The 140,687-nt window shown below is 54.7% G+C and overlaps 2 protein-coding genes across 6 annotated transcripts; one reads left to right on the forward strand and one right to left on the reverse strand.

Annotated features, from left to right (window-relative positions):
• Positions 1-1,824: 1,824 nt before the first annotated feature.
• Positions 1,825-96,248, forward strand: ST3GAL1 (ST3 beta-galactoside alpha-2,3-sialyltransferase 1). 5 transcript variants are annotated; one of them, XM_045453590.1, is made up of 9 exons: positions 1,825-2,185; positions 19,289-19,423; positions 56,211-56,266; positions 78,253-79,148; positions 88,467-88,663; positions 89,713-89,892; positions 90,796-90,841; positions 92,237-92,356; positions 94,142-96,248. In XM_045453590.1, the coding sequence occupies exons 4-9, from the start codon at positions 78,837-78,839 to the stop codon at positions 94,313-94,315; spliced, it is 1,029 nt and encodes a 342-aa protein (XP_045309546.1). In that variant the 5' UTR covers positions 1,825-2,185; positions 19,289-19,423; positions 56,211-56,266; positions 78,253-78,836; the 3' UTR covers positions 94,316-96,248. The 5 variants fall into 5 exon arrangements, with proteins under 5 accessions (XP_045309546.1, XP_045309549.1, XP_045309547.1 ...); XM_045453591.1 differs by lacking the exon at positions 1,825-2,185 and adding an exon at positions 5,651-6,181; XM_045453593.1 differs by lacking the exon at positions 56,211-56,266 and having other exon boundaries at positions 1,855-2,185.
• Positions 96,249-138,213: 41,965 nt separating this feature from the next.
• LOC123585430 (glyceraldehyde-3-phosphate dehydrogenase-like) lies at positions 138,214-138,652 on the reverse strand. Its single transcript, XM_045453596.1, has one exon. It carries the CDS (start codon positions 138,574-138,576, stop codon positions 138,235-138,237), a length of 342 nt encoding a protein of 113 aa, XP_045309552.1. The 5' UTR covers positions 138,577-138,652; the 3' UTR covers positions 138,214-138,234.
• Positions 138,653-140,687: the final 2,035 nt, after the last annotated feature.

Consider the following 140,687-nt stretch of genomic DNA (forward strand, 5'->3'; position numbering starts at 1 on the left):
GTTAACCCCTCCGAGACCGAGACCGGGAAAAGGTGCAGCTGATGGAAATCTTTTTCTAGATAAGGTGATGATATATGCATGCTTCACCACAGAGTCCCTTAATTAGGAATTTCCATTTTACTGTGGAGTCACCGGCGGGAACTGCCAAGGACCTAGGGCTGAAATTAAGAGCTGTCTTTGGTTCTTGGCTGCAAAGGAGAACCAGCAGCTGGATGTTTGGGGGCCACTTACTTGCTCAATCTGGTCGTCTCTCCAGATTCACCTAGGATAAAATGGTGCAGTCTTAATTACTAATTCTTTAATTTTCTAGTGGTGAATTTTCGCACTCTCTCCTCCTGTTTTTCAACCTGCTCCTTTTCTACTTCTCTATGCTCTGAATAGCTCCCTTTTCCTCCTCCAAGGCTGAAAAGTCTCCTGGACCACCCTTTACCCATCCCCCCCCCCCCATTGTGAGTAGGGGCCCAGCATCCATGAAAGCCAACTTTCACTGGGTACTTACTATATGATAAGCTTAGTTGTAACGGTTCAACATGGATGGATTCACTCGTTTATTAGAACAACCTTATGGGATAGACAGCAATCAGTCCCGTTTTCACAGAAGAGGAAACTGAGGCACAGGGCTACCTAAGCTTAGATTCTGTAACCAGCCTAAGATCACACATCCAGTAGGTGCAAGACAAGACTGGAAGCATTAAGTCCCATCCAGCCCCTGGTCTGAAGCACACACTCTGATGAATGACGCGCTAGGGAGCTATCTCCACTGCAAAAGGCTGACCTCTCCAAGGGAAGAAATGGAAGCCAGAAGAATGAAGGGCCCCTTAGGCCACGCTGTGCCTCTGTCCTCTGAGCATTGCTCAGAGAAGTTACAAAAGAGGTAAAATCCCCGTAAGGGGATAAAAGCTGTGCAATCACACGTTTTTTAATGCCTCTTAAACCTGACGTCCAGCATTTAGCCTCTAAGACTGTCAAGTCCGTCACTGAGCAAGAAGTCTCCACTGCCCTCACTTCCCTATAAAGGAGAAACGGCAAAAGCCCCACAAACCTGAGTCCCACAGGGGGTCCGGTCCCAGAAGCCCCAGTCCCAGGTCGCCGTGGGACCTGCCCCTGCCTGGCGTCCCGCTGCCTGGCGCTCACCCTGCCCTGGACCGCGGTGCAGCCTCCGCATCTGGGAGGAAAAAACTGCGGCGGGCAGGCGAGCCAGGGCGGGGACCGCGCCGCGGTGGCCGCTCTGCGGCTCGGAACGGGGTCCAGGCTCGGGCCTTACCAGGGCCCCAGCCCCGCCGCGCTCCTCCCCTCCCCCTCCCTCAATCCCACCTCGAGTCCCGCGCCCTTAAAGGAAGTCCATGGCTTTGCCCGGTCACCAACAGGGTGTCGGCCGGCCCCTTCTGTGCTACGGTGCGGCCGACTTGGGCTCTTCAGGACACCGCCACGTCCTCTGGGTGGGCGCCCGTCGCCTCCTCCCCGGGGTTGACCCCACGGGTCTCCGGGCGATTCTTCCCTAGTCTTTCCAGCCCGTGGGCGGCGGCGGCGGCGGCGGCGGCGCGGAGTGTCGCGGAGCTGTCCCCGCAGAGCCCTCCCGGGGCGGCGATCCGGTCCCCGCGCCGCCTCTGGCGTCTCCCCAGCCTGGCCTCCGCCGAGCCGGCTGCGGCCCACGTGGCTCCGGAGCTCGCAGGAAGCCCCGAGCGAGCCGAAAGCCGAGCCGAGAGCGGGCGGAGGGGGCGCGGGAGGGGCGGGGGGGGGGGGAGCGGGCCCGGGGGGCGGGCACTGGGCGGAGGAAGGGGAGGGCCGCGCGCAGCCCAGGCGCCCGCCCCGCTCCGGCGCGCCCCGCTCCCGGCCCCGGCCGGCCAGGGAAGCGGCCCCTCCCCGGCCGCCCGCCGGCCCCTCCCGTTACACCCGGGGGAAGGTGTTCCCGAGACCGCTCCCATCCTCTCCCCGCCTCCCCGCTTCCCCGGCTCCAGCCTCCGCCGGCGGAGCTCCACTATGCCAGACAGTTTCGACACTTTGCAAAGACAAAGACCAGAGGGAGGAGGAAGAGGAGGACAGGGAGGGCGAGGAGGAGGAGGGAGAGGAGGACGGCGCGATGTGAGCCGGGAAGGGGGCCAGTGCTCGGGACAACCCCCCCTTTAGTCTCCGCGGAGCCCCTCATCTCCAAAGCCGCGGAAACTCCAGCGTGTCTCCGGCTGCGGTGAGTGAGCGCGCCGAGCCCAGCGCGGCCGGGGTGAGCGGGGGGCTGCGTCCGCCGGAGTTGGGGCAGTTTCGAGTGTGTTCTCCAAGTGGAGGGGCGGTTGCCCAGAGCCGGGAACAGAAGTGGTCGGGAGGGGTCTAGGAGGGCTTGACAGTGGAAGTGGGACTGTAGACCCCGGGCGCCCAGGGGAAGACACGCGTAGGGAGACCCCCCTTCCTTAGCCACGGCGACACCGGGGTCTTCGGGAGAGGGAGGAGGTCCGGGAGGAGGCCGGGGCTCCGGGATCTTTTGCCGTTATTGGAAGAGCTGCTGGGACCTCAGCGGGGAGCCTGCGCCAGGTCTGGGGCAGCGGTCCCCGGGGTGGCCCCAGTGACATTGCACCGGCGCCAGGCTGGAATCTCCCTGGTCCGGGCCGCCAGAGGGCGAAGCGGCCAGCGGGGCCGCCGGTGGGATGAGTCCCCTCGGGGTGGCTGGCTCCGGGGCTTTCGAGTGGAGCGAGGGGCGCGGGGCCCGCGGAGGCCGCCGGTGATCCGATCGAGCTGCGGCGGGACAGTGTACGGATCGAGCGTCCAAATCCGCTGCGAGCAGGAGCACATCCGGGAGTTGGCCGTCGCCCCCGGGGACGCCGCCGGCCCACGTTACTCCGGAGACGACCGAGAAGTCGGCGCCCGGGACGCGGCAGCTGGACGTGGCGTGGTGGGCAGGGAGGTATTGGGTGGGCGCAGGGGAGCGTGGCGGGGGTGGTGCGGGTGGCAACTCGAAACTCCGGAGTCCGCCCCAACCCCGTTAGGCGCCGCAGCTGCAGCGAGAAAATCTGACAAAAGTTAGCAACTTGTCTGCGTCTCGTGGGTGTGTGACCTGCGCGGGGCAGGGGCCGCTGTTTGGGAGAGCGCAGGGCCAGGGCAGCGGTGACCCTGGGGCCGAGCGCCCGGATGGGGCTACGGCTAGATTCGGAATCCGGACCGTGGCGCAACTTTGAGCTCCTCCTTTTCGCTGAGCCTGAGTGTGTTTGAGCGTGACCTTGCGGGAGGAAGCGCGGCTGAACTTGAGATGGGGGTTGAGGCTGCGCCCGGGCTGCCTTCAACGTGCCCCGCGGCCCGGTCTCTGGGGGCGGGCGTCTGCAGCGTCTGGGTTCCGATCGGCGGCTGGAGCCCGGAGTCCTTCCAGCCTGCTACCCGAAGGTCTCGGCCGGCGCCTGCCACTCTCAGGGCTCGGTGGGGGCGCTCGGCGGGCGGACACGTGCGCGCCCAGAAGTGCGCGAGTGGTGGGGGCTGGGCGGGTCACTGCGTCTCACGGGCTCTGTGTGTCCCGTAGAGGGAACCGGCTTCGTCCCTGAGGGCAGCGACCACTTTACCGAGGGGCCGCATCAGGCATCCGCCTGGCTCTCATGTGCCCCACCTCTAGGGACTCCTGGCTCCTTCTGGCTCACCACCCTCGCGGGTCCCCTCGCCACGCGGATTTGGGCCGAGATGTCCCCTAGGGAGACAGCGAGCGCCCACCGCCGCTAAGGCTGAGCGTGTGTGTTTGGCCGGGGGGAGGGGGAGGGGTGGAGGAGTGGGGGGAGAAGGAGATAAGCAGAGAACGAGGTTGTCCAGGAGCGGTAGCCACCGCGCCTGACACACAGTAGGGACCGAGGCTGTTTGAAAAGGCCTCTAGGTGGAAATGCGCTGGCAGGGGCCGGAATGTCCCCTTCTCGCCTTCTCCTCCCCATTTCTACCACCGAATTTACGTTCATCCCCCTAACCAAGGCCTTTCGGCCTCTAGGCGTGCCTTGAGCACCTACTACGCGCGGGGTTCAAAACTGGGCTGTTTAGAAGCTGAGGGCGGAGCCGCCTGGTGTTCCTTCCCTGGAGCTGCGTAAGGGCGCCCAGGCGGTTCGCAAAAGGCAAGGCGCACTGCCCCCTGCAGGCTGCTACGGAGACTGCTGCTTGTGGCCGAGGTGGGGAAGGGGCGCCAGTGAGGGCACCTTGCCTGGGCTCCTTGGAGGTACCTTCCCGCACCTCTTCTTCCTACCCCAAAGCCATGGCCTGACTGTGTTCTAAAATCCCGCAGTTGGCTGGAAAGATCGACCAGAGTTCACCATTCCAGCACACTCCCACCCTCCCCGTAGATCCCAGGTCTTTCATCATCTCCGTCTCTGACCTTCGAGCCTGAGACTTGGAGCTCCCAGAATCTCAGTTTTCATATCTGTAAAATGGGGTCATCACTATTACTTTACAAATGTGTTGTACAGAGTTACATAAAATTGTGCGAATACGTGTGCACGTGTGGATATACGCATTCACGCGTTCACACTACATATGCATATCCACATACGGTGACTCAAAGTCTGGGGAGAGGAATCCCATCTTCCAAAATATTTAGTTTTGCTGAACAAATAAATAACAGAATGAGTAGGGGGCCCCTTCCTCTGCCTTTGAACACCTCCACAAGCCTGGCAATGTACTGTCCCTGCATTTTGCCAGTCCAGGCTTTACCACCGGGGCAAGGCGAGGGCCTGGGCCGGAGCAGGATCTTCCCCTCACCTCACTGGGTGGGCAGGCCTGCGGAGGCCTCTTGAGCCCTTGGCTGACGGAGAAAACAGGAAGTGTTGCCAGAAGAAATGGCAGAGGGTTTTTTTTTTTTTTTTTTTTTCTTAGGGGGTGTGGATTCTGCTCAGTGTGGCTCTGAGTAGCCCGCTTGCTGACCTCAGGCCTGTGTTCCCTTTCCGGGGGCAGGCTAGGCATTCCCCCAGCTGGACATACCAGCAACCCTCTGACGTCAGGGACTTCCACAGAATCGGCTGTCTGGAGCCTTTGGTCCCCTAGGTATGGTGGGGTGGGTCCGTCTTTGGGCCTGGCAGCGAGGGGTCCTTGCAGATCCTGGAGCCTCAGGGATGTGAGGGGCTCTGTCTCCCCTCTGCACCAAGCAACCCCTAGGCCAGGATATCTCCTGGGGGCAAGTTCTCAGCAGCACCTTCCGCCCCCAGGAAGGGGTGCCTTTGAACCTCTTGGTCAGCTCACCTAGCTTGAGTCCCTTGCTGTGTGTGGCAAGCTGCTGACTCAGAGGAGTTATATTTGGACAGGGCTTTGCCTTATGGGATCTAGACCTTAACCCTCTCCCCAGGCTCCCTCCTACGCCATGAAAAGCAACCAAAGTAAAGTAAAACAAATCCACCAGTGATCTCCTTATCCTGCTTCCCAATAAATCCTGTATACACAAAGGACAAGCACCACCCTCCCGTGGAAGAGCTGGCCTGGTTACAGAGAATTCTAGAATAAGGCTCACATGCCCTTTGTTAAGTTGTGGACCACACGTGTAACCTTCGCTCCCCCCTTGCAGACCCAAGGCTCTGAGAGCGCTCTTCTCTAATTTGGGCACAGGAGCCCAACCTTGGGCCCCAGAGGAAGTCCCAGAGCCAGTGCGCAATTGCTTTGTAATTTGGCACCCGTCTGTTCCAGGCTCTGGTCTCAGTTTCACTCTCTGCAAAATGAGAGGCTTGGAGTTCTGCTGACATGGCCTTGGGGCCCTTAAAGGCTTTCTTCATGAAGACAGCCTGTGCCCTGCTTGTTTTTTGCTCCAGCACCGTCCTCAGAACTTTCCGGGCATTCCTGGCATCACAGACAACAGGGCCACCCCGTGCAATGACGCCTCCTTACTCACTGTGAGTGCTCCAGACTCCCAGAGCCCACGCCCGCTTGGTGAAGTCATTCGTCAGCAATTCTCAGCACCGGACATTGAGAGACGCCCCAGAAGTTTCAGACTCCGGGGTCTGAAACTGGGCAGAGCCGAGGTGGCATTTTGGGGGAGCCCCGATGATGTGTATTGCAAACAGGGACCTTGGTGACTTCACCAGGACCAATAGGGTTCCCACTCGAGCTGAAGATGTTCATAGAAGTCATTTTGTTCAATATTTTCGTATTAATTCAAGAATACTGAAGCCCAGAGGGGAAATCAGGGGACCCTGAGTGACAGAGCTGATCTAGAACACCAGTTGGTCTCATAAACTCCAAATAGGTGAGTGCCCTGTGTTTTCCCTTCCCCCTACCCCCATTCTTTTCCCTGCACTGAAGTCCTTGTTTCCCTCTTGGAAACCCAACATTCCTTGGGAAGCCTGAGGTTTGACTGTTTCTTGGGTCTTGTTGGGTGGATTGTTTTGATTTCCGTTGATCCAACATTTATTAGGAACTTAACTGTGTTCTACTCACCATGCAAGATGCTGGAAATAGAGAGTTGTAAGAACTCTGATCGACCCTTGTTACCATCCCCCAGAGGTCACTGCGTGGCGGGGAGGCGCACGGGTGCACTTGAAGAGTTTGTGGCAGTATGGTTTGCACGGGGCGGGAGCACGCATGTGCCGAGGGAGGGTTGGGACAGAGAAGGGAGTGGATTCCTGTGCCTTGCGGGACCCACAGGGAAGAATTCACTGAGGAGCCAAAGCCCGAATAACTAGGGAAGTCACACCGCAGGAGAGCGAAGGTAGTTTCTTGCCTGCCTAGAACTGGTATCTAATTAACATGGTGTGCGCCTAGTGAGCCCAAGAAAAGTGAAGTAAAATAAAATAACAGGCCAGATGTAGGTCTGTTCTGCGTGGTTCTGCAGAGGTGAGGGAGCTGGGATTTCAGGGCTTCGGTGATTTGGCCCCACTCCTGCAGTACGTGTCGATTTCTGGTTTGCCTGGGTGGGATTCATCATTGCCGTTCAGCCAGAATGCAGGTCCCTGAATTGAGATCTTCCAAGGGTTACGGGCACTGCAGTGATGGTCTGTCAAATAGAAAGTAGTTGCTTTGCTTTCGCTTCAAGAAAATACAATTCTGTGCTTTATTTTTCATCCTTGTCCTTAAACTTGATGTCAGAATTACATGGCTGCGTCGAGAGAGGGGGTTTTAAAAGGCATGGCAGGCAGGTGGGGGACAGTGCCCAGGTTTTCAGGCACATGACCACATCTAATTGTGTGAGCTCAGGCAGGCCCTGCACCTCGGGGGCTAGGGTTCAAGTGCAGGTGGGTTATCTCAGGACGCACGGTGAGGATTAAAGATCCTGCATGGAAGAGTGCCTGATGCCCCAGCTAAGAGCCTGTGCGGGCGGGTGAGCACAGGAGGTGCTGCTTTCTGGAGGCACCGAATTCAAACAGAGCACTTGGGAAATAAAGGAGTTGACTGAAGGCGGAAAGTTCTGGAAAGCTCATGGAAAAACACTTGACGTACAAGGCTGGTGTTGATGTTAAACGGTTTGTTAATAGCCCCCATTGGAAGAAGCAAGGCCAGACGATGAGGTTACAGGAACAGCGTGCTTTTCTCATTCCTGTGGGTTGTGAAAATAATAAAAAAAAAAAACTTTGAAAGTTTTTTTATCCCTAGGGCTTGACACGGGGAATTACCAGGAGCTGGAATATGGGGTGGGGTGGGGGGAGGGCGGTGGGGAAGTGCACGGGTGGGGGTGTGCCGTGCCCTGAGCCCTTCCCGGGTGGCCTGACAGGCTCAGCAACAGGTGCGACCTGTGTCAAAGTTGAACACACGCGCGAGTGGACTCGGTCTGTCGGGGTTAACGCTGGGACGAGTGTTGGAGACAGGACTTTGGTGTCAGGATATTTCTTACAGAGTCAAGTGGATCCAGGCAGGGCAACCCCTGGCCTAGGACTCAGGACTCCTAGCTCCTGGGCCTTATCCCATACTATCAGTTCTGGCCGAGGACTTAGGTCCATCACCGAACCTCTTGGAGTCTCCCGTTTCCTCAACTGGTAGATGGCCGTCTAGAATTCCCACCCTGCGTGGGACAATTGGGAGGTGCCCCCAGCAGGAAGCCTTGAACTTGCCTTATTGATAATAAATAGAGTCACATCTGCTTTTTAGTAAGCACTTAGGGTGTGCCCAGTACAGCGGCAGGTATTTTGAACAGAGAAGCATTCTGGATCCCAGTAGCAAACACGCACTCATAAACTGAGTGGCGGGTTTACCTGAGCCCAGTTACCACCCCCCCACCGTCTCCTACCCACCCCCCTCGCCCCCCAAGAGGCAGACGGAGGGATGGGTGAGGGGCACTGGGAGCGTGGCATAGGAGCTGCTAGAAGCCTCTGAAGAAAGCCTGTCTCCTCAACCTGGCAGGGAAGAGCCTGGGAGATAACGCTGCCATCTTGCTGAGTCCTGCCTGCCTTCCACAATCCTTGGGGCACCAGGAGCTGAGCCCAGCCAGCAGCCAGAGGCCAGAGAGTTCCTTACTGGGGCCTCTCAGGAGCAGGACCGCCCTGGAGGGTGATCTTGCACTCACCTGCCTTCTCATTTGATTCTGCAGCAGCCGGGGGCGGGGGTGGTCACAGGATTCCCAAAGGACAGAAGCCGGAGGCAGGAGGGGAACTCCCTTACTCCAGGCCCTACCTCTGGGGCAAGCTGGACTTTTAACCCTTGTTCTCTATTCCCGTAGTAAGATAAAAGAATCAAGTGTAAGATACTATTGGGGCACCTGGGTGGCTTAGTGGGTTAAGCACCCGACTTTGGCTTATCACGATCCCAAGGTTCGTGAGTTCAAGCCCCGTGTCCCAGACCCCGCTTCAGATCCTGTGTCTCCTTCTCTCTGTTTCCTGTTCTCTTTCTCTCTCTCTCAAGAATAAATAAACTTTTTTTTTTTTTTTTTAAAGTGCAAGATATTATTATGAAGACCTTTGGGACTTCCCTAGCATCTTTGAAAGAAGCAGAGTAGCCTCAGAATTAAGGTTTTGGTCTGAGGCTTATCAGTTATTTCTCAAGGATCATGTTACTTACCTTGTCTGGGTCTCCGTTTCCTCTTCTGTCGTGGGGATGATGCTCCGTAGAGTTGATGTGAAAAATCAAAGAGTCACCCAACAAACGTTAGCTTTTGTGCACAAGGGTCAAGGTTCAGACGTGTGGTTTTGGGGTTGGTGGTGATTCCTCCTGTCCTTTTAGCCTATGTGATATTCAGATAATACTGTTTGCATGTTTTTATCTTAAAAGTTTTTTCCTTCCAAAAACATCCGGGGATGTTCTTCTGACTTTGCGTATGTGTATGTGTGTACGTATTTCTTTCTCCTGTAAAATATTTAGAAGTTCTGTAACCAAGTCTGATTCTGGAGCCCTTAAGAGAATAAAAAATAACAAGTTAAACAGCCTCAGTCATTCAGAGGTGAGCAGGAAAGGACATTCGTTCCAAATTATTTGGTGGAATTAAAAAAGAGATGGCTAATGACTTTTGGTAGGTCCGCATTTGGGTATGCAAAAAAAAAAAAAAAAAATCTTTTTTTTTTTTAATTCCACCAGCGACCTTCAAAAAAGAAATCAAACCCAAATGGATATCATTGTGATAGATTTTGCTACATTAAAAAAAAAAAATCCGTTTGAGTCCACATTGAACTAACAGACCAGAGTGGCTAAAAATTCCCTTCATGAATATTTACTTAGCAGAGGGCTGTTGAGAAAAACCCAACCGAAAAAAAAAAAAAAAAAAAAACACGAAAAAAAAACCCAAAGCAAACCCAGCTTCTTCTCTAACTGAGAGGGTGGAATGACTCCAAAATATTGTTTCATGCTCAAAAAGCCTACAACAACTCCACATGAAAGACGAAAATCCATCTAATTGGGCATTTACCTTTTCAGAAATAAAAGGCTCAGTGGAAAGAAAAGAAAAGGAAAGAAGAAAAGAAAACCTCTTTCCTTGGAAGACTAGACTGGAGCCCAAAATAAATCCCTCGAATCGCTTGGCCCAGTGATGCGGGGCCTCGTTCCCCCTCCCTTTCTTTATTGTGCTATTGCGGTAACGGGCTAAGAGAGCTGCTAGCGGTGTGGGAGCTGAAATACCTCTTGAAACCCCTGACCTCTGCGTTCACAGCCATTGGCATCTGCAGCCCTGACCTTATTTGCACTCCATTGCAGCTCCTCTAGCTGCTACCCTGGGATTAGGGTCCTGCCCAGGTTGCAGAGGAAGTGACTTACCCAAGGTCACCCGGTCTCTGCAGGCGGATCTCCCATGTGCCCGCAGTTACCGACGTGCAAAGTGGGTCGCTCCTGGGAAGGCATAAGCCCACGCCTCCGACACACAACAGCACCAGACAGTGGCCTGGCTGCCCCCTCACTCATCTAACTCAGCCCATCGCTCACAGCCTCCACCCCCGCCCCTCCCACCTTGAATGGTTCAGATGAGTCGGGTGGCCTGGTCGACACAAGGGCATGTGAGCAAAGGCAGATCCCTCGGGCTCCCACGTGCCCAGGGTCTGCCATCAGCTCCTCCACGTTGGCGGGGTCAGGATGCAAACTTGTCATCAGCGACTTGACCTTTGATACTGCTTTCCTAGTCTTTATAAAGCAGCCCCGTAAAGTCACTGCTTGTATTTCCCCCCTACTCCCATTTTACAGATGTGGAAACTGAGGCTCAGCAAAGTGAAGCCGCTTGCCCAAAGTCCCACAGCTAGAAAAGTGGCAATTCCTAACTGCTCCGTTTCTGCCCGAAGCCCAAGATCTCAGGCCTCATGTTGTGTAATTCCCAGGATCATCTGGTGTCTCTACATCGGGGGGCCGGCAAGGGTAGAAATAGACTCCCTCAGAGGTGCAGATATCGAACACATCGCACGGACATCTGTCCCCAAGCCCACCCAAGCTGCGTGCCATCCCACCCAATGGCCACGGCAAAGGGACCCAGGTTCTGTAGCCTCTTCTTTGGCGGGAGGGCGGTCCTGATTGTCCTCTGCACGCTGTGTCCCAACGGGTGGGGCTCCAAGGCTTTTTCCCTGCTTCACCATTTGGTGCTGGTTGGATGGGTTTATTGAGCTAACCTTGACAGACTTGCCGGATTTTTCTGCCTCCGTGTCGGACCCTGTGTTGCTGATGGCAAGCACCCTTCCTTTGGGTTGTACTCATACATTGAATTCTGAGATCCCCATGGTGCCTGGGGATTGAGGAAGGTCTGGGAGCCCGCGGGGGTCGGAGACAGGGCTGTGAGCAGCAGGAAGGCTTAATATGAAGCTTGTCACCAGGCATGCAGACCCACCCAGCTCCCCAGGCAGGTGTCTTTGAGCGACCTGCTCCAAGTAAAATGATTAGTAGAAGTTGCTGTTGCAACACTGGAAAATTCCCTTTTAATAACATCTTCACAATGGAGAGAAAGGTCTGCTGTTGTTCTCCTGCCTCGAAAACACCGTTAATCCTACCACCTGGTGGAGAGTCTGATGAATAAAGACCTTTGCTTGGGAAACGTACGAGCGGCCACAAACAAGAATGTCCTTGTGGGGGGTATTCCTGGTTGTTGCTAAAGCAAAATCTTAGATTTGAGACCTCAGTCTTCTGGCAAAAAAAAGGAAAGTAAAATGAAAAAGGGAGATTAGAAGCCAGTGAGGTCATGCTCCCCCACCTACCAGAAATTTCCAATGAAAATCACGCCTTTCAGAGTGGTTTGAAGAATTGGTTCCGACGTAGTTTTTCTGTCTCCTGCTAGTTTTTCTGTCTCTACCTATGACAGGGAACAAACTGAACTAAGCAAAAACGATCTGTGAACTCCAGGATCATAGAAATTAAACTGATGTCTCTACTAGGCCAAACGTCCGAACAAGGTGAAAAAATTTACTGGCCCCGGACACAGCTTTGAAGAGCAGAATATCTCCGCATCGTTGGGAATCTGCCCTGGGGTGAAGTAAAGGAGGTTTCTCCTTTTCTCTGAGCAGGAGCCACAGTGTCAGAAGCTGTGACGGGTTCCGGAGCCGGGGGGGGGGGGGGGGGGGGGTGGGGGTGGGGGTGGGGGGGGAGGAAGGTGTGTTTGAGTAGATTGAATGATAACACATTACAGACGTTGCACGTTTATAGAGCATGAAACAAGAAAGAATTGTAAAATCCCAGCATTTGCAAAGAGGCTTAGCAGTGCCCTTGTTTAACCTTCCCCTATTCCAAGATTTCAATTATTCATCTACTGAGTCATTCATTGATTCGCTCAATAAAGGTACTGGCTCTGCCGCGTCTTAGCTGTGTGACCTTGAGCGAGTTGCCTAACCTCTCTGTGCCTCCATTCCTCATCAATAAAATATGGGTACTAGTACCCACCTCCCAGTAGGTACTAAACGAGCACTAAATGAGTTGGTACTTAGTGTTTAGAACGGTGCCCGGCAGAGTGCCCACTCGAAGTGCTTGCTTTGGTCGCCATGATCCTTGTTCAAGTGTAGAAACCCCTTGCACGGTGTCCCGGGAATTGTTTCCTCCCTTCCACCCTCCCCTGTGGTGGTTCTGCGTCTGCTTGAACACCGCTACCGATAGGCGAGATCCGTGCCCCACACAGTGACCCTTTGCTCTCTGGTCACCTCTGTGGATTAGGAAGCTCTTTGCCACACAGACCTTCCAGCCGTGGAGGGCTTCCTGGAGGAGGTGATAGGGTGCAGCTCTGGGGCTGTCCGAATTTAAGGCTGAGAAGTCGTCTGGGCTTATGAAGCTTGGGGGTGGCACAGGACCCTGGAGGCACCTAAGACTTTGACATGACATTTTAGATATTCCCTGCCCCCTACTTCACAGCTAAGCAGACAGAGGGCCAACCTGTGTGATTCCTCAGCCCGTTAGCGGGCAAAGCCGGGGCGAGAAGCCAGCCCGCAGTTCACAGCTGCCAAGTCCTGCCTTTACCGCTGGGTTTCTGCCCGACTTGGGAAGCTCGGGGTGTCCTAGAGAGCGAGCCTCCCTTGTCCTCCCCAGGCCAGCAGCCAGGGACCCCAGCGGCCGGGTCTCCTACGTGACCCCCTGCACCAAGCCCTCTCTGCTGCTCTGTTGGCACAGTGCTTACACCACAGCCTCCCAGACCACCCCTGCCCACGGGCTCCTGTAGACCTCCCTCTGAGCAAGGCTGGCTTGCGTTTTGTGAATTCTGGCGGCCGTCTGCCCTTTTATCCCTCCGGAGTTTCTGCTCAGGAAATACCGCGTTCTGGCCATTTCGGGCTCATTTAATGTTCTAACCAGGGCTCTGTGGTCATTATTGTTATCAGTCTTTTGACAGTTGGGAAAGCTGAGGTTCATTAAAGTTGGCCGTTGGGCCTAAGGTCCCCCAGGTTGAGTCGAGCGGGGGTTGGGGGGGGGCTGTTACACCCCCCCCCCATCTCGCGTCACCAGATCCTGCTGTGACACACCCACGTGGCAGACGTTTCCTGGGTCCAGTGTGTCTGGTCTGACCGCCCGCACTCACACACCCCTGCCAACCTGCCCCCCACCTCCCTTCCCTTCCCTTTGTTCTGAAGAATCAGATAAGAGGCCAAAAGAACAAAGCCCCCCCTCCCCCCCTACTTCACCAAGCCATATTTCAAAGGGCTATAAATAGGACGGTTAATGGTGGCACTCCAGGTCATATTCAGCATGGACAGACTCTGAGTGACGCCAGCCCTGTCCTCTGGCTCAAGGTTTCCGTGGTCAGCACAACTTTGCTTTCTTCACTTCCTTCCCTTTTTCTTTCTCCCCGCCCCACCCCGCACCCTCCTTCTCTCCCCTCGTCCACAAACTGTTGTTCAAAAGTACATAGTTGTGCCTCCCTAATTAGGCCGCGATTGCCTGGAAAACAGACACAGGCGTCTTATTTCACAATCCCTCCTAGATCTGAGCGCGATTCTGGGCAGTACAGAGAAGCCGGGAGGCCCAGAGGAGGCTGCTAGGCCTCCAGCGTCTGTCTCCCTGCTCTGAAGGCAAATTCAGGTTCCCCAGCGAGGAAGGCCGAGGGGACACCTCCGGGAAGGCCTGGGGCTGGAGGAGGCGGCGGGGGCCAGGAGAACACGGGCTCCGGGGCAGAGTGTGGGGGCCACCGTTTGTCATCTCTGAGCCTGGGGCAGGTGACTTCCATGTCCGAGCCTCAGTCTTCCCACTGGTGCTCTGTGGCCACACCACCCATCTTCCTGCCTGGGAGCTGGGCTCAACAGAACAGGAGAGGAGGGGGCATGGGGGAAAGGCCCAGAGAACAGACAGTCTTCAAGCTGGAAGACGGTGGGATCTGGTGACAGTGGCAGTGAGGGTGGAGAGAGCCAGCGCCCAGGGGACCTCATGGAGGAACCCCGAGACGGAAGCAGGGCACCCCCCCCCCTTCATGTGCTTGGAGGAAGCGGGTTGTAAGAGAGGAAAATGGCAAGGTTGCGGTTTGGGGGTTCTGAGCAACCTTCAGTTTTTCATAGTGAGGTACGACCGAGGTTTCTTTACCTGCTTCTAGAAAGAGGCGTAGCCAGACCTGCGTTGTTGGAAAACCAACAGACTGGGGCTCGCGGCGGATGGGAGGGAGCGGCCCGGTTCTCGCGGGAGTGACGGCCAGCCGTGTTTGGGGTGTTTGTCTCGGGTGAGAAGTTCCCACGTCTTCATTTCTCTGGGCTCGGAGAACAGACTGCACTCGGTGCTGGGAACCAGAAGCTGAAGCCGCTGCAGAGCTGGGCGCCACTGATGATGTTAGGGAGCCCAGAGCAGAGGTGCAGGCCAGTGAGCCGCCCCAGCGCCCCCCCAACTTACACATCTGTGGGGTGTGAGGTGGGGAGACCACCTTCTAGAGCCCAGCCGGGCCAGAAGGCGAGGAGACGGGTCTGTGTACGAGGCGACCCTGACTTTGAATTGCACCTCTGCCCCTCGCCTAACCTGCGGCCTTGGGCAAACGACCTAACGCTTTCAGAGCGTCAGTTTCCACATCTTCGAAATGGGGGTCAGCCTGCCCCCGGCCACCAGAGGACTGCTGCGCAGACCGAATGAAATCATGCGCACAGGCTGCTTAGCCCGCTGCTGGCCTCGTCGTCCACATCCATCCATTCGCTGTCGGTAATCATAACGTCTCCCCGAAGCTGCCAGACCAGCGCCTGGCCTCCGAATTCAGAAATCCACTCGGTCCGAGAAACCGCCCCCAGCTGAAGCCCTGTCAGAGGGGGAGGGGACGCATGGGAGGACAGCCCTCCCAGGACAAGCGTGTGTACTTCCTGCCGGGTACAGTGCCCTTCCTGCCAGCCCGCCAGGCCGGGCCGGCTTCCTCAGGCCCTGGGCCGCGAGAGGGGGGACACGGCTGCCTCAGGAAGGGGCCGCTCAACTCCTCTACCCTGGAGCCGGCCCAGGCACCGTGGCTCCCCTGCCCTGCACCCTGCTCCCAGCTGGCCAGCAGCCCTGCTCTGGGTACCCGGCTCCTACTCCAGGCGTTTCTGGGTCATCTCACTGCCCAGCTTCTGATCCGTCCCTGCACCTGCCTACATCTGGGTCCCCCGTCCCCGTGGCAGACAGATCTCCCGGTCTCTGTGTTCATCTCACTCTCCACGGTCGTGATCATCGTGTTCCGGACAGGAACTCGGATTAAGAAACCACCCACTTGTGCACCGACAGGCTCCCCCTGGGGTGCAGGGTGGCGCGGCTGCCGGCTGTGTGCCCGCACCCCTCCCCACTGGGCGGGCTCCTCACGGGCAGAACCCAAGAGTGTGCTGTGGTCCCTGCCAGGGCCGAGCAGCGAGCTCGACGGGCGCACCCGAGGCTCAGTGAGTACGATTGTGAAGTACGCCATGCTAGGCAGGGTAGGAATTGGTTTATCACTCGGCCTCCAGTCTTGACTGCGGCCTTGAACGAGTTGCTTAGCCCCTTCAAGCCGCCAGGTACTCATCTGCAAAATGATGCAAATAATAGTTCACATGACATCCTTGTGAAGATTAGCAGAGCATTGGAGAACAAAGGGCTTAGTTTGGGAAAGTGCCCATGAGCCATTACAGGTGGCCTCGGAGGCTCTCACTACTGCGAGTTTTGCTTCATTGCCGTTGTTGTTAAAGTGATTTCGTGTTGGTTTTTATCCGCTTGTTTCGCAGTAGAGCCTTGCAAAGTAGTGGAAGCAGGTGCGGCGTCCGTTTTACTAAGGAGCAAACTAAGGCTCAGAGAAAGGCCGTTTGTCTACAGTCACGCAGCCTGGCTTGACCCGCCTCTCCTGGTCTGTCGCACCTCCGGCAGCAAGGCACATTATTTTGGAGTATGACATGGCCACCGGCCTCTGGGAACAGACTCCTTCCTGTACCTTCAAAGGGCAGCAATATTATTCAGCGGGGCCCAGCGTTCACAGTTATCCGGATCATCACTTCTCGCGTGGAGGAGAAAGCCATGATTTATTAAGCGAACCGGCCGCACTCCTCCAGGGTTGATGCAGAGTTTTGCCTCCAGCCCCCTCCTCTGCTCCCCAAAGAAACAAAATCAGAGAACAAAACCCCCTGACGAGATGTATCGTGTTCTATTGCATGATGGGAAGGAACGTCAAAAAGAACGTCAGGGGGCTCGCCGAAGGTGATGCTGTTAGGGGTAAAGAAGGAATGACTTATGGGCCCTCATCCCCCACGTAGCAGATAGAGTTGGTGGACGTGTTTTTTGCTTCCAGGTCTGGTTTAAACCCAGCAGTTGGCTTCTGAGGGCCTGGGCCGGAGCGGCTACCAGTTGGATGGATAGAAATGAAAGGGCGAAGGCCCGGGAGAGGAAGGGTAGGGAAGCACGTGGAACGTAGGGAGATGCAGGAGGGCAGGGTGCTGGGGGAAGAGAGCCACCTCGGAAGAGGTTTTCGGGGCGCGTGTTGAAAAGCAAAGGCCAGGAGAATCTCCGTGCATAATAGCTAGGCTGCTCCCTGGGACCGGCAGGTGCAGAGTGGGGTAGTTACCTTCTCTGCGCGCTTAGCGCCCCAGTTGTGTGTCAGGAGCTGAGAAACGGAGGCCACGGAAGGTGGGCGACACCTGGGGGACAGCTGTAGTTTGGAAAGGCCGCGCAGTTGCAAGCTCGCCAGGTCGGGGCCAGGAATCCCGCGCAAACGAATGAAGGTAAGCACAGGAAGCCGCGGGTGCCCGACGGCAAGGTGGCTGACCCAGCTTGGAGTGTGGAAGGGAGTACGTTAGAGAAAACATCTCGGACGGGTGACACGTGAATGTTTCTGTTCGTTCTCTCACTCAGGAAACAGGAACTGACTTTGTCCCACGCGGTGAGCCGCGTGCCAGGTGGTGGTGGCGGAATGACATGTAGCACGGGCACACCTGTGACCCCAGGGAGTTATCAGGCCAGTGGCGCATGCTGTTTGGGAGCGCAGGGAATTCTGGGCAGTGGCGGGGACTGGCCTCTTCGAGGCGGCCGGCAAAGCTGTCCCTGGGAAAGGCCGTCGATACTGAAATCCAAAGAGCGTGTGGACGGCACAGAGGGAAAGAGGACAGTGCCAGCTGGTGATGGGAGGGAGGAAGATCGGGGTTGCAATTTACACGGATCCCTCCGGGGGCCGCCAAGAGCAGGGAAAGGCATCAGAGGAGGTGGGAAAGGCAGGTCCAGTCAGGAGGCTGGGGCGGTGAGCAGCTCACCTTAATTCTTCTTTCAGACAACGGGGGCTGAAAAGAAAGTTCCATCCCGGGCGCTTGCATTTGCTGTGACACTGAGCCCCAACTGCTGTGGCTCGGGCCACTTCGCGTGTCGTCTGTGGCCACATCCCGCCCCCTCAGCGAGCTCCAAATAGAATCTATTTATTGTCAACACCAGGCGCCTTTAGACAAATCGTGGGTCGGTCTGTAACTAAATCCTGTTGACCTTACATCTAAAATAGCTCTTGAACCTCCCATATCTCCTTTATCCCACAGCCCTGCCTTAGTTCTGGCCCTCCTCCTCTCTGGGCAATCACCCACACAGGCCGATCTTTCGTTTTATTATCGTGATGATTAAAAAAAAAAAAAATGAAACCCAAGTTAGTTAACATATAGTGTAATAGTGATTTCAGGAGTAGAGTTCAGTGATTTGTCTCTCACATATAGCAACCCCAGTGTTCATCCCAACAAGTGCCCTCCTCAATGCCCATCCCCCATTGACCTGTCTTGGTAAGTTGCAAGTTGACTGTGTTTTATCACCATTGCCAGCAGTGTAAAGCTTACTTAGTGATTGCATCAGTGAGCTTTCCCTGCGTAACAAGCAGCTCCAAACCTTAGTGCCTTAAACAGCAAACACTTGTTATCTCTCCTGAATCTGTGGGTTGATTGGACGCTCCTTGTGGTCCCGGCAGCTTGGCTGGGACTCAGTGGTGTGGTCCACGCACTGGGAGTGGGGGGGGGGGGGCCAGCCGGGCTGGCTGGGATGCCTGGGGCCTCTCCCATGGTGTTTGTCCTCCTCCAGGGGACCAGCTCAGGGGCCAGTGTGGCCCCAGAGTGATTCCTAGCAGCGAGGAAGGGGAAGTTTTGGGCACAAGCACCTTTGAAGCTTTTTGTGTTTTGTTATTGGCTCACTGGCTAAAGCAAGTTACATGGCCAAGTTCGGATTCAGAGGGTGGAGAAGTGGACCTCAATTCACGTGGGGAGAGGGAGCAAAACCACTCTGCAAAGGAGCGTGCGTACACGGTGGCCGGAGCAAATGGGAGGGGCCGTTACCGTACGCACCTGTCCTGGCGGCTAAGATGAGGACAGTAGAACCAGACAGAATGGGAGTGTCCCCTTGGGGGCCGCTCTCTACCCCTTACTGCCTTTGTCATCTTGCTCAGGGTTGCTCACAGGAGCTCTCCCAGCTCCAGCTGCCCATCCGTTGAATGGGAGTGATCCTGGAGACCACCCCAGGGATTTCGTGAGACAACGTGTGGTCGTACATCTCTCAGTGCTTGGGGCACAGTAGGAACTCAACTGAGGGTCTCTGTTCTTACTCAAGGGTGAGGCCTTCCCAAACCATCTCTCACCCGGCCTCCCTGGTGCATCCCAGCCCTGATCTCACATACATTTTTCTTTTATCGTCTTCCTCAGAGACCCTTTCCCCAACCCTTTTCTTTTTGCCAAAAGGCGTTTCACTTGAGCAAGGAGCAGCTAAAACGATCCATCTGGCCTCCTACTGGGTTGGTCATTTCTCCCTTCGCTCTGCCAAATATCATTCACGTCCTTGTATCGTGTTGCCATGAGATGCTTATTTATTTTTCTGTCCTCTCCACCAGCCTGAGCTTCTTAAAGGTGTGAACTATGGTTTACTCACCTTTCTGTCTCTGGTGCTTGGCTGTGTGCATTGAACGGGGTAGGTGTTTCTTTCAAAAAAAATACTTGATGTATAAATCACTGGGTGGGTGTGTGGGGCATTGGGCGAATGCCTTTTAATCGTCCTGAGTCATTTTCAAAAGACCACGAATGAGCAAAATGTCAAAAATGACTTCAACTTTTCTCCTCTTCCTCTTCCTTTCCAGTTGGGACTGTTTTCAGACTCCACCTTTCTGACCTGGAAATGCCAGAAGTGATCATCATCGCCAGGGGCTGTGGCGAGCAAACGTTTTGAGCTTTGTGGCCAGGACCGGAAGTGGACATTCCCTGGGCATACTTAGGTAAATGACTGCCCTCTTCCCCTTGCACGAGTGAGAGGTATTGTCTTTTCTGGTTTCTTCCGTAGAATAATCTTGAGTCGCGGAGGAGAGATGTCTTGTCTTGATCTCTTTATAATTTGGCCTGCCCTCCCCGGGGACATTCCGTCAAGAGGGAAGGCTTTCTCCTAAAGGGAAAAATGTAGGACCGTTAGGATGTCAAGTGACCTCTTTTTCTTGAAAGGAAAGCCTTCTGTGTTTTCATTAAGCAAGTACTTAAAAACCGAATTGGGAACAGCCTCGTATGACCAATGCCTGCCATGTCAAAGAAGGTCTGGAATGACGCTGTGTTGGAGAGAGCATCAGCAAACAACTATGACCCACAGGACAAAACTGGCCTGGCTATTTTTTGTAAATAAAGTTTTATGGGTACCCAGCCACACTCCTCTGTTCAAGTATGTCTGTGGTTGCTGTCACAGCACAACAGCAGTGGTGACAGAGGCTGTGTGGCCTGAGAGCCTGAAATATTTAGTCTGGTCCTTAATGGAAAAAGCGTGCCAGGCCCTGGACTAGAGTTAAGCTGTCTGCAGGTAGCCACTCCATATACAGCTATTTAAATGTTCATTCATTAAAATTAAACAAAATTAAAAATTCAGCCCTCACTCAACACTGACCACATTTCAAGTGCCCAGTAGCCACACGTGACCCATGGCTACCATTTTGGACCGTGCACATTGAGAACGTTTCCATCAGTGAGGAAGGCGGGCTTGAGGAAACTTTGATCGCCCTGCCTTGGGCTGTCTCTCTTTGATCTGCCAGTGTTTAACTCAGCTTGGATATCATGGCAACCACTGTGGAAGAAGGAAGGTTGGTGCATGTATGTGTGCGTGTGTGGCTGTTCTATATGATTATTGGTGAGGACATCTATATCTGTGTCTACCTGCCTTGTCTATAAAAATGGAATTACTTTTAAAATTTCTTTGGACAGCCAACCTGTGGTTGCTGTATATAATTCCATGTAAGAACTAAGCCACTTGGACCTTAGGATTTATCGGTTTTATATATACAAACAGGTTGATACAAATATGAGCCTTTCTGTGGTCGTAGGAAGGTCAGACACAGTATGGGGTCTCCTGAAAAGGGGAAGAAGCAATGGCCATAGTGTCTCCATAGGCTGAAGATAGGGGCAAGGGAGGTGAGAAAGGAAGAGAGGAGGAAAATGAGCTAAAGGTATGATTTCTGTGAGTCTTGAGAGAATGAGGAGTGATGGGGACAAAAGATGATAGGGAAAGGACTGCGGGTTTACTTTTAAAGAACGTGTTACACACATTAATGATGACTGGGACCTTATCACATCCCAGAAATGGTCTGAGCACAGAAGACCCTTGGGGAGAAGCTTGGACTTGGCAATAGTCCCGCCATCTTGGATGGGTCAGGACTGGGGGTATAATAGGAGGTTCCTCTTATCGAATAAGACAGTGCAGTGCAGAATAAGAGGCCCAGTCACTGAGATGCCCAGTGTTTATGGATGGGTCTGAAGAGGGAACAGAAAAGAAACTCTAGGTATCCAGGAGGTCTATAGGCAAAGGCCCTAGGTTGTGTCTTTAGGAGCTGGGCTTAGTCGACCTTGGGTTGCCCAGGAACTAGCAAGAACAAAGCAGAGATTCGGACGATGGCAAAAGATTGAATTGATATGTGTCCGTACGTGTAGATCTGAATGGGCCCTACCTCTCTTCTCTTGATTGGTCTTCAAACTCAGCACCGTTGCAGGTGAGGGCTGGAAGCACCTGAAACGGGTGTTTCCATAACGGACCTTCAGACAATGGAGTTGAATGCAGATATGAAGTAATTAGAAGTCACAGTAAGAAAAGGTATTGAGTTTTGTGTAGTTAGTATCAAGCACATCAGGGATAACAGGGGTGATGGTGATGATATTGACAGTGATAATATCATCTTTCCATTTTCAGCTTATTATGTGCTGGGTACACTGTTCTGGTAACAATAATATTATAAGAGCTTCAGATTATTGTGCTAAGCACTATATTCACTTTTTCTCAGTATGTGAACCCAGGGTATTCTTTTCAATTGATTTTTTTTTCAATTACTTTGTCTTGATATAATTGCAAATTTACAGATAAGTTGCAAAAAACAGCCCCCAAAGATTCCCGGGGACCATTCACTCGGATTCCTTAAGTGTTAACATTTTCTTATTTTTGTTCTATCCTTTCCTCTCTCCATTTTTTCCTAAAATCAGAATATTCTTACAATGACGATACAACTAAGGCAGAAACTTAACATTGACTTGCTACTATTATCTGATCCTTAGGCCTTATTCAGATTTCAGCAGTTGCCCTCTGCAAGGTCCTTCATAGCAAAAGAAAGCCCATTTGGTATGTGTCCTTCTTGGAAAACTTCCTTAGTCTTACATTTCGTGACATTTTTGACATGTTCAAGCCAATTATTTTTCAGACTCTCCCTCAGTGTTTGATGCTCCCTTGTGATCCGTTTTAGATTGTATGCTTTTGCCAGGCATCCCACAGAGCTCGTGGGGTGTCCTGAAGGCCTCACATTGAAATGCTGATGCTGGGCTGTCCCATTCCTGCATTGTTGGCTTTATCAGTTGGTTAAGGATGGAATCAGCAGTTGGTCAAGGAGCCTTGGATCCTTTCGGTGGAGAATGGCATCTAGAAATATCCTCTAGTCACAAGATGTGTCCATTGCTACTGAGGTAGCACTGCCTCTAGGCCCTCTGAGCAGGCAGAGCTGAGAAATGGGCAGTGTGTGTGTGTGTGTGTGTGTGTGTGTGCGCGCGCACGTGTATACATATAGATTTGTCATACATATACACACATCCGTATTTATAGACATGTGTATACACATCTGTATATACACCCGTATACGTCATATGTATGTGAATATCCATACATAGGTACATCATCAAGATCGTTTCTAAATCAACTGATGTATTAAAAACACCACGAGCGCACACGGGAGATGCTGGCTACAACGTTCTTGATATCCACATCTGTCTCCCTGACGCTGAACAGTCACCCAGGCCCAGGGCCAATACCACAGACCATCCCATTTATTAAACTATGGATCAGGCCCTGTTCCAAACTCTTCCCTTACCGTGACCGCTCATAACAGCCCAGTGGCCCAAGTACGGATGAGGAAACGAGAAAGGAGAATTAACTTACACAAAGCGACACGGCTGGTAAATGTGGCAAGTTTACAGCGGGTGCCTGTTTGCCTGTTGGCACTGGACCAGATGGCCGGGGGAGACCCCGCTGCCTCGGATGAAAAGCTGAGCCAAAGGCGGGGCAAGTGTTCGTCCCCGTGGATCCAAGACCGCTGACGCCCAGAGCAGCAGGAAGGCCACGGCACGGTGGTGGTCACTTCCTTCACTCCCCAGGAAATGTTTACAGGCGGCGTCCCTGATGGAGTCGCGAAACACACAACAGGGTGTGCAGAGATGCACATGGGGCGCAGGAGCGTGCAGCCGTGGGGGACTGCGTGTATGTGCGCACGAGCATTTTCCTGGGGGGAGGGGTGTTGTGTGGCTGCTCTTCTGGGCTTGCAAAGACCTTGATCAGGTTGAGGGTGTGAATGCGGAAGTGGGCGTCTCCGGGGGAGAGGGCATTTCCTGTCTTGCAGTAGGGGTATTCCTGGCCCAGTTGCTTAAGCTCAGAGGCTTTTGTATCCCTAGCTCCCAGCAGAACCATTGTAGGTTGTGAATTTGACGAATGCTAGTGTGAATAGCGTGTGCGTTAACAACGATTCCTGAGCTCTTTCTATGTGCCAGGCACTGTCCTGGGCAGACAAAGGGAGCTCACGTCCTAGCAGAGAGTGGGGAAGAGGAAGAGACTGGCAGTAAGCAGGCACCTAACCATGCGGGCGGCAGGGCGGGGGGACAGGTGGGGACGGGTGTAGGATGCTGGTCCAGGAGGAGCTGTCAGTGGAACCCAGTGACACCGCCCAGGGGAGAGCACAACAGTGAAGGTGAGGAGGCCCCCGATCAGAGGACCCACGGGGACTCCTCCCTGGCGTTCGCTCTGGAAAGCCAGGCCCGTTTGCTCCAGTGTATCTTTTCAGGCTCGAAGAGCCATGTAAGTGGGCATGATCCCTCAGGACTCAAGCATTTCCTCCAAAAACATAAATGTTATCAGCGGGCCCAGAGGCGGACTGGAGGCGAAGGCAGCCTCACTAGATAAGAGGCAGTGTTGGCGGTCAGAGATACGGACAGCAGTGAGACCCAGATGGAATTTCTATTGCTGATAACCTTTAAGAGAAGAGCAAGAGTGGGGGAACAGGGGCTGTTCCCCTGGAAGAGAGGAGACCCGGGGGCCCCGGCTTTGAGCATCCGAAGACTGGCCAGCACCTTGTACCCGACGATTTTAAGGAGGGCATCCTAGTGGAGTGAGTAGAATTAGCAGAGAGGTTTTGGCTCAGGCTGTGTTTTTCCTTCCTTCTCATCCATGCGTTCGTTCGTTCATGCATGCATTCATTCATTCATTCATTCATTCATTCATGCAGCAGAGGCTCTGGGTCCCTGGCACTATGCCAAGCACCCAGCCGGGCTGACGGGTGGGGAGGGAGGACAAAAGGGGAAGACAAGAGCTCTGTCCCTTGAGATATTAATACTTTCATGGGAGAAGCAGACAAATGAACAAGTCAAGAGTGTGCGCACTTTCAGTTCGGAGTGTGGGGAGGCCTGAAGCTAAGACAATTTGGGAGTTCTCTTTGAGAAATAACGGTACGAATTATGAGTTTCAAGTGAAAGACAAGCCCCAGCTAAGTGGGGTGCTGCCAGGGGCTGGGGCTTAAGCTTCCCGGGGCCGGGACCTCCTGCGGCGTGGGTGAGAGTGCTCTCTCTCCCGGGGTACCCGGAGCACAGGGGGTGCCTTACAGCAGGAGGCTGGACAGAGCTCGGCGGAAAGGCTGGCGGCGGGACTCCTTACCTTCTAGGTCCTCCAAGCCCTTGTTCTTGGGCTAATCCGTTAGGGCTAAAGACCTTTCTCTTCTTAGACTTTCAAAGGCAATTTCCTTGCCATCTACAAGGGATCTGTCTACCTTATGATCCCATTTCCAGGACTGTGTTCTAAGGAATCACCTGAACTTCGCGAGTATAAGTACTGACAGACTGTTTGCCAGAAGGTCTGACTGCGGGTCACGTGCTCTTCTAAGAGCCCTGCGCATTGACACATTTAACCCCCCACAGCCACCCTGGGGGCTCCCTGCTCTGTTTCACCAGAGATGGGACCAGACCGAGGCACAGAGTGGCTAGGTAACTTAACCGCGGATGCACAGCTGTCAACAGGTGCGGGAGCTGGGCCTTCAAGCTACGTGGTCGGCCTCTGGAGCCCAGTCCGCCTGCTGTGGTGCCCGTCCATCCATGATCCTCGCTGCCTGATTCCTTTACAGCAGCGCATCAGAGACAGCTCGAGTGGCCAAGGTTAGGAGAAGGGCCAAAGTATGGTCCCAGAACTCGTGGATTGTGGATTGATGCACACAAGGAGCTTTAGCGACAGACACATCACAGGGCTTGATTGCAGGTGCGGAGGTGGAACACAGAGAACACGAGAGTAGACGTTACCTGCGTGTTAACAGTGCTTGAAACTCCCTCCCAGCTTCCCCCCCACCACCCCCCGCCCTTCCTGGACAGGCTCATTCGCAGGTAGTTTCTGAGTGCCCGACACTGGAGACACAGCGGTAAGGAGCTGAGACCTGGTTTCTGCTCTCATGCCACTTACAGGGCAGGCTTCTGCTCTGTCCCTCTGCTCACACTTGTTCCCAGCACACGGCACGGCGTATCTTCCCGCAGCCCCCATAGATCCCTCACTGGTCCTGGTGCCCTTGGTACCAGTGTCTCCCTGCACCTGTTACCTCATTTGTAAAACGGAGCTGGGGACCCACACACCCTCTGGCCTTGGGAGCGCACACTCCTTACAGTTGTTGAGGGAGGCACACTTTGCAGGCATCATTAGTATCTTCTAGAAAGGTCAGGCACCCACAGCTGAGACCGGGGCAGTTGCAGCAGCGCATGGGCCTCCCTGGGTGCTCAAAGATCCAGTTCTGGTCGACAGCCAGGCTGGAAGGGGGGAAGCCACAAGCCACAAGCCTCACCCCAAGCTCGCTGCGACCCCGCACCTGCCAGCCGCGGGTCCTTAAGCTGCTGAGCCTCATCGTTGCCTTGAGAAGATGCGGCTGGTCCCGCCCGGCAGGCGAGGTGGACCCCACAGGGATATGAAAGCTCCGAGGGTTCACTGGAATAGATCTCAGGGTGGACTGGGCCTGGCGCCTCCTCCGTCTGTCTCTCTGCGGCTCTGTGACCTGGATGCCCGTTTGTAAGGAAGACAGTGGAGCACCCACCTGCGAGGGCCTATCGGGGTAAGAGGGTGCGCACAAAGCGGGGCGCGGTGCCTGGCCCGTGACCGGTGCTGACCCCTCACGTCTGTGGTTATTCATAGCTGGGCCAGAGCGGGGGGCCCGCGGGTGAGCCGTGAGGCTGTAGCAGAATTTCTTCCACGGGAGAGTGGACGTTCTGGGGTAACCAGTGCGGCCAGGCCCCGTGGCCTTGATAGTATTCGTGCCACAAGAAGGGGGGCCACCAGATGCGTGCAAGTTTTCTATGTGATTCTGGAAGCCAAGCCCCCAGACTGAGTTGGCCTCAAATGACTGATGTTTATTCCACTCGTGCCCGGATGGTAAACACTTGGGCATTCACCAATAACCTTTGTTCCTAAAGGGCATTCAGTCATGTCCTCCCCCTTTTCAGTGTCCACGTCCCTAATGGCCCTGGGACAGAGTCCAAATTCCACAGCAGGACACAGCTCACCATGACCCGGGCCCCACCTGGGACCCCGGCCTTATCACTGCCCCACCCCACCTCCTGTGAACCACAGAGTAATTTTAAGAATACTATTCAGAGTATTAGAATGTTTTTTTTTTTCAATGTTTATTTATTTTTGAGAGAGACAGAGTACAAGCAGGCGAGGGGCAGAGAGAGAGGCGGACACAGAATCCGAAGGAGGCTCCAGGCTCTGAGCTGTCCGCACAGAGCCCGACGCGGGGCTCGAACTCACGAACCCTGACATCATGACCTGAGCCCAAGTCGGACGCTCGGCCTACCGAGCCACCCAGGCGCCCATGAGTGTAGACTGGTAAGACAGATAGTCTGAGTCTAAGTCACACTTAACTTGGGTACTGTACCATATTGGGCAGGCCACTTAACCTGTCTTGATCTGCATTTCCTCATCTGCAGAATGGACGCAGTAGATGTCAGTGATGCGAGCATTAAATATGTTAATATATGTAAAAACGCTTAGGACCCTTCTGGACACACAGCAGTCCTAACTGCCTGTGCTGTGTGTCAAGTACCGTTCTGGGTCAGTCTTAGCCTTCAGACTGCCTGGGGCGCTCCCCTGGGCCCTGCTGCTCCTAGTGAGCCCCCGGGGACATTGCCCCTGACCAGAGTCAGTGTTGTGGCCTGCTGGCCCTCTTCTCGTTAGGATTGCAAATACCTCTCAGCAGCAACTATGGGGAAACCTTGGGAAACAATAGGGTTTATTATTTACCGATGCTTCGGGGTACACAGCACAGCCCGGGGCCACACGGCGAGGTCACCAGGAGAGAGAGGGACAGAGAAGGAGTTCTGCCTTTATTGGGGTTGAGGGTGGGGTGCTACGTTGGTGCAGCTTTGAGTTTATTTATTTATGTATTTTTTAATTTTTTTTAACGTTTATTTATTTTTGAGACAGAGAAAGACAGAGCATGAACAGGGGAGGGGCAGAGAGAGAGGGAGACACAGAATCTGAAACGGGCTCCGGGCTCTGAGCTGTCAGCACAGAGCCCGACGCGGGGCTCGAACTCACGGATCATGAGATCGTGACCTGAGCCGAAGTGGGACACTTAAGCGACTGAGCCACCCAGGCGCCCCTATTGATGAGTTTAAAACGTAGAAGCAGGACTTAGGGCACGGGAGGGGAAAAGTGGGGTCGCTGGAGCCTTCAGTTACATAGGCACCCAAGGCTTTCTAAAAGCGGAACTTGATGGGTGGGGCGGCCTGCTGTTTATCAGGTTCTGTAGCTGGCCTTGCATTTCTTTGAGACAGATGTCTTTAAAGCGTTTAGGCAATCAAAGCTTAACAACAGGTGCCATCACAATCGAAATAGCTAGTTGTCAGGTACTTGAACTACAGATAGTAGACACAGATGTGGCTATGGCTATAGATACACGTATGCAGATATAGATATATTCTATGTTTATCCTAAATAAATTCACCCTACGTGCAGCCTCCAGGACTTGGAACTCGCGGTTTGAATATGCACATCTCTCCACCTAGAACACCCTTCTCTTTGTACCTTTTTTTTTTTTAATTTTTTTCAACGTTTATTTATTTTTGGGACAGAGAGAGACAGAGCATGAACGGGGGAGGGGCAGAGAGAGAGGGAGACACAGAATCGGAAACAGGCTCCAGGCTCTGAGCCATCAGCCCAGAGCCCGACGCGGGGCTCGAACTCACGGACCGCGAGATCGTGACCTGGCTGATGTCGGACGCTTAACCGACTGCGCCACCCAGGCGCCCCTATTTTTTTTTTTTTAATTTTTTTAACGTTTATTCATTTTTTTTTTTTTTTCGAGACAGACAGAGTGTGAATGGGCGAGGGGCAGAGAGAGAGAGAGAGAGAGGGAGAGAGGGAGATAACAGAATCCGAAGCAGGCTCCAGGCTCTGAACTGGCAGCATAGAGCCTGACGCGGGGCTCAAACTCACAGACTGTGAGATCATGACCGGAGCCGAAGTCGGATGCTTAATTGACGGAGCCACCCAGGCGCCCCCCTCTTTGTACCTTCTTGTTTAAATCCTCCCTCTTCAGAACTCAAGGGTCACCCCTTCTGGAAATCCTTCCCCCTAGCCTGTCCCACATCCTCCCCCTGGATCCCCAGGAATACCCCTGTATGTGTCTTGACCACATTGCCTGCCCTGCATGGCCTGTGTGTGTTTTCCCCGTTAGTTTGGCAGCTCCTTGGGGAACAGGACTGTGATTCGCTCTTCATGGGGACTTAACTGAAAACCCACCCATGCCGGACACGTCTCTGTGTCTGCAGGGCCGAGAATGGATACGTGAAGGCAGGCACAGGTGACCACTTGTGCCGGGCGCACAGAACCAGCCCCGGCTGCCGGTTTGAAAGACATGCGGTACAGCTAGGTGACCACCCTCTGGGCTACTCGAAGGCTTGGGTGCCCTTGGGGATGATTTCTCTCTTCTTCAATACCCCCCGGGGATCAACCAGCCCTCCACACTTCTTGTGACTTCTGCTTCCAGCTTTCGGAGTCCTGGAAATGAGGGATCCCACATCTGGGGGCTCAGTGGTCCTTTAACTTTGGGATTAGCCGCTATTTCTGTGCTGCCTACAGCTCAGCCTGTGTGCCAGCACGAAGAGCTGCTGATTATAGATGTGCATGCCTCAGGTTAAGTTAAGCAAACACACCTGCCGCAGTAGCCAAGTGTACTTTCTGATCTGCCTAATGGGGAGGAGGAAGAAGGATGTGGGAAGGAACCAAAGCCAGACCATCTGAAATCCATTTGGCAGGCACCGTCTTGCGGACCGTGTAAGTCCCAGGGCTACGCCACCGTGTTGCTCAACAGTCTTCACGTAGGCACTTCCTCACGGGCACTGAAAATGTCCTCTGTGTTGGGAGATTGGCCATCAGGAAAAGAGAAGGAAGGGGAGGCTTTGGGGCAGGAGGGATGGATGTGTTCATTCTGTTGGTTGAATAGAATGGAATTGGCTCTCTGCACTTCAAAAGCACAGCAGATGTACAGTCACTTAACTGGAACCTCCTCGAGGGCAGGGGCCATGTCCTTCCCTGTTGCGTCGTCCGTAATTGGATGGGGTTGGGGGTCTCTCAGGGGGCGCTTCTGGAGTTGACACGAACAATTGTCGCATTGTGTGGTTGTGTAGTGTTTCATCAAGTGGTAGTACTGTATGGCTTAACCATTTCTTTTGTTTTAATGTTTGTTTGTCTATATTTAGAGAGAGCGCGCACATGAGTGCAAGTGGGGGAGAGGCAGAGGGGGGCAGAATCCCAAGCAGGCTCCGTGCTGATCTCAAGAACCGTGAGATCATGACCTGGGCCGAAATCAAGATTCGGACGTTTAACCGAGGAAGCCACCCAGGCGCCCCAAGCATTTCTGTTACTGCATATTTCTGTAGAATACGTTCATATAATATACATATATATATATATGTATATTATATATGTAATATATCATTATCATCATCATGGTTATAAATAATATTTCGGTGAGCATCTTTATGCTTTTAGCATTTTCCTTCACTTGAACTATGTTCTTCAGATAAGTTCCCAGGACAAAGATCCTGAAAATGTTTTTGCCACCTGTTACCAGCTGTGACTTTGTTTCGGAACAAAGAGAGGAAGGCAGACTGGGGGACAAGAGCTGAAAGCCCATCCCTGCTGGGGCTAGGGAAAACCAGGGCCTGGAGGCAGCAGGAATGGGGTCTGGGGTTGGCAAGGGAGTCTCCTTTCGGCTGGGCTCTGCTTCCAGGTCCTGGAGGAAGGGGGGAGGGAAGGAGATGCAAATGAGGAGACAGGAAGTCCAGACAGAGAAACCTGCTTCTGGTAGGAGAGAGAGCGGGTCCTGGGGCCCCTCCTTTCTTGAGAGCAGTGTGCCCCATGATGGGGGAAGGGAGGGCGCTCTGGGCCATGTGCAGGTGGGACTGGAGCCTGTGAGGTGCCTGGTTCATTTGTAAAACTGGGGTGTCGGTAATTCACAGGGAGAAATGTATTTCTGCTGCACAAACAGAGATCCTGACATTCTGGGCGCCTGCGACATCTGCAAACCCTTTGCTCTGGTTCCTGGGCACCGTGGGCTTCAGGACATTTGTGGAACTCCGGGGTTTGAAGGTTCCACAGGTCTTGAAGCTCAGAGTGCCATTGGCCTGGGAGGGGCACAGCATGCCCACATACCGTGGATACCGAGGGGGGGGGGAGGGGGGGCAGAATTCCAGAATCCCCTGGGAATCCAGAGAGCTCTGGCTCCAAAGTCATCCCTCTGAAATAAAAGTAGTCAAGAAAGACAAAGAACGCACGGGAACGCACCCACAGCAGGAAGAGGCATATTGGCTGTCACAGCATCTGGGGAGCCTTCGGAATTTTGCATGTAGGGGCCCGGGGTGTCTACATCCTGCACGGACAGTCCTTCATGGTCAGGAAGGGTCGGCCTGTCCCAACTGCCAAGTGCAGCCTCCCCAGGACCCTGCGGGACGCTGGCATGGGGCAGCGTGGCATGGTCCATGGTTCATAAGCTGCCTGTGTTCAGACTCCTTTTCATTAAGGACCCCTTAAACACTACTGATGGTCCCAAAGAGCATTTGTTTACGTGGCTTATATCTGTTTGTTTGTTTTTTTAAGTCTTTATTTATTTATTTTGAGAGAGCGCACAAGCAGGGGAGGGGCAGAGAGAGAGGGAGAGAATCCCAAGCAGGCCCTGAGCTGGCAGCACGGAAGCCCGATGCGGGGGCTCGATTCCGTGAACCATGAGATCGAGACCTGAGCCAAGATCAAGAGTCGGACACTTAACCGATTGAGCCACCCAGGCGTCCCAACATGGCCGATGTCTGTTAATATGTTCCAGGTTGGTTATTAAAATTGAGCTGTGCTTTTCATATGTATTCCTTCATTTAAAAATAACAATAATAGGGGTGCCTGGGTCGCTCTGTGGGTGAAGCATCCAACTTCGGCTCAGGTCATGATCTCATGGTGCATGAGTTTGGGCCCCACGTCAGGCTCTGTGCTGACAGCTCAGAGCCTGGAGCCGCCTTCAGATTCTGTGCCTCCCTCTCTCTCTGCCCCTCCCCTGCTTGTGCTCCGTCTCTCTCTCTCTCTCTCTCTCAAAGAAAGAAAAATACATAGATAAAATAAAAATAACAATAATAAAGTAATCGCATGGTAACACAAATATGAAAAACAACTACTTTCCAAAACAGAAAAGTAGTGAGAAGACTGGTATGGTTTTACAAATCTCTCCAGTGTCTTAAACGAAAGCAGCTGGGTTCTCCTCTCTGCTTCTGCATTTGATCTGTGGTAAAATCCCTGTCACTCACCTCTGGGAAACTCCCCTGTACCTTTGTGAGAGGGGGAAAAGGAAATGACATCTTAATATTATTATGAAAATGGTTTGGCTTCATGAACTCCGTGGAAGGGCCTCAGTGACCCCCAGCGGTCCCGGGAACATAATATGAGAAGTGTGGGTGCAGAGGTTAAGAGTATAGCTTTTCAAGCAGGCTGCCATGGGAGGGGGGGCTCTCACATCCCAGGTCCACTTGGAGCCAGCTGAGTGACCTTAGAGAAGATACTTGACTTTTCTGTGCCTCACTTCCATCCTCTATAAAATGGGACAACAGGACCCATTTCATAGGATTGATATGGAAATTAAGCAGTGCCAGGCACATATTAAATGCTTCGTGTGCTATATAACTTGGTACACGTATACATATACATGCTATATGTGTGTATATATGTATATACTGTACACGAACATGCATACATTTGTGTGTATACTATATATAACACGTATCATATACATACTGAAGCCAATAAAATATTTTTAAAGATACTACAACAAAAGTCACACACTTCAAATTTTTCTTTAGTGTTGATTTACTTTTGAGAGAGAGAGACAGAGCCCAAGTGGGGGAGGGGCAGAGAGAGAGGAAGACACAGAATCCGAAGCAGGTTCCAGGCCCTGAGCTGTCAGCACAGAGTGTGATACGGGGCTCGAACTCACAAAGTGTGAGATCGTGACCTGAGCCAAAGTCCGGCACATAACTGACCAAGCCACCCAAGCGCCCCCAAAGTCGCCCATTTCACATCATTTCTAAGAATCAGAATTGTAAACACAGCCATTTCTTAAGGCGGTATTTCGGTCCCCTTACCGGGGTGAGGGACCCTTTGGGCACAGCCATGGTTGTGCACAGGGAGCGCCCCACGGAGCACAACCATAAGTGCAGGACCCAGATGAGAAGTCAGCTGTGCAGCCCTCAGGCCGGCAGACTGCTGCTCCCCTCTGCTTTGCTTGCCTGGAAACCAGAGCGAGGGCTTGGTGACTTCTGACTTTACGCCTCCTTTTCTCTTCGTCTGTTTGCTGGTGACGCAACTGTCTTCATTTGGCCGCCCAATTGAAAACATCTGGCCACTGGGCAGGACAGAAATCAAAGCAAGCGCCTGAAGTTCCTGGCCCAGGGATTTCCTGAACCCCCCCCCCCCCGTACCTGATGGATAGCACCGTGCTCAGTCGGGGGCGCCTCGCATGCTGGGAGCCTTGTCCCAAAATACTTTTCTCTGGAAGTTCGCGGTGTGAGCCTTACAAAGGCATATGCATCCCGTTAGCCTTTGGAAATAAGCGCGTAGGTTCAAAAAAATGAAAAGATAAAAGGTTGGCTTGGATTATGTCCCCATTGCATCGCACCTGTGTGAAGGCATCAGGGAGGTTTCGCCCTGAAGCCTTTTCCACCTGCTTCTGTGCAGACTGCTGCCCCCCACTCTGGCTCATTCATTAATTCAATTAACAAGCATCCACCGAATGCTTCCCCGTGCCAGGTGGGCTTCAGAGAGCTGGGAATGCCTCCGTCAACAAGCAATCCCTTGTGGTGGAGGGGGCTTCTGATAAAACTCCAAAGTTGGGAAATGGAGTCTCATGTTCGCAGGAGGGTGAGAAGTGCTCAGAGAGAGTCATCAGAACGCTGCCGGTAGAGGGTGGCTGGGGCTGGCCACGCTCCAGACGCTTGGAGGAGGGGAGAGCCTTGTCCATGTGGCACCATGGGACACCATGTGTCCCCATGGGGGACAGCCATCGTCAAACCCTAAGGGGGCAGGAGCATACCTGGGGAATCTGAGTGGCAGACACCCTGGGGAGCCCCTGCAGAGCGAGTGAGGGGCTGGCAGATGGTCAGAGAGGAAGCGGGAAGGCCCGTCGTAGTGGCCTCCCTGGCCTTCGGGTGACCAACATCTCCAACTGTGACACCGTGCTTCTCAATGGACCGCAGTGACCTCCTATGGCTAATTCCCTAAGCTATTCACACCACAACCTTGCCTCCTCTGGGAAACCACTCCTGTACCCATCTCGGGGCCCGGACCCCTCCTCTGGGCGCCCATGACATCCCACGCGGGCCTCTAGCCTCCTGTCCCCCAACTTCAGACGCAAGTTAATCTGCCTGCCCGTTGGTCTTCCCACCAGCTGGGTCCTTCAGTTGTTTGCCTGCCAAGTGGTCCTGAATTTCATGACCTCCTGCCCCCGTTGAGGAGCACCACGACCGACCCCCTAACATCGGACCCGCTAGGGTCCCCCGGGACCCTTCTCATCCTGTCTTCAAATGGAGCTGCTTCAGAACCCCGCTCGCGTTCTCCCCGGACCCCTCCCGGGCGCTCAGCCCGTGCTGCCTGGCATTTGCCTGTCGGATTCCCCTGCGAGATGCTAAATTCTACGGGGCAGGACGGGGTCCACGTCTGAAAGGGTCTGCGGCTGGGGAGCCGGGAAGTCCTTCACTGCCTGCTCTGGTCCGTCAGGATGGGGACTGGCTGCTCAGGGTCTGCCCCAGAGGCTTTGGTGCCTGGTTCCCGAACACCTGTTGCCCCCTCCACCTGCCCCGTATGTACGTCCAGCTCAGCACCTGCACGGTCCATGTGTCCTCACGTGAGCTGTTCCTCTGCCAAGAGCCCCCCCCACCGCCCCCCGCCATTTCTTCACCCAGCAAGTGTGTCTGCCCAGCTCCTGCCATCCCTGGAAAACTCACTGATGCCCCATCTGCTTTAGTGCTGGCCCCTGCCCCTCTGTTCCCAGTGGCACACCGTCCCCTTACCATGGTGGCTGAGGGCTAACGTGCCAGAAGGATTCATGCGGCCCCACGCTTGCAGGGGCAGCAGATTTGATCTTTAAAGGGCCAGATAGTAAATATTTTCGGCTTTGTGGGCCAGATGGTCTCTGGTGTGACTGTTCAGATTCTGCCATCGCAGAGAAAAGCAGCCGCAGGCAATGCGTAAGGTGAAGGGGGGTATCGTTGTGTTCCAGTAAGACTTCATTTACAAAAACAGAAGCCAGGCTTGACCCGGGGATTGTGGTTTACTGACCCTCGGTCTCGACTCCATCTAGGCTGTAGAGGGAAACAGCTGGATTAGCCTGTATGATGCACCGTATGCTGATTTTTGTGTCCCCAACACTCCCCCACCCCCGCTGGATCTGGGCTCTTTGGGAATGCAGGTTCGGTTGAACAGAGCTTTGCACCCTCAGTGACCAGCACGGTGCCTGGCACAGGGCAGGCAGCTGGGATACGCGAGTGGGTCGGTGAGCCAGGGGATGACTGTGTCACAGGTACTGAGTCTAGTCCTCTGGGCTAGACCCGCGCCTTCCCTCCAGGCGTCTAAGCCGCCCCCCCCACCTGCCCCGGGCACTCAACTAAATCTCCTCCTCCAGGGGCACCATTTCTGGAATGATTTTATTGAGCTCCGGGTGGGGATGGGCACAGTCCTCTGGAGGTCGCCCTAGGAGGATTCTACTCAGCCCTCTAGACCCTGACATCTGGGAATGCCTCTCTTCTGGAAGCCAGTGGACAAACCCACAGATCTGTCCAGCCTTGACCAGGGCCCCCCTGGATTGACCTATCCGCAGAGCTGAGATGGGGGTTCGGGCAGGTAGAGCTTCCTATGTGCTGTTAGTCCCTGGAAAGGAGATCCCGAGCTGTGAGACCCACCAGCGGGCGAGCTGTTTCCTTCCTGCACCGCGATTGTCCCGGGCTCTGCGTGGGCCTTGAGTCCCCACATACACTGAGGCAGAGCCCCGTGCCCCCCCCCCCCACACTATCTCATTTAATCGTCATACCAGCCTATGCCCTGGGTAGTATCATCCTTATTTTATGCGGGGCAGACCGAGTCACGGAGAAGTAACTCTCCCGAGCTCCCATAATCCAGGGGCAGAGGGAATCACATGGGTCAAACAAGCTGCCGCTCCAGCTGCCGACACCACCGCACAGAGAACTGAAGCGATCTGCCCACGATCACACAGCATTTGTAGTAGAGGCAAGATTTAAAGCTGGGTGATTCGATTTCTAATCTGGTGCTTTATCCACATGTCCAAACCCCTTCTTTGGCTTTTGACCTGCAAGTCAACAGAGCCAAGGTGCCTCCCTCCCCCTAGAGTAAAACAACCTCTCACCGCATCCTTTGCTAAGAAGCCGCCCCTTCTCCTGGGGCTGACAGTGCAAACACACACCTGAGTTGGCCAGGATGTGTGTCCCGGGCCTGGGATCAGCCGGATCTGGGTTCAAGAATCAGTACTCAGGTGGGCTTAGGCAAGTCGGCTGGCCTCTCTGACCTTCTGTGTTCTCATCTGGCACCGGGGGCTGCATGGCCCACGTTGGCTGAGGTGCTCTGAGAACTGAGCGTGGTGATGTGTCCCAGTGTCCCCCCCCCCCCCCCACCGGCCCTGTCACCGCGCCTCCGTTCCCGGGAGATGTGGCCTCCTGTCTCCGCTTCCTCACTTATTCCCGAAGCTCCTTCAGCCCGTCTGCACCGGGGAACTGCAGCACAGCCTGCCCACGGCATTCAGCTGCCAAACTTCAGCCCACGACCGCCTGTGAGTGACCACTCTGACCTCTGACCTCTGACCTCATCCCGGGCAGTGCTCAAGTCCAGGAAACCACGCCGGGCTGTTTCCACCCCGGGGGCCATGGCAGCTCCCTTTTTTGTTCTTGCCCTGTCATCGCAGGCTTTTACAGTGGTTTCTCTGTGCCCAGAAGTCCCAGTATTCTCTCCGTTTCTCCCTGACGCGGAATTATATATCAGGAACCCACAGCGATTAGGCTCCTGGCCCCTCAGTGGATGCCTTTTTCTCTGGAGACGGATGTCTGGGTAGAAAGGAAGACATTAGGGGCGCCCGGGTGGCTCAGTCGGCTGAGAGTCCGACCCCGGCTCAGGCTGTGATCTCGCGGTTCGTGCGTTCGAGCCCCGCGTCGGGCTCTGTGCTGACAGCTCGGAGCCTGCAGCCCGCTTCCGGTTCTGTGTCTCCCCCTCTCTCTGCCCCTCCCCTGCTCATGCTGTGTCTCTCTCTGTGTCTCAGTAATAAATCAATGTTAAAAAAAATTAAAAGTAAATAAAATAGAAAGGAAGACATTAGCTGGTTGAAGCCAACTATATGCTTAGACAGACCCTTTAATGAGACCTCCACAGGGATTTGCTGGCTCTGGATGTGGGGAGGCTTAACGTCTTCATCAACCAAGTCTTCTAGAACAATCTGCAGGAACCCGGACCCTGGGTGCTGGCTGGGGAATGAATGATGGCAGAGTGAACAGCACGGGTGGGGGTGTCTGGTGTCCAGGGGACTCTAGGGCTGGACAGAGCTGTCAGCTCAGGAGCCCAGGCCCGGGGTTTGCGTCCCGGCTGTGCCACTTCCAGGCTGGGCCACCTTGGACAAGTTCTTAAGCTCTCTGTGCTTCAGATCTGCATCTGAAAAATTGGGATGAGTAAAACGTGTTCAACTCTCATTCAAGAGAGGTATTTTTTTGAGTGGTCAGCGATGCCTTACCTGGGGACAGCGCTGGCCCCACCGCAGGCCTTCGGGAGGTCCCGGGAATCCCCCGAGAGTAGACTGTGCATTGGACACGGAGCAGGGAGGGGGTCTGGCCGTGCGGATCTCTGTTGATGGCCCGTCTCTCCTAAGTGCTCTGCGTGAACTCTTGGCCGCTCCAGATGCGGCTTGGAGGCAGGTGTCAGTTTCAGCATCACCATCCCTGCTTTAGAGGAGGGAAAGGGCACAGAGATGCTGAGATCCTTGCCCAGGGGTCCCGGCAAAGATTTGTCAGGGGCAGATTCAGATTCCGGCGACTTGGCCCTGACTCCACGCCCTCACCCACCAGGCCTTGCTGCCTCTTGGTGTGTGGGGAGAAACAGTCTTGCACCGGTATGGGTTGTTGTGACCCGACGCGTGCTATGACAGAGGCGTGCCTGGGGGACGGGCTCTGTTAGTCTTTTGGCTAACGCAGGTCTAGATTCCAGGCTCCTCCTCTGTGGTGTTAGGAGGAACCAAGGATCCCCCAGGAAGGGCTGTGCCCCATCATCCTCCCGCTCTGTGCAGCCCCCCTTTAGTCTGGCCGGAAGCAGAAGGCCCCAGAGTGGGGGGGGGGGGGAAGGGGGGAAGACGGGAGGAGGGGGAGACCATGGAGCAGGGGGGGCACAGCACAGACCCATCTGTTTGGAATCAGACGGGCACTGAGCACAGTTGGCCAGAAACCGGTTCTATTTGGCCAGAAAGCAGCGTGGAAACATTCTGCCAAATCTCGAAGCAGAGCCAGCTCTCCCGAGTGGCGTCCTCCTGGTCTCTTGGTCTCTTTGCTGTAACGCTCATTTCCCAGCAGTGTCCACGCTGGAACCCGGGGACCTCCGGTTCGCACACGAAGCCTGGTTTCCTAGCGGGGGCCGCCTAGCAAGGCGCGTGGCCATTGAATGCCTTCCTGGCGAGGACTTGAACCCAGGCTTGTGGATGCCGGTGCTTGGATCCGGGGTCAGCTGTGCTGTGGGGTAGAGCGCTTCAGGTCGGAAGGCGCGAGTCCCATTTCCTGCTCTGTCCCCCGACCAGCTGTGTGGCCTCATGCAAGTGGGACGACCTCTCTGAGCCAGACCTTCGGCTATGACATACCGTACGTGATGTGATACATTCCCGCAGGGAGGGTACAAGGAGATCCAGCCACAGTGAGCCTGTGTCAGAGCTTTCAGACTCCAGGAGGGACCTGCCTGCATGCCTCGGTGACGAGCACTGAGTGATTAGTGCCACTAATCCACAGGCTTTTCAGGTGGGCGGTGTGAGGCTGAACGGAGCCCTGGGGAGCGTGGGAGTCAGGGACAGTCTCCCCGTGCCCTCAATCCTGGGAGCCATTTGTGTTATTTTTATTCTTTTTTAATTTTAAAAAATTTTGCTGGGTCTGCATTGTCACACGCCCATTACCTTCCGTCCCTTGCCAGCGTTCTTTATTGCTTCCTATTTTTCCTTCTTCGCTTTGGGCCTAAGCCTCTGGAAATGAAATCCCAAATCCCTGGGAGGCTTTCTTGTTAAATCGAGCCCTTGGGAGAGCTCTAGGTCAAGGTTCTGGGGAGACTCCAGCCCAGCATTGGGCTGCTAGAGAAGGTTTTAAAGGTGCCATTATTTTTTAGGGTTTGTTTTATTTTGTTTTGTTTTGTTTTTGGTACTCTTATTAAAGTAGCCATGACCACTGAAGAAAATCCTGAAAACAGGGAAAAGTGTAATGGCCCCGAGGGTAGGGAAGGGGGCAGATAACTCATGGAGCCCTCTTTCCAGAAAGTACCTACGTTAGCATTGTATTTCCTTTCCCTGTATTTTTGGCTCCTGTATTGTTGAGACTATAATTCTGATTCTGATATCGTTTCTTTTGTTTGTTTTTTTTTTTTTTTTCCGATTTAACAGCATGGCAGATGTTTTCCTGTGTTATTTTGAATTCTTCTTGAACATTATTAATGATGCAGACTTTTCCGTCATATAATGGGTATTTGAACATATGAGGTTGCCCTTAATAGTTTCTTTAATGTGGAGCACGTTGGCACTCTCTGGCATTTTGCTATTAAAAATAACCTGGTGGGGGGCCTGGGTGGCTCAGTCCGTTAAGCATCCGACTTCGGCTCAGGTCACGATCTCACGGTTCGTGAGTTCGAGCCCCGCGTCGGGCTCTGTGCCGACAGCTCGGAGCCTGGCGCCTGCTTCGGATTCTGTGTCTCCCTCTCTCTCTGCCCCTTCGCCGCTCATGCTCTGTCTCTCTCTGTCTCTCAAAAATGAATAAGCATTAACATTTAAAAAAAAAAAATAACACGGGGATAAGCCTCTTGGGCACAAACTTGTGCACATCAAGCCATTTCCTGGAGGGGAATTACAGAGTGGAAGCAAGAACGCTTTTGGGGCCTCTGATGCCCCACACGAATGGCCTTTTGTCACAGACAGAAGGCTGACGTCTGGCAGAGCTAACAGGAACACAGCCGCCTCTGCAGGGGGCTTGCGTTGCCCCGGAAGGGGGTTCAGAACCCATGTGCTCCCTACTGCCAGAGAAGGTACCCGGTGGGCCAGGCTCAACACCTTTTCTTGAAGAGGCTCTAGGAGCTGTGATGATCCAGGTTAAGTTCCTTAAAGCTGGAATGACTAGCAGCACTTGGAAGGCAGAAGTGTCCGTGCACAGAAGGTTCTGTGATGCTGGAATAGGGTTTGCCCCCAGCAAGACGGAGCTCAGCATAGAACGTGAACAGCACCCCCACCCCCAGGGTGCGTGCTCCTTGCGGGGCCCCTGTCTTCCGTCTTCGCCACCGGCCTCTGCACTTCTGACCCGGAATGCCTTTCCTTCTTTGCTGATTCCCTGGAGCACCTGGGATCTAAGCTGCTTCGTGCACAAGCCTTCCCTGCTGTGGTCCCACCGCAGGGAACGTTACATTACGTGGCACACAGCAGGTGCTCAGTGCCCAGCTACTGAATGAGTCAATGGTGAGTGGGGGAGAGTATAAAGACCTTCTCAGAGGTCCCGAAGCAACAATACTTGACCACATTCATTTGCTGGATTCTTTTTTTTTCAATGCATATTTATTTTTGAGAGAGAGAGAATCCGAAGCAGGCTCCGGGCTCCGAGCCGTCAGCACGGAGCCCGACGCAGGGCTCAAACTCCTGAACCGTGAGATCATAGCCTGGACAGAAGTTGGATGCTTAACTGGCTGAGCCACCCAGGTGCCCCCACTTGTTGGAATCTTAAATATGTGCCCCGCCTCCAACCCCAGACACACCCCAGGTCGCCCGACGAGCTGTTTCTGTCAACGTCCCGTGTGTTTCCTGACTCCGGACACCTTGACGTTATCACAAAAACATTTTCCTCATTTTTGTTTTATCTATGAACCGGAAGTTTTCTCCCTGTGACACATGTGAGAACATTCTGGAATGTGCTTAATGGTTTCCTCCATACTTTGGCTAGCTCTCTAATCCCACCCTGGAGTGCAATGACTGGGGCCGAGAGCGTGCTTACGTGAGACTTGCCCCAGGACTGTGGGTGGTCCCTAGAATGGCCGACCCGCCCACCTCCCCATTCGCTGGGCATGAGGCTCTGTGTCTGCACGCACCAGAGATGCTCGGCATCACAGCGCCTGCTAATTTTTTGCCAGGCTCAGAGGCATCCAGTGCTGCCTCGTCCTGTCTGCGTTTGCATTTCTTGGATCGCTAGCGAGGACCCTGACTTCTGTTCCTGCCTTGCCCTCGACCCGGCCCCTCACCAACCCCTGGCCCGCAGGATCACTCTCTCTTCTGCTTGTCCTTCAAAGTGAAGATAGACACTTGCCCCTTCCACAGGCTCTGGTCTCCGGCCTCCCCTCTCTCTGCTCCTCACGCTTCCAGAAAAGCAGGACGAGATCATGTTTACAAATCCAGTTTGGGGCTCTCACACTGCTGGGATCAAGGTCTGTGCTAACGTTATACAGGCTGTGCAACCTTCACCGAGGGCCTTAGCCTCTCTGAGCCTCGGAGTCCTCCCTTGCAAACCAAGTATTAAAAACAGCACCTCCTGGGAGAGTTGTTTTTTTTTTTTTTTTTTTTTTTTTTTGAGAAGTCAGAGATATTATTTGCACGCAGTTTAGCACCTCATACAGCCAAGTGCCTGGTAGCTGTTGGGTATCAGAGTCCTGGTGATCGTGCATTGTCATTACCTGTTGACGCGACTGGCCTCCACAGCTTGAGAGGACTCCAGGGTGGGGCTGCTGTCACTGCATCTTATATTTTCAGCTGCCGACAGTGCTGGGCAAACAGCAAGACAGTAATGATGGGTTGGTCTAGATGCCATTTTAAAGTCCCTTCCAACCCTGAAATTCTATGATCAGAAAATTACCCGGGAAAAAGCCTTCCTTCCTAAGGTTTCTCAATGGGGCTTTATTACACGCTGCAGGTAATTATAGAGGCCGTGGCAGGAGCTCTGCGTGGCCTGAAGGCTGCCCGGTGCATTTCAAGGGCTATCATCTTTCCACTGACCGGGGGACTGGAATCCTGGCAAAGGCAAGGGCCTCTCCCTTCACAGGGCCGTGAGAGGCAGCCCCGGAGGACCCAGCCTCAAGCTGGCAGTCCTCCACTCCCTTCCCCGGGGGCTGGCAGGGCGGCATCTGGTGGCGTGTGAATATCAGGAAAGTCATGGAAAGCAGGAGTCGAGGAGGCCTTTGGAACCTCCGGTCCTGGGGGCACGGTCTCCCAGGTCCACAGGGGCCACGTGGATAATACTGATGGATAAAGAGGCCCGGGTAAGCGGTAGGGAGTAGTGGGGTCTGTGGCAAACTGGCACACTGACCAGGTTCTGACCAAAGGAGATGGCCACTGCTTAGCCCCGGGGAAACGGGAGTGCCAGCATCCTGGATCTTTTGTCCTCTTGCCGAGGAAGCCAGAGGTCCAGATTTTTATGGACAGTTTTCTGATTTTTAAAAGTTATAGCGAGGGGTGCCTGGGTGGCTCAGTCGGTTGAGTGTCCGACTTCGGCTCGGGTCACGATCTCGCGGTTTGTGCGTTTGAGCCCCGCGTCCGGCTCTGTGCCGACAGCTCGGAGCCTGGAGCCTGCTTCGGATTCTGTATCTCCCTCTGTCTCTGCTCCTCCCCTGCTTGCGCTCTGTCTCTCTCTCTCTCTCTCTCTCTCAAAAATAAACATTAAAAAAATTTTGTTTTAAAGTTACACCTAATTCAGGGGCACCCCTAGTGGCTTAGTTTGTCGAGCGTCCGAATCGACTTCAGCTCAGGTCGTGATCTCCCGGTATGGGATGTGGGCTTGAGCCCTGTGTCGGGCTCTGTGCTGGCTGTGCAGAGCCTGCTTGGGATTCTGTCTCTCCCTCTCTCCCTGCTCCTTCCCGTCCCCACAATAAATAAGTAAACTTAAAAAATAAGTGACAGCTCATTCAACATCTTGTCAATTGCTGTAAGGCACAGACAAAACATGCCAGGAGGCAGCACTTTCCATGCCCTGTGATTTAACACAAGCTTTGACAGATTGGGAAACTGAGGCTCAGAATTCGGGAACTTGCCAAAGGTCCCCTCGAGTGGTGACCCCGAGGGACGTAAAGCACAGTCGTTTGCGGCTTAGTGCTGGCATGTTGCCCACCACCCTGATGCCCACCACCCTTTCCCCCGGGCAGGCACTGAAGCCCAGAGAAGCAAAGGGACTTTCTCTAAGTCACCCAGCTTTGTGATGGCAGAGTCTGGAGTAGGCCTGGGCCTTCTGAGCCTGCAGGGACCTGTCCAGCCACTGTGCGGCCAGAGACGATCCTGGAACGGTGTTGGCAAAAAACCTTGGCCCGGAGCTTGGCATGGGGCACGTTCTGAGCAGGGCCAGTCAGTGGTCAGCCGCTGGCCCGCCAGTGAGCAGTAACGGTAAGGTACCACCGCAGCCCGGAGCGGAGGGCAGTTTGTGGGTAGTTTGTAGACTTGCTGAGCTAATAGACTCAACCCCGAGAGTGCAGAGAACATCTCTGGCCTCTCCTGAAGCGTCTCTCCAACCAAGTGCCTGGAGTCTGATCGAAGGACATGTCCTTTCCCTGAACTGGCATCCTCAGATGTGAAGTTTCGGACGGAGTGGGAGATGTTTATTCTCCTCTGTGGCCAGCCCCATGGCCTAGGAGAGTGAACCTGGGCTTGCAGTTTTGAGAGTAATGAGCCAGTTCTAGCTCACCGCGTCCCGACTGTGACACTGGCTGGCCATTTTAATAATTGTTGCCCTGCTGACGTCCCAGAGCGATTTATCGTGAGAGTGTAGTCCAGCCGATGGATCCAGATTGCCAAAGAAAATGCTAGAGAAACGTAAATTATTTTCGGCCTCAAATTCCTTTTGAGCTGGGGTGGGAATGCTAGGGAGGAGTCAGAGCATCCAGCAGGTGCAAAGGCCCTGAGGCAGGAATGAACTTGGGGACTTCAAGGGCAGATATGGAGTTGGCAGGACTGGAACAGAGAGATCAGGGGAAAACGTGTAAGGCAAAGCAGAGAGAGGTGACCCACGGACTGTCAGGAACAAGGGGAGGTCTCTGGAGGGAGGATCCAGCCGGCTGGCATCTCACAGGAAGGTGAGCTCCTCACCACCCTCTGAGGCACAGCTTTCTACTGAGGCCTGGGCAGGAGAACAGAGAGGTCCAGAAACTGGAGAAAACACAGTAGGGCTGGGGAGAAGGATCACCCCAAAGACATCAAGGAAGTGGGGTGGATCCTCTGGTCTGTGAAGTGTGAGTAGGGCTTGGACTGAAGACAAGGCCCACAGCCCCGAACTGGCAAGGCCAGGAACCCGGCAGACCTTGAGGGTCTTAGCAAGACAGACCCGTGTCATGTCTGGACCCTGTGTGTCCACCTGTGCCCTGACATCGCAGGACCACACGGCCCCCCGCCCCCCGCCATTCCTTCCGGCCTCATTCATTTGCCCAAAGGTCCCTGCCACAGGACAGAATCTCACTGCCTGAGAATCCAGGAGTCTGAGGAGCCTCCCGGGATCCCTCCCCTTCTGCCATGAGAAGGCAGTGTGGTTCCGGTCCCACGGAGCTGGCAGAGGGGGGAAGGCAGGGACCCCCCAGAAGGAGACTGGGCAGCTGTTAGAAGGAAAAGGGCAGCCACTGGTGGTCCCTCCTTTCTTGACCCCTGGCCATTCGCTTCTCTTCCACAGCACGCGTCAGCCCTGTGCGCCCTGCGGGGGTCACAATAGAGGGCTGGCGGATGTGGCTCTGGAGGGGGGGGGGGGTGCCCTGAGCTAGTCGGTGACCCCTGAAACCACAACGAAACACACACATTCCCTGTTGCCCGGGAGCAGGAGGGGGTCACACGAAGAATGAACTAGGGCTTGGTCAGGCGTGTTCTTTGTTCTTGAGTCCTGAGATTCCAATACCGTAAGAAATGACATCTCTCTGTTATTTGTATCACTTTGATTGTTCGTGCACTAGAGCTCGCTACTTTTTGTAGCTGACGGGTCACTTGCATTTCTCCTGAGCTGTTTTGCCTTTCTCGTCCTTCCCCCACTTTGAAAACTAGGCGTGTGTATGTCTGTGTGTGTGTTCTTAGTGTGTAAGAGCTCTTTATATATTACGATCAGCCAGGTGCCACAAATATGTTTCCTGGTTTGCCTTTATTTTTCTCTGTTGTTCAGGGCATTTAATCCCATAGACAGCTTTTTCTTTCAAGGGCCAGGCAGTAAATACTCTAGGCTTTGAGAGCCATAGCCGTTCGGTCACTGCTCCTTAGCTGTCATTGTAGCACAAAAGCCATCCCACGCAATATGGAAATAAACGTGCACGACTGTGTCCCGATAAAACTTTATTTGCACGAATAGAGGGCCAGGCTGTAGTTCACCAACTGCTGCCTTACGGAAGTTTCCATTTCTAATATGCTCCATCTTTTCCTTTGTGTAAATACGGAATTTTATGCGGAACAGAGAACTTCCCCACTTCAAGGTTAAGTGAAGGGGGGAAACTAGAAGAAGAAAAAAGTACTCACACGTGGTATGAGCAAAATGCCCCATGAGTGATTCATTCTGGCAGTTGGTTCAAGACAAGGCATCCTGGACGTCCTGGCCCGAATCTGCACGTTGGACGTCCCAAGTCCCCGGGGGAAGTGAGGGAGGCCCCCGCTATAGACGAGGCACAGGGCGGGGTCAAGGCCAGAGGCATCGAGACGCGAGCAGGGTGGGCCAGAGTGGAGGATGGCTCCCGAGGGGTTTCCTGTGCCCTGTGTGCCCTGTGCTCTCCTCTCTGACCTTTGTTCTCATCACCGACCTTGATTTTCAAGTGTGTTCTCAGGGGACACTCCTGTCCCTTCGGCCAGTTAGTCCTGGGTAGCCCCCATGGGACCCCAAGCGAGGGTCCCCAACTTCCCCAGACGCGACGAGTCCCCTTTGCTCCCTCTCCTCCCCCCCCAGATCTGGACCCTCCTACGGACTGAGTTGTCAGCCTGATGGTAAAGAATCACACGTGGGTTTTACACCACGCCAGAGGAGACTGCTCTAGACTTGTCTTCGGGTCCTTTCTTGTAGGGGTTCTTCTACCCAGCGCTGCCTGCAGGAGACAGCTTGCCTGTCAAAAATTTTAATTAAAAACTCAAAAGCCCCAGCAGGTTCTGCAAAGGGCCAGTGGAGAGATGCATTTGCTTGTCCGGATTTGCGGGGTCCAGTGGCTTTTCTTCTCCTTCCCTCCCAGCTTCTCTCCCCTGCCCACCCTTGGCTTGGGTGGCCTCAGGGCACCCGGAGGACAGGACGCTTGGGTTTGAGTCTCCAAGCGCGCTCACAGGGAGACCCTTTACCTGTCTGCACCTTGACGGATGCTCCTTAAGAATGCAAGTGATCGGGGCCCCCCCCCGGTGGCTCGGTCGGTTAAGCGTCAGTCTCTTGATTTCGGCTCGGGTCATGATCTCACAGTTCGTGAGACTGAGCTCTGCCTCGGGCTCTGTGCTGATGGTCCAGAGCCTGTTTGGGATTCTCTCTCTCTCTCTCTCTCTCTGCCCCTCCCCTACTCACGCTCCATCTCCCTCTCTCTCAAAATAAATAAACATTTTTTTTAAAGCTAAAAAAAAAAAAAAATGGGCGTGATTACATGTAACAAGGTCTGTGGTCTGTAGCCCAGGGGAAGGGAGACGACTTTTAAGTCCTGTGTCACCATCAGCGTCAGCCCCGGAGCCCGGCAATCTGGATTCAGGTACTGACATTGCCATCTACTGGCCATGTGACCTTGGACGAGTGACTTCACCTCTCTGTGCTTGCCCAAAGAGGAAGTGACACGAGGCCCCTAATACTAGGTTGTTTGGAAGATGAAATGGCTTAATCCACATAAAGCGTTTGAAACTGTGCACGTGTGAGTAGTTGGCAAACGTTACCTGCTAGGTACCTAGTAGGTGTTCACAGTCGCCCTTCTGTGTTTCCATTATATTCTTTTTCACTGTTTCCCCAGGGACTTAGAGGTTCCCTGCACGTCTCCCTCCCCCTACACCGCTAATGAAAGCCCCACACCCGGATAACCTTGCCGCTCCATCCTTCGCGGGCCTCGGCTTGATGAGAATTTTCAGAAGGTGTTTGCTGCTCTTTTCAAAACCCCTGAGATGAGTATTTACTGCCAAAATGTGCAGGTACGTCGAAGGGATTTAATTCGGGCACTGGGTAAGAACGCTGGAGACTCAAAGAGGGAGAGTGGCGAGGGTTTCGCTCCTCTGCCCTCTGTCCGCTGTGACCGATCACTTAGATTCCTAGTGGAAAAGTCAGTGGTTGTTACGGAGAATTGCACAGTGTGAGGACTTCGGAAGAAAGAACTGGGGGCTGGCCTTCTCAGACTCCTGCTCCATCCTGCCCCCCACCCTGGGCAGAGGAGAACCGCCCCCCCCCCAAGCCCAAGCACACACACTGTCGGTGGTGATGAGACCAGATACCCGTGCCCAGCCTGCCGAGTCTGTGAGCCGCCTTCACTCCTCTTTGTCATGGCTACCGGCGTGCCCACATTCCGGACAAAGAGACTGAGGCCCCAGAGGCTTTCAGTACTGGTTTCAGGCTGGCTGGCAGGCAAGCGGCAGAACCCGCTTCAGAGAGCAGCGAGCCCCTTCGAAAACCCACCCTCTTGCCTCGACTCATCTCCGACTCGTTCCCCCACGCCTCCCGCAGCCGCATTTCATTTGATGTGGGATGAGATGGAAGGACAATGAAATATTTATCGGCCTCGTGTCTGATGGGCGCCTTCACATGGAAGCCCAGAGAAGCCGCGTGGGAAGTGGAGCTGGCACTTGTCGAAATAATCCGGCGTGAAAGGTGGCGTTGGCCTGGGGGCCCCGGTGGTGTTCGCTGTGACCTGCTTTTGATGTGATCTGGAAGCTTCAAGAAGAGGGGGGGGTGCTGCCTTGTTCGCCCTTGAGTCCCCAGCATCCAAAACAGAGCCTGGCACATTCTGGGCCCCGATGAGTCTTCGCTAAATGACCGAGGGCGTCTGGTTGCTCATTATGAAGCCAAGGGTTTGGACCAGGCGGTTGCCGAAGAGATCCCTCGCTCTTGCAAAGTTCTCTGAACTTGAAAACATTTCACTCGTGCAGCTTCCTCTTACTGACGGTTGTGGCTCAGGCCAGCTTTATGCAGGGATCTCAGTTCCCTCCCAGCAGAGCCTGAGGCAGGCGTTCGGCTGTGTGTGGATTACCAAGGAGGTGCTCCAGGAGAAGGGGGGCGGGGCAGTGAGGGGGACAGGACAGAGCAGGGTGGGGGAGAGAAGCTGAGCAGGGCTGCGCCTCCAGCTGTAGTCAACCCTTAGCTGACTCCATGGGACCCCTGAGCACAAAATGCGTCCACAATAGGGTTGGTTCCACACTGAGCCAAAGGATGCCAGCATCCTGTAACCCCGGGCACCTCCGTCATTGTCCGGGGGCTGCCCGGGGGGAAGGGGACCAGGGTGTGGTCGCCTCCCAGGGAGGGCAGCTCCCGTCCAACCTGGCTGATCCCCCGGAGCCGACGGTCACAGCAGCTGAGGGGGGAATGGCCATTCAGGCTGGTGGCAATACCATCTGCTCTATGGGGACACAGAGCCGTCCAAGTAGCCCGACCCTGGCTGAGAAATGAAAACCTGAAACCTGCCTTTCCAGCTGAAGGGACTCCGGAGGTCACTGGGAGTAATCTGCAACCTAAGGAAAGCCCAGCATCTCTTGGTTACCAGCTCCTGCCCCTCGGTGCCACTCAGGTTTCCTGCTTGTCCTCTAGGCCAGCCCAGAGAAGATTTTCTTTTCCTCGTGTCCCTACTGTGTGCCAGAAACCGGGAGCTTTGCACGGGTCGTCTCACTTAACTCTCTCGGTAACCCTGCGACGTGGGTCTCATAATGCCGGTGTCTGCACGGCCTAAGCCCTGGCTCTTGAGGTAAAACATCTGGCCCGAGGCCTTACAGCTAGCGGTGCAGAATGTCACCTCCCTCTTCTGGGCCAGAGCCTGTGATCTCTCTTCTCTCTGCGCTGCCTCCGTGAGCTTGGGCTGGGGGAGAAGAGGCATCCCTGTGTCTACAATCTTCTAAGGCTCCCACTCGCCTTTGGCATAAGGCAAGGCCTCTGGGCCTGGCTTCCCAGGCCCCTCTGGGTTTTGCCACCTTCCCACCTATTCCGTCACCTCCCTCATGTTGCCTGCCACCACCCTCAACTGTGGTGTGAGGGGGGGGAACTGGCATTCGCTCACTACCTGAAAACGTTAGCTCTTGGTTAGGGAGCCCTCACCGTAGGCCCAGGCTGGGTATACTTTGTACGGGTTATCTTGTGAAATCCTTGCGAGAATCCGTGAACTCAGCCCTGTGTCTCTGGCCTTACAGATGAGGAAGAGGGGCCCAAAGAGGTGAAGTAACTTGCTCAAATGCTCCTGGGCAGTAAGTAGTAGAATCAGGGATCGAACCCCAAACCCTGTGCTCTTATCTACTAGACCAGGGCCCGCCAAGAGAACTTTCCCGGCGATGGAAATGGTCCAGATCTGTACTGTCCAGTCCAGTAGCCACCCACCGTTGCGTTCTGGATATTTGGCTAATACAACTGAGGAGCTAAATTTTACATTTCATTTAGTTTTAATTTTTTTTTTCATCGTTTTTATTTATTTTTGGGACAGAGAGAGACAGAGCATGAACGGGGGAGGGGCAGAGAGAGAGGGAGACACAGAATCGGAAACAGGCTCCAGGCTCTGAGCCATCAGCCCAGAGCCCGACGCGGGGCTCGAACTCACGGACCGCGAGATCGTGACCTGGCTGAAGTCGGACGCTTAACCGACTGCGCCACCCAGGCGCCCCTCATTTAGTTTTAAGGAGACGTAGCCACGTGTGGCCAGCGGCTGTAAAGAACTGAGGAGATCCGGAGGCGTTACTCTACTTGCTAGCTAAGACCTTAGCTGGATGCCAGATGCCGGCGGAAGACATGAGTTTCCTGGATCAGAGACAAAGGACTTTGTTACTCACAGCACAGCCCACAGCCTGAGCTTCATGTTGGCCTCATTTCCCCTGGCTTTGCTTCGCGGATGAGGAACCATGATCTTTTAGAACAGGCTGCAAGCAAACCTCCCCAACTTTTCCCCTTGGGGGGGGGACATTATGATACTGCTCCAGACGGACACCCTCCCCCTACCTTCCATTCCCTATACATCCTTGAAAAGCTAGCCCAGAACAGAAGCTGCCAGTAATTCTGCTTCTAAGAGACATAGATGCACAAGAGACCATGAGGGACTGTCTCTCAACAGGAGCTGCTGTGTTGGGGGTGCAGCTCTAAACCACCTGTGTGACTACGCTGAGATACTCCATGTGTGTTCCATCATTTGCTACCCTCCAGGAGCCTATGCCGTTGGCCTCAGTTTCCCCATTTTTCAGACGAATCAACTGAAGCTCACTTGAGTTGTCCTCCCTGAAAATTCCAATTACGGCCTCTTCTACTCTTACTCATTGTCAGCTCTGCCCTCCCGCCCCCGGCAAAACAAAAACAAAAACAAAAGCAAAAACGTGAAACGTTTGTTCTCCTTGCTCCCTTTCAAAACTTGACCCTACAGGACTCTGGAATTCCTTTCCTCTTGTGCCTTGTCACATTCTTCCCATTTCTCTAGATCTGGGGCCAGGGCTGCCTCCTCCCTGAAGCCCTCCCTGCCCAGCACAGTCTGTGTCTTCTCTAACATAGAGCAGCCGGTCCCATGCTCTTGACAGGCAGTTGTCTATTGCCTATTGGGAGGCTTGGGGGAACACAGACCAGTGAACAGGGACCCTCAAAAGAACAACTGTAGCAACCACCAACTCCTGTTGTATGGCCTGCCATGTATTCACAGCTGACGGCCTCACCACCTGTTCCAGAATCCGGGATCTGTGAACAGGATTGACTTTCCCAGAAAGAGAAGGGGGTGTTTTGAAGTGACTCAAAGGAAAGCTTGTTGAATCAGTGTTGAGTTTTGGTAAATCCACCCACGAGGATAGAGACACTTGACATTTGCCTTCCAAGCCGGCATGAGGAATGAGTCTCATTTCTTCCTAAATGAGCAGGAGGCGGTGGAATGATGCCTGAGCTGCTCTCAGGAGACCAAGGTTCTGGTCCAAGTTCTGATGCTAACCAGCTGTATGACCTTGGGGAAGACACTCCCCTTTCTGGGCCTTAGTTTCTCATCTGTGGGTGAGAGAAAAGGAGCCAGCCCTTCAAGGTACCTTTCTACCCTTCTTTCCAACCCATGCTTCCCCAACAACTCTGGGCCTGGGAGAGAGCCCAGCTTCCCCTTCACAAGACCCAAGGGCCTCCCTGCTCCTTCCTTATCCAACTTCCTGCTGCCTCCCTGAGGAGGACCGGGCTCTGGGCATCCTCTGGTAGAACGTAGACCTCCACACTGGCTGGCCAAGGGGGTGCTAGCCATAAGGATGCACTGAAAAAGGAGCACTTGATCTGAACCCAGCCGTGTTTCTTTAGCTTTAACACATCACACGCATCCTCCTTGACAACCATAGTGAGCCCTTCCTAGGTCAGGCACTACGCTGAGGACTTGATATCCTCTCTCGCAGACTCTTTGTGTCAACCTCAGGATGTAGGTACTATTATTATCCCCATTTTGCCACTGAGGAAACCGAGGCGCAGAGAAGCGAATGCCAAAGAGCTGGCGAATGGCAGAGCCTGTGCTGGAAGTCAGATCTCCTGAGCTCCTACCCCATTCTTACACATTGGATGTTGGTTGGTTGCAGATAGAATAATTGCAAACCGAGCCCTACATGTGTCAGCTTTGCTGCATAACAAACAATCCCTAAATCTCAGTGACTTTCAACAAATGCTTATTTCTTGTTCACATTACAAGTAGACTGTGGGTCAATTGCAGGCCGGCTGTGGCTCAACAATGTTCCTTGAGTTTTCTCTAAGGCCTGGGCCAAAGATAGTCATTATCTAGGGTGTGCCACACTCATGCTAGAACTGAAAAAAAAAACAGATAACCAAATGTATTATTATTATTAGAGAGAGATAGAGAGAGTACAAGTGGGGAAGAGAGGCAGAAGGAGAGAGAATCTCAAGCATTTTTTATGCTCAGTGCAGAGCCCAACATGGGGTTTGATCCCATGACCCTGGGACCGTGACCTGAGCTGAAACCAAGAGTCCGACGCTCAACCGACTGCACCACCCAGGTGCCCCCGCATAATCAAACTTAAGCCTTCTGCCAAGAGATGGCACACTTCCTATCTGTTGACATCCCAGTGGCCAAAGCAAGAGAGCTGACCAGACCGAACATCAAAGCAGGGGGGAGGTATAGTCTTCTCACAGTGAAAGTAGGGACCGAGGGGGCAGGAAATACGTATTTGTGTAACGCAGTTGGCCGTAAACTGCTGGGCTCTGCAGCCAGACGCATAGTTTTGACCCCTGGCTCTACCATTTAGTAGCTGGGTGGCCTTCCGGAAGGTACTTCTCCTCCTCATGCCCCAGCTTCCTCATCTGTAAAATGGGCATGACAGTTACAGCCCTGCGTGAGTCTCCTGGGGCTGCCATAACAGAGTTCTACAGCTGGGTGTCGTAAACAACGAAAACTTATTTTCTCTTTCTCACTTGGGCTAGAAGTCCAAGATCGAGTTGCCGTCAAAGGTGGTGTCTCGTGAGACTTCTCTTCCCGGCTTGTAGACGGCCATTTTTCTGCGGTGTCCTTGCTGGTCTTTCTTTACGTGTGCACTGTGAGTGCATTTCAGGGTCTCTTCTCTTTCTTTCTTTCTTTCTTTCTTTCTTTCTTTCTTTCTTTTTAGTTTTTTTAACGTTTATTTTTGAGACAGGGAGAGACAGAGCTTGAACGGAGGAGGATCAGAGAGAAAGGGAGACACAGAATCTGAAACAGGCTCCAGGCTCTGAGCTGTCAGCACAGAGCCCGATGCGGGGCTCGAACTCACGGACCGCGAGATCATGACCTGAGCCGAAGTCGGACGTTTAACCGACGGAGCCAACCAGGCACCCCCAGTCTCTTCTTTTTCTTACAAGGATGCTGGTCTGTGGGACTAGGGCCCCAATCGTATGACCGCATCTCCCCTTAATTACCTCCCTATAGGCCTTGTCTCCAAATAACAGCCCCGTTGGCAGGGGCGGGGGGTGAGAGGGCGGGTAGGGCTTCAAAAGGAAACACTGAATAGGAGCCAGGTTGCCATTCGTGCTTGGTTGTCACTTGGCCCGAACTGTACTGATGGGGCATTTCTCTGCCATGATGACTCCTCATTCCATTCGTCTTTATGTCCTTGTCACCTGTCCCAATTCCCTGGCACAAACTAGGTGCTCAGAGAAGACATTTTTTGTCATCCTGTGGTGAAGCAGGAAGCAGTTAATGGGAGCCACCCAGGTTTGGGGGAGCCCTGGGTGTTGCTCACCTGCTGTGGTTTGAGGCATGTCCTTGTCTTATGCCAACCGGGATCTACCACATCAAGATGGATGTTTTGCAAATGGCAAGACTTCACTCCTTTTTTATGGCCGAATAGTATTCCATTGCATAGATACACCATATCTTCTTTACCCGTTCATCTGTTGATGGACACTAAGGCTGCCTCCATAACTTAGCTACTGTAGATAATGCCACGCTGGGTAATATATGGGACTGTTGAATCGCTGTATTGTATGCCTGGAACCAACATAATGCTGTATGCTAACTCTACTGGAGTTTAAACAAACAAAAAATAAGAAAATGGCCCAAGTTCTCACCAGCAAAATCTCAGTAGATTTTCATTTTCTTGTGGCCTTTGGTGCCTACACTAAGGTAATTGGGCAATGTTCAGAACCGGAATTGACTCTGAGAGATTCTTTTTACAAAGATGCTGTTGTAAACCCCCAAGTGGCAGTAATTCTCCAAGCCCCCTGCCACAGATACTGTCCCCCACCAAGAAAGCACCATAATGACCCTGCACAACAGGGCTGGATGTGGATGGGCATCAGGAGAACTCACTCGCACGGCTTTGTGTCCAGGGAAGTTTCTGGGTCTCGTTTATGAGTTTGGGTATTTGTCTTGAGTAGCCATTCATAGAACCACCAGGCTCAGAGTCTCCTCTTGGGATTCGGTGGCAACACTCCAAACTCCGTGTTTGTCTCTTATTCCTAATACATATGTGGCTTTGCTTAGGGAGGGATGTGTCTGAGGCTGTGTGTTTAACAGAGGGATCCACCAGCTAAGGAGAAAATGATCAAAGGACATGGGGACAGCCTGCCTTTCCAAGTCCTCTGCTTGATGTGGCTCAGCTCAGCTCAGCAGTGTTGGGGAAGATGGTGCCATGTGCCTCCTCCCAGCTCACTGCTAATTAATTATTGGCACAACGAAAAGTCTGTGCGTGTTGACTCTCGCAGGCTCAATTTCCTCATCTGGGAAACGGGATCAATGACACTTCCCATAAGATGTGTCACATCTGGCCCAGAGTAGATGGTGACGGTGAATGGTGATGGAGATGAGAGCAGTGATGATGATGATGGTGATAGTGTTGGCGATGATGATGCTGATGGTGATGATGTTGATGGAGACGGTGATGATGATGTTGATGGAGGTGATAGTGGTGATGATGTTGATGGAGGTGATGGTGGTGATGATGGTGATGATGATGTTGATGGAGATGGTGATGTTGATGGTGATGGAGATGGTGATGGTGATGGTGATGATGATGTTGATGGTGATGGTGATGATGATGTTGATGGTGATGTTGATGGAGGTGATAGTGGTGATGATGTTGATGGTGATGATGTTGATGTTGATGATGATGTTGATGGAGGTGATAGTGGTGATGATGTTGATGGAGATGGTGGTGGTGATGATGGTTATGTTGATGGTGATGGAGATGGTGATGGTGATGATGATGTTGATGGTGATGTTGTTGATGTTGATGATGATGTTGATGGAGATGGTGATGGTGATGTTGATGGAGGTGATAGTGGTGATGATGTTGATGGAGATGGTGATGTTGATGGAGATGGTGATGGTGATGGTGATGATGATGTTGATGTTGATGATGATGTTGATGGAGATGGTGATGGTGATGTTGATGGAGGTGATGGTGGTAATGATGGTGATAGTGATGGTAATGGTGATATGATGATGGTAATGATATGATAATGATAAAGATATAATGGTTACGCCACTGCTGTTGATATGATGGTGATGAATATATGATGATGGTGATGGTGAAGGTGATGATGAAGATATGACGATGATGATGGAGATGATATTGATGGTGGTGATGATGGCGATGGTGATCTTGGTGGTGGTGGTGATGGTGATTATGATGATGGCAGCTTTTCCCATAGAGAGGACTTACTATATGCCAGGCATAGTTTAAACACTTCATGTATGTTGGCCTTCTTAATCTTTTAAGCAAGCCGGGAGCTAGACACTGTCATTCTCCCTACTTTACAGATCAGGAAACTGAGGCATGGTGGAAAAGTGACTCACTGAAAGATACACAGCTAGCCGCTGCCCTGATGGCCTTGAAGCTCATCCAGTGTTAGTTATGCAAGACTATGTCCCCCTGCCCAATGCTCCCCGACCTGTGGCAGGAAAAAGGGTGCAAACAACACACACTGCTTATTCTAGAAAGTAATTACTTCGAATTAAACTATTGTATACTTTCTAAAAATCTCTCCTTTCATGTTGTTTCCATGGAGAGTCAGACAGAGGCAGGACAGCCCATCCTGGGCACTGACTCCCGCTGGCCGGAGCGGCTGCTCTGTAATATTAACATCCATGGGCCTCTGGGTCATCCATTGTTGACCTGCAGAGGTCAGTGAGCTCAGATCCACGGGTGCAGGTGTGTTCAGGTGAGAGGGAGAGAAACAAGCCCAGGTGGTCTTGACTATTCCGAAAGTTCTTTTCTTGCTTGCCTTGGCAGGCACACGTACTAAAATTGGAATGCTATAGAAAGTTCTCTTCATCCCCACTCCCAGAGGGAAAGCATTTTGCATGCCTCACAGGTGACGAGAGCCGCGACAGCGAGCGGCTGAAGCTACTGCAAGCTGAGGGCTTATTATTAATACCATGGGGAGAGCTGGGGCGGGATTTTCATCTGTCCTTATTACTGTTTTGGGAGCCTCCCCACCACCCCCAGCACTTAGGAAAAAAGCCAGAACAACAATAATACTTCCTGAGTCTCAGATTCAAGTAACCTCTCCCTTTACAAAATGCCCAGCTGTCTGATTCCTGCCAGTTAGAACATTCCAGAGTCAGACCCTCCTCCCCCCGCCCCCCACGTGAGCCGGGACTTGCCACCAGCCCGGTTGCAGGTGCCACCTGCACGGGCCTCTCTCTTCCCATCATGGGGGAACAATAGCTTCCAGTCCCGCGCCGCCCCTCCCCGCTCCTGTGGCCGCACCAAGCCACTCCGCGCGTCTGAGCCTCAGTTTCCTCCCAGGTCCGACGGGAGGCCGGAGCTGCCTCGGGGACTGTGCGTGCAACCGTGAGGTTGCACAGGGTGTGTGGAGTGGCTGACCCTGCCGGGTGCACAGGACATCTCCAAATTAGACACACCCCGGCCCCTGGTCTCCGATCTAGGGCAGGAAGTGGCCTCAGAGATCGCGCAGTGCACAGCGTTCGTTTACATTTTGGAGCACAGAGCCTCCCCACTCAGTGCTCCCGGCTCTGACCCCGCGCTCTGCTGGTGACTCTTCTCTTTCGCCACCAGTGGGCTTGACAGGGCTCTGCCATCAGAATAGCACTCCCTATTTACTCTGGGTGTGTGAGCTTAGCTTGTTGCTGGCACAGTCTGGAGAGATCTTCCCGCCTTCTCCCTGCGGTAAGTCTGAGTACTTTTTTTTTCTGTTTTTCAGATGAAGAAGCCGAGGCTCAGAGAGGTTGAGGCACTCCCCCCGAGATCGCACAGCTGGTGAGTGGCTGGAACTTGAGCCCAGCTCTCTGTGACTCCAGAGCCTGTGCTGTTAATTGCTTGCTTTCTCTGTCTTAAACTGCGTTGAAATGGTTGTCCCCCGGCAGCCAAGGGTGGGAGACCTGTGACCTGGTTAGTGTCGTAACTCTCCCGGTGCCTCCTACAGAGCACAGTAGGCCCTCCAGACATACAGGATATTTTGAAGGGGATCCTTTCTAATCCCGCACGGCGGGGCAGTGTTCAGGGAACCGGACGCTCATCGAATCACTGGAAAGTTCTGCTTAACCAAGGGCGTCCCCTTTTCGCTACGTTTAAATGCCCCAAGTCACCAACGCGTTCGGCATGAGAAATGCATTCTGCGCCCCGTCATAAAGCATGTCTTACATTTCATGTGCAGACTGTACCTATAGACCATTTTGACCGTGGAGGTGTCTTTGTGATTCAGAAAGTACGATCCTTGACTTCGCGGTGGGAAGGAGGGCAGGACAGGTGGCGGAAGTGGGGTCCAGCACCGGGCTGACACCAGCCCAGGCCCCCAGCGCCCTCATCCCACACTCAAGCAGGTGCATTGCCAAGGGCTAACCTGCGCCAGCCTTTTCTGCACCCTCAGTGTGATTCTGACCATCTCCGCTTTCCAGTCCTGCTACTTCTCACGCTCCCCCCCTCTCCCGTCACCAAGAGTGCCCGTCTCCGTTTCCTCATCCTTGAGGCCCACTCTCTTGTTTTCAGAAGGTTTCCTAGAACCTGCTTCTGAAAAATCTTTGAGAATGAACAAGCCCCACTTAGTAACGTGACCGCAGATGAACCGCCTGATTTGGTCTCCTAAGTCCTCAGAGAAAACTCTAGAGTAGGGGTAGAGGTGGGTGTGATGTTGGTTTTCAAGCCAGCTTCGGGGTGGTGGGGAGGCCCCAGCGTCCGGGCTGGGCCCCGCCCCCCTCAACTGGAAAATCTTTTTCAGTAGTTAGTTTCTGCCTGGGTAAGATTCTAGCTTAAACAAAACCCGGCAACCACGACCTCACTAACGTCCTCGTCCAGAAGTCCGGAAAGCTGGTTCTAGGTCTGGTTCCGCCACGTTGCACTGGGTGAATTTCACCAAGTCCTTTACCTTCACTGGGCCTCAATTTGTCCATCCGTACAGTGGGATCCTTGTGGTTTCTGGCCAGAGCGGCAATGAGTCTTTGATGATGCTCATGCAGCCGCTTATGCTCCTGAGTTGACAAGGAAAAGCCCATCGGGGCAGGGGACTGACTGAGAAAGGGGTGATACGTGATGAAAACAGCCCCACCCTCCATGGGTACCCTGGTTGGGACAAATCCAGAGTCACACGCACGCCCGGGGGGAACGAGTCCCCCTCCATCTGACATCCCAGTATTCCGTGGAAGTCACTCTGAGGCCGCGGGCTCTCTGGGAACCAGACCCATGGGCCCCGTGGTAGGGCCGGGTGCCCCTCCCATGCCGTGAGCCCCACATCCTGCCTTGCCACAGAGGACCCCAGGAGGCAGGATGCACACTTGCTCGCCACAGCTCTCGCTGCCTGCACAGATGTAGAGTGCGGTTTTGTAGTATTTTTGGCTTTATTGTTTTTGCAAAAGCCAGAGGAAGTCTGTAGGCGGAGCTCTGCCTCCCGTCCCCGAAGGTGACTGGTCTGCTCGGTCCGGGGCCAACAGAGCTCAGGTCGGAGGCGGAAACCTCCCGAGGGGAGAGGGCACCCGCCCTGAGCCGGACACTTGCCCTGGGCCATCCGTGGGCCACCCTGCCTTGAGGATGTCACTGTCACCATCCATTTTCCATATGAGGACACTGAGGCCCAGAAATGACCCAGAACTCCCCCTCCCCCACCACCTCCCACTCTACACAAACCCAAAGGGACCTCTGCTCGCTGAGCTCTGAGCACTTTGCATCCTGTGTGAGGCCCACACATATTGAGGGCCCACCGCTGTTCTCAGTATGGGGGACACAGCAGTAAAGGACGCAGGTGAGGTCCCTGCCCCACCTAGTGGGGGAAGAGAGACAAATAGAGAAAGAATACCGTGTACAGTGAAGTGTCATTTTGTGACTGAGTCTGCAAAGGGAAATGTAGCTGAGCAAGGGAGCACTGACAGCGATGAGATTTTAGGGGGATCAGGGAAGGCCCCTCCAAGGAGGGCATGTGGGCAGAACCATGAATGCAGCCAGAGAGCAAGCTGTGTGGATTCTAGGCTAAGAATTTTCTAGGCGGGGCAGGAAGGGTGGCAGGTGCAAAGGCCCTGGGGCAGGGAATGTGACTGTTGTACCAGAACACTCTTCGACCCTCTTTATGTTTGCCTCCCCACTCTCCCACCAACACAGCTACTAGTCTCTGTTGTCTCCTCCATCTGTCACCTCCAGGTGTCTGCAGGGGTGAGGTAGGGGGTCATGGCTATGTAGCAAAAAAAAAAAAAAAGAGAGAGAAGAGAAAAGACAAGAAGAAGAAATCAAACAGAATTGAGTGGAGCAGAAGAAAAGTGTATATCTAATAGGAAATGACTCATCTGATTCCTTAACCCATTTTGTACACTTCATTCTTGGTTGACATTTGAAGTAGCTTCATATTTGGTATGGGGGGGGGTGGGGCAGAAGCAGACATACCTGTGGCCCAGCACGGCCATCAGCAGGCTGTAATCTTGGGCAGCTTCCAGTCCCGCCTGGAGGTCCCTTCTTCCGCCATCTTGGTTGGTACTGACACCTGTCTGGCACCTGCCGAAGCAGCTCCCGGGCGGGGTGTGCTGGAAGGGACATGTTTGGAGAGTTCGGGACTACGAGTTCAAGTCTTGCTGCCACCACAGACACCTATACAGCCTCGGACAAGTCACGTCCCTGAGCCTTGCTTTCCCTACTTGGAAAAGGAAGCAGAGAGGTAAGGCCCTCCCTCCGTTCCTCTGTGATCCTGAAATGCCACAAGCCTTTGCCTCCGAGGCAGGCAGCAGTCAGGCATCGGGACAGAGCCTTCCAGCAGCTCCCTTTTGATTTTGTGAGCCTGGAACTCCCAGCAGAGGGATGCCCAGTGTAGGGGGCACGACCTCGGTGATCCTGCCTCGGGCATTCAGATAAGAGCCTCAAGCAGTCCTCGCCTCTCTCTGGTGTGGGGCCTGTGGCTGTGGAACCAGAAATTCATTTCTAGGAGCAGAGGAACGTCTCTCTTTCCTTGGGACCCAGAAGGACTTATTAAAGTGTTCCATTAACTGAAGCTCATTCAGCTGGAAAAAGAATAATCAGACAGCAGTTCTGCCTGGTTACTGGCCTGTGAACTCCTTGAAAGTTTCCCAGAAGGAACGCTTAACAAGCCCCCATTTGGGGGCGCCTGGGTGGCTCAGTCGGTTAAGCATCTGACTCTCGATTTCAGCTCAGATCATGGTCTCACAGTTTGTGGGATCGAGTCCCACCTTGTGCTGTATGTTGACAGTCCGGAGCCTGCTTGGGATTTTCCCTCTCCCTTTCCCTCTCTGCGCCTCCCCCACGCTCGCTCTCTCTCTCTCCCTCTAGATAAATGAATAAACTTAAAAATAAAAATAAAAACTCCCGTATGTAAGAGAGCCCAGCCCTTCCTGCTTCCTCCCCGACGAGCAGTCAGCGTGGGAGTCGACCAGCAAGGCTGTTATCGTTAGGCGTCATCCCTCTGTCCATCTGCCCATGAAACAGGCCCCCATACGGGTACAGTGCCAGAGATACAGAAGTAAATGAGACACGGTCTGTGCTCTCAGTGACCGTTCGGGCTCAGCCTGACCACTTTCCTCGTTCGGTCGAACTCCGGACACTTCATGGCTGAGCTGACTCTGAAGGTCACAAAGATGTAAACATTTGAGCAACTTTCACCTGTCAGTGTTATCTGTTTTCCACAATGCCTGCGCCGATATTCATTGGCTTAGCCTTCTTCAGTCAAATCAATTTTCTTTTGGTTCCTTCCTTCCAACACATCCTTGTCTCACGTGAATTTGGGGGGAAGGGAAGTGGCCAGAAAGTTGCTCGTGGGCAACGAGGCACTTAACAAGGGCATTTTACTGATTATAAAGTTCGGGATTCTGTAGCAAACGGTAAGCAAGCCCTCTTTTGGTCCCAGACTACCTCAGGTCGTGCAATTGGTTGCTGCAAACATAACCCTGAAAAGCAATCCAGATAAAGGACTGGTCAGGGCTTTGCATTCTGAGCCCACCCAGTAGGACGTGTGGGAATGCACGAGACCCTTGGAGGAGTGTCTCTTGACAATAGGTTGGCACAGAAAAAGTCTGGATTTGATCCCGAGGTCTAACACCTACTAACTGTGAGATTGTGCAAATTGCAATTGTTCAGTGTCTTTAGCCCCAGTTTTATTATCTGTAAAATGGGATAATACCTACCTTTCAGGTGATCGTTCACGATGATGTAAGATCGCTGTTGTAGGAACATGACAGGGAACAAAACGGAGTCTGAGCTCAAGGACCCTAATTGCATGGAGAACCTTTTCAGCTATCCATAAGCATGTAACGTTGGAAAACAGAGGTGGGCGAGGTGCAGAGAGTGGTAGACGGCGTGATTCAGGGGTGCAGAAGGTTCAGAGAGAGTCCCTCTGATGAGCTGACATGGGACCCAGCATCCTGAGTTAACTGGTGGGTGTTGTCCTGTCTGTGGGAGGAGCATCCGGGCAGGGCACACAGGCTGTGCACGGGTCCTGGGCTTGTCATCTTGCAAGGGGGCACGGGGCTGGGGAGCACAGTGGGTGAAGGGAAGGCGTGGAGAGTGGGGTCGGAAAGTAGGCAAGGACCAGTTCTAGGAGGATCTCGCAGGCGTCGAGGGGCACGGGGGAGCAGGAGAGCATGTTCGGTGCGGGGTTTGCTTTTTATCGCCGCCCATTAACTGAGCAGCTAGCGTGTTATCGTTGCTTGGATCGCGGCAGGCGCCGCGAGGCTCCTGGGTGTGGACGAGGGCCTGTTATGAATGGGAGAGATCTCACACCTCTTCTGCCCAGAACCCGGGCTCAGAGTTTCCCCTTCTGAATTTGGGGGCAGGATGATAGCTCGGTCAATGCTCACAGATGCTGAGCTCCCAAAACAGGAGGGAGTGAAGGTTCTTGGGGCCGGGTCCAGGCCAAAGCTTACCAGAAGTCTCTTATCTCACCAGGCCTGGCTACCTATCTGGAAAAGAGGGAGAAGATTAGCAGCCGGGCACATTGTGAGAGCCTCGTAAATAGAAGTTGAACCTAAAGGGCGCCTGGGTGGCGCAGTCGGTTAAGCGTCCGACTTCAGCCAGGTCACGATCTCGCGGTCCGTGAGTTCGAGCCCCGCGTCAGGTTCTGGGCTGATGGCTCAGAGCCTGGAGCCTGTTTCCGATTCTGTGTCTCCCTCTCTCTCTGACCCTCCCCCGTTCATGCTCTGTCTCTCTCTGTCCCAAAAATAAATAAACGTTGAAAAAAAAAAAAAGAAGTTGAACCTAAAGACCATGTGCTTATCATCTGCATTAGCAAGAATATTGTATTCGAGGCAAGTTCTGCTCAGAGACTGAGACTGTCTCTGCCAATAATTTAACACGGCTTCACTGAGGGAGTTCTAATTTATAATAGTAATATTTCACAAGCCAGTAGGATAGAGGATGATGTCTCTTAATAAGCCATTAAAGAAATAACATACTCCAAACCAGTGATGGATTACACTGTTGTTCCAGGCACAGGGGCGATGGGAGGAATAGAGTCCAAATTCAGTTGAGGTGCATCTTGCTAGGAGCTGGTTGTCTGTGGAGTCAGGCCTTCCAAGCACCAGCTGCCGGCTTGGGTCCCTCGATGCCGGGGCACGTAGCTCACGGTGAGGGCACCGGTGTTGACAGGCGAGGTGGGCTCCTCCAAAGGTCCAGGGACAGCTGGTCCAGGGGCTGCTCCGTAGTGGCCCAGGGACAGCTCTGTGGCTCGCACCCCTGCCCACGAGGAGAAGCCTCGCCAAGGCAGAAACAGATGTCCCTTCTCCTCCTGAGACAGCTGCCGGGTTAATGCCACTGCCAACTGGGAATGGCCCGGCCAAGGCAGGAGCAAGTGTCTCAAGATTTCCGGAGAGTTCCTTAGGTCAGCAAAGAGGAGCCTTGCCCGGACCAAACACTCAGCGAGTCCTCGCAGTTCTTGATATTTAACGTTTAACACTTCTTTTTTTAATGTTTATTTTTAAGAGACAGAGAGACAGAGCGCGAGCCGGGGAGGGGCAGAGAGAGAGGGAGACACGGAATCCGAAGCAGGCTCCAGGCTCCGAGCTGTCAGCACAGAGCCTGACGTGGGGCTCGAACTCCTGAACCGCGAGATCATGACCTGAGCCGAAGTCGGATGCTTGACCGACTGAGCCACCCAGGCGTCCCTTTGGTATTTGAAGTTTAAATGCCCATCATGTCATAGCCGCCGCTCCGTTAGGTTTTTATCGCCAAGCCCCCAGCAACTTGGGCACTGCGTGAGCTCCCGCGTGCTTACGGCCAGCAGATGTGAATGACAGCGTCCTGACACGGCTTTCTCGGTGGAAGGCAACCCACCCTGAGGTCAAAAGAGCTTTGCTGAAATCATAGGGAGGTGGGTTTGAAACCATAACACGCCGATACACAGCAAAGAGGAAGCAAACCCATCCTGATAGCTCCTCTTTCCAGGTTTTCGATGATTATTCCTTTTCTCTATGGATCATAGAAATGTTTGCTATGAAGCTGTGGTCCACAACACACACACACACACACACACACACACACACACACACACACATGCAAAATCCACCCGGTAGTGTCTTCCCCAGTAAAGGACAGTGTTGGTCACTCACTGGGACAGGGAAGGAGAAGGTGTAAAGGGTCAGGACCCCAGAAGGCCAAAGACAAGTATGAACGGAAGCCTGTGGGACAGCCCCTCTGCAGACACACCAAGGCAAGGAAGGCTTCCCGAGGTCCCCCAGCTGGCAGAATCTGCGGGCCGGCACTTTGGGTCGCCATGCCTGCCCTGTGCTGTGTATGTTCTGCTACACCCAGAATCGTGCCGGGCCCCCCCCTACCCCCCGTCCAGCCTTGGTCTCTCTGAGACCCCGGGATGGCCACCAGCCTTTTCAAAGTCCGTCTCTCACCGCTGCCCTGGAGAAGATGAAAAGACACCTGTTTGAAAGCAAATTGGGCAGAACAAGAAAGTGCTGTGAAAGGTGCTGTGTTCCCTGAGTGGGAAGCCCTTTGACGGGCAGCCGGGGACGAGCCGTGCAGTCTCCCGCCCCCAGGACTCAGCAGAGACACAGATGGGGGGTGGGCGGGGGACTCCCAGTGTTGAATGCCCACCTGGCGCCCCGGCCGCAAGGGCGTTCTCTGTCCTGTGGGTCAGCGAGGCTCGCTCGTCCCCTCTCTCCTGCCCTGCCTGCCTCCTCCACGGATAGAGGGTGAGTGGCAGCTGTGTGCACCTTGTGGGGGGTCAGGGGGAGTAGGGCGGAGTGGAAACAGTCCCCCCGCCTGTGTGGACGCACCCTCAGGGGTGGTGATGGGCTCTGTCACCTGACGGGCAGATACTTAGCTCGAAAAGCTCCGGGTTTGTGGTTGCGCTTGCTTGGGTCACCTTTGGGCTTCACGTTTCTGAAATGGACGACTCTGGGCCAAGCGGCTTAACCTCCCTGGTCGTCCGTTTTCTCATCCGCAAAATGGACATCTGAACGCATTCAGTGAGTTAACAGGAAAAGAACTCTCAGACCAGCTTGTCGAGCTGTCCTTGGCACCAAGTTGGTGCCTGCTCTCTAGAGGGTCAATACAGAGCAGCGACCACTTGGGCTAACGGCCCCCGTGGGGGCCGCCGTCCCCTCACCGTCCCGTGCCGCTCCCTGAGAAGCCACGAGGCACGTGCTGTTGCTGTTTTGGTTCTGCGCACAAGGGCAGGGCATGGCTGAGCGCGGCCAAGTGACTTGTCCGAGGTCGCACGGCTAAGCAGGCTTTGGAGCTGCTCCCCACGTGGCATCTAGACCTGAGGTCTCAGGCTCCACCCACTGTTGGCCACGCGAGTGGCCCCGAGTAGGTCCCCTGACCTGTGTGCGCCCGTGTGGCCCACAGGTGCCGCAGGATGAGGCGTCTTCATGATGGCCGATGACGCGAGGCGGGAAGCGATGACAAGAGGAGAGAGCCGGCTGGATGTTCCCCGTCCCCAACATCTCCCTACGCGGTTTCAAATACGAACACCACAGGGTGTGGCATCATGGCAGGCACAGGACACACAACACAGGCTTTGAGTCCAGGTCGGATCTGGAGCCCAGCCTTTGCTGGCTGCCCTTGAGCACGTGCCCTCAGCCTTCAAGGTGAAACACCATCGCTTTGCCGGGCTGTTGCGAAGATTGAATGAGCCCCAGCAGAGACGTGCAACCGGCTACCGGCACACGTCGTGGACGTCAGGAGCAGGTGTCCGGGCCTCCTCCCCGACCTGCATTCGCGTGGATTTCTCCACGACTCACCAGCTCCGGGACGCCAAGGCTAGTATCTCATCCCCTGCCCTGGCTGTTCCCGGCTCTGGGGACGCCTCCCCCACCTTCCCACCGTGTGCCGGGTCACCCTCGGCCTCTGTGCCCTACTCTCTGGACCTCTGCTGCCCCCGGCTGCCCAGTGCCGTTGGATTCTTGCGTTGAGCCTCACCGGTGCTGCCTGGTTTCAGCTGCGCCAAAGGCCCTCCAGCCCACGATGTGACCCTCGCCCACCTGCTCCAGGCACCCGTGTTCCCAGTCCTCCCTGTGAGCTGCTCCGAAGTCCCTTGTCAACGGGGCAAGATGTCCCCCCAACCCCCAGTTGGCTCGGGGTAGGGGGACCCGTACAGATGACTTGGGCCCAGCGTGCTGTGGAATTGAATGGGTGGCCCTTCCTGATGACAGCTGCCCTTCCTCTCCTCCCCGGTGGGGCTCTGGGGGGGGCTAAGGCAGGACAGCTGTATCCCAGTGACCCCACTGGCCACCCTGAAACCCCTCAACCCTTGTTTTCTGGGGATGGTTTGTGCCAGGCTCGTGCTTGCCTAGGGCTCCTGCCCGTCTCCAAACCCCGATGGATGCTGGGCTCCTCTCGCCATACTGGCCGCTGGGGTTTATCCTGTAGTCTGAATCCCCATTCTGGATGTCACTGGAGATCGTCACCTTAACTCTTTCAGGAGCCTTCGTGATGCCCCTGCACATTAAGAGTTAAAAAAAATCTCTCCTTGGAAGTCGGAGCCCGGGAGGAACGTTATCTCTTCAAGGTACCTACCTGTCAGCTGTCTAAACCTTCCCGCCAAACCCGCCAGGACTCCACCTGTCAGGTACCCAGGAGCCCTTTAGAACCAGCGACAGACCCCCGAGGCGGGGCTGGGGCGGGGGTCTCAGAGTCCTGAATAGTCTTTCCTTTGTCGGGACTTCTGCACCACCTAGATCGGGAGATCTCTTTCTTTCTGGGGGCAGGCGTGAGCCTCGACGTGCAGCCCCAACCGTGTTACATGTTCTGCACGTTGCGTGGCTGTCTTCAGACTCTGCATTGAGCACGGCTCAGTCTACACACATAAGAAGATTTGCGGATTTGCATTCCTTTTGTGCGGCTGAAAATATGAAAATCTATCCACTCCTTCTCGTCTGACCCGAATCCCGCTTAATCGTGTTTCTCACGGGCACGTCTCCAAACGTCCCATTCTGAACCACTGTTTGTGCTCCAAGGAATCTGTGTTTTCCCCTCCGGCCGCCCCCCAGCGAAGGAGCAGGCAAGAGGTACCAGGGTAAGGAGAGGAGGACTTCCAACCGCAAGAAGGGGGCTCTCTCGACCTGTCAGCACCGCCTGGGTGTGGGGGACCCGGGCGAACCGTCGAGTCAGCGCGGGAAGGAGCGGGGAGACTCAGGCCCCAAAGGAGATGAGCTTCTGAAGCCACCAAGATAGAGACAGGGCTCGTCTTCCGTCTCCAGGGGACACCGTGTGCACCCCATCCAGTCTCGTTTCCATATGCCAGTCGCATCACTGCTGTATGCTGCTCACCAACCATCAGTGGCTCCCAATGCCTTTATCTCAAGTCTACATTCCAAAAGACTTACCCCCCCACCCCGCCCGCCCACCGCAGCCACTCAGAAGGGCACCCTGATTTCCGTAACTGCGCGAGATGCCCCCATCATCACCACCGCCGCCGCTCCAGCCGCCGTGCACTTTTTGGGACCCCACCCTCTCCACCTCCTCGGTCTCCGCAGACACCTCCTCCATGGAGCCTCCCTTCTTTCTCCGGTTGTCATCAGCCCAGCACTTCCGAGTCACCAGGGCCCTTGGGCGTGCGGAGCAGAGAGTTACACGTATGAACTGCCACGTGCGGGATCTCAGTCTGGCCTCGCTGTCTGGAGGTGAAGAGAGACAGGCCCCCTGGTGTGGGCAGTAAAGTACAGGTGTCCCCACAGGTAAGAGGCCCCGTGAGAGGCTGGGCAGAGCAGCACTGAAGAGAAGAGCGGCCTCGGGCGTCAGCCCCGCCCTTCCTAGCCCTGTGACCTTGAGACAGTATCCTAAGGCCGAGGGCCTCAACTGTCCCGTCTGCAAAATGGTATTGATAGTCGTACCTTCCCCAAAAGGCCTGGAACTGCCTCTCTCACACCCTGGCTTCCCTAAGAAGCCGTGCAGCCTTGGGAAAGCTTAGCGTCTCAGAGCCTAACTACCCCCACCCCTGCAAAGCGGAGTGAAGGGTACCTGCCCCCAGAGAGCCGCTGGGCACCTTGCCAGGAGTCCAGCAGGAAAACGTGTCAGATATTGACGCTGCGGGCCGGGCCGACTGTGCGTGGATAAGATGGGGAGGCAGCTGAGGCAGCCAAGCCAATCCCGAGATACGGAGGAGACACCCCCGGGGCCACGGCAAAACAATGAGGATTCTCTCTGAGAGCTTGATGTTGGGGTGTGACACAAGTCGGGGGGCCGGCGGATGGGAGAGGCAGGTGAACCGTTGGCAGAGAAGGGCTCCGGAATGGGCGGGGGGCAAGCTGCAGTCACCACCTAGAACAGCCTGGGGCTGGAGGGGCCTGGCCCTGTGGCTGGCCTGCAGCAGCCGCATTTTCCTGGAGGAGGCAGTGCTGGGGAGCCCGCTGGGGCCCTGGGTGTGTTACAGTGCCCCCTCATGGGACCTGGAATGTGAGGAGCCTGGAGCCTGAGGGGAGCCCGGGGGGCTCTGGCTCTGTCCTGGCCATAGGCCATCTCCGCAGAAGACCTCCCAATGGGTGAGCTCCTGGGCAGCAGTGGGAACGGGGTTGGGAAGGTTCCAGAAAGATCAGCTACCCAAGGTAGGAGGGTTGCCAAGGCTCTGGGCATCCAGCTGGCCCCAACCAGCTCTTCACGCGAATCCTCTGAGGTTGCCAGGGCTGTTCCTAGAAGTGGGGGGCAGGGCCGCCCGTGGGACACCTCCTGGGGCTGTTGGTACAGGACCGGCCGGGGTGGGGAGGGCTGCACCTGCCAGCAGGATGCATTGCACTCCACGTGGGCCACTGAGGGCAGCTTGAGGGAAGGGTTATTTACCAGGATGTGGTCTGGGGTAGAGAGACCACAGGGCGGTGCTGTCCCCAGGGATGGAAACAGTGGGGGATTTCCAGCTCTAGGGCTGAGGGGGTGAGAGGTTAAGGACGGAGATGTTGCCGAGATCCCAAGACAGAGCTGGTGGACGGACGCACGGAGGGGCCGGAGCCCCGAATCTCTGCCCCCTGTCCCTCCAGTCTCCTGCCTGTGTTCGTTCCCTTGGGCCAAGCCCACAGGAAGCCAGCTGGAGTGGGAGCCCGTAGATGCAGACCCTAAGGCCCGCCCCCCGGGCGCAAAGCACGTGGGGAAGGTGGAAGAAACATCTGGAGGGAAAGCCCGGACGCCCAGCTCTGCGCCTGAACCCCCAGAAGGCCTGGGTGCACGCGTCCTGTGCTCCCTGGCCTGCAGGGCCAAGAGGGGATGGCCGTTCCGTCAGCCCCGATTTGGCCTCCTTGCAGCGGGACTTAGGCAAGCCTTGACCTCCCTGAGCCTGGTCTGGAAGCCTCACTGTGTCAAACCCTGCAGGGGCTTCCTGCGACTCCCGGGATGTCACCCCAGCCCTTGGGCCCGGCCCACGCCCGCCCTCCAGCTCCGTTTTGCATCTTGCGCTCTGGGTTTCTGTTCTGCGTGGCCTTCTCTCTTTCAGTTCCTTCAGACTCACCTGCTCTCCCCGAGACACCTTTCGCACCTGCAGCTTCCCCAGTCCGGAGGCTGTTGTCTTCTCTGCCTAGTTACCCATCTGTCATGGAAGCCTCAGGCTTCCTTTATTTGTTTGTGTGTCTGTTTGTCTAGAGCAAGAGTGGGGGAGAAGGACAGAGGGGGAGAGAGAGAGAGAGAGAGAGAGAGAGAATCTCAAGCATGCTCTGCACTGAGCTCCTATGCAGGGCTCAGTCCCACGACCCTGGGATTGTGACCTGAGCCAAAACTCAAGAGCTGCATGCTCAGCTGACTGAGCCACCCAGGCGCCTCTCCCTGGCACAGCTTTGAGACAAAATTCCTTCTCCGGGAAGCCTCTGTTTTTGCACTGAAGGCCTTCAACTGATTAGATGAGGCCCACCACGTTTTGGAGGCTGATCTTCTTTATTTAAAGTCAAATTGATGATAGACGGCGGCCACGTCTCTAAACCGCCCTCCCAACGACGCCGAGGCTCGTGTTTTGACCGGGCAACTGGGCGCCATGGCCTAGCTGAGCGGACGCACAGAGTTGAACCACCACCCCTTTTCACAGTTCCCTGGGTGATTCCCTGGTAATGGAAGCCTCCGCCCCACTCTGTAATGTTAAGTTCCAGGAGGGCGAGGATGAAGGTCATTGGCTTTCCCGAACCGTTGGTTTGACCAGCACGTAACAGAGCTGCGGCCACATGGCCTGTGGCCCAGTCATTGTTGCATGCGAGAATCCGAGGGGGAGACGGGATCTGCGCAGCAGGTGGCGGGGTGCAAATCGGAGTGAGTTGCACAGGGTGCGCCCTCCATCTGAACCCCACCCCTCCCCCCACAACGCATGCTTGTTTGGTTTCTCAAACGTGTGATGACACCAGGGCGGGGTGAAATCTCCCCGATGTTAATGTTGGTAACGACTGGCATTTACTGAGGGTCAGGATCATTCTGGACGCTTTCTATATCCTTAAACCCTTAGCACCGATTCTGATCCCTGGTACATATTCAGCGTTCTGGGTAACGTTTTCGTAACGTGGGGGCGACCCGTCCCTTTGGGAAGTGGCTGTCCACGCTAACCTCGTGTGCGTTCTTTTTTTTCTCTCTTCACTGAGTCTGGGGTGTGTAGGGGCTGCATCATTGTCCCGTCGTACAGACGGGTGAGCACAGTTGCTGGCCGGGTTCATCGGGCCTGGTTTTCACTCTGCAAAGAGAGAAATAGCCACACCCTACCCTGCGTGTCGGGGAGCCTGTCATGACCCCCATTTGCCTCTGCGTGCCCGGGGCCACCACTCAGGCCTCTGCTCGTCGTGGCCCGGTTCCTTCCGGCTGATAGTTTGTGCAGGGAACGGTTGTAGCTTGGCTGGTCGGTCCTTCCTGCCCCAGGGGAGGGGAGAGGCTTGGGGCCGGTCCAGGCCCGGCCGGGCTGTGGGGATACAGCTGCCAGCTTTGTTGGTGACTCAGAGTGGGTGGAGAGGAGCTGGAGCGAGCCCCCCAGGGAGAGAACCAAACAAGCAGGGAGGTCTCGCTCTCTCCCCTGCCCGGCGGGGCCTCTCACCCTCTCCTGCACGCCCCGCACCAGGCTCAGGGCAGGGCAGACCCCTGGGCGCCACCCGCCGGGCTCTGCCTGCCCCTTCACCACCCACCAGTGGACGGTCTGGGGCAGGTGACCTGTCTGCTGCGAGCCTCTGTTCCCACCTCGGAACGATGGAGATGATACCCCGTCCCAGCAGCAGGAGTGTCGTGGGCTCGGGCAGTTTGACCTGCTGTCCTGCTTACAATAGGGTCCGGCAGAGAGAACGCCTCCTTCCTGTTAAACCACCTCAGAGGCAGGGCTGGATTTTACCCCCCATTTACAGACGGCAGACTGGAAGCTCAGGCAGCCCACGTAATGTCCCTGGGGTCACCGTCCCAAGGGCTCAGGTTCGGATTTTCCTGCAGGGCCTCGCCCCTGGTTGCAGCAGCTGGACCACCTGGGCCTCTGCTGGCTCTTTCCCTGCTTGGGCTCAGCCCACAATGCCTTCCGAGCTCCTTTCGCCAGCGCAGCTGCATGAACAGAGCACTTCTGTCTCCGGAACCAGGCACGTCTGGGAATCTGGAGCCTGGCTCTCCTCTGAGCTCTGGTGCCATTACCCTGTGTCATTGGACGAGTCATTTCCCCTCTGTGAGCTCAGCCTCTACATCTGTCAGAAGAAGTGGGGCAGAGATGTAAGGTGGGGTGTAGTCTGTGCAAGAAAACGGAACCCACTGAAGGAATAAACCCTAAAGTCCAGAGAGCACTCGGGATGTGCTTGGGCGCCGCTCTAAGCCATTGACCTGCATTGACTCCTATTTTTCTTGGTCCAGCCCTGAGAGGTAGGTTCCATGCTTATCCCCATGCTATAGGGGAAGACAGACAGAAGTTTTAAGCAGGCGGGTTGGATTCGCGGGATCTGGTGCTTACAAAGTTGTTGGAAAGGTGACAGGAGCGCAGTCCTTGGGTATTTTGGCCCTTCTCCTCCAGGCCGAGGTCCAGAGGCCAGGAAACTACAGGAAGTCAGGCAAAATCTGCAGCCCAGAAGTGAGGAAGGCAGGTGGTTCTGGGCCCAAGGTTCAGACCGCGAAGCAGCACCCATCCCTGTGGGAAGGAGGATGGTCCTGCCTCCCTTTTGCCCGTCCAACTACTACTGGCCTGAATCTCAACCGCATCCGGAGCCCTACAGGCAGGGGAAGCTGGGAAATGTGGTTCCCAAACTTTCAGGCCCTGGGGGGGACACTGAGGAGGGAGGAAAGAGTCCTCGCTCCAGTGGACTGGACCCAGCCTAGCGGGCCGTGCAAACAGCAGGATGCCCTCGCGTGTGGACAAGGTTGATGCTCTACAGATTAACCTTTGCACAGAGAATTGGGGCGGTGTGGACTCCATATACTTTGCCGGCTGCTAGCCCCTTCGTGGCTTTGGGACCCCTTCCCTGCAGGTCCTCGGGGGTCGTGGCCAGTAGAATAGGGAGCAGCCCTTTAAGGAATGGGCATCACGAATGCAGCAAGCCGGAAGCATCATTTTCATGATGGCCCCGGGGTTGTTCATGCCCGATTTCATTTGTTCTTTTAAATAAGCCTGCCAGGAGGGCAAACCAGAGGTTCTGTCGGATTTTTTTTTTTTTTTTTTAATAAATGAAGGCCTGAACCTTAGGGAGGGCAGAGAATTGATGCTTATAATGCACCGCCTCTGTGCGAGACCGGCTGATCGCTTCTGTGCGCGTCCTTTTAAATCTACTGCAGCCCTCCTGTGTGGGCACTATTAGTCCTGCTTCTTGGGTCCAGACACCAGTATCAGAGCAATGAAGTGCCTTTCCCATGAGCACACGACCAGGAATAGGAGGGATTCTCAAGAGCACACGAGCAGGAATGGAAGGAATCGGGATTCGAACCCGGGTCTGTCTGTGTCGTTCTTCCGACAGCTGTTGACCATGACTCACTAGCAGGTGCCTCACAGAACCAGACGAGGTGGATTCCAAGCGTCCAGTGAACAGGCCGGGGCTGGGTAGCAGTTCAGGGGAGAAGGGATCTTCTTTGCTAGAAGCGATGGGACCCTTCACCAGCTAGTTCCTATTTCATGCCACCCTGGGCCCCCAGGCGAAGCCGCCGGGACCCCCAAAGGCCGGGACATTAGTGGGAGCCAGTTTCCAATGACCCAAAGCCCTGTGGACGCTAAGTCCCCATAACCGCTCGTCCTGCTCTCGGGGTGGGTTGAGCGGGGAAGTCCTCCTCGCTGTGCCTCCTGAAGCTGGTGTGTGCGGAGGCCAAGTGAAAGCAGACGGAGCCGGGGAAGGGGGTGGCAGACGAGAGAGGCAGCCGCGGCCCTCCACCTGTCCATCTGCCCACCCCGCTGGTAAGAGGCGATGCAATCTGTGTGGCACCCCTGGGGCTTCTTTGGGCCCCACCCCCTCCTCCAGGTTTGCCAAGTACCTGATGCACCCAGGAAGCTGTGCCAGGCACCAGGCATCAGAGAGGCAGAGGAAAGACTGTGGCCTCCACTTGCAGCTGTGGAGGAAGCCTGTAGACCATTTCTCCCACCGAGGACTATCAAAGCCGGATGAGACAGAAATCCAGCTCTTTGAGGGGCACCTGGGTGGCTCAGTTGGTTAAGCGTCCGACTTCGGCTCAGGTCGTGATCTCACAGCTCGTGAGTTTGAGCCCCGCATCGGGTTCTGTGCTGACAGCTCAGAGCCTGGAGCCTGCTTCTGATTCTGTGCCCCCCCCCCCCCCCGCCAAATATAAATGAACATTTTTTTTTTTTTTAATTTTTTTTTTTTCAATGTTTATTTTTGGAACAGAGAGAGACAGAGCATGAACGGGGGAGGGGCAGAGAGAGAGGGAGACACAGAATCGAAACAGACTCCAGGCTCTGAGCCATCAGCCCAGAGCCCGACGCGGGGCTCGAACTCACGGACGGCGAGATCGTGACCTGGCTGAAGTCGGACACTTAACCGACTGCGCCACCCAGGCGCCCCTAAATGAACATTTTTAAAAAATAAAAAAAAAGAAATCCAGCTCTTTGAAGGTGTTAAGAGAGCAGCCAAGGCAGCCGGGACTTGAGAGAGGAAGATCGAGAAGGGAGAAGAAGGGCTTGAGTCTTACATCCTGCGGCCTTCCTGCCTGAGGGACGTGCTGGCTCGTAGGAGGCTCCAGAGACAAGCAGAGAACAACAGCTCCGTGTTGGGCCATCTCACAAGGCTGGGAGTAAAACTAATTAAATTAAAAATGGAACTCGGGACCACCAGGTCAGCCCAACCCTAAGTGACCAAGAACCTAGAGCAAAAGGAACCAGAGAGAAAAGAGGGATTGTCCTGAACCTTTTCTTCCTTCCAAGGCATTTACCAGTATTTCAGTTGCACGGGACCAGACCCCGAGAAACCAAGCCGAAAACAGCAGCCGAGAGGTTAAAAGGCTGGACCCCACTTTTGATAACCTCACAGTGCAGGGGAGACAGAAATCAGAGGTGAGAGCAGGCAAGGAGGAGGGGCCTCGGTAGACATCCCCGCTATCCTTTGAGAAGGGCCTCTGAGTGAGGGCAAACCAGAAATGACCAGTCACTGTGAAAACTAGAGCGTGGCCCCACTCATCCCAGTCACCAACTGGAACAAAGTCCCTGCTCACGTTCCTCTCCGAATAAGGATAGCCTGTTCCAGGGCCTCTGTGCTTTTGGCACATACAGTATGCACAGTTACCAGGCATGCCGGGAGACAGAACCAAACGATGGAAGAGAAATAAAGAGAGAAAACAGACAATAGAAGTAGACCCACATGTTCTCCAAATGTCACAAGGGACAGACATGATGGTCTTTAAAATAACTGTGGTGAATAATTGCAGGATGATAGACAAGAGGGGGAATCTCACCTGAAGAAAACAAGAACCCATAAAAGTTTGGCTCAGATGGAAATTCTAGAACTGAAAAATACAATAACTGAAATGAATGCAATACCTAATTCAAAGACATTAGATGCAGAGGGAGAGGGCATGGCAAAGTAGTATGTGTCTCAAGAAATTGGAAAGACGACAGATTTCAAGCCCAAAGAAATGACAAGAAAGGAGGTAATGAAGATGAGAGCAGGTGTTGATGAAATAGAGGAGTAGCTGTGGCTGTAGAGAAAGATCTAGAAGGAGCAGCAGAAGGTGGGGGCAGAGTGCTGGCTCTGCCACCATCTCTCTGTGTCCACACGGAGGGGGTCCACACGGAGGGGGATCCACATGGAGGGGGGTCCACACAGAGGGGGTCCACACGGAGGGGGTCCACACGGAGGGCAGCACTGCAGTTCTTCACGCGACGTGCTGATGTACCCACCCATCGACTCGCCCCCTTGGTCATTTCACTGGCAACTCTCCTGCGGGGGCTCTGCGGAGAGCCGGGGGCATCCCAGCCTTGGGGGATCTGTGCACCGCGGCAGGCGTGAACGGAACAGAAACCCGTGCGGTTCACTCACCAGGCTTTCCGAGCATTTAAAACAGCTCATCTGTCAGTGGCTGGTCATCGCCAGCCTCTCCCTGTTGCCAGAGAGGTTTAACCTTGCTCAGCACCGTCTTGAGGGAAATCGTGACTTTCTGGATCCTTGAAAAGGTGCTAACGTGTGTCACCATTGTGCCAGTGACCCCTTTAGAGTGTCACATACACGTTCTCCGTGCCTCCTCCAGTACAGGCATACTGTGGGGATCTCGAGAGTTCAGTTCAGCGTGATCCAGCGGATATTGTAACAAAGTGAATCAAATGAGTTTTCTGGAGCGTACAGAAGTTATACTTCCACCGGGGGAGTCTGTTATGTGTGCAGTAGCATTATGCCTTAAAAAATCAAGGTGCATACCTTAACGTAGAAATCCTTTTCTGTTAAAAAGTGCTAACCCTCATTTGAGCTTTCAGCCCACCGTAATCACTGATCACGGGCCATCTTAACAAATCTAATAGTGAAAAAGGTTGAAATATCGCGAGGATGGCCAAAATGTCACGCAGAGATGCGACGTGAGCGGACACTTTTGGGAAACGGCACCGATAGGCTGGCGAGGCACAGGGATGCCGCTGTCCAATTCGTAAGAGACGCAGTATCTGCAAAGTGCGACTAAAGGGAGCGGGCTTGTCCTCCAGCACGTGGTTGAGAGGTGCCCGTCACTCTGCAGGCGGGCCAGGGGGCCGTGTCCCCGGGGGAGGTGTGGCCGGCCTCTCTTGCCATGCGCGCGCGGAGGTCTCAGGCCTGTGGCATCTTGGTCCGGGTTCCGCTCCCGGGAGTAGGGCTGGCTTTCGCCCGTGTGTCACAGGCTGCGTCACTTACTGGAGTAGAGGGCAGTCACGCTTTCCTTGTTTCTTCCCCGGGGCCGGGGTAGGGGTGGAAGGGTGTTCTCGCTTTTCCATTGCCATGCACGCGAGGGCTTTGGAAAGCACTCACTGATGCTGGCACAGAAGGTCTCTGCTGGGATGGGATCCGGGCGAGCGCTCTGGCCTCGGAGATGCGGCTACCGGGACGTGCTGAGTGGACGGGAGGAGGGTGTTGTGGTTCCCTTGCTTCTGCAGCCCAGCCTTGCCCTCTGTTCCCCCCCTCACTCCAGCCCAGCATCAGCTCAGAGCATGAATATCTGTCCCATGGAGCCAGGACCTTGTAGGGACCCTGACAGCTCATTCAGAACTTTATTTGATCTGTGCGGTCCAACAGTCCTCTATTTGAGTGACTTTGTCTCTGCCCTTGGTGTCGGCGGGTCCCCGTGTCACTCTGAGCAAACTTAGCCTTTCTAGTGGCTTCCACAGTCCCGTGCTCTCCACCCTACCCTCACACATGCTTGTTCCTCTCCTCCACATCGATCCGGGTGGACCAGCCTCCTTTCTCCCAAAGGCACCAGGGCCTTGCATCTGCCTGGGAACCTCCCACCTTAGACTCTTTCTTGATGTGTCCCAACCACCTATCCCAGAGCCTGGAGCATCGCAGAGCCCTAGAAAATATGCAGTGTGTGGATCAGATGACTGGACAAGCCTTGCCTGGGTGACAGCCCAGCAAAGTGGAAAGAATCTGTGATGCCAGCCCCGTTTTCCAGTTGAAGAAACGGTTCAGGGAGGGCAGGTGACTTGTTCACGGCCACACAGCAAACGGGCGGTACAGCCTGGTTGAGAATCAGCATCTTCTGATTCTCCATCTGTGCTTTTCTGCCTAGCTCTCGCTTCTGGATGGTTGGCCCTTGTCTTTCCCGGCATCTGCTTCGGCGTTCCTTTTGTGCCGTGTGTGTGTGCCAGGTGACGGGGACCCAACAGTGAGTGAGACTGAGTTCCCGTCCTCGTGGAGCTCCCGGCCCAGGGAGGAGACAGATGAGTAAACAGGACACCCGGAGTGGAGCCAGATGCTGTGGAAGCCAGAGAGGACTCTGCTCCTGCCAGGAGGAGGCAGGCCTTCATCCAGGAGTCAGCACCAGCTGATCCCTGAAGAATGAGTAGGAGTCAAGCAAGGCGGGATGGTCTTTCCGCACAGTGGGGTCAGCCTGGGCGGGAGCCCAAAGGCAGGGACAGCTCTGACCTGTGGATCAGTCGCGCTGCTTCAAGCGAGAAGCAATCTGCTTTACAAAATAAAGGGGCTTTGTTACCTGTCTCATGTCACGCAGATGTTAAGGCGGAGGGTGGACTGCAGGTAAGGCTGGACCAGGTTCAGCACCACCTGCCCCGGTCCTGCTCAGCCCTCGCTTCGTCCACTTGAGCCATTAAACCGGCCGGCACGACCTTGACTTTTATGTCCAAAAATCAAACAGCCAGAGCAAGATCGAGTTTCTTCGCCTCCTGCAAGTCAGGGGGTTTCAGTCTGACTGGAGGACTTAGCACACATACCCATCCATCCCTGGACCGAGAGGGCCGGGAATCCCCTGCCAGCCAAGTCAAATCCGAGCCCGCCCTTGACGGTAAGCAGGTTAATCTAACTCAAGTGACAGAGCTGCTTCTTCCTGGAAGAGCCGGCCGGGGGGCGGGGGGGTGGCCGGAAGGGACAACTCTGGACACCCGTAGGTCACCAGGACAAGTGGGGTTGTTTTGAACAGTGAGAAGTGTGCACTGGGCAAATCAAGCTGTCCCCTTGCCCGCTGGGCTGAAGATCAATCTGATTTTTGCCCCCCCCCCCCTTTTTTTCTATAGTAATCAATAGCCCTTCAACCGTTACTTTCCTAGAAAAAAGATGTACCTGTGGCATCTACACATTGAGGATGGGGAGGAATTGACCCGACGGAGATTGGGGCTGGGGCAGGGGACACATTCTAAGCAAAGACCAGAGTCAGCAAGCTCAAGTGAAGGGGTGTGACGGCCATAAGGTCAGGGACGTCCGGGGACTTGTGCTATGCATATCCGAGGAGTCCCTGTCGGCTTCCTTTGATGAGATCTGCGCCCCCCTTTCGGTGCACCCTTCCAGCCGAAGACCAGTTGCCAGATAGCGTATCGCTTCCCGAGCAGAGTCCTTGATCCTGGAACTCCCCTCCCCGCGCGTGGAATCAGAGGGGTGTGGATTTGGATTCAGGACCTGCTTCCTCTTTTCCCCATGACCTGGGGAAGGCCATGTGGTCTCTTTGAGCCTGTTTATTCTGAGGACAAAACGGGGAACCCCCGTTTGTCTGGCAGCACACTTCGAGGACTCTTGGACGAGATAGGTACGCAGGAATGATCGACCATCGTGTCCAGCTTTTAGTGGATCATCCAAGAATCCTCATTCAATCGTGCGTGGAAAGAGGAAAAGGAAAGCTGAACAGTCACCTAACATCCCAGAAGCTCAGCCTGTCGCATTTTACCTTACCTTTCTAACCACTTCTGAGTGGAGGTGTTGTTTTCCCATTTCACAGAAGAGGAAACTGAGGGCCGGGGAGACTGACGGACTTCCCAAGACCACAGGGCTGGTAAACCAGAACTTGAACCTGGGCCATCGAAAGCCTGCTTCATAGGGCTGAGGCTGACTGGCAGAGCGTGCATGCCGGGGTGCGCGGAAGCGTAGAATTGTTGTTGAATTCAGAATCCAAAGGAGAGTGAAGGAGCGAGAAAGGAGCACGTACGTAGCAGTCTCTGGGTGCCTGGTGCTGTTCGTGCATCGTTGACTCATTTCACAAACTTCGGTTGAATGCTTACATGTACAAGGCTCTGGCTGCAGGAGAGATGGCGGGGGGGGGGGGGGCAACTTCTGTGTCCCTTAGCAACCTGGCGGAATAGGCACCAACATCCCGTTAGCCACAGGCACACCCCGAGGCTCAAGACGGGGAGTAAATCGTCCGTAGCCTCCCATCTCGTTGGCTTGACAACAGAGTGGGAGATCACGGAGCTCATCCTGGAGGAGGTGAGGAGAGAGAGATGGGTTTTTATAACAAGCTAATGCGATTTCACCCTGTTTTCTTCCTCCTTTTCCATGCAGGTGACAGACGGCCCTCAGTGCCTTCGTCAAGCAGGCTGCTTAATGGTGACAGCGTGGGAAAGACCGGGTTGTAATTAAGTATCAGCACACATCATCCCTTCCGGAGGACGGTGGCAAAGACACCTTCCCTCTCTCCTGCACCGTGACCCTTCCTTTGAGGTCCTCACCACCCCCTCCCCAAGAGTCCCTGCATCTGTCGCAAAGATTAATTGCCCCTCAACCCCTTTGGATGGGAACGGAAATCATATTATTAAGTTTGATTAAAGCTTCGAGAGACACTATTGGCTGTTTAAGGACTGCTGACCAAGCCGCCTGCTTATCTCCTGGAAAGACAGATTATATGCAAGGGGAATCAACCTCACCCCAAGTGGTCACTTAGCCGCCGGCCGTCACAGGGTGATGTCCAGCACACTGGGGTGGCCACTGGCCCGCGGGAGCGAAGTCGGCCGCAGTCCCCCTGGGAGTCCCCGCCTCGCCTTGTGACCGAGCCTCCGTCTCTGGGATTTTTCTTCCGCGTCCCCCCACTCCCGGGCGTGATTTCCTCCAGCCCGTCCCTGGGAGGCGTCCTTCCGGACAGAGCAGAAATGGTGACCGTGAGGAAAAGGACTCTCAAAGTGCTTACCCTCCTCGTCCTCTTCATCTTCCTCACCTCCTTCTTCCTGAACTACTCCCACACCACGGCGGCCACCACCTGGTTCCCCAAGCAGATGGTCGTCGAGCTGTCCGAGAACTTCAAGAAGTTCATGAAGTACGCGCACAGGCCCTGCACGTGCGCCCGCTGCATCGGGCAGCAGAGGGTCTCGCCCTGGTTCGATGAGAGGTTCAACCGGTCCATGCAGCCGCTGCTCACGGCCCAGAACGCACTCCTGGAGGAGGACACCTACAGCTGGTGGCTGGTGAGAGCCAGGGACTGGCTGTGGGTCCGGACTGGGCGGGGGCTGGGCCCCGGGGGGCCTCGCCAGGCTCTCATTCATTCACCCAACAACTATCGGTCGGGGACCCGCGACGCGTAGATCAGAGCAGAGCGTTCTGCGTTCGCTTCCTGTGTCTGCGTGGATGACTGCCCCAAACCGGGTGGTTTAAAACAGCAGACACATCACGCCAATCTTCACGCGACCCTCCCCTCTGGGTCTCTCTGGGTCTCTGGTCTCTCTCTCTCTGCCTTTCTCTCTAAGGCCACCTGTTCCTTGGTTCAGGGGCCTCTAAATCCAGGATGCTCGTTCATGACCCTTTTCCGCAAGGGCCCCTTCACAAGTTCGGGAGTTGGGACGTGGTCATAACGTTTGTGCAGGGCCACCGCTCCGCCCGCTAGATATCGGGATGCAAAAAAGAGACACGGTCCCTACTCTCCTGGAACTCTGTTCTGGCCGACAGAGACAGATCCGAAACGGAGAAGCCAAGCTCAGGGGGAAGTGCCCTGAGGAAGACCAGAGGAGGTTCGTGAGAGAAGCCAGGGGCTCCATCATGGGGCTGTCGGGGAAGGTCTCTGAGGAGGCAGGACTTGAGCAAAGCCCCAGAGGTAGAGGAGGCGCCGGCCACGGAGGGGTCTGGAGAACGTGCCGGAGTCACGGCAGCAGCGAGCACAGGGGCCCTGGGGTGGCGCCCGCTGGGTGTGCTGGCCTGGAGGTGGGTGGCACCACGGTGAGGCGTCGGGTTTGTTCTGTGTGCACCTGGGAGCCTCCGTGGATCTTAGCCACGGGCATCTGCGATCCGGTCTAGTGGTCTGAAAGGTTATTCCGGGTGTTGAGCCCCAAAGTGGATTGAAGGGCAGTAAGAAATAATTCCTCCCTTGGAGATTCCTTGGGCACTTCCTGTATGCCAAGCGCCAGCATATGGAGATGGAAAAGTCTTCCCTTTCTTGGGTTGCAGGGGTGGCGAGGGAGGAGACGGACAGCCGCACGCCAGGGCGATAGAGCGGTACTTGCTTGGGAGGGAGCGCAGGAGATGCGCAGGTGCAGAGGAGGGGCATCAAACCCCACCCTGGGTCTGGGGCTGTCGGAGGAGACGGTGGCCACACTCATCATAAAAGATTCAGAGAGGTTGTCCGGGTGGGGACCGGAGGAAGGGCTCTCCAGGCAGAGGAACCGCTTGGTGCATCGGCCTAGAGGCGTGAGAAAGACCGGTGGGGTTGCTGGAGGTGTAGAGCCTCCTGGCTAAAATCCGAATGCGAATGGGGGGTGTGGGGTGTGAGCCATGAGGCCATTGACGTTAGCTCATGAAGGCCTTCATGTATCCTGTTATGAAGTGGTGTTGAGTGAAGGCTGAGAAAACCAGGGGGGGCTTCCTGTAAGAAGCCGACTTTCCCTTTCAGCAACTCTTTTTTTTTTTTCTTTCTTCTTTTTTTTTTTTTGTTTTTTGTTTTTTGTCTATTTTTGGGAGAGAGCGCATGGGGCAGGGGAGAGGCAGAGAGAGAGGGAGACAGAGGATCCGAAGCAGGGTCTGTGCTGACAGCATAAAGCCCGACATGGGGCTCGAGCTCACAAGCTGTGAGATCATGACCTGAGCCCAAATCAGAGGCTTAACCGACTGAGCCACCCAGGCGCCCCTCTTTAAGCACCTCTTGCACTCCGGGAGCTTGTGGTCCATTTGGACAGCTGAGAAGAGGCTGAAATGACTCAGAAGAAGTGAATCGGAATGCCTGGGCCAAGCCTTGGTTCACTCACTGAGCTGTGTTGATCACGTCAGTGTGCAGGTCCTGGGGTGCGTTCCGGGGAGGTGACAGAACAGAGCAGGCAGGGTCTACATCCCCTCGAAGATTCCAGAGTCTGCTAAAGGGGGCAGCGGACCAAAGCTTGGCCAGGCAGGGTTTCGCCCTCACACTTTTTTTTTTTTTTTTTTTTTTTTAATTTTTTTTCTCAACGTTTTTATTTATTTTTGGGACAGAGAGAGACAGAGTATGAACGGGGGAGGGGCAGAGAGAGAGGGAGACACAGAATCGGAAACAGGCTCCAGGCTCTGAGCCATCAGCCCAGAGCCCGACGCGGGGCTCGAACTCACGGACCGCGAGATCGTGACCTGGCTGAAGTCGGACGCTTAACCGACTGCGCCACCCAGGCGCCCCTCGCCCTCACACTCTTGACACTTGGGCCTGGATGCCTCTTTGTTTCTGGGACTGTCGAGCACATCGTAAGACGTTTGGCACAAGTGTCCCTGGCCTCTGCCCACTAAATGCCGGCCTCACCCGTCCCCCGGCTGTGAGAACCAAAACGTCTCTGGATGTTACCAGATGACCCTGGCAGGGAACTTCTAGAGTGGACAGCCAGGACGGTATTCATCGACCTCCTTCCCTAAGGCCCTCCGGGCAGGCAGTTTCTAAAATTCGCAGGCCGGCTGAGCCCAGAATGTACAAAAAGGTGTAAGGAAAGCACATCAGTTTCTCGCTATACCCTAGGTATCTTCACAGAACATGCTCTGTGCCTTCTAGACTTAGAAATCAGGGCGTAGCGTCACGGTCCCTGGGTTTTGCTCCTGACGTTCTAGGTCTTACCAAGAGTGCTTTTGAGCGAACCTCTTCATCTTGCCGAGTCTCAGACTGAGGTTATACCGGCCGCCTTGCCACGTTCTCTACGGCACGGCAAACATTAGCTGCTAACACTTCTTTTAAAAAATTTTTTTTAGGGGCGCCTGGGTGGCGCAGTCGGTTGAGCGTCCGACTTCAGCCAGGTCACAATCTCGCGGTCCGTGAGTTCGAGCCCCGCGTCGGGCCCTGGACTGACAGCTCAGAGCCTGGAGCCTGTTTCCGATTCTGTGTCTCCCTCTCTCTCTGCCCCTCCCCCGTTCATGCTCTGTCTCTCTCTGTCCCAAAAATAAATAAACGTTAAAAAAAAAAAAAAAATTTTTAATGTTTATTTATTTTTGAGACAGAGAGCGACAGAGCATGAATGGGAGAAGGTCAGGGAGAGAGGGAGACACAGAATCCGAAGCAGGCTCCAGGCTCTGAGCTGTCAGCACGGAGCCCGACGCGGGGCTCGAACTCACGGACCGTGAGATCATGACCTGAGCCGAAGTCGGACGCCCAACCAACTGAGCCACCCAGGCGCCCCTAGCTGCTAACATTTCTATTTATTTATTTATTTTTTTTTTTTTTCAACGTTTATTTATTTTTTTGGGACAGAGAGAGACAGAGCATGAACGGGGGAGGGGCAGAGAGAGAGGGAGACACAGAATCGGAAACAGGCTCCAGGCTCTGAGCCATCAGCCCAGAGCCTGACGCAGGGCTCGAACTCATGGACCGCGAGATCGTGACCTGGCTGAAGTCGGACGCTTAACCGACTGCGCCACCCAGGCGCCCCTAACATTTCTATGTATTTATTTATTTATTTATTTATTTTTTGCTGGCTGAATGGGCAAGTAGTAATGAATTTGCTTTCCGCGCCCCCCCCCCCCCCCGCCCAGCGCTTATCAAGGCTGAACATTTTTCCAAGTGACTGTTAGCATTTTATCAAATTGTCCTCCCACGTCCCCACCCCCCAGCTCTTATCTACAGCCCTTCTTTTTCTGCAGCTCAGCCCCTGGTGGCCACTTGGAAGAGATGGGCGCTGGGAAGAGGGAGCCCCGGTGAACAGAAATCGATAGCAACGAGCCAGGTGTTAGAGCTTCCAGGTTCCTTGACAGGATGCGGGCCACATGTCTGGAGTGAAGAAGCAGGACACGACGTCTGACAGGCACCCCTGTTCTGTGGGTGGAGGCCCGGAATATTTGCAATCAGAAGCAGCTTAGGGATTCCAAGATGCGTCTGGGCTTGTGGGCCCCCAGACAGCCGGGGCAAAATGTCCCTGATGGATCCAGACCCAGGGCTCCAACCACAGAGCCCCCGCCTTTAAAATGTCGTGAGCCCAGCTGCGGGGCGCTCGGCTGGCAGGGAGCCAGCGGAAGGTGGCTCACACCGTGTGACTCCCACACTCGCCGCGTCCCAGACCCCTCGGAGCCCGGCGTGGAGCCGACGGCTGGAGTCGACACTTCCAGCTCGGTCCGTACCCAGGGAGCACCCAGCCAGGCGAGGCCACTCAGCCACCAGTGGGGGAGCCGGGCCCACAGACCCTTCGTCCCTCCTTCCCCGGGGTTTTGGGAAAGTGCGGAGGATGTGATGTCGGGGCCCGGGGCCGACCAGCCGAGCCGGGGGGACTCTGAGGCCAGAACTGTGGGGTCCCGCGTCTCTGAGCTTCAAGGTCCCCGTGGGCCTCAGGGGCCTTCCGGCAGGTGAAAAACACAAGGCAGATGTAGCCCCGACGAGAGCAGGAAGACCAGGGCAATCGCACAGGGTCCCCCTCGGGCTTGGTGCCCGCCCCCCATCTGCCTGCCCGGTGACCTTCTCCTCCCGCCTCTGTCCCAGGCACCCTGTGTCCCGGCCACATTTCCACTCCTGAGACAGGCCACACAGTGTTGGACCCTCCCGCTCCGTGGGGCCCGGGGTCCTGCCCCAAGCACAGGAGACGTCTTTTCTGCCCAATCATTGTGCTCAGTGCACTTGATAATCGCAGCCCCCATCCAATGCCAAGAGCCACTCTGGCCAAGCTTTCCAGGCACTGCCCTCCAGCCCCCCGACTTCACCACAGCCCCGGGAGGTCATCTTAACCTCCGTTTCTCACTGGTGAGGGGCACAGTGGGATCACATTCTAGTGCCTAAGCCCTGGAGCCAGGCCCGGGTACTCATATCTTGGGGGGGCCCTGGGGAACCCACTCCACCTCACCGCACCTCTGTTTTCTCATCTGTAAAATGGGTGCCTCGTATCACCTTTCTCGTAAGATGGTTATGGGAAATAAATGAGAAAACGCCTATGAAGATCTCCGCGCAGGGCCCGGCGTGTAAGAGGAGCCACAGAATGTGTGGGGGGCGCCTGGGTGGCTCAGTGGGTTAAGCTTTCTGACTCTTGGTTTCGCGGTTCAGGTCGCGATCTTGCAGTTCGAGGGTTCAGGCTCTGCATCAGGTGCAGAACCTGCTTGGGATTCTTTGTCTCGCTCGCTCTCTCTCTGCCTCTCCCTCTAAATAAATAAATAAATACACAAACTTAAGAAAAAAAACAAAAAAACAGTGCACGCTCCCACCTATGATGGGCTTTCAAAGTCCAGCAAAAGTCCCTGCTCTAACCTGCCCACGCCACCCGCCATCGAGCGCGTGATGGGGGCTCAGCAGCGATGGGTCCCACGGGTGTGTGAATGTGTGTCGACCCTGGTAGAGGACATTCACGTATTCAGCAAGCACAGCAAAGGCACACGGGGCAGGCTACCGAGTGTCACGCCTGTGCCTGTGGCTCGGATGCCGAGGGGGCCGGACAGACAAGCCCACAACAGCTGCGGGTCACACGACGCCTGTGCTGAGGGACCCGAGGTTCCCAGCACATGCATAAGGGCCAGGACCAGTATCGTGGGGGGTTGTGGGAGGCCTCCCAGGTGCCGCACGGCAGGCAGGACCAGGAAGGAGGAGCAGGGTTCACCGGACGGAGAAGGAAGGAGGGATGGGAGGAGAGGGTGCCTCTTTGCAGCACACACGGGGGCTTGCGACAGGGGGCACAGAAGGCCAGACATCACGCCTCCAGGCTGGACTGTCTGTGCTGTGGTTCACGCCCCCAAGATCCCCGTGGGATCACGTGCAAGGGCATGTGCAGTGAGGGAGGCTCCCCCAGACTGTGCTCGGAGCGTGAGTGTGCCCAGGATGTGCGCCTCCCTGTCCCAGCCCGCCGAGGTGGGTCCCGCAGTGGAGACGGCGTGCCCCGCCCTCCCTCCCTGCAGACAGCGCCCGCCCCTCGCGGACGCATCCTGGACTTGGCCTCTGCTTCCCGGCCCCGCCCTGAGTCGCAGGCGTTCTCGAGGTTCCCCGTCCACAGTTGGCAGGTGCCTCCAGAGCACGGACTGGATGCAGACAAGGATACTGGGAAACTCCTCAGGACGAGTGAGAAGGGGAGGGTGAACTTTGAATGCAACGTTCTCTCCGATGCGCCAGTCAGCACCTGGTAGTTCCTGTTACTTACAAAAGGCAGGGAGACGCGACAGACTGTTCCTTCCCAAGGAGGACAGGGGCAGGGACGCAGCACTGAGTGCCCTGCCCCGACTGACCCAGCTGGCCGGTGGGTGATTTCGGATTCTAATCTGCAGAAACACAGCCCGGCTTTCCTCCCCCAAGTTCTTCCCGGCTGTGCGGCTGACGCGCCCGAGGGCCTGGCCCCTTCCCCTCTCGGGGCCTCGGGGTCTCCAGCGCTGCCAGGAAAGCCCTGCAGCGGACCCCGAGTTGCTGACGTGGGGCCATGCGCCGCCTGTGCGTGGCCAGCGGCGTGATTCCAGGTGATGCGAGGGCGTCAGACGCGAGGGTTCCAGAATCGCGCATCTCAGAGCGAGGAAGGGAGTCCGCTGTCATTCTCTCGCTGGGTCTGCAGTCGCGAGGACTTGAACCTGACCCGACGTTTCCTTTTGCACTTCAACACCTGCCGGCTTTCCTTCTAACGGAGGGTGGGCATCTTGCCCGGGGCAAGCAACTGAATGAGCCCAAATGAAATAACGTTATTTTGTTTTCATTGTTTTCTGCAATTACTTTCTTCTCCTTCTCCTTCTCCTTCTCCTTCTTCTCCTTCTTCTCCTTCTTCTCCGGCCAAGTAATCCTTGCTGTCCCTTTGTGGTGGGGATGTGAGAGTTCCTTTTAACGTTTATTTATTTTTGGGACAGAGAGAGACAGAGCATGAACGGGGGAGGGGCAAAGAGAGAGGGAGACACAGAATCGGAAACAGGCTCCAGGCTCTGAGCCATCAGCCCAGAGCCCGACGCGGGGCTCGAACTCACGGACCGCGAGATCGTGACCTGGCTGAAGTCGGACGCTTAACCGACTGCGCCACCCAGGCGCCCCGTGAGAGTTCCTTTTAAAATGAACTTACTTTTTTTTTTCCTGCAATGAGTCATGAATGATGAGTAAGTCAGTAATAGCCGGGCTCAAGAGGATGCTGTGCTGTGCTCCCGAGTCACGTCCCCTGCTGGCTTCAAGCCCCGGGGCCTCCGAGGCAAAGCACGCACACATGTGATATACAAGGTGCTCAGTAAATACTGCTGAGCGCTGGATTGAAGAATGCCACGTCACCCCTGAATCCCACAGACTGTGCCAGACTCCCCCGAGGTAATGACACAGTGTGAGGACGCTGGTCCTGAGCGTGTCTTCGCAGTGCTGGGCGCAAAGGGGCCCTTCCTGGGTGGGGCCGTTTATGGAGGCTCCTGAAGGAGAGCTTGGCTGGGGCCCTCTGCCTGTCCCAGCATTGCCCGGGAGCGGTTGGAAATGCAGGTTCTTGGGCCCAGCCCAGCCCTACTGAGTCAGGCTCCTTGATTCGGGAGCTTCCCAGGAGATCTTATCAGAAGCAGGTGTTTAACCTGGAGATTATTCTGTTTTACTGTGTTAAAATGCACCTAACAGTATTTACTACCTTAACCATAAGGTAAGCGTACAATTCAGTGGCTTTAAGCACATTCCCACTGTTGTGTAACCCTCACCACCACCTATAGCCAGCATTTTTTCACCGTGTCCCCCAAACCCTGCACCTGTTAAAGCCTAACTCCTCTTCCTCCTCCCCCGGCCCCGGGCAACCACCATTCTGCCTTCTGTCGCTATGGATCTGACCCCTCAGTATTTGTCTTCTTGTGTCCGGCTTACTTCACCAAGCATGGGTTTCCAAGGCCCCCCCCCCATGCTGTAGCGTCTATCAAAATTTCCTTCTTTTTTGTGACCCGAGTGATGTTCCACACCTGCCCTATCCGTTCACCTGTCAGTGGACATTCGGCTTGCATCCGCTTTACAGCTGCTGTGAATCATGCTGCTGTGAACAGCAGGGTGTCTGCTCGTGACCCTGCTCTCTGTTCTTTTGAGGACGTGCTTTGGGATGGGATTGCCGACTTACGTGGTAGTTCTGTGTTTGTTATGCGCGGTGGCCACCCCATTTTGCATTCCCCGCCAACGGCATATGTGGGTTCCAGTTTCTCCATATCCTCACCGACGGTTGTTATTTTCTTTCTCTGTGTTTTATGTATTATAACCCTCCTAGGGGGTGTGTGTGCTGAGCGGTCCCGGTCTTATCGCCCATGGCAGGTGCGGAGGACGGGCGCGGGGTTTTAACTAAAGGAGCCATCTGGGCTTACCGATGGGCCTCTCCTTCGGAGATCTGATTCCTTCCGTCACAGGGCGGTGGGGGCCTGCGTGCCTCTGGATCTCCCTATGTGCCCGTCACTAATGTCCTGGACAACGGCCAAAGCAATCTCTAACCTCTCCTTTCTTTCCCAGTCACTGCCCCGGGCCTGGAGCCGGGAGAGGCTGGTGGGACTCATCCCGCAGCCACCTCCCCCAAGCCCAGGGGCTGGGCTTTCCCGAGGTCTAGGTTCCAAGGGTCTGAGACAGGGGCCGTGTTGTGGGAGAGACTTTACGTTCAGTTTCTAAAAGCCTGGGTTCAAATCCTGGTTTGGATTTGGGACATGTGGTTCCACCAGGCTGGGCCCCAAAACATTCTTCTCACCTATGTTCCAGTGTGGTGTGATATATACACAGCGACATGGTGACAGAGTCAGATGGGATGCTCCTTAGGAAATGTCTCCAGGTTCTACTAGGAGTGAGGAAGTCAGAAGTCTCGAGCTTGGTCTTAAAGGGTGAAAGCTATTTGCTAGGCAGACATCGGAGGCCTTGACGTGTCCAGCAAAGGGCTAGTTTCTCGGTCTTGCTGGAGCCCAGTGGTCCTTGGGGGGTGGGGGGTGGGGGGTGGTCAGGAGGAGGAAGGGAGCAGAGGTGGGGGTGCTGGGCACGGAGGGTCACCTGACCTTTCTCTCATGTGGCTTTCTCATATTACTGGGTCTCAATGCCTCAGTGGCTGGCAGAGTAGCTCGCACACAGTAGGTGCTCAATAAACATTTGCGGAATATGAGTGAGTGATCTTTCCCACCTCCCTGAGGGGTTCCTGGGCTTCCGGAGAGAGCTGTCTGAGCCTCCTCAGTCTCCAGATGCCCGGCAAAAAGGACGGTGCCAGGGAGGGACCCAGTGAGCACAGGGGGGGAGCTCTGGGCCCAGTAAGCACAGGGAGGAGCTCGGGGCCCAGTGAGCACAGGGGGCAGCTTGGGGCCCAGTGAGCACAGCGGGGAGGGGCTTGGGGCCCAGTGAGCACAGGGGGGGCGCTGGGGGCCCAGCAGCCAGCTGGCTGAGCAGCGGCCAGAGGCAGCACAGCTGGGCTGACCTGTCTCCTTCCGTCCTCGGCCCGCAGAGGCTCCAGCGGGAGAAGCAACCCAATAACCTGAACGATACCATCAAGGAGCTGTTCCAGGTGGTGCCTGGGAACGTGGACCCCCTGCTGGAGAAGAAGTCGGGGGGCTGCCGGCGCTGTGCCGTGGTGGGCAACTCCGGGAACCTGAGGGAGTCCTGGTACGGGCCTCAGATAGACGGCCACGACTTCGTGCTGAGGTGAGCGCCCGTCCCCTTAGCTGCTAGAGGTGCCTCGGCCCAGGGTCAGGAGGTCGAGACACCCCAGTCCTGGCATGGCCGGGCTCCCCCGTGGACCCTAGGCCCCCCCCCCGCCCCCCGAGGGCCTCAGTTTCCCCAGCCGTGCATCGTGGGAGGGAAGCGGACGAGCAGCGCCTCTCTGGACCCAGATGGGGAACGACTCGCGGGAGGAAGCCAGCGGGGCCGGGAGCTTGGCACGGAGACGCCTGGCGAGAGGGCAAGATTTATTTGAAGACTCCCGTTTAATCTTGAAAACTCAGTCCCGTTTTGCAGTCGAGGCCGTAATAAAACCGCATGTCTTTAATGTAAATTCGTTTCCCCGTCACCGAGTAAAAACAGATCCTCCAGGAAGACGTGTGTCCTGGGTTTCTTGTCATAATCTCCACCACACTGTGCGCTCGGCCCCTGGGGTCACGAGCGCCTCAGCGCGAGGACAGGCAGCAGGGGGCTGCTGCTCCCCAGGGGCCTTCTAGAACAGTCTCCCATTTCCGTGGTCTCTGCGTTTATGCCCTTAGACCCCTCGCCTGGCTTCTGGGAGCCTCAGTGTGCCTGGCGTGCAGCAGGAATATTCGTGGTGAGGGGCAGCGGGTCAGACAAACCTGACTTGGAGCCTGCCACCCGGAAGCTGTGTGTCCTGAGACAAATTCTTTGCCTTCGGGTTTCTTCCACCGGAAAATAGGGCCTCAGGACACCTCCCAGGCGTGGTTGGCATTACCATTAAGGTGTTAATGAGGTGCCTTGAGGGGCCAGGGTGGTGCCTTGTGCTTCCTAGGTCATCAGCAGAGACGATGGTCAGGCTCCCGTGAGGTCGTAAAAGAGAAACCGAGAGAAAACGAACAACGCAAGCTTTTGCGCTGCGTCTTAACGACTTGAGTCCCTTTTCCAGCTCAGGAAGCTGGGGCCCAGCCACGGAGGGTGAGGCACCAGAGGTGACATCACAGGCTTGTGGAGCTAAGGCTGACCCGTGCCCGTGGGATGCGACGCGCGACCTTCTGTCCCTTGTCCCCCAGGATGAACAAGGCCCCCACAGCGGGCTTTGAGGCCGATGTCGGGAGCAAGACCACGCACCATCTGGTGTACCCCGAGAGCTTCAGGGAGCTGGGGGAGAACGTCAGCATGGTCCTGGTCCCCTTCAAGACCACCGACCTGGAGTGGGTGGTCAGTGCCACCACCACGGGCACCATCTCTCAGTGAGTCCCCTGGGGGGCTGGGGTGGAAAGGCCCCTCCCTTCCCCTCCCTCCCCTCCCCTCCCCTCCCCTCCCCTCCTCTCCCTTCCCCTCTGGTCCCCTCCCCCCCTCCCCTCCCCCCCACACCCCCTCCCCTCCCTTCCCTCGCCTCCCCTCCCCCCTTCCCTCCCCCCCACCCCCTCCCTCCCCTCCCTCCCCTCCCCTCCCTCCCCTCCCCTCCCCCCCCCCGCAAGAGGGCTCAGAGGCCCGCCCTGAGCATGCCGTCCTAGCTTGAGAGCCAGGCTCGGGTTCCTAGCTCCCTCCCTCTTCCTGAAAGGAAGTGGCTTCACTGTCCTCATGGCCAGAAGCCTCCTTGTCTGAGGACCAGCCAGCAAGCCTGACGGATTGGGGTGCAGGAAGCTAGGGGCCGCCCTCCCAGGAGGGCCCTGAGGGAAGCAGGCTCAAGCAGGGGAGGAGCGAGGGGGCCAAGCCTGGGCTCGGCTGCCCTCCCACCCTGTCCCCATTAGATGAAACGTGAGGCCAGGTGGCGGGGCATTTACACCTTCACCTTGGGGCACACGTAACTTTGCAGATGGAAAGGGGGCGTTCGTGGGGCTCATCGGCCAGCGCCCTAGCCATGGCAATGTACGCTCTGGCCTCTGCTGCTCTCTGTGGTGTGGGGACTTGGAGAAAGTCGCCCCCCGCCCCCCACCTTTCTGGGGGAAAGGCGGCGATTTGAAAGTTCCTGAATTAGCCACGAGCGCCCTCTGGTGTCTACAGTGGGCCACTGCTGCAGGGGGACGGGGCTGTGGCGGGGAGGCCGCATCCCTCCCTCCCTCTCCAGTGTCCCCCAGCCAGAGCTGCGTGCAGGCAGCCTGTCTCCCCCACCCCCGCACCCGCATTAACCGCTCTTTCTCCCCTTGCAGCACCTACGTCCCTGTCCCCGCGAAGATCAAAGTGAAAAAGAATAAGGTGAGTCGAACTCGGCCCCTTCTCCTCTGAGCTCAGGCTCCTTTCAAAGGAGCTGTATGAGGCTGGAGAGCACCACCTCTCCCCTCTGCCGGCGCCTGGCTGCAGAGAGCCCTTGGGCCCCCGGGCCCGCGGAGGCCGTAGCCCCCACTCAGCTCCCCTGCTCCACAAACACCGGGAAAGTGTCCCCGAGTGGGGGTCCCGGACCAGCAGCGTCACTGGGGTCCTGTCACAGATGCAGAGACTCAGACCCACCCCAGACCTGCTGAATCAGACACTCTAAGAGGAGGGGAGGGGGCAGCGATCCGGGCTTTTACCAGCCCTCCAGGGATGCTGATGCCGGCTGCTCTTTGAGACCCAGCGCTGTGTGGCGTGAGCTTCTCAAAGCCAGACCTCCCCTCCTGCCTCCATAGCTCCATCGTCCCCAGGGGGCCCCTGGTAGGGGGGTTGGCCAAGACGTGGGCAAAGGGCGGAAGGACGGAAGAAGTGAAGTGTCCACCCCACTGGTCCTTTGCATATGCTGTCCTCTTCAGATGGTGAGGTCAAGATCAGAGAGGTCGAGTAACTTGCTCAGGAACACACAGCCAGTTTGTGGTATGGCTGGACCCGGGCCTCCAGCACCTGCCATTTGCACGGGTGCGCCGCCCAGGGAACGGGGGGAGCCCTATGTGGGCCCAGTGGGTACACGGGAAAGCCTCCCAGAGATGGCAGTCCCTTGAGGCCTGGCTGACTGATGACCAGGGACCTGCACGGTCCTCTGTTCCAGTCCATTCCTGGGGGCTGGCCTTAGGCTTCCTGGACATGCCTTCCCTCTACCGCCCGAGACGTCCCCTTCGCTGTCCTCGAAGCAGCCGTGGGGGTGGAGTCAAGGGCAGGTCTGATTCCAGGCACCTCCCAGCTTGGCCACCCTGGCTGTGTGACACCGGGCACAACACCTAGGCTCTCTGAGCGCGGTTTCCTCCTCTGTAACACGAGGAGAGGGAAAGCTAGCGCGTGGGGTCATGTCGTGGCACAGAGATCATTCGACGGGTGGGCGGCTCAGCCCCTGCGTTTTCCTGCCCTGTGACAGAGGCGTCCCTGACCCCGCCGCATGCTGTCCCCTGGAACCTCCCTGGCCTGATGTGAATGTTACCGGAAGTCCTTATCTCAGCCAGCCTTCTCCCCACCCCCACCCCCGTACTTTATTGCCTTTCTGCTTCATTTCTCTCCACGGCTCCATAGTTGTGTTCTATCTAGCACTCTCTGCCTCCGTGGTTAGGCCACCGCCGGTCCTTCCCACTAGGAGGGAAGGCCCACGAGGGCAGGGCTGCTGGCTCTGTTCGCTGCTCTGTCCCCCACGGCCACGACCGTGTGGGGCACCCAGCAGTGCTCACGAGGGGCCCTGTCCTCTCCCCGCAGATCCTGATCTATCATCCGGCCTTCATCAAATACGTCTTTGACAACTGGCTGCAGGGCCACGGGCGATACCCATCCACCGGCATTCTGTCCGTCATCTTCTCGCTGCACATCTGCGATGAGGTACGCCCGCCCCCCGTGCCTGCCAGGCCGCCCCACCCCGGGGGGAGCCCCTCATTCCGCGTTTCTCTGAGCGTCCAGGAGTGCGTCTGCAGTCAGTCTGACCCCCGGCCTCGCCTGGGCCCCGACGTAGCTCTTCTCCCAGAAGCTCCCGTTCCTTATCTCTGCTCTGGGCATTCCCGAGAACGTTGGCAGGGGCAAGGGTTCTGGCTCGCTCTGTGCAGGCTCCGGAGGCCGAGTCACAGCTGGCGGGTGGAGGCTCGGATCTGGGGGCAGAATAACGGAGCAGGTCGTAACGGGGGAGAGCTGGGGTCTCGATCCCGGCCGCTCTTAGAATCGTCCCCAGAGCTAAATCCCAGCACCCAGACCACACCCGGGCCCGTGTTCGCCAGAATTTCTGAAGGTGGAAACCAGGCACCCAGGGCTTCCACTCTTCACCGACACTGAGAACCAGTGATCTTGCCAAGTGCGTGTTGTGTTTCCCTTCGTGGGTCTGCCTGACCGTCCGCCAAGCCATGTTGATTTGGGGTGCTCACTGCCACCCCGGGCAGAGGAGCAGGGGGGCCACAACACCTACACCCTTCTTCCTCCCTGGCCCTGTGTCAGGCGGGGCAATCAGAGGTCACACACAGCCGTCCCCGCCCCTGCCCCACCTGGATCCTGGGGGACATCCAGGGAGGGGGGAGGGGCTGTTCTGTCACCACCCTCCCCGTGAGCCCGCACTGTCGCCAGAAGCCTGGGCTGTCTCTCCCAGAAGCCACCTCTCGTCCTCACCTCCACCCGGCTGCCTCAGAAATGCTACTCCCTTCTCTTCCCTCCTGCCCCAGGGCCGCTGTGGCCCTGCTGGCCTTCACAAGAAAGCTGTGCTGGCCAGCTGGCCACCGAGGTGTCTCCTGCCCCTGGTGGGGCCCCACCCTCCCAAATCTGCCCTCCCCGCTGCCGCAGCCCGGATAGCATTTCCTCTCCCTGGAGGGCATGTTCCTTCCTGGACATCTTCAACGCCTCCCCCGAGACCCAATTCAAGTGTCACCTGCCATCTCAGATCCCTTGCGTCCTTGGCCCTGCTGTCCTCTGTGCTGCGGGAGCCCTGACGTTAGCCCCCGTCCTCACTGGTGCTTGTGGTAAGTCACAGGCTCCAAGGTCTGAGACCTGACTCCTGAGTCCCTGATTTCCCCAGCACCCACCCAGGTGGCCCCGGTGATGAACTCTGATGTATTTATCGCAGTGCTTGGCACAGAGTAAGTTCTCAGTAAATGCTGGTCACATGTAGGAAAGGCCCCCCTGGCCACTGGCCAGTGAGGGCTCCTGAACCGCATGGATATTAGCCTCAGGGAAGAAAGAGTTCAGCACCTACCACCTGCCTCAACGCGGTCATTCTTCTTGGCCCATTTTCCGGATGAGGGACGCGAGGCTCAGAATAGCGGTTTGGCGCTCGCTGGCTCCACCAGGCAGAGCTGGGAGCCCTGCTGGCAACTCCACTCCCCCTCCCCAGTCCCAGGAGCCTCCCTCTGAGAAGAGGCTGTCCTGCCCCGGCACCCTCGGGGCCACCCACGCGCTGGCCTCCCGTCATGCCTTCTGGCGTTACACTTGACTTTTATGGAACTTGCTTTTGCTTCCCTGAGCCCCTGGGAGTTCCAGTAAGGAACCGGACGGGTTCTACGGAGAAGGGTTTCTAGGAGTCTTGGGAAGCATTGCCTACAGACTCGGGAGATGCCTGCAGGCTCCCCTTCTTAGAGGTTCTACCTGTGGCCCTGCCGTCTGGTTCTGACCTTTGCTTTGCCCCCGCAGGTAGACTTGTACGGCTTCGGGGCAGACAGCAAGGGAAACTGGCATCACTACTGGGAGAACAATCCATCGGCGGGGGCTTTTCGCAAGACCGGGGTGCACGATGGAGACTTTGAGTCCAACGTGACGGCCACCTTGGCGTCCATCAATAAAATCCGGATATTCAAGGGGAGATGACGCTGCAAAAGAGAACTGAGGCACGCCTCTCTGTGTCCAGCCCCAGCCTCTCGCTGGGGCCGTTCTGTCCTGGGAGCTTTGAGGGCCAGCCTCGGGGGTGGGGGCGTTCAGGTGCCCCTCGCGGCCTCCCGCAAGCCAACATTTGGCAGCGTCTGCTCAGCAAGGTCCCCGAGCCCCGCCGGGTCTGCGAAGGAAGTCTCAGAACTGGTCTTAGATGGAGAGGGCCCCTCACTGCTGTCCTGGAGCTGGAGGGAGGTGGGGAGATGCGGGGGAGGGTCCAGTCTCCAAACAGCGAGGTCTCTTTGGCTTCTGGGGAGGGGGCAGATACTGGGGACTCTGTGTTCTAAAGGAAAGGACAGTTTTCTGGGACGGATGGGCAGAGACTTTTCCTCTGCCCGGGGACCCAGGGAAGACCTCAGGACAGAGCCGTGTTGGACCATGTGGACACTGGGGGCAAGATGGCGCCTTTCTTTGCACGATGCCCGGCCCTTCCCTCACTTGGCTCGACAACCCCCCGCCCCCCGCCGCCCCGCTGTCGTCCCAAAGCTCATTTATGGTGGCCGGAGAGGCTCCCCACCCCGAAGGTCTTCACAGACACGTGGCAGAGTGTTTCAGGCCCCGGCAGATGTCTTCTTCCCAAGCCGATGTCCCTGGAACGATGGATCTTTGTGGCTGTAACCGTGGCTGAGAGCAGATCTGACCACTTCCGCGTGCCTTTGTGTCTGGGGAGAAATACGCGCATTGGCCGAAACAAGGCAAAAGCCTTGACTCGGGAGAGGGGACCCCCAGCAATGCCGCCCCCTTGCCCTGTAGCTCGGGGCATCTTTTCTAGTTTCCTGAGGCAGCGCCTGAGTTGGAGCAGAGCTAGGATGACGGGCAGTGCTGTCCAGAGGCGCGTCAGCCGTGGAACATCATTCTTGCTTACATTCACAGACCGTTGGATGTGGCGCCCATGACCTTCCAAGGCCACGCGTATAACCTCCACCAGCCGGCACTTTCCCCAGGAAACCCACGCTCTGGGCCACGTCCCTGCTGGCCACCTGCACGGTGTCCTGAGGGCTGCAGGGCCATCCCACGAACATGAGTTTCAGAGCGGGAGAAGACATACCTCATTCTCTCCCTCCCGGGCTGCTCTGATCTTTCCTCTTCAGCCTTCCTGATTATTTATTGATTTATTCTTTTAACTCCGCTGACGTCGCGTGCACTTTGTGGCTCTGTGGCTGGTCCTGACGGTTTAATTGAGCTTGTTCTTGCTTCGCCTGGCAGCCAGGGAGTGGGGGAGCTTGAATCTAGGTTCTTGGGGAGCTTCAGACTCGCGGTGGGGGGGCGTCTAGGGCTTGGGGGCTTGCCGGTGGGCAGATCCCAGGGTTTCAGGTTGGCAGCTTTGCGGGGTGCTCCGTACCTCCTTCCCTTCGGCCCCATCTTCCTTCCTCGTCGTTGTGGATTGGATTCAGTCTCGGGCTAAGAATCTCCAAAACAGAGCGGGACTCCCTTGGGGCTGGGTGGGGAGTGGGGTCACACGTATAGGAGGACAGTGGCTGTTGGCTCTAGTTCCTGACCCTTAATCAGAAAAACCGTTTTTCCTGTTGAGAGCATTTGCTAACAGGCCATGCCACCTTGAGGAGGCGTGACAGCTTCCCGGGGGAGCGTGAGGCATGCCGGTCTCGGAAGCCACGGGGCCTGTCTCCTGCGCTCTCGCGGCTCTCTGGCAAGCCCCGTTCTCCCGGCTGCAGCCCCTCCCTCTACAAACAGGGAAGGAAGCATGTTGTCAGCTCCAGGGCCGCAGGTGGTATTAGGCAGTTCCCAGGGGTCCCCAGAAATGGCATGCCGCGTTTGTCTCCCCCCAAGCCTGTGCATATGAGCATCGTCACCGGGAGAGATTCCTTAGCCTTTATTAGATTCTCAGAGATTCAGAATCCAGAATGTGTTGTATTAAAAAAAAAAAAAAAAAAAAAACCAACACACAAACGACGTGTGCCCGTTTTAAAGTCCTCCAAAGCATGAGACTCTCGTGACCGGTGAAGTCTCATCAGTCACTGTGAGGTCGTCATCTTGATCATCCACGCTCAGAGACTAGAGCAGGCATCTGTCGATTGGCTGATTGAGCCCAGGGACAGCCCTTGAGAACCGTGGCCACTGAGACAGGGAGCAGGGTGGACTCCCGAGCTCTTCCTGGGTCCATACAGGGCTGACAGGTTCAGGGCGCGCCGTTGGCTCCTGGGCGTTGCTGAGTCAGAACAGGTCCCCGTGGGGAGGAGGCGCAGGCTGTCCGGCCCGGCTGCCCGGTCCTGGCCGTCTCGCCCTCCCGCTAGGCCCGTTCAAGCCCGCCCGCCTTCCCATTTAACAGATCAGAAAAGCAGGACCGGGGGAAGGGAAGCGACTTGCAAAAGCGAACCAACAATCGTGACGGCACGAGTCAACCATTTTGAGCAAAACCAGGAAATCGTCGGCTCTCTGTTTAAAACATCCTGAGGTGGGCTTTCCCAGCTGGGTTCCGTCCAGCATCTCAGAGAACTGTGATGGGGGGTGGGCCTCTGCCTTCTCCCCACCTGGCTCGTCCCCAGGCTGCCCATGGTGGCCCTGGCAAGCCCTGGTGTCTGCCTTTTGCCGCCATCCCCCCAGTGGGGGAGAAACCTTGCTCCTCCCAGTGCCCCAGCACACGTTTGTGTTCATTGGCTTGGCAAGGTGTCTAAACCCAATACGCTCCAATCATTGGGACTGGGATCGAATGCGCTGATTGGCTTAAGCCAGTTAGCGTCTCTACCCGGGGTAAGGATGGCTGAGAGTTGGGCAAGACTGTTTCCCACAGAGCATTGAGTGTGCTGTGGGCGGGATAACGAGAAACCCCCAGCCAGAGGAGGCTCTCGAGTGTCCACCCCGCCCACTGTTGGACTCCCAGCCCAGGGCTCTGCCAGGTCCCCAGGCACGGGGCTCCTGGGAGGCCAGCCCCGGGCCCCAGGCACGGAGCAGAGGTGTCCCCGCCCGCAGTCATCAGTGCTGAGCCTAAAGCCAGAAAGATGGGGGCTGAGGAGGAAGAGAGATCTCGGCGCTCTCTCCAACCCCCAGTGAGCCAGGAGTCACCTCCTGCAAAACCAGCACCTGCTTCCACAGGCCCCCCCTGGAGCCCCTGCCCTTACCCCCTCCCCCCGTCAGGGCACAAAGCAGGGCAGGTTTGTAGCGTCTGGCCCCCAGAGCCATCGGGCAGAAAAGAAAGTTCTTAAACCCATGCCTTTTGAGACTCTGGCTTCAGCGGGTGTTGTCGGGCAAACCCCACGGGCTGTGCTCAGTGGAAGAAGCCAGATACAAGAAAACAGGACTTAAAATAGGGAAGCCAGACAAGAAGGTGGGGAGGGCGGTTCTCGTAAGTGCTGGGGGCAAGAAGGGCTGGGCCTCTGGGTCAAGGGTGGAGTGGAGTCACAGAGAGTATTTCGAGCCGTGACCTCTGCTTTAAGTGTTCTTGTCAAGGCAGCCCGAATGCAAAAACGGGAAACGGAAAAGAGCTCACCGTCCCCCACATGGGGAGCACCAGAAATGCTTCCTCCAGGGAAGGACAAGCCCCGAGTGGCCGCTGTCCAGCGACAGATGGCCCGCCGCTGGCCACGTGCCATCAGGAGCCGGCAGCTGCCCCTGTGCCACCCCCCCCGCCGCCCCCCAGAGCTCGGGGTTATCACTGTGTCCATCACGGACATCTGGTTGGAAGCAGACATGCCCACAGGCCATGTGGTCTGGGAGACGGAGTCAGCTTTCCGCTTTCTCTTCCTGAAGAACCTCCGCCTCTGGGGCACAGAGAGGAGAGGGTGCTGTGGCAGGAGGGGCAGAGACCCCCCCAAAAGTGGCGTTCACAGCTGGCATCCGGGCATTAGCAGCTTCCTTGCTCATTAGACGAGCGGCAATGTGCTTCCCACAAGCGTCCAGCCCACCCTCCCCCACCCCCCCCACCCCGCCACTTTCCCTCTCAGCCCGTCAGAGACCTGCACTGGTGTTGAACTTGACCCCCTGGCTCAGCCGCCCTCATTGGGCAGAACTCCCATTTGTGTCCACCTGCGGATGGCCGTGACCCCGACGCCAGCTCTAACCTGCCACCTCGCCCCCCCCGGAGGCGAGCGCCCTCCCCAGCCGCGTCAGCACGTCGCTGAACTCACGTCCAAGCCAAAGTTTCCCGAGCGCTTTCCGCTCCCTTGCGGTCTCGTTTGGTTCCTCGTCGTCGTCGTAAAATTTGCTTTCTTTTCCCTCTCGCCTCATGTTTGTTTTGTAGCCGAGTGCTAATCTGGATGCATTTGGAATGAAGTTAGCCAGAGTCCGCCTTCCTCAGCCTTTGCTCTGTTTTATTTATTGTTGGACATTTCCAATGATCCGAATCAAAGTGAATTAAAAAAAAAAGCTTTTTTTATCGTTTGGGTGTGTTTGTGGTGTTTCTGGGCGGGGGCGGGGCATGCCTTCATGTTGCCCCCCGCCCCACAGCTTCCGGTCAGGGGTTCTGCTCCGGCCTAAAAACGCCCCAGTGGCTCACCGGCTGAGGGTCTCCTGGCTCTGCGTCCGTCCCTACCAAGTGCCCAGAGGTTCAGGAAGCAGAGCATTAGCCTCTCAAATGCCACCGTGACTCTCACTGCTGTGTGACGATGGCGAACCACCTCACCTCTCTTACCCTCCGCTGCCCCATCCGCCAAATGGACATGACCATGCCAGCCGTCAGAAGGGGTGTGAGGTCAAGAATAAAAATCACTCAGGAGGCCCGCCCGAGGAGATTTGCGTCGGCCGCTTCAGGCAGTCGCTGAATGAGATAGCCTTGGCCGGGGCCCAGGGTGGGCGAGGTAGGGTTCATCTCCTCCCAATAAACAGGTACATCCGTGGATGAATCCCGAGTTTGATCCAAAGTCGGCACAAGTCTCTGACTTTGTGAATAGTCCAGAAATCCAGTCGTGGGGTTCTATAATGTAAAATTAGTGTAAATGGTGATAGTCCCCAATTCGTGTCGGCTCTCACAACGGCCTGCTGGGCATGAACTTGACTTCTCAAAGCGGTCCTGCGGAGCTGGTGCGTGGTTCCCGGGTTTCCATGTTTGCAAACAGGTGCAGAGCTAAAGCCAGACGAGGGCAGGGGTGGGGTTCAAAGCAAGCGTTCCCTCTGAAGGTCCGGGGCTCCCTGTCACTCTGCTGCCTCCCCGGGGGACGTCTCCCAGGCTGGGACCTTAGGGAGGTCTTCCCAAAGTTGTTTGGGAAGTTTGTGGTGAACTTCGGAAAGCAGCCCCCAGAGGCAGGAGGGGACAGAGAGGAACACAGGTGTCCTGGAGTCGGGCTGCCTGCGTTCCTACTTAGCTGTGCGACTTTGGGCATGTCCCTGAACCTCTCTGAGCCCGAGCTCCTTGTGGATAAAGTCTGGGTGAGGGGGTACCTACCCTAGAAACACGCTTGAGAATTAAATGAGTAAATGCATACCACAGTCTAAAGAGAATCTAGTGCCCAGGGAGTCTCCTGTAGATGTCAGCTGTTATTAAAGTCGTGAGGAGACGGGGCTCCTGGGTGGCTGGGTCGGTTAAGCGTCCGACTTCGGCTCAGGTCACGATCTCGCGGTCCGTGAGTTCGAGCCCCGCGTCGGGCTCTGTGCTGACAGCTCAGAGCCTGGAGCCCGTTTCAGATTCTGTGTCTCCCTCTTTCTCTGACCCTCCCCTGTTCATGCTCTGTCTCTCTCTGTCTCAAAAATAAATACACATTAAAAAAAAAAAAAATGAAAGTAGTGAGGAGAGAAGGAGATGCCAACAAAACCGTGAGGCCCCCTGGGGCACCCAGTCCGATTTCTTCTGCCCCCTCTCCTGCCCCACCCCTGCCGGGGGCTTTTGTGCTGCTTTCTTTCCAAGTGGTTTCTTCAACTCTTAACATTCCCTTTCCTTGTTCCCATCACTTGGCTAACCTCACCCCATCAGGGTCCCGCCCTCAGGTATTGTTAACATGCAGCCCGCTCCCTCCACTGAGACCCGGCCTCCCCCAAGTTCCCGCCTGGGCGAGCTCCCATTATAGCTGCAATGTGGGAAAGGGGCCACCAGGTGGCGACACGCTCAGCCGGGTGGGCGCTCATCCACCCAGTCCCAGGCCCACCGGCAAAGCCTAGGAAGGGGTAAGAATTAGCTAGGACCTTCCACGGGGAGTCCTGAGGACCTGAAAACGTGTCTTCAGGACCCTCGGGCACCTGCCCAGACACAGAGGACAAGAGCCAGAGCCCTCCAGGCCCAGTGCTGTGCACCCCACACGCCTCCCACAAACGTAGGTCTTCCAGGATTGGGTGTTGGGGACCCTGGGAAGGTCCCCCAGACACACCCCTCACGCGGCCCCAAACACACGCTTGGCTGCTCAGCAAAGAGCTCCTGGAACCAAAAAGAAGTTCCTGGGAAGAAGCGTTCTACCTGCTTCTGATTTTAAAACATGAGGACTTTTAAATACATGCACTGATTGAGAAAAGATGAACCCCACCTCAACAATCACGTTTTCCACACCTGCCACTCCCTTTTTAAAATTCTTCCTTTTGGGGCGCCTGGGTGGCTCAGTCGGTTGAGCGTCCGGCTTCGGCTCAGGTCATGATCTCACAGTCCGTGAGTTCGAGCCCCGCGTCGGGCTCTGTGCTGACAGCTCGGAGCCTGGAGCCTGCTTCGGATTCTGTGTCTCCCTCTCTCTCTGCCCCTCCCCTGCTCATGCTCTGCCTCTCTCTGTCTCAAAAATAAATAAAAACATTAAAAATAATAATAAGAAGAAGAAAATAAAATTCTTCCTTTTTCGTTACTGTTGATGTCCCACAGTGTTTAGGGGGACAAGTCTGCCTCAAAAGTCATTTTGCCCCCGTGTCCGTGAGGAAGTGCCTAGGAAGTGTGCCTGTCCTGTGAGACACAGCGTCACCCAGCAAGGTGGAGGGTGTCCCCGCTTCCTCTGGTGCCCGGCCCACGGGGGACCCCCTCAGCTGTCCTCACCACGCCTTAGGCAGTTGGTTTACTCACACCAGGATTCACTACAGGTCGCGTCACAAAAGGAAATGTTCTGTGTATTCAGAACCAAGTGAGGTCCAGGTCATGGGAGGTCCAGGGCACCTTTGCTGTAGGGGCCCGGTGAGGAAATGTCCCCCACTGATTCAAGGGTCCCTCTGCACCTGCTGGGGAAGGACCCGCCTCTGTTTCTGCTTCTGCTTCGTTCACTGATGCAACAACACCTGCCAAGTAGAGCCATCCCCAGGGCCCGGGTTCTGTCACCCCAATTCACGATCTCCATCCGTGGGATGATGCTGACAGATTCACGTGCCCCTGTCGCTCCCCTCCCTCTAAGCCCTCCCCCTCCCAGACCTGCCCAAGCCCTGGAGCCCCATAGAATAAGGTGAAGCCCTTCTGATCGTCCTCAGCTGAAACACTGGGTCCTCACAGGATGGCTGAATCCCAGGTAACCTGCTTCTCAGAGATGCTGGCCGCCTGCCCCACCTGACGTCTCGTGAGTACACGGAATAACTCAGACACTGGCCGTACTCAACCCCAACCCACTGCTATGGACCGGGTGATGTCCCCTACATTCCTATGTTGAAGTCCTGACCCCCAGGGTGATGCTGCTTGGAGGGGGGGCCTTTGGGAGGTGATCAAGTTTAGAGCAGGTCATGGGCGGGGCGGGGGGGGGGGCATGATGAGGTAAAAACTGCAAGGCAGCTCAGGAAGCCACCGTCCTGCTCGGCTCTGGGAAGTGCGCCCTTCCCCGATGTCTCCCCATCTCCGGGCTCCACGGGGCTCACTCCAGACTGGCAACCGGCAGGAGGCCGCATCTGGGGAGGAGATGGGCAAAAGACAACTGGAGTTTTTGCTGCGGTTCTAAGCCACGCCCTCCGATTCAGCCTGACCGCAGAGTACGAGTAGCAACAGGTTCCCGGATCAGCCTCTCTGTGAGCTCAGGCCTCACCGCGCCACGGTGGGACTGCGGCCCCGAGACCTCTGCCACTTGGACACAGAGACTTGGACCTTGCCAGGTTATAGACCAGGGAGGCTGTGGGTCTGGATGAGAAACCACAGGAGGTGAGTGGGGACGGTCTCAGGAGGAACAAGACAAGGGAGCTAGAAAGAACAGAGAGGCCACGGCTCCACGGGGCTGTGAGGTGTCCCCAAGGCCAGGAACAAGATGACTTCAGGGAGAAATGTGGCAGGAGCTGTCGGAACGGCCTTTGAAATGGAGCAGGTCTAGGTGATGGCGAGCCGGAAGGCGGAAAGGGGAAGTCGGGAGAGAGCAGACGTCCAGGGCCCAGGAGGGCAGGTGCTGTGTGTAAACAGGGACACTAGGGTCAGCGGGATAAGGGCACAAACTGGGCAGAAACACACTTACTGTAAAGTCCGCCAGGAATGAAGGAAAGGAGGCAGCAAGGTGGCAGGTGCCAGGAAAAGGGACAGTGCTGGTAACCGCAGGGCAGGTGCAGAAAAAAAAAAAAGTTTGGGGACAACGGGTGAGAGGGTGAAGTCCAGAAACATCCACGTGGACCCATAGGGACGCAGCGCTCACCCCAGACGCTGCTGCTGGGAGCGAGAGGAAAGTGACCATAGTCTGGGAGGGTAGCAGGGTCCTCAGGACCCTCAGACACGCCTCACAGGTCAGGGCAGCGAGCCTGCCTCTTCGCAGGGCCAGGGCGCTCCCCGCGTGTGGCTGGCACACTTCCTGGAGCGCGGAAGACCGAAGCCAGGGGTTGCGATGGCTATCGGCCCAGAACATCTTTTCTCAAGGCTTCCAGAAGGGGTGCATACCTATTGGGAAAACTATCGCCTCGGAGGCCTGGACGCCCTGAGGGTGTCTGCAGAGCCGCAGATGTCCAGGGCGCCTTCCTGTGGGTACCCGTGACTTCCGAGAACTCCTTCCCCTCCGTGTTTTATAATATTTGAACTGGCTTTCCTGAAACTTTAACTGGAATAGGGAGCTCTGTGTGGTGTAGATCTGTAGATTGCTGGAAGGTCTCTCCCCACCGGAGGCCCCCCAAGAAGAGGGCTTGGTTGGATCATAGACCCCCACAGGCCCCAGGGTCCAAGACCCGGATCCAGACGTGGAGCTTCTCTGTGATGTGGGAATGAGGATTCCAGACTTGTCTGCCTCGGGGGATTGTGGGGGAAACTAACACACTTTAGGTTTACATGCATTGCGTTTGATAAGTACTCACCTAGGGCCACTGGGGGGCAAGATGAGGTCTCTGCCATCCGAAGACCTCAGTCCAGTGGGGGGACAGGCAGGTAGCCAGACAGCGGCAACACCAGGAGAGGTGGGAGATTCTTAATGACCATGGTTCCCTTCTGCACCCTGTCAACATGGGCTAAGTGCTTTGCCTACGTGAATTTCCTTGAATCTTGCGGCAATTCTGCCAAGAAGCACAATCCCCCCAGGAGAGGAGAATTTAATGAGGAGACAGTCTCCGGGAGGTGAAGAAACTTGCCAGCAAGGAAGGGGTGCACCCAGGACTTTAAAAGCAAGGTACTGAGCTCACGAGTCCTGGCTAAGAATTAAACATCTCCGTTCCCTACAAGAGTGTGGGACCAGGGGACTGTCGGCTTTGTTCTAGACTGAAGCACTTTGGAGATGAGCCCCCAGGGGCTGGTCCCAGGTGGTAGAGCCGGTCCTGCCCTGGGAAAGCCCAAGCTGTCCAAAGGCTCCCCTTCTGACCCGCCAGGAGCGCTGGCCCGGCCACCTAGCAATGGTGGCCACCAGAGGGCGCAACGGACCCACCTTCGGCAGGATTCCTTTCAACACTGCGTTTGGTTGGGAGCCAGACAGCAAGCAGTTGAAAAGCACATGAGAAAACACACACACACCCATGTGTAGGCTGCAGCCTCCTGGGGCTGATGACCGTGGGTCTGGGCCGTGGAGGCCCCAGGACAGCCTGGGGGTACGGACCATATTGATTCGTTTGTCCACGTTCGTTGAGTGCAGAGCTCCGTGACAGCCGTGGGCGGGCAGTCATTTCTGTGCTGTCCTGATGTAACCGTCTTGTGTTTCCAGTGGAGGTGGTCAAACCAGCCATGGGAAGACACCGTGACACGTGGCTACAGGAAGTCAGGGTTCTGTGGAGCACAGGGCCTGAGCGTGTCTAGGGAGATCAAGGAAGACTTCCTGGAGGAAGAGGCTGAGCCGTGAGGGGTAAGGATGGTCACCCAAGCAACGGTGGGAGACCATGCCAGGCAGAGGGACGAGCACGTGCAAAGGCCCAGAGGCGAGACAGGGTGTGGCACAATCACGAAGCGGCAGATGCTCCGTGACACCGAGGCAGGGAGGCAGGAACGAGAGACGGGGGTCGGAGCAGCGGGGTCCAGGTCTCTTGCGAATTTGGGGGGGGGTGGATTGGGCTTTATTCTCAGGAAAACAGAGGGCACTGAAGGGTGCAGCCCAGAGCAAGCGGGGAAGCCCAAAGTGCCCCCTCCAGAAGAACACTTGGTGTGGCGGTTGGACGCATATTTACGTCACATGCGCACTTGACAAAGTGCCCCACATCCTTGCTCTTGTTCAGCAGCACCCGGCCAGGAACAGGGGAGCAGACCCGAGCTGATGGCTGAGACAGGACAGCAGTGAGTCAGAGACAGACAGGGCCGGGACTCAGGATGGGGAGCTCTGCACTCCCCAGCTCTGCACACCGTCCCGCTGCTGGCAGGGCTGGGGGAAGGGCTTGGGGGGGGGCGTCTCCCCAGTTGGACACTGAGCCCCTCGTGACCGAGACCATCCCGCATTCCCAGAAGTGAGCGGAAAGCCTGGTCCAGGAGCACGATGCACGTGTGAGGGATCGGAGAGGTTTGAACGGAACGGATGGGTAATGGTAAGGCCCGAGCTTCCATTGCTCAGGCTTTGTCACGGCCAAGACTCGGTCAGGCTTCTAGGCACTCCCAGGCCTCAGGGTCCCCTGAGTGGGTGGGAGACACGGATCACCCCAAGGATGACCGGCTCCGTTATTCCACAAAGGGACGGTTTGCAATGCTCCTCTGTGAACCACCCAGGCATCCCCAAGGAGTTGAAAACTCCTGAAAGTTTTGAATGGAATCTCTTACTGAAATATAAAGTCATTTCTCTTTCTCTGTGGAGGTCGGGGTAGGGGGGAGGGAGAGAGAGAAGAAAAAGAAGAAGAAGAAGAAGGGGAAGGAGGGAGGAGCAGGAGGACGAGGAGGGAGGGGGAGGGGGAAGAAAGAAAGAAATGAAGGCAGGAAGGGAACAAGAAAGAAAGAAGAACCCAGTAATTTATTCTTCCTCTCCCTCCCTCTTCCTTGCAGGTGTATTTTAACAGAGTTGCCATCACAGAGGATGATCTATTTTTACATTTTACTGGCTTGTTATTTTGCAACCATTAATTTCCACATTGAAATGTGCGAAAACTTCTTAGCAGAGTTTCTAGAATATAGTTAATGTCCAAAAGAAAAGAAAGAAAGAAAGAGGGGGAGGAGGAGGAAGGAAGAAACAGAAGGAGGAAAAAAGGAGGAGGGAAGGAGAAGGGCAGATGGGGTGATACTAAATCTATCTATACATGACACTTTTTTATTTTTTTATTTTTAATTTTTTTTTTAATTTTTTTTAATGTTTATTTATTTTTGAGACAGAGAGAGACAGAGCATGAATGGGGAAGGGTCAGAGAGAGAGGGAGACACAGAATCCGAAGCAGGCTCCAGGCTCCGAGCTGTCAGCCCAGAGCCCGACCCGGGGCTCGAACTCACGGACCGTGAGATCATGACCTGAGCCGAAGTCGGATGCTTAACCGACTGAGCCACCCAGGCGCCCCACATGACACTTTTTAAAAAAAATTATTTCTAACTAGTATTAAAAATAAATTCTTTTTAAAAACCTACAGATTGGGAGAAATTATTTCCAAATCGCATACCTGATAATTTCCAGAATATATAAAGAATTCCCACAACTCAACAACAAAAAGGCAAGCAACCCAATTACCCGTTTAAAAACGGTCAAAGGATTTGAACGGATATTTCTCCAAAGAAGATACACAAACGGACAAGGCCCTCGTGAAAACATGCTCAACATCGTTAGGCGTCACTCTGATGAGATTCTGACTGCACACCCGGCAGGATGGCCGTGAACCAAAAAGTCAGAATACGACACGCGCTGGCAAGGACGTGGAGAAATCAGACTCCGGGTGCCCCCCGCTGGTGTGAATGCAAAATGGTACGCCCGCTGTGCCACACGGCTTGGTGGCTCCCCCAAAAGTTACACGGAATCACCGTATGACCCAGTAATCCTACTCGTAGGGATGTGCCCCCCAGTAACCGAAAGTAGGCATGCCAACACATGGACGTGAATGTTCTCAGCGGCACTATTCACAAGAGCCAATCGGTAGAAACGACCTAGGCGTCTCTCTACCTATAAGAGGGTAAATACATGTGAAGAAGAACCGCTTTTTATGGATGTGGAAACCAGGGCTCAGAGTGAATAAAAGGTTTGCCCCAAGTCTCTGGGGTCTTAGCAGCAGTGGAAAGATCAGAAGCTGATTCCTTGACTGTCCTGCTTCGGAGAGAACCCTAGGTCTGCATTGCTGGGCCCATGGCCAGAGGTCAGGGGGCTGGTCAGGTGATACCTCTGGTCACATTCTTCCACAGGCTGGACCTCCTGGGAAACCTAGTCCCAGCCCCCCACCCCTCCCACCCACCTCTGGCTTTTCTGGGCTCCTTGGCCCGGCCACACGGATTGCCTCCTCTCCTGCTTTTGTGCTGTCGGCCAGACTGGTAGGGAGCAGGCTTCTGGAAAGGCCCTGGAAAGGCAGCTGCTGCCCTCTCGGCCTTGGCTGGAGGATGAATCGGCCCTTCCCTCCTCGCACACCCCATCCTATGCCTCATCAGGCTTCTAGAGCCCCAGGACAGCCACCACGCTTATCTTACCAGAATTCTTTCTTTGCCTTTCTGTCTACCTCGCTCCACGGGGAGCTCTCAATCAGACACGTGTGAGCTCTCGTGCCCCGTTGCGGTGCCTGGCAGTGAGCCGGTGCTCGATCGTGTGGGCCGAGTGAAGAAAAGGCATCGCTTTAAAAAATGAGGGATGAGGGGCCCCTGGGTGGCGCAGTCGGTTAAGCGTCCGACTTCAGCCAGGTCACCATCTCGCAGTCCGTGAGTTCGAGCCCCGTGTCGGGCTCTGGGCTGATGGCTCAGAGCCTGGAGCCTGTTTCTGATTCTGTGTCTCCCTCTCTCTCTGCCCCTCCCCCGTTCATGTTCTGTCTCTCTCTGTCCCAAAAATAAATAAACGTTGAAAAAAAAAATTAAAAAAAAAAAATGAGGGATGGGGTGCACCTGGGTGGCTCAGTCCGTGGAGCGTCGGACTTCGGCTCGGGTCATGATCTTGCGTTTCCCGAGTTCGAGCCCCCCATCCGGCTTACTGCTGTCGACACAGAGCCCGCTTCAGATCCTCTGTCCCCTTTTCTCTCTGCCCCGGCCTGGCTCGTGCACACTCTCTCAAAGAAAAAAAAAAAAAAAAATGCAGGATGGATGGACAGCTGGGTGAACAGAAGTGTTGAGACAGAATGGGAAGGAGGATCAGCCTAGAACAGAGGCCACTTCGTGCTAAGGTTCAGGTGTGCCCAGAAATACTGTGGTATTTGCCCGATTCTGCCTTCCTCCTCCAGCGTCAGTGCCCACGGTCCTCTCTGCTGTTTACAGCTCTCGCCTAGAGCTGGGAGCTGAGGCCACCAGCTCCGTGTTTAGGAAGGTGCGGTGACTTATCCAAGGCTCCACCACCGATGGCATTGCTGTCTGGGCTTGGAAGGTCTCTGTTCAAATGCAAAACTGACCCCGGAGACGGAGCCCCATAGGTCTGGGTGCTCAGGAAGTCTTTGTTACCTGGGGGTAACAAAGGGGATCTCGTCTCTGGACTAAGACAGGGTTCCCTTTAAGGAGGTCGGTTCTCTGCAGTGCGTTCCCTCCACCCCCCGCCCCTGCCACTGTGATAGCTCTGACGTCAGTTCTGTACTAGCAACCTCCTTAAGATCTTTCCTGCCAGGGAAGGCAGCCCGAGTTGCCAGTGAGACCCAGGGTATTGGCCTCTTGCCAACCTCTCCAGCCTTCTGTGTCTCGAATTGCCCCTTCTTCTCTCTTTCCCTCTGCCCCATGCCCTCCTGTCCCCCCCTCATCTCACCGTCATCCCCACTTGCTTTTTCCCCTCACACGCCTTTCCTGTGTTCTCCGTAAGACCCACTCCTCCTCAGTCCCGGTCCCTGCTGTCTCCTGTCCCCGCTGGGCTAATGACAGTACCTTGATCAGCGCTCAGGACAACTTGGTGAAATGGTGTGGTTCCCTGCCCCTCTTACCTCCCCGTCGCTCGGTACACAGAGACTCGTAACTTTGTACCCTGAGCGCTTAGCACACTGCCCTGCTTTGGGCTGGTTCTGTGATGTATATAATAACAGCCTGCACTTCTCGGGTGCCGAGTGTGGGCCAGGCACTGAACCAGGGCTTCACGTGGACATGGGCAGGCAGGGCTGCTCCTGGCCCATTACATATAGAAGCGGTCTGGAGCAGTGAACAATCCACACAACCGTACTGTAGACGTCACCATCATCGTCATCAGCACCACCACCATCTACGTCACCCTCCGCCCCGTTTTATAAATGAAGGGTAAGATGGATAAGAGAGTTTCAGGAACTTGCCCTAAGTCACAGAGCTAATAAATGCCAGAGCCAGGATTTGTTTGAATCGGCCATCTGGTTACAGGGTTCCAGCTCTGAACTCTTAGGTTCTGCTGCTTTCTACCATGCTTGGCTGCCAACATGTGTGTGGTGGGTATCAGAAGGAAAGATGTGATGCCTTCAGGAAGAGCAAGAATGAGAAGGCATTTCAGGTACAGGCATCATCAAGAGCCTGTGGGTGTAGATCAAGATGGCACCCCTTCCGGACCCAGCGGTCTGGATGAATTGATGTCGCCCCTGGTTCTCTGACCTCCACCCTTCTCCCTACCTGCCCGGAGGGCCGGAGCACCTCCTGCTGATGTAGCAAAGACCTGACCCTGACACATACTTCCTGTGCGGCATTTGGGCACATTTCTTAATCTCTCGGAGGTTCAGTGTCCTCGTCTGCAAAATGCGGACAAGAATCGCGCCTTCCCCATAGTTTGGTTAAGGATTGAATGACACAATGCCTCTGAATTGCTTAACATGGTTCCACAAACATTGCGAGGGATCAAGAAACAGTTGAAGAGGTCGAATATATATAGGTTTATTTATTTTTGAGAGACAGAGAGAGAGAGAGCAGGGGAAGGGCAGAGAGAGAGGGACAGAGAGAGAATCCCAATCGGGCTCCACGCTGTCAGTGCAGAGCCTGACGTGGGGCTCGAACCCACAAAACAGTGAGATCATGACCTGAGCCGAAATCAAGAGTCGGACACTTAACTGGCTGAGCCACCCAGGCGTCCCTTGAATATATTTTTGGTAAGTATAGTATATTGAGTATATATAGTATATTGAGTATATTTTTGGTATAGTGCAGACACACTTTACCCTCGTCTACTCTGTCCCAGAGGACTGGCTCTCGCAAACTACATTTTCCAGGCCCACTGGCCCATGGGTGGGAGGCCCTGGCTGGGGGGGAGAGAGAGCAGGAGGAGGGGGGGAGCTATGGGGTTCCTCCCTCTTCTTCGGGCAGCGTCTTTGAGGTGGCCTCATCCCTTCCCTGGTCCCAGTCCCAGCGAGACAGTCCCTGACAGGGTGCGAGCCCCAGGGGGGCAGCCTCAGCCCCTCGCCCCCCGGTGTCAGCCCCTCCTCCCTCATCCCCCAGCCCAGGGAGAGATGCTGTCTGTGTTGCAAAGCTCCACGATGCCTCCAAGAGCCTCAGGAGTAGAGTTTGCCAGGATTAGTCAATTAAAAAAAACCAGGAAGTCCCGTTGAAGTTTCATTTCAGCCAGACGACATGCCATATTTTAGGGGGAAGTATCCCCAGATATGCAGGGAACATACTTACGTGGAAAAAAAAAGAAAATCCTTGTGTATCTGAAACGCACATCGAACTAGCCTTCCTGCGTTGCATCTGGTGGCCCCACACGTGAGTCCTCTCAATTCCTCAGACACCATCGCACCTGACTCTCCGTATTAATTGTCTCTGTTAAACTTCCCGATAAGGGGTCTTTTGTCACCGGATCAGATGCCGAGGCCAGCGTGAGCCAAATGCGTGTTCCTGGAATCCAAAAGCGACCCCCTTACCCCAGCCTTTTATTCACCTTGTAGCTCCCCGGGAGTTCAAAAAGGAACACAGAATTTGAAACGGACGTTAATTGAGCAGACGTAAATGCCAGCCACCGGAGCCCTTGGCAGAGATAAAACACTTTGCTCTCTTAATCGCTGGCATCAGAACACCTCTCAAAGAGAAGTTCTGTTTAGGAAAATACCTTCACGAGCCACTCGGGGTGGAATCGGGGACCCCGAGGGCAAAGAAAACCAACAAAAGAAACGGCCTGTGCCAGGCTTCGGAAAAGGAGGGGAATCTTTTTTTGCCGCAGAGGGAGCGGAGGGCAGAGCTGTCCCGGTTGCTGCAGGACTGGAGGGCAGAGCTCTCTGGTAAAGGAAAGCCCCAATTTTATGACGCCCAGAAATTCTGTCGGGGATTGGCACGGAGCACAGGGAAGGCTGGCTTGCGTCTGCTCCACAGTGGCTGGGACGACTCAGTGGCACGTCTGTCTCCCCGTGAGGTAGCTGGAAACGTCGAAAGCCATCTGTGCCTGCCAGTTTGGTGGCCGATGTGGCCTCAGCTGGCGCTGCTGACCAGAGCATCATCCATCACGGCCATTCCGTGCGGTCTGGGCTTCTCCACGAAGGGAATAGGACTTTTTGCACAAAGCGCAGGGGTCCAAAAGCCAGTGTCCCGGTGGGCCGGGCAGAAGCTGGTCTCGGACCAGACTGACCTAGTCTCGGATATAAGGACCACTCCCTCCTTGCCCTGTCTGGGGGACGGGACTGCCCACAGTCGGGAGGCGGAGACGGACCGCTCCGGTGGAAGGGAGGGTGGTCAGGTCACATAACAGGAGAGCAGGCACAATGGGAGAGCTCGTCGACCATGGAAAAAAGCGCCATCTGCCACAAGGAGGGAGAGAAGAGGAGGAAGGGGGGAAAAGAAACCGGGAAACAAACGTGCGTTTAGAACAACATGTGGCCGGAAATGGAAGTGAAAGACGGGAGCGGAGAGACTTGGGCGGAGGAGTCGACGGGGAGGCCCTAGAAATTTCAACTAGGTCGCTGACTTCCTTTGGAAGCTGGAGGCATCGCTGCGGGGTCACGTCCCCGTCCTCTGCCTCCCACGCGCTTCAGTCAAGTACCCCGGGCCCACCCAGGGCCTGGGCCGGCGTGTGGCTGTGCGTGCTTGTTCGTGTGCACACAGAAAGGGGTGGGGCTCCACGGGTGACGTGTCGCGATGCTAAGAGGATGGAATGAAGGCTCTCAGACTTCATGACCCGGCAGCAAGGACAGTGACTTGCCAGTAACTCTGAGCCCTTGAGCCCGAGTCACCGGGAATTTCCAAAAAACTTGGGGTGGGCTTTGGGTTTGTCTAGAGTGCAGAACGGGGAGTCAGGCCGATTGTACTCACTCATTCGCTCGTCTGTTCTTTTGCCCAACAAGCTTGGGGTGTGTCAGAGACCGTGGTTGGAGCTGAGGCAGCAGCAGGGACAAGACAGCCCGGCTCTGCTGCATGGAGGGGACCTTTTAGCGAGATGGGCAGTGAACAGGTAAATACAAGTAAAATTAAAAAGCGAGTAAATAAAACACAAAATAAGAATGTCCGTGTCGTTGGGGCGCCTGGGTGGCGCAGTCGGTTAAGCATCCGGCTTCAGCCAGGTCACGATCTCGCGGTCCGTGAGTTCGAGCCCCGCGTCAGGCTCTGGGCTGATGGCTCAGAGCCTGGAGCCTGTTTCCGATTCTGTGTCTCCCTCTCTCTCTGCCCCTCCCCCGTTCATGCTCTGTCTCTCTCTGTCCCAAAAATAAATAAACGTTGAAAAAAAAAATTTTTTTTTAAATAAAAAAAAAAAAAAAGAATGTCCGTGTCGGCCAACGACCCCCAAACTTCAGCACCTCCCGCGATAGAAACTCGTGTCTCATACGCAGAGGGATTAGTGTGGGGGGGTTATCCGGTCTTTCCTGGTTTGGGGTGTAGGCTTCACTATCGTGTGACATGCCTCCCATCTGCTGGGACTTACCGGCCCCACAGCCAGGGACGGGGCGGGGCGGGGGGGGGGGGAGCACGGAGGCCCGTGTGGAGGAGTTTCATACACCAGCGCTGGAAACAGAGCACAGCACTCCTGCCCAGGTGCCATTGCCAAGGGCGCAGTCCCGTGGCCACACCTCGCGGCAAGGAAGTGGGGAGGTGTGGTGGCCTGGGTGCCCGGGAGGAGGAGGAGCGTGACAAAGGGAACGAAGGAAAAAAACAAGGTATGGTGACAGCGGCCGGGGTAAGTGGGGAACCGTTCACACTGTGCGGGCAAGTCAGGCCTGTCTGAAGAGATGGCACCTGAGCTAGGATCTAAAGGGTGACAGGTGCCCGGCGGTCCACGCCACTGGGGACACGTGCCCCGCACAGAAAGGAAATCAAGGACAAGTCCCCGAAAGGGTGGCCAGGTCGGTGCGTTCAAGGAGCTGGGGCGGCCAGTGTGGACAACCCGGCGTGAGGGTGGCGAGACGGCAGACCCCATATTCCCTGCAGGGCCAGCGAGGGAGCTTGATCTCAGCTCTAAGTGGGGCCAGGAGCCCCCGGGGGATTTCCAGCAGGGAAGTGCCTGAATCTGGGCTGCATTTTTCAGAGATCTTATCCTCCTTCCAAAGGGCAAGGAGGCCTTTATGGGTATTTGAGTTATCTGAGTTACAGTTTACTGTGTCAACCCATCCTCATGATAGCTTTGGGGAGGAGACAGCGTTGACCCTTTTGTGCGAGGGGAAACGGAGGGTCAAAAGCAGCAATAATTTTCCCAAGGTCACTCGTGACCTTGGCATAGCCAACTCTAGTTCCGGACCCAAGGCCAAGAGAGGAGTCATGGTTGAAGATAGAGGCCAAGGCTCAGTCAGGGCCCAAGGGTGGGGAAGTGCCCCTCTGCCAGGAGGTGGACCTCTTCACCCTGAGGGACGGCCCCGTGGAAGGAGCAGATCATAATACCCGTTTCTCTCGGCCAGTGGGAAGGAAGCCTGGTGACCTTAGGACACAGTGGCTGTCAGTGATCATTGCAAAGACAGCCAACTCACCATGCTCAGCTGAGGAATGGCCTCTCCCCAGAGATGTCTGTGCCCCATCCGCAGACGGTGGGAACATGTGACCTTACTTGGGAAGGGGATTCTGCAAGTAGGGCTAAGTTAAGGGTCTTGAGGTATTCCTCTATTACGTGGCTGGGCCCACTGTAGTCGCAAGGGCACTTCTAAGAGGGCAGGAGGAGAGGCAGAGTCCCAGACAGAGACGTGACAACATCATGGCCTGGGGCCCTGAGCCAAGCAGTAGTGGGCAGCCTCTGGAAATCCGAGAGAACAAGCAAACGATTCTCCCCTAGAGCCCCCACTAGGAAGGTGGTCCTTGAGCCCACAGAGACCCATTTCCAACTCGTGACCCCCAGAGCTCTAAGGCAACAAATTCATGTTGTGTTGAACCCCTGAGTGTGTAACAATTTGTTACAGCCTCATCACAGGACATGTGTACAGCTAAGACAGGAAAACACCCACGACAGGGACTTCTAGAGGCTCCAGGAGCTGGCACCAAAGCCGAGGGGTCCCGGCCACTGCTGGTTCTCAAGATCCCTGACGGCTGGGTCCGAGAGCAAGCCCAGCCTTGACCCTTGGCCACCTTGGCAGAGGTGGCACTCGTGGCCTCCCCAAGGCTGCTGAGCAGCTGGCGGGCCTGGTTAATCAGTAAGGCTCGTGTTTGTCCGGCCTGGCCTTCTGGTGACTTAGCACTCCTTGGCCTATTTATGATAGTTTGCACTATCAGCGTTTAATAAAATGTAATGAGTAACCAGGGTCCTGAGGTCTCCACACCTGCCTTCTCCAAACACAGCTGATTGGCCCCAACCTCCCCAGGGACTTTGGGCTGGGGACAAATCCGACACGGTTGAGAACATGTGGCCCCCTTCCTCCCTGGGGATGGGCCTGAGCCCTGAGCGGGCTGGCCTTGGGTTCAGGGTCCAGCTCCCCTTACCGGCTGTGGGTCACCCGGCCTCTCGGAGCCTCTGTATCTGCATCTGCAAGGGACCTGCTTTGTCTGTTCAACAAATGTTTATTAACCATTAACTCTACAGCCTGTGCCGAGGGGAATGTGATGCAATGGAAAGAGCTGAGAGAATCTGGGGGGGGGGGGGGCTCACGAGTACCCAGGAGATGGGAGATTCCTGTCTCCTTGGTCCCCGGACAACAAAAGTGTGAGTTTGTCTTCAGGCTGCCCAGAGACGTTCCTGGGGGTTCTAGGAGTGGTGTGCGTGCGGGAATGGGAGGGGGCACAGTTAGGGTGCTCACGGCACAGGGGCTGTGTGCATGTCAGGGGCACCAAGCAGCGTGAGGCGTAGCTTGGGCGTCCCAGCTGCGTGTCCTCCAGCAAGTGGCTCAGTGTCCCAGAGCATCAGTGTCCTCATGCCTAAAAGGAGACTCATCAGCCAGGCCTCCCCAAGTCGGGAGGATTACAAGGCGATGGTTTCTAGAGAGCTGCGTCCGTGTGGCTAAGCACACGGAAAGCGCTCAGTAGAGGTTGGCTCTCTTCTCTGCCATCCAGCCCTCTGCCAACGGAAAGCCTCCACCTGCAAGGTAGGGAGGTCCCCGTGGCTAGATGGTTTCCAGCAGGGACTGGACTCCTGCCCACGGGGTCGTAAGAAAAGATTGGCACACGTGGGCATGCTCGGCAGCTTGAGACCCTCATGAGCCACACGGAGCAGGCAGTGTGCTTCAGGAAGGCCGGCCACGGGGGAGCTGGGGAGCGATGGGGAAAAAGTAAGGGAGGCGATGGGGTCAAGGGGACACCCTTATTCCTCAAGCCTGTCTTCTGCTAGGACACGGGGGTCTAGGCCTTATCTTCTCGGCAGAGGCTCCTTTGTGGCCGTGTGCAAGGTACGGCTTGTTCTTGAGGCCCAGAGGGTTTGGAGACATCGAAGACATTTCGAGTGTCAGCTGATACAATCATCACAACACGTTAGGGCTGGAAGGAGGCACAGACACTATCGGGCCTTTCAGCTACAGATTGGGACACCGAATCGCCAAAGGGGTGGAGGTTTCCCCAAGGCGATAGCCATGGACCCAGCCAGGTCTTTGTAACCAGGGCTCTGCCTAAAACAGACCTGTGACCTCACACAAGCCAATTCTAACGTGTTAGCCTTCCTCCCAGATGTTCACAGAACATCCCTCCCCAGAGAGTCCGCCTCTGGAAAGACTGGTTCCCTATTGCCCTCCAGCTCTTCATTTAGCTCCTTTTCAAACGTGTTGTTCTTTATCGAAGACGTTTATTCATTGGCCTAACACACGTTAGTAGGGTATTTAGTTATTAGTACGTATCTCGCCAGGACCGGGGATAACACGGCGAGGAAAAATTGTCTCTAAATAGTTGCTCCTGTCACGACAAAGCCATGAGTCTAGAGATAGGACAGGTGTCTATTCAATAAGTACACAAATAGCTCTTGGTTTCTTCCCATGGCACCGTGAGCCCATGAAGACCAGGGACCAAGTCTGTCCTCTTGGGACAGACAATGTGAGGACGCTCACAAGATCCGAAAAGCCACCTGTGAAATAGGCGGGCGTCTTGCCAACCAGTTAAACTGTTGGTAGCTTGGCATCCATAATGGTGGGAGTATTCGTCCCACGGAAACTGGCAAGGGCCATGAATCAGGGCGCTTCATTTTGTGGTTTCCCGGCATACCCCTCTGGGTCGGGGCCCCCCACCCGGTAAGAACTCGGGAAACACCCTGATGGATGAACTCTCACAGATTCCTTTCTTTGAAACAAGCACTGTATTGTGCCCATTTTTCAGATGAGGAAACCAAGCTTTCAGAGGGTTAGTCATTTGCTCAAGGTCGTACAGCAAGTGATAAAGCCAGAATCCGGCTTAGATCTCTGGCTCCTACACTGCTCTCAACCTCCGGTCGGCCCGGCCAGCCCTTTCAGGCAAAGGGATCTGTCTACACTGCAGGAAGGAGGAGGGAAAGAGAGACCGGTGCTGGGAAGCCCAGGGCTGCCCGGGCAGGCGAGGGAGGGGTCTGTGACAGCACGCTGTGAGATCGGATCTGGGTTTCGGAACGTCGGGCCCAGGCCCCTGAACAGTGGAGGCAGAAAATGCTCTTGCCTGTTGTTGACTGGTCTCGTTTCCAAAAATATAAACACCCACCTGGGAGGCCCCGAGTCCTTCCCAGGAAGGCACGTCTGAGGACCATTCCAAGGGGAGGTCAGCTGAGGCACTCCAGGGCCGGCTGCTTAATGGGCCGCTGTTGGCAGAGCTTGTGGGCAGACCTGTTTCTTTTTATCAGAGAAGATATTCACGGAAGGTTCTGTGTCCTCGGGCCTGCCGCTGTGCCTGTTCCAAAACCCAAGGGCTCCCCGAAGGGGTTTGAACCAAAACTTCCCATCTGGCTGGCTCCTGACTTGACCGTGCTCACCACGTAGTCAGCATTTGGTGGGTGTCGTGAAGGAACGAGACAGTGCGTCTCTGATGTGGGTTAAGTAAATAATGCCCGTTTTCCCTGATTTAAAAGTAGCATAACTTGGAAAACACAGATATTTTGAAGAAAGAAAAGAAAAACCATAATCCAGCCGTAGACATAACCACGCTTGTCAGTCTGGGGCAGTCTTTTAAAAATATGTGTGGGGGGAGGCACCTGGGTGGCTCAGTCGGTCGGGCGTCCGACTTCGGCTCAGGTCACGACCTCGAGGTTTGTGGGTTCGAGCCCCGCGTCGGGCTCTGTGCTGACAGCTCGGAGCCTGGAGCCTGCTTCGGATTCTGGGTCTCCCTCTCTGTCTGCCCCTCCAATGCTCATGCTTTCTCTCTCTCTCTCTCTCAAGAATAAATAAACATTAAAAAATTTTTAAATGTGCAGGCATGTGTACCCTCATCGTATCTTATCTCCACATAATCCCCTATCAGAAGAAATTCTCATGCTTATTAAAATCCTACGAAGATCGTCATTACTTAGCATACCGTCACGAGATCGCCAAGATTTATGTAACTGATCCCCTAAGTTTTGACGTTTCTATTGTTCCTTTGTTTATTCTTTTTTTTTTAAAGTTTATTTGTTTATTTTGAGAGAGAGAGAGAGAGAGTGAGAGTGGAAGCGGGGAGGCGGGGGGTGGAGGGGGGGAGATAGAGAAGGAGAGAGAGAATTCCAAGCAGGTTCCATGCAGCACAGAGGCCAACACGGACCATGAGATCATGACCTGAGCCGAAGTCAAGGGTTGGATGCTTAAGCAGCTGAGCCATGTGGGCGCCCCACGTTCCTTTGTTTACTCTTATCAACCCCCCTGCTATGATGTTTCTTCTTCCTAAATTGTTATCCGGATGCAGTATTGCTTTTGCTTTTCCTTTTCATTATGACTCCCTAGACGTGGATTTAGCAGGTCAGAGGGCAAGAAGTTTTCAAAGTAGAATATAAGTATTCCATAATAAATACATAAAAAATAATATATAACAAATCAATACTAAATTCGTTTCTAGAAAATTGGCTCCAGAGCAGTAAGCCCTGGCATCTTTCACTTCACGGACTTGGTGGGTAACTGATGTGTGTTTTACTGGTGGCTGGTGGGGGGGACCACATTTTCCATCTATTCGTGAGCCCTTCACGCTTCCTCCCGGGAGCCGAGGACGCAGGTCTGCAGCACAGGCTCGGGAGAGGGTATCGGCTTGGGCTCCTGGACGGTCCTCCTGCCCCGAGGCCCGTGGGCTGCCCGCCCTCACGGAGGCTGATCGGGACAGCAGAACCATCGCTTCTCCTGGCACACTGGGTAGCCAGGATTCCAGGACTTCTGGCACAGCGGGAAGACTTCTGGGAAAAGCCACCGCGCACCTGGCGAGCCCAGCCTCTCTCCCGGCTCACTTGGCTCCCAGCACGGACAGGCGGCCAGCTTCCTCCTTGGGAAGAAGAGACAGAGAAGCTAAGAAGTGAAGGACTGGGGGCGCCTGGGGGGCTCAGTTGGTTAAGCGTCCGACTTCAGCTCAGGTCCTGATCTCCCAGTTTGTGGGTTCGAGTCCCACGTTGGGCTCTGTGCTGACAGCTCGGAGCCTGGAGCCTGCTTCAGAGTCTGTGTCTCCCTCTCTCTCTCTGTCCCTCCCCCGCTCAAAAATAAAACAAAACATTAAAAAAAAAAGAAGAAGAAGAAGAAGTAAAGTGAAGGACAGGAAAGAGTTTCCTGCCTCTGGGGTCTGGATTAGGAAGGAACTAGGATTATTTTAGATTCTCCCTGAGAACTAACCCTGCAACGGTCGATCAGGGCATCTCTGGGTCCCTTGAGAGATGAAGGTCCCTTGTGGCCTTTCATCCAGGGGAGCAGCTACGGGCTGGGGCTCTGGAGCCAGACTGCCGGGGTTGCAATCCCCACCTGCCACTTACTACCCACGTGACAGTCACTTCACACTCCTCTCAGACCTTTGGCGCTAAATGAGACAACAGACACGGTGTGTCAGGCACAGCAGAGACAGAGGGGGAGCAAAGCAGCAGCTGTTACTCTTACATTGGTGCCCTTTTCCCGCTGTAACAAACGACCAGGAGGTTAGCGCCTTAACGCTTAGGATTTTACAGTCCTGGGGGTCAAAAGTCCTAAATGGGACTCGATGGACTAAAACCAAGGTGTTGGCAAAGCTACATTCCTTCCAGAGGCTGCTGGTGGCTTCTCCTCCTTCTTCAGAGCCAGGAACCACAGCCCTCTGACCTCTGCTACCATCATCACGTTTCTGACTCCGGGGCCTCCCTCTTCCATGTTTTAAGGACCCTTGTAATTACCTTGGTCCCACCCAGATAATCCAGGATAATCTCTTTATCTTAACGTCCTTAATTGCATCTGCAAAGTCCCTTTGGCCAGGTAAAGTCACATACTCATAGGCTGCGGGGATTAAGATATGGACATCTTTAGGGGTCATCATTCTGCCCATCACACGATTTTATTTTCCCACATATTTCTTGAGTACCTGTTCTTTGTCAGGTGTCGAATCTTCTTCTGCTCTGAATAAGATTTAGGACTATTTTCTCAAGGCACTCACAGGCTGATGCCAGTAGCAAGTAAGTAAACCAATAACCAAACCAAAGAGTTTAAGGGGTAAAGATCTAACGTTATACAGAGAATGGAGGACCCGATGAGGAGGAATATATCTGGGGAAGAAAGAAATCTCACGTAGAGGAAGCAGGACAAGCAAAGGCATAAAGCAAAGAAGAGGCCACGTCAAGGGGTTTGCTCTAATTCCAGCTTAGAGCACGTAGACACTTAGATCTAATCTCGGTTGGGTCAGAGGCTGAAGCATCTCTGAGACAGGAGCCTAGAGAAGAAGAAAGACCCTCGATCACAGAGGACATACACGTCACAGTGAAGAGCATGGACTTTATTGAGTAGGCCATGGAGAGAAGATGACAGATTAAGAGCATGGGATATGGTTAGGCTTCTAGTTTGCAATAATAAGACGGGGTGTGGACTGGGAGTGGGTGATAGCACACAAGGGGACCAGCTTACACACCACCATCCTTCCATCCATTCACTTATCCATACATTCAACTAACTATTCACTCTTCAGTCCATCCATCCAGCCATCCATTTGTCCATCCATGCATCTGTCCGTCCATCCGTCCATCCATCTGCCCATCCATCCATCTATCCATCCATCTGTCCATCCATCTATCCAACCATCCATCCATCCATCCATCCATCCATCTGTCCATCCATCCATCTATCCATCCATGTGTCCATACATCTGTCCGTTCATCCATCCATCCATCTGTCCATCCATCCATCTATCCATCCATCTGTCCATCCATCCGTCCATCCATCCATCCATCCATCTGCCCATCCATCCATCCATTCTTTCATCCATCCAATTATTTATCCATCCATCTATCTATGTAACTTACTTAGTACCTATTTTCTTGCCCTGGCACCATGCTCAAAATGCAAAGACCTAAAACACATAGTCTCTGCCTTGAATAGCTCAGCTTTGAGAAGTTCTCAAACGGAAGGAGTTGTGACTGAAGGAGGCACATTGGAAGGATGCCTAATCCAGCCAGAGTGAGAGATCAAGGAAGACTTCCTGCAAGAGGCAATGCTTAAACTGAGTATTTAAAGTTGAGTAGGTGTCAACAAAGCAAAAGAGAAGAAGCTTCCCAGGCAGTGAGGACAGTTAAAAGCATGAACAAGCCTTGTGGGTTCTGAAACTCCTCATGGGATCTGGAACAAGACCCAAGATCCCAAACTCAGCAAGGAGTCATAATTAGTGTTCCAGTGGTCAACATAACATCAGGGGCACAAGGACGGGAATTTTGACTTTTTCCGCGTTTTCTCTAGAAACTAGACCAGGGTCTGACACATAGTGAGTGCTCAACTAGTGTTTGTCGAATAAATGAATAATGATGAAAAGGAAGTCTGTGTCCTTACATATGTCCTTCATGTTCCTCCATTTCCACCATCCGACGATTACACTTGTTAGTACTGACGTTTTCAATAGTAAGTTTGATGCAACTTGCATTCTGTTTCAGAACCATCATTCGTGCCTGTGTCTTGAATCACTTTGACATTTAAATGGAGTCCATGTTCATCATCAGTCTGTTCCTAGATGCTGTTCCAGCTCAGCGTCCTGTGTCTGGATTTATCACTTGGATGACAGGAACTCCCATCAGCCGGATTTTCTCTTGTTCTCATTTTCTTTCCCCACAGAAAGCTCATGGACACTCTGGTTCCTAATTTCTTGTTTGGTTGCAAATGTCTGCCTGTTGCCTTCATATCTGAAAGTCAACTTGGCTGGAATTGACATGTTTGGGCCCTACTTCCTTCCTTCAAAATGTCATTGCCATTGTTTCTAGCAATGAAAATGGCTGGAGAAAAATCAAGAGTTTGCCTGGCTTTGTCCACTCTTATACTTAATTGCTTTTTCTACCTGAATGTCTCCAAGCTCCTTTCCTTAGCATGAAAGTTCAGGAACTATATCTTGGTGTGGATTATCTCGCAGGCTTTATGGGCATTGGGGTGTGGGATGGGACACTTTGCCCATTCAGTCTGCACATTTATTTTAGGAAAATTTTTCTAACACATGTGTGAATAATCTTTCTCCCATTTTTACATTTTCTGTCTCAGAAACGCTAAGTATGATACGTTAGCTGTCTTTTGTGTGTCTTATTTCTCTCTCCCCTGTTTCACCTTATGTTTCAATGCTGAGGCCAGGAAAGAGAAGACTAGATAGGATCAGAAGGAAAAGAAAGCCCATCACACATGACTCTGTAGCCACTGGGTTTTGGGTTTTCCTTTGAGTGAGATGGGAAACCGTTAGAAGCTCAGGAAGTAACCATAACCATCGTTGTTATCGTTGCCTTTGTGGTCACTGTTTGCAAGATGGCCGCTGTGCTGTGGAGCACTCCAAGGCGATTGTTGGCTGTCTTGAATGAGGGCAGCATCGGAGGGCCGCTTACCCACAGTGAGAATGCCTGAGGAATCAGGGAAATGGCTAGAGAAGAGAAGCCAGGTATAATGGCCGCCTATTTTCCAAAACCAGCGAAGAAAGCACAGGTAGGCGTTAACACAAAGATCAGGGCCATGGGGGAAATGGGACAGTAATGTTGGGAGCCAGAGACACGAGGGCAGGCCAGACCAGAGACGTGGGAAAAGAGTGTCTGGGACAAGATGGTTGCCTGGGATGGGCCCCTGGGGGTCAGACGTATGTGGAGAAGGAGATGTCAAAATTCCAGAGCAGAGCCGGTGAGAGATGCCAAGTCTTAGATTGAGTTTCCCAGAACCAGATTATGGCATAAAGATTTACGTGCAGGGACTTTATTTGGGAAATGATCGCAGGGACTGGGAAGGTGAGGCAGGGAAGAAAGAGACAGATGTCAGGTACACGCACGAGCAGTCTACCACGATGGGCACCCGGGGCTTGCTCCGACTGGGGTTCCCTGACAGACTGCAGAGATCGACTCAGCACCGTGGCACGGAGGGGCGGGGGAGATGGACGTCAGCCACCAGCCTCCGTCTGCCATTGTTTACGGGGGCCCCTGGAAGTCCTCCATTGCTCCGGCCTCTCCCATGCACGGGCTGAGTCTGCTCCTGCTCAGGGGTATCGTGGGTCCTGGGGAAAGAAGCAATCAGCCACCGAGGGAAAGTGGGTGCACACAGGCAGGGGCATGGTGGCTTTCCCTGGGATGTCGTTGGCACCGGATGAACCCCCGCGGACTCTGCTGGACTCATATGACCCTGCTCCGACCCCAGGCCACCTCTTCTGCTTCTGACCATTGCGGGGGTGGTGGGAGATAAACCCTGGTCTCACGGGCCCAGAGTCCCACCCCCTCCACTGTTGACGGTCTTCTAGAAGGAATGCTCACTTTCAGCATGACCGAGGGAACCACGAGACCAGCCACGCCCTCCCATGCAATTCAGACTGGGTGAAACTGTGTTTCTTGCCAGGGGAATGAATGTATGTATTTCTCTTCCCTCTTTATGACTTCATAAGCAATACTTTCCTACTCAATAAAGGTCTGGAAAAATACGGAAATGTGGAATGAAGGAAATAAATGACACCTGAAGTCCCCTTACCCAGAGATAAATATTGTTAACATTTTTGTAATTGATTTTTGCAGATTATTTTTTATTACATGCAATTTTTAGACGATTGAAGTCATAGTTCATATATATATATATATATATATATATATATTTAGTTATCCTATCTGGCTTTTTTTAAACCTAACATATCCTGAGCCTTTCTTTTCCCCTCCTTAAACAAACATCTGCAAACATGACTTTTATGACTGCTCTTGGCCCAGCATGTGGTTTGCTGTTATCACGTCCACTCAGCATGTAATAGCTGGTCATCAAGGTTGTATCAAATATTTGTATTCTAGCAAACACTCTGGTGACTCTCCTTGTGCCTGGAGCTATTGGTACACCCCAAATTATTTCCTTAGGATTCCACCCCTCCTACTGACTCAAGAAGTGGGAGTTTCATGATAGGGTGTAAACAATAAAACTAAAAAAAAAAGAAGAAGGCAGAATGGGAAGGAAGCCAGAAACGCATGGCAAAGTCCACCAGAAAACTTCTCGAGAACACGGAACCTCGTACTGATCGATTTTCGTTTTTTCTTTCTTCTTAAAATTGATATGATGAGGACAAAGCATAGGAAAGGAGAAAAAGAAGGAAAGGAGAAAATGTCTCTGTCATCAACAATGTCTTTCACATTTTCTCCTACGAGTAATGGAAGTGACTTCTAGCAGAGGCAAGGGAAATAAAAGCAAAAATGAACGACTGGGACCTTATCAAGATAAAAAGCTGCTGCACAGCAAAGGAAACAATCAGCAAAACTAAAAGGCAACCCATGGGATGGGAGAAGATATTTGCAAATGACATATCAGGTAAAGGGTTAGTATCCAAAATCTGTAAAGAACGTATCCAAATCAACACCCCAAAAAGCAAATAATCGTGAAATAAATAGTGAGGAAATGGGCAAATAAATAACAAGAAATGGGCAAAAAAAAAAAAAAACCCACAAATAATCATGAAATAAATAGTGAAGAAATGGGGAAAAGATATGAATAAACACTTTTCCCAAAAAGATGTCCAGATAGCTAACAGACACGTGAGAAGATGCTCAACATCGCTCATCATCGGGGAAATACAAATCCAAACCACAATGAGATACCACTTCACACCTGTCAGAATGGCTCATATGAACAACAGATGTTGGCGAGGAGGCGGGGAAAGAGGAACCGTGTTGCGCTGTTGGCCGGAATGCAAACTGGTGCAGCCACTCTGGAAAACAGCGTGGAGGTTACTCAAAAAATTAAACATAGAATTACCCCATGACCCAGCAATTGCACTACTAGGAATCCTCCCAAAGGATACAAAAAGGCTGATTCGAAGGGGCACCTGCACCCCCAATGTTTATAGCAGCGTTATCAACAATAGCCAAGTATGGAAAGAGCCCACATGTCCGTTGACTGATGAATGGATAAAGATGCGGTATATATACACAAAGGAATACTACTCCGTGATGAAAAAGAATGAGATCTTGTCATTTGCAGCAACATGGATGGAACTAGAGTGTGTTATAGCCAAGTGAAATAAGTCAGAGAAAGACAGATATCATCATATGTGGAATTTGAGAAACTCGACAGATAAACATAGGGGAAGGGAAGGCACAATGAGACGAAAACTGAGAGGGAGGCAAACCATTAGAGACTCTTAAATATAGGGAACAAGCTGAGGGTTGCTGGAGGGGAGGGGAGCGACGGGCTAGACGGGTGAGGGGCGTGAAGGAGGGCACGCGTTGGGATGAGCACTGGGTGTCGTGCGTAAGAGATGAATCGCCGGGTCCTACTCCTGAAGCCAAGGCTACACTAGATATCAACCGACTTGAATTTTACAAAAATGACTTGTAGCTGCCAATATCCACCTTGTTGGTAGTGGAACCCCGGCTTTGAAAGGGGCAGGTAGCTGAACAGTTAAGAAACTACATCCCTGGTTTCCTGTGCACCGTGGTGACTATGGGACCGGGTTTTAGCCCACGGGAGGCTAGTACGAGTGTCTTAAGGATTGTGGTAGACCAACTGTTACTGTGGCGCCTGTGGCCCTTGCTTCCTGAGGCTCACGTCTTTGCATGATCCCCTCCCCTGGAGGTGGGTGGGAGCTTTGACCTGCTTCTAGACCGGCAGAATACAGCCAAGGTCAGAGGATGCCCATGAGCGTGTGGTGATCACAGGTACATGTACACACACATATGTACACAGGTGGCCATGTCCTACAAGGACCTTTGCTCGTTTGATGAAGTACGTAGGCCAGTTAAGGAAGCCCACGTGACAAATTGCAGGCGGTTCCTAGGAGCTGAGTGAGGGATGCTTCGGCAAACAGCCAGAAAGAAACTGAGGCCCTCAGCCCCCCAGCCCTTCAAAGGACTGGAATTCTGGCAACAAAGCCACCTTAGCTTAGAAGTAGCTCAGAAGCCACCAGCTGGTACCTCCAAGGAGACAGCAGCACTAGCCTATACCTGGATTGAGGGGCCATAAGACTCTGAAGTAGAGAACCCAGCTGAGCCGTTTCTAGACTCCTGACCCACAGTAACTGCGATGTGACGGATGCACAGCGTTTTAAGCTGCTAAATTTGTGGTAATCTGTTACACGGCAATAAAAAAGGTGCATGAGACGTCCAGAAAATGGCCTTAAAGAAAAAGAACGCCTTCTTCTTACCCACCTCGTCCTGCTGGTGACTTGGAATTTGGGTGTTGCCACGGCTGGAGCTGTGGCAGCCCTCTTGGGCCATGAGACCTTGAGATCGAAGCTGCGTGTTAAGGATGGAACGGAGAAATCAGAACCCTGGGTTTCTGGGGAGACTGCTCTACTGCCCTGCTGACCCCGGCTGCCTGCTTCTGGGCTCCTTTTACACAAGAGAGAGAGAACTTCCCTCCTGTTTAGGCCACTGTCGCTTGGGATTCTCCGGCACTTACAGCAAGATCTAACGCTCACTGATGCAAGAGTACAGCGGGTCATAACCCAAGCTTGGAATTGGCCAACCAGGGCTCGAATCCTGGTCTGCTGTTTCCAAGCGGGTGAGTCCAAATGTTTCTTTACTCCTCTGAGCCTGGGCTCCCCCATCCGCCAAATGGGGGTAAGCCTTGCCTCTAACTCATGGTTCATTTAAAAGAACACGAGTGAAGACCTTAACACTGCATCTGGCTCAATGTTCATTCTTGAGAGAGAGAGAGAGAGCGGGGGAGGGGCAGAGAGAGAGGGAGACACAGAATCCGAAGCAGGGTCCAGGCTCTGGGCCGTCAGCACAGAGCCCGATGCAGGGCTTGAACCCATGAACCGTGAGATCTTGACCTGAGCTGAAGTCGGACGCTTAACCGACTGAGCCACCCAGGCGGCCCTACAAGAGACTCACTTTAATTTTTATATTTTTAAAAAATATTTATTGGGGCGCTTGGGTGGCTCAGTCGGCTAAGCGTCCGACTTCAGCTCAGGTCACGATCTCGCGTTCCGTGAGTTCGAGCCCCGCGTCGGGCTCTGGGCTGATGGCTCAGAGCCTGGAGCCTGTTTCCGATTCTGTGTCTCCCTCTCTCTCTGCCCCTCCCCCATTCATGCTCTGTCTCTCTCTGTCTCAAAAGTAAATAAACGTTAAAAAAATTTTTTTTTAATAAAAAAAATATTTATTTATTTTAGGGAGAGCCCAGTGGGGGAGTGACACAGGAAGGGGGACAGAGGATCTGAAGCGGGCTTTGCACGGACAGTCTGACAGCAGCCAGCCCGATGTGGGGCTTGAACTCACAAACTGCAAGATCATGACCTGAGCCAAAGTCGGGCGCTCAATCAACTGAGCCACCCAAGTGCCCCCAAGAGACTCACTTTAGATGTGAGGACACATGCAGGCTGATCAAGAAAGGAAGGAAAACAATATTCCATACAGATGGGAACCGAAAGTAAGATGGACCAGCCCCACTAATAACAGACAGAAGAGACTTTAAGTCAAAACTGATGATAAACGGAGGAATTCAGCAGGCAGATGGGACTGGTGTGAATGTTCATGCACCCAACATCAGAGCCCCTAAATATTTAAAGTAAACACTGACCGAATGGGAGGAGAAACAGCCATGTGAAAAGAGTAGGAGATTTCAAAGAAGTCTCCATGCCATGAATAAATGCTTCTCTAAAGAAGACATCCAGATGGCCAACAGGCACATGAAAAGATGCTCAACGTCGCTCCTCATCAGGGAAATACAAATCAAAACCACACTGAGATACCACCTCACGCCAGTCAGAGTGACTAAAATGAACAAATCAGGAGATTGTAGATGCTGGCGAGGATGTGGAGAAACGGGAACCCTCTCGCACTGTTGGTGGGAATGCAAACTGGTGCAGCTGCTCCGGAAAACAGTGTGGAGGTTCCTCAAAAAATTAAAAATAGATCTACCCTATGACCCAGCAATAGCACTGCTAGGAATTGACCCAGGGGATACAGGGGTGCTGATACATAGAGGCACTTGTATCCCAATGTTTATAGCAGCACTTTCAACAATAGCCAAACTATGGAAAGAGCCTAAATGCCCGTCAACTGACGAATGGATAAAGAAGATGTGGTTTATATACACAATGGAGTACTACGTGGCAATGAGAAAGAATGAAATCTGGCCATTTGTAGCAATGTGGATGGAACTGGAGAGTGTTACGCTAAGTGAAATGAGTCAGGCAGACAAAGACAGATACCACATGTTTTCACTCATATGCGGATCCTGAGAAACTCAACAGAAGACCAGGAGGGAGGAGAGGGAGAAAAAAAGTTAGAGAGGGAGGGAGCCAAACCATAAGAGACTCTTAAAAACTGAGAATAAACTGAGGGTTGACGGGGGGTGGGAGGGAGGGGAAGGTGGGTGAGGGGCATTGAGGAGGGCACCTGTTGGGAGGAGCCCTGGGTATTGTATGGAAACCAGTTTGACAGTAAATTTCATATTGAAAAAAATAATAGTAACAAAATAAAAATAAATAAATAAATATCAAGTGGGAAAAATACCAAAAAACAAAAAACAAAGAAGTCTCCGTGCAAGGACCAGCATTGGAGCTGAGATCTGAAATACGGAAAAGATTGTCTAAGGTAAAGAAATGAGATGGTACTTATTTTTTGTAAGACCATCGGCTGATTTTTTTTGTGCATTGTAAAAAAGTTTATTTTTTTTTAAGTTTACTTATTTATTCGGACAGAGACAGAGACGGCGTGAGCAGGGGAGGGGCAGAGAGAGAGAGGGAGAGAGAGAATCGCAAGCAGGCTCCGTGCTGTGAACACAAATCCCGATGCGGGGCTCGAACTCACAGATGGTGAGATCGTGACCTCAGCCGTAATCAAGAGTCGGACACTTAGCTGACTGCTTCGGATTCTGGGCCTCCCTCTCTCTCTGCCCCTTTCCCACTCGAGTGCTGTCCCTCTCTCTCTCTCTCTCTCAAAAATAAATAAACATCCAAAAAAAAAAAAAAATAAGCCTTCAAGGGCGTAAAGCAGGAGGGGATCGATGCTCAGCCTTGCTTTTCTGGTAACTCGCCCCTGCTTCAGAAGGGAGGGGACGATGGAGGCCAAGGGAGAAGAGTGTGAGTAGGGAATAAACATGGTGGGGAAAGAGAGGAAGCATGACCTTTAGAGAGATATCCTGCCAAGTTCAAGCGATAGACGCTCACAGCGCCAACTCTGTGAGGGGCCCCGTGTTGGGTGCTGTTGGCATAGTCAACTCCAAGAGGTCCTTCCACGGAGAGCCGCTCCTGGAGGAGACAGACCCATCCAGCCCAGGAGGGTGGTATTACCACACCCCCTCCCGCACGCGTGTGCGTGCACACACACACACGCACCTGAGACAAGCCAGGGTGGGGAGGTTTCCCAAATGTCAAGCCATGGATTGCACTGGAACTTGAACTCAGACACAACATTCTTCCCTCCAGGCCTCCCTAACCATTTTTGGTCAACGTAAAGTGCCGGCGATGCGAAGGGTTGCCACTGCCTCCTTCAGGAGAGGAAGCCAGAGGAGGAAAAGCTTCATTCTGCAGACGGCCGTTGGGTCCCCACTGTGTGCCAGGTCCCTGGCTCAAGCCAAGAGCTAAGGACTGAAGATGAAGGTCAACATGCCCCTGACCTCCAGGAACTCAGCCTAATGAGAGACCTTCGGAATGAAACAGGTAACCAGAGACGCTTTGAGAGGCTCAGCCAGTTAGCATCAGAAATGCCATCACGGAGGGACGCCGGGATGGTTCGGTCCGTTGAGCGACCGACTTCGGCTCAGGTCACGATCTGGCGATTCTTGGGTTCGAGCCCTGCGTCGGGCTCTGTGCCGACAGCTCGGAGCCTGGAGCCTGCTTCGGATTCTTTGTCTCCCTCTGGCTCTGCTCCTCCCCGCCTCATGCTCTGTCTCTCTCAAAGATAAATAAACATTAAAAAAAATTAAGAAATGCCATCACGGAACAGCAACAACAATGACATCAAAGCGGGAGGCAGTGGTCTTTGCATGGCCCCCTCGTATCACACACGCCCGCAGCCCACCGTCGCTGCTCTCTCCCTTCAAACCCTCAGGTCCTACATTGGGGTGCCCCCCTCCACGATCTATCAGCTCCCAGACCTCATGCAGTTGGGAGCCAACCCTCCCAGGCTGCAGGGAGATCCCAGACCCACCATGCCTGCTCATCTTTCTCTTGTGTTTTCCCTTAACATTTTCCGAAACATTTCCTCAGCTCAAGGAACCTGAAGACTGGCTTTCGGTGCGTCCAGCAGAATATTCTTCCTTGGAGCATTTTGTGGCAAGTCCCAGCAAACGATCCTGTGCACATTTTTATCAGCTAGTCTGAGTCAGAACTGCCAACCCAAGCGGGGCAGAGAAGGACCGTCCACCGTGGAGTCAACACCACCCCACGAGGCAGAGGGCACGTCCCGCTGGGGAGCCTGAGAGAGCCGGGCTCGTGGCCGACAGCGTGGGCAGCACAGGAGATCAAGGAGCTCACAGAACGCACGAGAAGGCTGGAGGAGCAGAGTCAGGGCGAGGGCAGGAGGCAGGGAGCCCGGGGAACTCAGCACGGACGTCTTCTCTGGGCTTCTCTCGGTTTCCTGTGGCCTCGATCTACTGCAGCCACACAGTTGGTGCCTTAAGGCAACACGCGGTTCGTGTCTTAGGGTTCTGCAGGCCAGAAGTCTAAAATCAAGGTGTCAGCAGAGTCGTGTTTCTTCTGGAGCTTCCAGGGGAAAAATCTGATCCCTGCCTCTTCCAGCTTTCCCCGGGCCGCCCACATTCCTTGGCTCCTGGCCCCACGTCTCACGGCCTTTTCCTTCTCCGTTTCCGCGGTCCCCTCGCCTGCTTCTACCCGACTGATCCCCGGCCTCCTTCTCGAAAGGACTCTTGTGATGACATCAGCCCGTTTCAAGATCCTTAACTTAATCACGCCTGCAGCGTCCCTGTTACCATGTAACACAACGTATCGGCAGGTGCCGGGATTAGGAACGGGGACATCTTGGCTGGGGTGTGAATCCGAAGGCGACGAAGGGCCGCCCAGAGCGACACCGGCCCGCTCTGTCCCGCCGCGATCGTGGGCGCCCCGCCAAGGACTGTTGTCCGGGATCGGCTGTGGTCCTTGCACACGCTGCAGAAGCTTTGTTACTACACCCGTTTGACACACAGGAAGCGAGGAAACGGAGGCTCCGAGAGACTGAAACGTCTTGCCCAAGAGCACCTGTGTGGTAGGGGGCCGAGTGCAGAAACCCAGCTCCAAAAGACTTTAAAATCCAGGAAATGATGGAATCCAGTGGTAGGCTGCTTTGTTTTCTTCTTCTCTAGTTTGTTTTCCATGGAATTCAAGGTTGGGTGAGTAAAGAAAGGAATCTGATAAACTCGAGCAGGCCTGGAACTTTTCCCAGAGCCCGTGGGGCAGAGAACCAAATTGTACAGACACACCCCCCCGGCCAGAGCGTTCTTTTAAAACAGCCACTCCGGCCGGCTCAGTTCCTGTCTGTACCTCTGGGAAAGGACGGCCCTGCCGTCAGAGTGGAAATAGAGGGCTTCACTCCCCTGCCTTCCTTGAGCCGAGCATGCAGGAGACGCAGAGCAGAGAGAGGTCAGGCAGCCTGCCCGAGGTCACACAGCAGGGAAGAGGGTGCTCTGTGTGGTACAAAGGAAATCCTGCCAGACCACAGAGCACCCATGACCAGCCCGCTGGAGCGGCTCTTGGAAGAGAAGTCGCTTTGGAATCAAAGGTCATGAGCCAAGGACTACTCCCCAGGGGCTGGAGGGAGACGCCCTCATTCCTCCCCACACCCAGACGGTGAACGCGTCTCTCCTCTTCTCTGGCCGCCGGTGACCTGAGGTGCCAACTTCACGCACAGACCTGGCAGCTCCGAGGGGCCCAGCAAACTCTGTCCCGGGAGACCTCAGCTTGTGAGCCAAACGAGAGGCTCCATGACACGTTGCGTTATTGTTTTGTTCCCAGACCAACAAAGAAAAGCTCGGTGGGCAGCGCCAGCTGGCTCATCTGGTAAAGGAGAACTTTGAGGCCGGGAAGCTTCCAGATAGAGGCCGCGCGCTGGCTCAAGCAGCCCCGGGCACCTGCAGGCCTCTCCAGGTAATGTGACTTCAGGCCATCCCAGCCCCTTCTCTGGCTCCAGCTGCCTCGTCTGTGGGACAAGAGGGATGGGAGGGGGTTCAGGGTTTTCCTGCAGGTGACCCTGGCCCAAAGAAGGCTGTTCCTCTGAAGGGGGCAGCCCTGACCGTCCCCACCACCCTGTGTGCCTCAGCATGAAGAAGTTCCTGGCGTCTCCACCCGCCACAGGCTCTGATCCAGGAGGGTGGGCAGAGCCAGCCCAGGGGCAGATCACAGGGCAGGCAGGAAATAGGGGCTCCTCCTGTCCTGCCGGGGACAGAGGTTTTTCCCCGTGGAGACACTTCTCCTGCCTGCCTGTGGCCTCCCTCCGTGCCCACGGGACCTTGGCCACACCAACCTCCAAGCAGACAAAGCCTTTCTCACTTTAGGGACCTCTCCTCCGAGATACAAAGATCCAGAACCCGAGCCCCTGGCCAGGCTCTCAGCCTGGCCAGCGAGACTTCCTGCCTGACCCGAGCTAACTGCTTTCAGCCCTCAGTTTCCTCTTCTGTTCCCCGGGGGGGGGCTTGCGGCAGCTGCAACTAAGACCCCTCTATTCTCCAGTTGGAGGATCCCCTCACCCACGGGGAGAAGCCACAAGAGAACACTGTCATCCCTGCCGAGTCCCCTGAGGGCCATCTGTCCCTTCTGCTTGGCGTCTCCTGGGGCCCTGTGAAGGGGGGACCAGCTCATTCTGCTCCTGTCAGAGGAGAGGGTGGGCAGTCAGAGAGGGGAGCCGGAGTCACACTGCCCATGTTCAAAGACTCCCTTGAGGAGTCGGGGAAGCCCAGGGACCCCGTGGCGGGTTAAATGGTGTCGCCCACCCCCAAGAGATCTATCCACCGGGAAGCTGTGAACGTGACCCTGTTCGGCGGCGGGTCTTCGTAGGCGTAATTAAGGATTTCTAGATGAGGGATGGAACCCTAAATCTAATGACGGATGTCCGTAGGAGGAGAGGGAGGTTGGAGAGGCAGAGGGACACAGGGCAGAGGCGTGTGAAGACAGGACTCACGCGGGCATGATGGGCCTACAAGCCAAGGAATGGCGGGGGCGACCGGAAGGAGCCCACCTGCCAGGGCTCCGCGTCACTCCTGGGGCCTCCACCGCTATGACAGAACATACGTGTGGGAGAGCAGCCCCGGGAAACGAGGATAGACCCTGTATCAGTGATGTTTCCAGAAACAGGCAATCCCATGCCTTGGAGGCTAAAGGAGACCATATGTGACAAACTTCCGTCTCCCTCCCACCAGCCAGCTTTGCAGGCTCCCCGACTGTTCTCACTTCCCCTGCTGCAGCCCTGAGGTCAAAGAGGAGGGGAGTGGCGGGGGGAGGGGGGAAAGACAGAGAGAGAGAGAGAGAGAGAGAGAGAGAGTGTGACCCGGTGTGAGTGTGGTATGCATCTGTAGTGTGCATGTGGGTGACAGGCGGGATGCATGGGTGTGTGTGCAGAGCTGAGAAGAAAGGCCTACGGAGGCGGGGCCCAGCTTCGGCCCCCCCATGCCTCTTCCGCCTCCCCCTGCCCCATCCACCCACCATCCAGGAGACAAAGCACTCTCCCCTCTCCCTAAAGCCAAGGGCCAGGCCACCGTCACCAATCGGCAGTTGTCCCAGGCGCAGAGACACAGCCCTGATGGGTGCAGGGAACGACGGGCCTGCCCGGCCCCACCGCCGGCACCGAGCCTCGCTGGCCCTGCTTCATCTTCGTGGGCACGACGCCGCCTCGTGCACAGCGGTCTGGGGAGGACACCGCCATGTCTCCCAGGGTCTGGACCAGCCCGGCCTGGGGTCTCTTCCAAGGACACCTGTGTCCCTCCGGCCGACATGGCAGCCGTGAACGGAGCAGCTGTGCGGGTGTCCTGGCTGGGCCTGGCCCCCTCCCCCCAGCCCTAGAGCCGGGCCAGGGGCTCAGGGAGGTGCCTGATGACCGCCCCCACCTGGCCCAGGGCCTTGCCACGTAGGAGGAGAGAGAGGCCCGTTGGTTATGTCGTCGAAAACACTGGCGGGAAGTCACATTTCCCTTTTGTGGAGGCAGCTGAGAGGCCTGGCTTGAGCTCCGGGGTCTCCAGGGCTTACGCCCAAGAGACAGGGGCTGGTGACCGGCCTCCCCTACTCTCCAGCTTATGGGGAGCTCGGGAGCTTCCCAAAGAGCTCAGCCCCACCCTCCCTCACACCCGGGGGGCTCCCGGGTGCCTCCAATAAAGCCCCAGCCCCTCCCCACCAGCTCCGGGGCCCTGAGGGTCTGGCCTCCTGCCCCTCTTATCCTCAGGCCACCGGGCTCCCTGACCCTCTCACGTGCTGACCCTCGCTGGACACGCCCGGCGTTCGCCCCCACGCTGCCATTCTTCACTCTCCGAGTCTTGGCTGAAGTGTTTCCCTCCCGGAGAAACTTCCCTTCAGTCACGCGGTCTGCGTCGACTCCCCTCTTCCCAACCTCATCATTTCCTGTTCCCTCGTTTCCCCTCACAGTGTGTGTCCTGACCACACGAGCATCTGTATGCGCTCGTTTGTGAGTTCGCCTGTTTATGGTGTCTTGCCCTCACAAGGCCGTGCGCTCCCCCAGGGTGTGGATTATTCTTTCCTATCCACCTGCTCAGGCGCAGTGTGTAGTTTCTGGCACGTCGAAGAGGCCTGCGTCAGTCAGGATAAATTCGGTTATGCTGCAGCGACACATATCCCCAGACTGTACGTAAGGACTTAAAGCAACCCTCAGGGGTTCAGGCCGGTAGGACCGCCGACCTTGACTTTCTGCTTTCCATAGCAGAAAGAAGGAACTATGGGGAATCACACACCGGAGTTTAAAGGTTTTACCCAGAAGTGACCTACTTCCCTCCGTTTCATTGACCAAAGCAGCTCACACAGCCCCGAAGAGTCAGAAGGAAACAGAGGCAAAACATTTCGGAAGAGCCCCGAGGTCAACAGCCAAAACGGTCATAGTTGTCCAAGTCTTCTGCATTTCATGACCCTGGACACAGAGATTCTGTAGCTCTACCATCAAGAAATGGTGGAATCCATTTCTGCCTCCTGGAGTCTTGGTTGGCCATGACTCGCTATGACAAACACAATGTGGCAGAGGTGATGCCGCGGCATCTACAACCTAGGCTCAGAGGCCTTGCGCCATCCCACCCGTTCTCTTAGAACCTGGGTCGGCCTTCTGGAAAACGAGACGTGTGGCCCAGTCACACACCAGCAAGCCAACTGGTGGGCACAGGAGGGGGGGTCTTGTAATATCAGCCAGCCCCCCGGCGAATCTGCCAGAACGCCCGGCCAACTTCAGCTGACGCCTGACCAGATGATCACTGCTTCCCCCTGCCCCAGTGGCTTGTGAGAAATAATGAATGCTTGCTGTTTCAAGCCACCAGTTTGGGGGCAGTTTGTTACACAGCAACAGCAGACTGCTATCAACCCTAATGACAATATGGTGCTTTGTTAAATACTTGTTGAATGAAAGACGGAGAGCAGAGCAGATTCTTTCCCTCTCTTGCTTTCTCTACCAAAGCCCAGGCTGGGCTTCCAGGAACTAGGAATCCTGACTTAAAACGTAAAGCCTCGGGGTGCCTGGGTGGCTCCGTCAGTTAAGCATCCGACTTCGGCTCAGGTCACGATCTCACGGTTCGTGAGTTTGAGCCCCGCATCGGGCTCCGTGCCGACAGCTTGGAGCCCGGAGTCTGCTTCGGATTCTGTGCCTCCCTCTGTCTCTGCCCCACCCCTGCTTGCGCTCCGTCTCTCAAGAATGAATAAACGTTAAAAATTTTGTGTAAATGTAAAGCCTCTTGTGAGTTGGTGGAGAGATTTTACGTTCCAACTCTGCAACTCACAAGAGTGGCTCCTTGGGAAATTTCTTTCTCCCTGTGTCTTAGTTTTCCTAGATAGAAAATGAGGGGCTAGATTTGACGTGCTCCAATGCCTCTACCAACGTGCAGGCTGGAATTTTCTAAGCTGTTCCCTGCAGGCTGCATCTCCCAGAAAAGAGAGACCACTGAGGGAGAACAAGATTCCGAATTGTGTCTTGGGACAGCTGGATTGAACTGGAAACCATGGTTCCATCCCAGGGAGATGGGACCACACTGCCCTTGAGTACAGGAAAGATAGACAAGAGACCGGGGTTGGGGGTGGGGGTGGGGTTAATTCCCTGGCCTCCTCAAGGGCTCACAGCCAAAATCAGACACCGCCATCATTTAAGCAAGCCCCTCCAATTAGCCAGAACCAGGGGTGAGCCCTCGGGGTACAGAAATGGTCATCCCAGCCCCCAGGTTTCACAAGCCTTTGGTGCCCTGCAGGAGGCAGGGAGGTCTCCACCCGAAATTAGGATTATATTTCGATTCTGCTTCTGAGCCCATCACTGGGCTTTTTATTTCACTTAGTGTATTTTCAGTTCCACAAGTTTCATCGGGTTCTTCTTTTATATCTTCTCGGGTTTTGGTTGGTTGTTTTTTTGTTTTTTTTTTTTTCCCTGAGATTTTCTGTTTCTTTTCTGAGGCTTTCTATTTTTTTCCTTTGTTTCCCGTGTGTTCATAGTTGCTCGCTGAAGTATACTTAAGATTTCAGCCCTAACGTTTTAGCCCCAAGTTTCTTCGGATAATTCTAAAACCTCTGTGTTCATGGTTTTGGAATCTACTGATCATCTTTCAATCGGTTTGAGAGCTTCTTGGTTCTTCCTGGTGCTTGGCATGAGGGACTCTCGGTTGAAGCCGAAAGTGTGTGTTATGTTACGGAGACGCTGGATCTCATGTAGACCATCTGTTTGGCGTGGCTTTTTCTGACACCGCGGCAGTGAGGAAGGACAGAAGGAGGTCGGAGTTTGGGGGTCACTCTCTGGCCTCCAAAGCAGGGACGCTGGGGAGCTCCTTGTTAATTGTCTCTCAGTTACTCCTGCTAAGACCCTACCAGTCAGGGGAAGCGGGTGCCGTTACCGCCCCGGCTGTGAATTTGACACCGAGGAATGGAAACGTTCATTACTCGCTCAACCACACAGCCCAATGTGGAATGACAACGGCTGGACCCTGCATCAGTGCATCCACCAAAGCATTAGCTCTGACCCATTCTGGTCCATGGCCTCTGCATAGAGGCTGTGATCATGCCTTGGGCATCCCCGTGTCCCGAGGGATGGGGACAGGGCTTGGCCCGCCATAGGTGCTCAGGGCATGTGAAAAGCTAAACCATCACCGGAAGTACCAGCTGAACGTATAAGGACTTGATACTCAAGCAGCACGGGGAAGCCTTGTGGGGGCCCCACCCTCGGAGTCGGTGTATGCTGTGTCCGCCTGGCCCAAAGCAGGCCACTCCACCTCTCTTAGCCTCAGTTTCCCTATCTGAAAGCTGGGGCTAACGAGACCCCAAATTTCAATAAGGTGATAGCTGTAGGAGCATAGCAGCTCCTGGGGTGCCATCAGCCTCCAGCGTGCCTCTTCCCATTCCTGCCGGTCCGAAGTCCTGTGGAATCTAGCGAGAAAGAACTCATATGGGCCCGAGGGACGATCACGCACCAGAGAAGCAAGGCTCTGAGAGCTCGGGAGGACATTCGGGGTTAGACCAGAGGAAGACATGGGTGGAGGCGACGGGCCTGAGGGGCAGGCCATCCAGAACAAACAGGAGTGGGGAAAGAGCTTTCTGGAAACAGGCTGTGTGTGGAAGAGCCCTGGCCGGCTCTTACTTGGGGCCTCACTAGAATCCAGCCTCGCTCTGAGAGGAACCCAGGACACTGCAGCCTGGGAGGCAGACCCTGCAGGGTGGAAAGGCATTGGACTTCCCTCCTCGTGTGACGAAAGGAGAGACGGGGACGTCTGCCAGCCCCAGACTCCCCGGAGCCAGGGGAGTGCTGGGAGCCTGGGTGTCACCGGCAACAGAAGGCCAACCTGCCTGTCTCCTTGGAATTCCTGGGCTCTTTTCAAGAGGCTGGGGCAGCTTCAGTATGAGATCTGGGCCCAGATCAGAAGAAATGACAGCTGTCGGTGGCTTCTGTGGAAGCCCAGGAATGAGGAAGATCGTACACACGGCGGCGAGGGCCTATTCAAAAAGATGTCAAGACAGCTTGGTTTCCAGTGGCTTCCAACCCTGCACCAGCCGGGATCACTGCCTCTCCTGTTCCTCTCCAGCTTCTCCCCAGCTCCACGGCCTTCTCCTACTTCTTCCAAGCAGATCAGCGCCTTCGGACCTGAAGACCTTCGATTACCATCTCCCCCCCCCCCCCGCCTGAAATGCTACCCCCTGACTCTCCAGGGATGAGTCCTTGTCCCCCTTAGATTTTGGCTGAGGTACCTGCCCAGCCGGCTTCATCGAAATCTGCACCACCGCCCTCCGGAATCTTGTCCTTTGGGTCACGATGAATTTTGTGACTGCTTTTCTTTTCTTGTTCTTCTTAGCATCTCAGGTCTGGCTCCAGGTTTCTGGAAAGCAGAGACATTGCACTCTCTGTGCATTCACGTCCCCCCCCCCCCCGCCCCCCGGCATTCAGCATGGTGCCAGGCCCCTAGTAGATGCTCCTAGAAATTTCCTGAACAAATGAAGGAATCGTGTACAGAAGATCTGCTTTTCCTAGGAGGGAGGGACTCGAGAGAACTTGCTAGAAGGAGAAATAGAGGAAGCTAAATAGATAAATGCATTTGTGACAACCCTGGACAAAGTTAGGAATTTAATCCAGTTCATAAATTCTTTCTTTTTTTTCCCCTAAACGTGTAGCTTTTGACCACCATCACCCATTTTACCCACCCTTCAAGTGAGCCCCAGCCTTCTCCAGGGTGGTGAAGACCCCAGTGGACTCCACAACATACTCAGCACTAGCATCACCCCATTTGATGTTGGTGGGATCTCGCTCCCGGAAGATGGTGATGGGCTTTCCATTGATGACAAGTTTCCCGTTCTCAGCCTTGACTGTGCCATGGAATTTGCCGTGGGTGGAATCAGACTGGGACATGTAGACCATGTCGTTAAGGTCGATGAAAGGGTCGTTCATGGCGACAATGTCCACTTTGCCAGAGTTGAAAGCAGCCCTCGTGACCAGGCGCCCAATACAGCCAAATCTGTTGACTCCGACCTTCACCATCGTGTCTCGGGGACACGGCTGGCACTGCACCAGGAGATGCGGCTGTCTGTCCAACGGGGAAGAGCAGAGAGCCACCTCACCTCAGGCAACCACCAACCTGCTCTCTGTATCTGTGAGTTTTGGGGTCAATTCTAATATTAGCATTCTAACATCCCCATTCTGACTGGACTGAGGATAACTCATCGCGATTTTGATTTGCATTTCCCTGATGATGAGTGACATTGAGCCTATTTTTCATGTACGTGTTGGCCATCTGTATATCTTCCTTGGAAAAATGGCTATTCAGATCCCCTATCCATTTTTTAAGGGGATTTTTAAAAGTTTACTTATTTTTTTTGAGGAAGAGAGAGAGAGAGAGAGCATGCACATGCGGGAGGGGCAGAGACAGAACGAGAGAGAGAATCCCAAGCAGGTTCCACGTTCCACAAGAAGCCTGACAAGGGGCTTGATCTCATGAACCGTGAGATCATGCCCTGAGCTGAAATCAAGAGTCAGACGCTTGACCGACTGAAGCACCCAGGCACCCATTTGGGCTTTTTTTGCTATTGAGTCACCCATAAATTATTTCTTAATATTTATTAGGAGCCTATTATGTTCCTGCTATGATTAATTCAGGACATTCCTGTGGATGGCTCCATATTTTGAGTATTGGCCTTGACACCTATACTGTTTATGTAATTAAATAAGCTAAAGTCCTTGATCTACAGTCAGGTGGAAACAAATCGATATGTGAATAACCGTTTATCAGGAGACAGGTAGTAAAGTATATTAGAAAGGTTCAAAGGGCTACTAAGACCTGGGAAGGGAAGATGAATTCGGAGCGTGGGTTTGTGGAAGGTTCCTGGGGAGAAGGCGAATCCCAACTGGACTTTTGTCAGGATGTGGTGTTGAATGGGGGTGTGGGAGGAGAGCCCCAGAAAGCTGGCCTGTAGAGTTCAAAATGGTGTGAGTCTAGAGCAACCCACGATGTGGAATATAAATCGAGAAGTCCTTTTCCTTCTGACTGGCCAAGTCTTTTCAACTGTGTGCCAGAGAAAGCCACAGAAGGCCTTGCAACGGGTGAATTGGTGTGCTCCAAGCTGCCGTTAGGAAGGCCCTTTGGCGGATGGAGCAGGAGATACCAGAGCCAGCAAGGCAGTCAGAGAAAGGAAAAGTGGACCAATTCAGGAGACAAGGCACAGAAAGATGGGACAGGATGTGACATCTGGTTGGATAGGAAGCAGGGAGGCATGGGGGAGGGGGGAAGACCAACTGGTCTCAGTAACTGGTCCCAGAAGATAACATGGGACAAAGCCAGCCCTGTGGGCAGTTTTGTGCAGAGGTGAGGCTGAGGAGGCCCATTTGAGACATGCCGGGTTTGCAGCAGCATCCGCAGAACACTCCAGAAGGAGATGACCAAGACAGAGCCAGCACCTCAACCCAAAACTCAGGAAAGCACAGGCAGGTTTCATGGTTGCCACTGGTCTCTGGCTTCTTGGCCACGATAGGACCCGAAAGCCCAGCTCTGTGTCCTGCCGTCAGCTGGGGGGTGAATGACCTCCAGCTCAAGCCAACAGGGTGTCCATTTCCGGCCCCTGTTTCTAGGGAGTCCTTTGAACTACCTGGCTTGGCTCACACCCATGACCTACTGAAGCTGGCCCCCGGTTTCTGACTCCCTCTCTGAAGGGTTTCTCCATTCCCTCTGCCCCTCAGTTCTGCCCTTCACCCTTGACTTCTAGCATGTTGGGCCACCTGGGCTTTCTCTCTACAGAGCCCCTGCTGACCTTCAGGACAGACTTTCTGTGAGTGGGTGTTATCACCCACATTGTACAGATGAAGAAAACTGAGGATTCCAGAAGTGGGTTGCCTTTTTGAGGCCCTCATTCTCTGTCCTCAGGGAACTCATCTAGTGACAGAAACAAATCCATAAACACCCACAACACTACCCACATTCTACGTGAATGTGAACTGTGTGATTTTTGAAGATCTGCAGCATAGAAATATAAACCATTCCCAGTCAATGTGCCAAATGTGAAAGAATTCAGGTCCCCCACCCCCTTCAGCCATGTATCAACTACATAACTTCCCAGTTGACAGGTGGAACGAGCTCCAAACTGTGTCTATGCTCCTGC

Source organism: Leopardus geoffroyi, chromosome C3, assembly GCF_018350155.1.
Source record: "Leopardus geoffroyi isolate Oge1 chromosome C3, O.geoffroyi_Oge1_pat1.0, whole genome shotgun sequence".
Taxonomy (NCBI): Eukaryota; Metazoa; Chordata; class Mammalia; order Carnivora; family Felidae; genus Leopardus; species Leopardus geoffroyi.

Excerpts from the sequence above, each read along its gene's own strand:
- ST3GAL1 (XM_045453590.1), top strand. The coding sequence starts at position 78,837 with ATGGTGACCGTGAGGAAAAGGACTCTCAAAGTGCTTACCCTCCTCGTC. Across the intron at positions 89,893-90,795 it reads ACCACGGGCACCATCTCTCA|CACCTACGTCCCTGTCCCCG; the intron begins GTGAGTCCCCTG and ends CTCCCCTTGCAG. Across the intron at positions 90,842-92,236 it reads TCAAAGTGAAAAAGAATAAG|ATCCTGATCTATCATCCGGC; the intron begins GTGAGTCGAACT and ends CTCTCCCCGCAG.
- LOC123585430 (XM_045453596.1), bottom strand. The coding sequence starts at position 138,576 with ATGGTGAAGGTCGGAGTCAACAGATTTGGCTGTATTGGGCGCCTGGTC.